This window comes from Nymphalis io, chromosome 9 (assembly GCF_905147045.1).
Source record: "Nymphalis io chromosome 9, ilAglIoxx1.1, whole genome shotgun sequence".
In the NCBI taxonomy this organism is placed as follows: Eukaryota; Metazoa; Arthropoda; class Insecta; order Lepidoptera; family Nymphalidae; genus Nymphalis; species Nymphalis io.
In genome coordinates, this window is record NC_065896.1 from 12640995 (window position 1) to 12785173 (window position 144179).

General features: G+C 33.4%; 1 protein-coding gene across 1 annotated transcript; it reads left to right on the forward strand.

Moving 5' to 3' along the window:
* Window positions 1-12577: 12577 nt before the first annotated feature.
* Window positions 12578-109437, forward strand: LOC126770496 (uncharacterized). The gene is made up of 12 exons (XM_050489899.1): window positions 12578-12742; window positions 88859-88964; window positions 90057-90168; window positions 93124-93290; window positions 93694-93777; window positions 101550-101648; window positions 102254-102372; window positions 105009-105164; window positions 105554-105788; window positions 105932-106144; window positions 107273-107525; window positions 108019-109437. The coding sequence occupies exons 1-12, from the start codon at window positions 12673-12675 to the stop codon at window positions 109240-109242; spliced, it is 2838 nt and encodes a 945-aa protein (XP_050345856.1). The 5' UTR covers window positions 12578-12672; the 3' UTR covers window positions 109243-109437.
* The last annotated feature ends 34742 nt before the right edge of the window (window positions 109438-144179 follow it).

Consider the following 144179-nt stretch of genomic DNA (forward strand, 5'->3'; position numbering starts at 1 on the left):
GCCTTTTGATAACCAAAAATCTTGCCTGCAGTGTAAGTGAGAAGAGACTTGACTTTTTCCCATTCGACTCGCGCTGATGCCGTACTATCCCAAGTTGCAACTTCTTCGCGGACGAGTTCCCCAAATGACTCCACTACTTCCATGTCACGAGTCTTGAAAAGATTTATCTTTTTTCGACCGAGTGGCTTGGAAGAATGGACTCTTCTAGGGACAAGTCGGACTTTAGTAGCGACGAGGCTGTGATCGGTGTCGCAATCGGCACTGTGAAACGCCCGCGTGTGGAGTGTTTCCCGTAGATCCCTCCTTCTTGTTAGAGCAAGGTCTAATTGGTGCCAGTGTTTAGATCGAGGGTGCATCCACGAGACTTTCCGCATCATTTTGCCTTTAAAAAAGGTGTTGGTAACACACAGCTGGTGCCTTGAGCAAAACTCCAACAGTCGTTGTCCGTTGTCGTTAAGCTTGCCTATGCCGTGTGCACCGAGGCATTCAGGCCAGGCTGATGTACCCTGACCGACGCGGGCATTAAAGTCACCCAAAATATGCAGTCTGTCAGTTGGATTCACCCTGCGCACTGTCTCATCGAGCTGGCCGTAGAATTGATCCTTGGTCTCAGGTTTTGAACTAAGCGTCGGTGCGTAAGCGGAAATTAGCGTGACAAAGCCGCTTTTTGTATTTAGACGCAAGACCATAATCCGCTCGGAAACGCCTACAGGTGTCTCTATGGCGTTGATGAGATGGTTTCGAACCGCGAAACCTACACCATGCTCTCGTGTTTCCAAGGACCTCTTGCCCTTCCAGTAAAAAGTGTAGTTAGCTTCACGCAAAGACCCTTCGTCTTCAGTTCTGGTCTCTTGTAAGGCTACGATATCGATATTGAGCCTTTTAAGCTCCACGTCGATACTGTAAGTTTTGCGCAGTTTTTGGGCGCAATCGGAGCTTCCGTAGGTGTTCGGGAAGCCTGTCCTCATCGTTCGGACATTCCATGTCGCAAAGCGCATGTAAGCAGCGTTGTTGTGGGTTTTGAGATTTTTGTTTCTTTGAGCAGGTGGTTAATGTCACAGCGTCAACGTCCAGCTGTAAGGCTTGTGTTCCGTTCACCCAGGCGGAACAAGTTAACGCTGAGGCGGATCAGTACCTTATTGATCGGGGGCTGCCCGACTTAAAGCAGGCGGTAACTGATCAATGGATCTACGATGGATCCTCCTACTGTCAAGAGTGGCCCCTGGCGTCCTCACTTACGCCTATTCGTGCTGACTTATAACCGGTGACTGCCACTCTCCGTGTTGTTTTCCACCTGCAAGACAGGTGAGCGAAGTGTCCTCTCCGTGGATGCTGCTACGCCTGGGCCAGGCGACTTTATGGCAACACGGGCTTGCCCAGTACCCATGCCACCCTCTCCTCCTCCCCAGCAGGATCCGCAGGAATGACGAGTCAATACGTGTGGTGCTGGTTTGGCCGCAGGTGACTGGCTTACGCCTAAACGGAGGCACCGCTCCGGGTTTAATATTAGTTTTCCTTCTTCTTTGGCGTGACGCTGGGATAATTTTGGGAAACAACGTATCAAGGAGAGGGGTGAGGATACTGTGATCACGGAAGATACAGGAATGTGACACTAGTAGCTAGAGCAGTCCGGGGTCGCGTACCCGTAGTGATTCCAACCAGCTATCGGACAGATAACTGGTAGATCCACCCTCTGGACACTGATAGATCACTGATAGAACACTGATAGAAGATCGGATAAACCCGTGGGAATCAGTATTGATGACCAGCGCGCCCCTCTTATGCGCCATTACTCCGAGGAGCTCCCGGTCGTTGACCAAGGAGAGATTAGGGCGGCTCTAGAACAGCTTAAAAACAACAAAGCTCCGGGAGATGACGGAATCACAACAGAGTTGCTTAAGGCAGGCGGGACTCCGGTCCTGAAAGAGCTAGCAAGCCTCTTTAATTCCGTCATCCAACATGGCAAGACCCCGGAAACGTGGAGCGGGAGTGAGGTGGTACTGTTTTTCAAGAAAGGTGATAAAACCCTCTTGAAAAACTACAGACCAATCTCCCTCCTGAGTCACGTGTATAAGCTGTTCTCAAGAGTCGTCACGAACCGTCTCGCCAGACGACTTGACGAGTTCCAGCCCCCAGAGCAAGCCGGCTTTCGATCAGGCTACAGCACCGTGGACCACATCCATACTGTTCGGCAGATTGTGCAGAAGACCGAAGAGTACAATCAGCCGCTGTGTATGGCATTTGTGAACTACGAGAAAGCCTTCGACTCCATCGAAACCTGGGCAGTGCTCGACTCATTGCAGAGATGTCATATCGATTGGAGATATATCGAGGTACTGAGATGTCTGTACAACGCCGCTACAATGACTGTCCACATCCAGGACTGTAAGACGAAGGCGATCCAACTGCGCAGAGGGGTGAGACAGGGGGATGTAATATCCCCGAAACTGTTCACCAACGCGTTGGAAGACGTTTTCAAAACGCTGGATTGGACTAGGTATGGAGTCAATGTAAACGGCGAGTACATCTCACACCTTCGATTTGCCGACGATATCGTCATCATAGCAGAGTCGCTGGAACAACTCACCGAAATGCTGCGTAGCCTAGGCGAGTCTTCCCGGCGTGTCGGTCTCGGTATGAACTTGGACAAGACCAAGGTCATGTTCAATAGGCATGTCGTGCCTCGTCGAGGGGAAACCTCTCGAAGTTGTTAGTGAATATACCTACCTAGGACAGATAATACAAGTCGGTAGGAACTACTTTGAGAAGGAAGCCGATCGAAGAATTCGCTTGGGATGGGCAGCATTTGGCAACCTTCGTCAAGTCCTCAAGTCGTCTATACCGCAATGTTTGAAGACGAAAGTCTTCAACCAATGCGTCTTGCCTGCCATGACATACGGTGCCGAAACGTGGACACTAACTGTGGGACTAGTCCACAAATTCAAAGTCGCTCAGCGTGCTATGGAGCGAGCTATGCTCGGAGTATCTTTGAAGGATAAGATCAGAAATGAGATTATCCGGAAAAGAACCGGAGTCACCGACATAGCTTGACATAGCTAGACGAGTCCTAGAGTGGAGACCGCGAATCAGCAAGCGCAGCGTAGGGCGCCCTCCAGCCAGGTGGACCGACGACCTTAAGAAGGTGGCGGGCACCAACTGGATGCGGAAGGCGGAGGACAGGGAGCTTTGGCGCACCTTGAGAGAGGCCTATGTTCAGCAGTGGACAACGATTGGCTGTTGATTGATTGATTTGAGTCGTCATCTTTTATATAGGATAAATATTAATTTAATTTAATTTATTGACTGGTCCGTTGGCGCCGTGACCCTGCCTTCCACTCCGGGGTTGCGGGTTCGATTTACGACCCAAGTTTGGATATATTTTATATAAAAGCATGTATTTTATATTTATACATTTATATAAAATTATTGACTGCCTCGTTGGTCTAGTGGCTTGATGTAAGGCCGCAGACCCGAAGTTCATGGGTTTATTTCCCAGGTCGGGCCATTAAAAAGTTATTGTGTTTTTCTGTCAGAAAATTCTCAGTAGTAGCCCGGGGACTGGAAGTTGAAAGTGTGTACACTCGCGTGCCTTGGAAAGCACGTGAAGCCGTTGGTCCTGCGCCTGAACTTTCGGCAACGGCAATCCGTCACGACCGGAAAGCCGATTATGAGAGGAAATAGAGTGCACCTGTGTTTGCGCACACACTTTTGCACTATAATATCTCCTGCGCAGTTGGCTAATCTCACTTGAAATTGGCCGCCATGGCCGAAATCTGTCTGGAGGACATTATTATTATTAAAATTATTTCTGTGAACATGTATATGAGTCGAATGTTACTGATTATCGAATTTTTTACCGAATACAAAATAGGAATTTACCCCGCCTTGGTGGATATAGCATCTTTGTTATTATATCTGCTCACTTAGCTGGGTAGTTGAGCTGCTGCAAATCCGTTGAATATGAAACTCAAATATCCTTAGTATTAGAAATTCAAGTATAATCGTCTGTTTGAATTCGATCCGCAACTTATTTATAACTAGCTACCCGACCCGCCCTCGCATGGGTAGAATAAGAATGTACATTAAATGTTTTTATCGTATATATATAACTAAAATATGGTTTACGTGGCGCACCTCAGTAAAGCTTCAACAAAACGTGACATTAAGTAGTAACATTTAAATATTGTTTTTTTTTACTATTTAGATTAATTCCTTAAAATATATGAAATATTTAAAATATGAACTACAGACATTATTAAAGTAATTAAAAAAATATGTTTTAATCACGTAAATATCCTGTCCATGCAATGTGTTAATTATATTAACTTGGTGGTTTGTGTAAGCCCACCAGGATAAGTACCACTGCATTGCATAGTGTACTACCAAACAACAATATTTAGTACTGTTGTGTTCCGGTTTGAAGGATGAGTGAGCTAATAAGTACAGGTACAAGAGACATCGCATCTTGGTTCCCAGCGTTGGTGTCGAATTCATTGTAATATCGACTATTCTACACTTGCCTGTGTGCTTATATACTTGAAATAAAATATGTATAGTTCGTATGAACGATTCCAGACGCAATATGATTTCACTTCAGTCACGCTTACTTAATTGCACGAGCTTTTTACCATAACAAAGCAATCACTTCAAAACGTCCATAACAGCCAGCAGTTTAATAACCTACCAAACTTTTGGTACCAAGGGCCTATAAATGAAGGCTGTATAAACTTACTTTACGCTCAATTAAATAACCGTAGAACGAATGCTTGCTATAAATCTAGCAGCTTGAATTGAGATTCCTATAAACTCAATAACTGAGCTATAAATAATAAATGCTTAATTTAACGCAACGTAAATTCCTGAAAATATTATAGGAACGTTTAAATACATATTTTTTTAATTTATTTAGGCTCAAAGCAGATTTAACCTAAATAATTTTACAGGAAAATTATACATTTACAATTACAAATGTATTTAATTACATATTAATGGATAAGAATCGACGGAAAATATAATATATATGACGGAGGATGAGCCTCAGCTTCATCAGTATGGTCCATAGTTTCTAACTTCCAAGTTGCGGGCGTCGATGGGTAATGTTGGAGCAACGAAACACAGTAGATTAATGAACTCGTTTATAATGTACCATCACTTAGCACTAAAACTAGGAACGCGCGTCGGTTTCAATATTCGACCGCACTGGCCGGCTGCTGCACAAGAAGTGTCGTGTGCACCGCTCAGCCGGTGAATCATTAACTCCGTCGAGCGCCAACAGAGGGCGCTAGCGTTCCAATGATGATACGATTGCGACATATATTATTAGTTCCGCCGCCCAGATTATGACAGTCTATTCCTACCTACCGACATATTCTCGGAACTGGATCATAACTCGCGCCATAATTTCTTATGTAATCAGGGAAGAACCGGGAGTGACACCGCCACGTTAGACATTACCATAGCACCTACCATTTCCATGGTGCAAAAGGAATAAGTGATTTCTCTGCTACATACTTTATGAGGAGACGATGGTACAAAAATCATGGAGTTAGATAATAAACATTTTTTTATCTAATTGATGAAGTAATATCATTTAAGAATAGAGTAACTACTAAGTTTCTTGGCCGTTTTTCTCACTAGAACATACTTTTTAAGCTAATGATTGTTTTAAGAGAAGGGGGTAGGGAAGAAAATTCACCTGTGCTTACGTACAATTATTGTTTTTGTTTAGTTGGATAATCCTTGACTGACCATTATGGTTGAAATTTCACAAGAAGTTATTGACATTCCATATTGTTTTCTATGGAGCACGATATTTTGAATTTTAATTAAATTTACAATTAGAAATGTTACTTACAATCACTTTTCATGTATTTAATACATATAAAAATATAATATATTTATGACAACATCAAAATGCTAATAAAATAGTACATATAACGTTGATTTATATTTTTATATTTGATTCGCTCTCACACGACGAAATACAATACATTTTTATTGCGTTGTAACTTTCAACGTATCAAAGAAACGCAGATATTTATGTGTACTTGTTTCAGAGTCATGAGCGAGTGAAATATTTACTTATAAAACAAAAGAGCTGTATAACTTTAAAGTCATGTTCTTCTGCGAGTATCTTCTATGAAGTAGAATAGAATAGAATAAAATATGCTTTATTGTACACCAAAAGAGTTACAGAACCATTTTAAACACAAACACAAAAGAAACGAAAACTATTTTGTTCAAAAGGCGGTCTTATCGCTAAAAGAGCGATCTCTTCCAGACAACCTTGAAAGTACTTGAAGTACTTGAATCGTTCTTTAAAATAATTGATAATATTTAACCACGTATCAGAATGTTTCCGTTTCTTCCACAAAATATACATAGAAATTATTTGTGAGAGACTGGCGAACCGCCCAGAAGGTACTATGGCGCATAAGTATGGGAGCAAGCACAGGCGTACTCCTTAAAAATTTACTCTCATAACGTTATGGGACGATCCAATATGACCAGAGATAGTTCACGTGCAAGACAGTGATTTTACGCGCTTTTCGAATTACCGAGTTGTAAACATTGACAGTTTCTAAACATCTTACTGCTAACGTTTCGTTTAATGAAACTCCTAATATTTTTTACTTGCCCTATCATAGAATTGAACTTGGAATCACGAGATATACAACCTTTAAAGCTAGCGTCTAAACCAACGAAGACGCTAACATAAATTTATGCATGCACACGAAAAGAAATCAAAATCAGCATAATTATATTTAATATCAAGTCAAAGTGCCAATTAGTATTTGTACGCAAACCTACGTAAGTAATTATTGATTTTATTAATACAAAAAATTGAGTGAAATATATATTTCAACAATATTACAACATAAAAAATTAGCCTAATTGTTAATTTGATTAGCAATTTTTTTTCGTGAGAAGTCAATAGTTTTGATCTGTAAACAATATATCTGGTCGTTAATCCACAATATTGCTGTGTAACTAGAAAAACGAATACCGAACGACCGATATGCATTTATTTTTTCATTTGTTGGTTGTTTAATTTTTGATAGTGAAATTTATTTGTTGCGTAACATAAAACATAGCGTTGCGTTACTGATACCCGTATAAATGATAGCGATATAACATAGGTTTCTTTCCGATGTTCAATAAAATATTTCCCATAAATAATTATATTCGAACCATATTACAATTTTCATTTTTGTAATATATGCTTAGAAACGGTGGACGAAGGATAATCCTGTTCAAAGAAGAACCGTAGCCCATAGTAAATTAAAAAATAAATTATACTTGTAACCAGGCGATCTAAGATGTTATGTTGCCTGCAATTACACTTTCGCTCGATCATCAAATCTCTTATATAATCTGTAGTTGGCAGTATAACTGGCAATTTTATAACATAGTTTCAGTAGCAATCTTTTTTTAAATGTAATAATACTTAATTGTAATTTAAAATACATCAGTTTGTGTGAGAGTGTGTGTTCTATAAATATATGAATTGTAAACACTAATTGTTTAAAATAAACAACAGCTGAGTTCCTACACAAGTCCTCTCAGGTTTCAAGTAGATTTTACGAGCTGGTGGTAGATTTTTGTTGATTAATGAGGAATTTTAATACTATTGAATATACATTTTAACTTCCACTTTAATATATATAAACTTTTAGATATTATATTATTTTTAATGATGTCATGTAAACCCCTTACTTTTTTTGCTTCTTTCCTCTACCTTAAGGTTCCATGGAAGAGATCGTTGGTTTAACGATAAGGGCGCTTTCTGTACATATTTTTCAATACAAATCGTTTTAACTCGCTTGTTAATTTGTTAATTATACAAAACCGTTCCTTGAAATTTATTATGAGTGTCACTTCATATACAAGTTGCATCAATAATTTAATATAAAGCTCTTTCATTTGACAAGTTTCTGCTGATATTAATTTATCGACATACTGACGTTTAATTTAGACGGGAACTCAAGGGGACCTAATATTATATATTATGCTATAATTTATATTACTTATTTATATAGTTCTAACTTTATTATAATAAATTAAAACTATACAAATATTAGCTAAACATTGAATTATCATTTTTATTAATAGAATAATCCGAGGCTTAAGAAATATATTCAATTTCAGCTTTTGATCAAAAGGAAAAACAAACTCACACAATATTTCGGATATCGTTTAACGCTCTACACTTTCTTTTTATATATTATTATATAATTATTTAATTTAATTTGTGTTTATAATTCATATCATGCTGGACGGCGAAGGAAAACATCGTGAGGAAAAATTCTGCAACATTTGTATTCTACCAACCCGCATTGGAGCAGCGTGGTGGAATAAGCTCCAAACCGTTTCCTCAAAAAAGAAGATACACAGGCTATCACAGAGAAATAATTATTTTGATTTATGAAACAAAAGCTTATCACATACGTAATGCTTATCAGCTCGTTAATTTTTTTTTTATAATATAGGACGGCAAGTGATTGTCACCATCACACATAAACATAAGAACTAAGATGTTATTGTTGCTTGGCGATAGAATATATGGTGACTACCTAACCTAGCCGGGTAGGAAGGGTGGGGGGGGGGGTTACCGTCAATTCAAATTAAGTTGTCAATTTGACCAAATACAAAATAGAAGTTAACTCCGCCGTAGTTGATATCACATCTATGTTAATCTATCTGCTCACTTAGCTGGATAGTCGAGTGGTTGCAGGTCCGATGAATCTCAAACTCGAATATCCTTGGCATTAGAAATACACGCATAATCGTGTCTGATTAAAGATCTACTAAATTATCTATAACTAGCAAGTTCATATGTAATAATTTTTGTATTTCACAGAAAACACTTTGTTATTCAAATAATACGAAAGTAAGCTTAGTTGATAATATTTTTTTAAAGTTTTAAGATTTTATTTTTACTGACTGGCGACACACATGCTTTTGAAACGCTGATTGAATTAAGATTTATTCATTAAATTAAATCTGTGCGCTCATTGGTCGACTCCAACCATCGTACGTTAAGTATTTAATCCGTTAATTTGATTTCGATCAGCATGACAGAGTCTAGAGGTTTTATAAATTATTTTACAAATTCAAAGTAACTTAAAGGTCTTTTTTTAAATTGTTAAAAAATATAAATTGACAGCCCTGCGATTAACATAATTTAACAAGTTCGACGTTATTCTGCGCGAATTGTAACTACAAAGCTTATCAAAATCAAAATACTTTACTCAACATAGAAGTATTACACTTATTTATTGATAGTTGAATTAAAAATTACTATCGGTTTCGGGAAAGAAGTACTTGAGAAGAACCAGTGAAAGAATCACAGCAAGTTTTTTCATAATAACATTGGGCGTAACAAACGTATTACGATGCTGTATCTTCATTATAATGATAAGTAACGATTTACGTATTTTAAATATCGAATAGGGTCTGTATTATTTTCTGCTTTTTGTGTATTTTTTTTTATTTTATTTATTGCTAGAAGCCAATTAATTGTGAATTATAGAAGAAAGTTTTTTTAATTATGCATAAATAAGTTTCGAATGGTATTTGTAGAAATTTGTAAATATATAACATGTAGTTGTAAATGTGTAAAATTATATAAAATCTATTTTATAAAGAAAAACATCTATTCCATTTCAACATATTCGAAGATTTTTTAGTATTTCATAAAATTTCCCTCATTCTACGTGGATTTTCACTCCTTAATAATTCTTAGTGTTTAACTGTTGGCGCAACAACACAACAAACCACTCATCCATTTTCCTGCACACGTCACTAACAGATTATTGAATTCTAACTCAATAAAGTAACTCCAAGCTTCATAAAATTTTAGTATCCTTGTAAACAGCGTAAACATTCACCCTTAGAGTATAAAATTCCTTTACGCCTCACGTACAAACATAAGCGTTATTAGATTATTCTGTAGTGAGATGTAAGTAACATATGCTTCATCTTAAGTGTATATTAAACCAAATCGTATCGTATTTTGTGGGTGTTCTGCAAGGGATGAAATGTTATGTATCAAAAATATATATGTATGTACATATTTTTCATGAAAATGATTAACTATTGATATTCCTGTGGTTATTCGTAGAATCTATACTCCAAACAGATTGTAGCTTTACACTAAATTTATCATTATGAAATGTCGATTCAAAAGTGATTATAATGTCATCCAGACCGATTTCGGTCACGGCGGCCAATCTCAAGAGAGATTAGTCAACTGCGCAGGGCATATAATACACAATTATGTGCGCTAAGACAGGTTCCTGTAATAATAAGATGGGATGACAATCCTACACAAACGAAAAGAGTTCAAGCTCAGAACTAACGGCTTTACGTGCTTTCCGAGGCTCTTTAACCTTTTGGCCTCCAGGCTGCTACTGTGTATTTTTGACAGAAAAAAAACGAATAACTTTACTGGGATCTGCGGCCTTATGTCTAGCTACTAGACAACGAGGAAGTCGAGAAGGTAATTATACTTAGTATTTGAATAGATTTTTATGAAGCGCTACCACTAATGAGCTTCATATTTTACGTCAACCTCTTAAATAACAATAAACTTAGCTCATTTAGTAATGAACTACATAATATATAACTGTATAATACATCATTTTAAAATACAACCCTTATAATTTTAAATGAAATTATAAGTATATATAATAGTAATATTATAAAATAGTAGAATTCAAAATGAGCCCGTCGTGGAACATTGCCCTAACCCATAACCCCATTTATCCTAGCACCGAACATTGTTTTGTGTTTTGTTCCGGTAGTACCGGTTAGTAGGACAGCGAAACAAGCCTTAGATAGCATGTATAATTTTACGGTTCACAGCAATTATGAACGTAATACATGACTTCTGCCTTAAGCGGTCTATGAGCACTCACTGGCAATTTTTTTTTAATTGAACATTTTTTATTGATAAACAAAAAAATAAAATTAAATATAGTAATTAGAAATTTTAGTTTAAAAATGGCAGACGAATAAATTTGTTTGTAAATATTATGAGATGGTTAAAATCGCTTTCGATTTAGTTAGCAGTTAATCGCGGTTTTACTCGCTTTTAATAAGTACATCTAATTGGATAGACATACTTAATTATTATTTTTTAGGATTTTTCTTAGTTTCAAGATTAAATTTTATTTGTAGATAAAATATAAAATAACGTTCAAGTTAATATAAATTAACATTGACTAGCCGGTTGGCGTGGTTGGTAGATACTTGCCTTTCACGCCGCAGGTCGAGGGTTCGATTCCCACTCAGGACAGACATTTGTGTGTATAAACATGTATGTTTGTCCTGAGTCTGGGTGTAATTACCGACATAAGTATGTATTTACAAAAGAAAAGTAGTATATGTAGTAAATCGGTTGTCTAGTTTCCATAAAAATAATAATAAAAATATCAGTAGTACCCATAGTACGAGCTCTGCTTAGTTTGGAATCAGATGACCTTGTGTGAATAATGTCCCAGGAAAAAAATAGTATTTATCCGCATAATACTTTTTACATTAAGGGCTTCAATATATTCAAAATCAAAATTAAAAATAGCTGCTGTACAAATCATGACTGATTGCAAATGGTAGCAAGAATGCTAGCAGCATTTCGCCATTACATCGCAATTCCGATCTCCGCGAAATGAACCTTTCTCGAGAGGCAATAAGACGGGGTGAACAAAAACATTTCTAAAACACGTAGTTTCAAAAGTGCTTCAACTGTAAACATTACAAATAAATTAATGATTAATAAAGACATGAATTATATTATAATATTCACATCAATCGTATACTGAACAGATGAACAAAAGCCGAGATGGCCCTGTGGTAAGAACGCGTGTATCTTAACCGATGGTCTTGGGTTCAAACTCGGGCAAGCACCACTGAATTTTCATGTGCTTAATTTGTGATTATAATTCATCTCGTGCTTTACGGTGAAGGAAAACATCGTGAGGACACCTGCATGTGTCTAATTTCACTGAAGTTCTGCCACATGTGAATTCTACCAACCCGCATTGGAGCATATATAATATATATATATATATATTATTTACATACGTTCATTACGTTATAACGTATGTAAATAATATATATATACAATATGAATGGTATATATTCATGCTTATAAAATTGATTTCCATAAATATTCTTATTCCATTCTAAAAATAAATTAATATAATTTCAATTCATTCCAAGTGATATCTATTGCGTATTTAGTACCTTTTATTCTGAAAATTTGTTTATCTGAACCATTAACTGGTTCAGATAAACAAATTTTTCATAAAATTTGTTTATCTGAACTATTATCAATAAGCAAATTTGTCATAAAATTTACAAAATTAATTACTTAAGCAATCTGAAATTACAATTTTAATGACGTCATATAAATATAATCAACATAAATAATATATGTACCGTTTTATACCATCGATCATTTTATATAATAACATATTAAATCATCAAAAATAACATTTAAAAGAATCAATAACAACTGAATGTAACCGTTCACGTCGTAGGCCAGTAGTCTGGGCGCCGTTGCGTCGAACGGACGTCTACGTAACGTAGCGCGCTACGAAGCTTGACTCGTAGAATGTGAGACGCGTGTCAATTACATTTTTTTTCTAAGTGTGATTCAAAAGTGCAAGTATGGATTGGAAATTATACGTAACATTTTTAACACTTCTCGTTGGGGTTTGCGGTAATCCGGCGAAGTTAGGTAAGTGAATAATTTATTTTTGATTTATACTTATTGGTTATCGGTTCGGTTTGCTTAGAACAAAGAAGTCGTTTACACAAGACGATTAGGATTAGGTTTTGATGCTATACTATCAGAAACATATAAAATTATACACAAATTGAAACCTGTTATCAAATAACAAAAATATATTAAACTTTATTTTTATAAATCAAAAGCTGTACTAAATATTTGTTCGCATTTGTTATATAATTAAATATTTTGTTCCAATTAGATATTTTAAGAGATAATTTACAATTTTCCATTGAATAGAAATATATCAATAAAATTTTATCCAATAAATGTGATTGCTTTTAAAATTTTACTCTGTCAGTATCTACATATACTTTGTAAGTACGAATGTTATCAGTAAACAGTAAATAATCATATCAAATGAACTTAAAGGAGTCATTGTATGTATAACGGATACTAATATAATTTCCTTATCACCTTACATGTTATTCTAAAACAAAATCTTCATATTTGTACGTTCTATTACATGGTATGTTTTGCTAACTGTAAAATATAAAATAGTGTTATATTTATAGCAAAATATATTATTACGACTACGTTTTGAATTAATTCTTATATGAAATAATTTATAAAGTTGAATTAAAAAATGGGATGAATCTCGTATAAAATAATTCGAAATTAGAACACGCATTGGTTTTTTATCTATATATTTCATTTAGAATACATGTAGTTTGCTTACATACATCAACCAATTTACATAGATGACAAAAGTGTATTATTCACTTTTTAACTGAATTAAGTTTGATCTTAGAATAATAATAATAACAAAAGAATATCGGTATAGAAATATCGGAACGAAAATTCTTACGCCATATGTAAATATATAACGTATTTAGTATATATATTTCATCATATATATTTTTGTGTTCATAATTTCATTATATTGTATTATGTAACAAAACAAACAATACGAAATTAGTTTTGATCTGTTTTCAATTTAAATTAACATTAATACTCAATCAAATATGTTAAATTATTTAGACGTATGTATGTGTGTAATCAAACAAAGGCTAAATTTCGATATAAATGACTACTAATTATGACAAAGTTTTGTACATATATGGAATTATTTTTCAAAACTACTTGACAAAGATAATATTTGAATGTTTGTGCATACATCACGTGAAAATAGCAGAATGAGCCGTGATATAACACCGTATTATGATAATAAACAGTAATGTACAATGGATGTATTTTTAATAGAAAATTAGTTAACTTACCGACATTCATGTATATTTTACATAAATATTTTTTGGAAAAAAATCACCCATTATACTTACATAGCTTAGTTGATAGAATAATTGGACCTTAACTTAAGATTGCGATTTAAAACATTATAAATAGAAGTAAGTTGTCCAGTTTATATATTTTTCTTATAATTTATTTCGTGTTTGCATACAACCTGCATATCTCGGATGAAATTCTAACACATGTATAAACAATCTGTGTGCAGCAGTGTGATGGAATAAGTTCTAAAACTTCTCGGAAAGTAGAGTGTTTTCAGTAAAAATAAGTTTTCAGTTCGTTGTAAGAAATATTAACCATTCCTTACATGGCCAACGCACCGCCAACATTGCGAACCAAGAAGTTATATTCTTTGTATTTAATCTAGTTCGCTCATCTTTCAAACCGGAATACAATAATACTAAGTATTGCTAATGGCGGTAGGATATATGATGAGTTGATAGTACATATCCTGACAAGCTTTTACAAATTCCTACCACTAAATGAGGGTCAGCGATTAAGCTCATTCTTTTAATATATACAAGTAGGACATTATGAGCTATTAATTTATTTACGTACGTAATCAACTATTTTTAATGGAAATAAACAGTACGTAATATTAGACTATATAATATAATAAAATGCAATATCATAAGCGCGATAATAACTACTTTATATATTATTACTTTATATATATTTCACCTCAACCCTCTCAAAGAGCAAATTTATTAAACGAGGACAAAGTTTATATTTTAATTAATAATCTAAGTATGATTAGGTGGATTCTAATAAAATTTTAAAGTTAAATCGATGTTATTGTGAAACAGGACATAGAACATGTTTGATGTGAAACATCTATTGGCCCTTGGAGTTAAAACAGATTCGTAGGCCGTGACTTTCTTCTACCGTATCCCTCGTCGCCTCCACTCTCCACTCCATTGTATACGTATATTATCACTTCGTTACTTCATATTATTATAATTCGATACTTCATATAATAAACGAATCGGTTTTTATTTGACTCCAAAGCAATAACCTACATTTGATATCTATTAACCTATAAATAAATAATTGATTTTCTTTGATTATAAGTTTGAATAACTATAAATATTGAAGTCTCACACGTGCCGAGGGCCTGTGATGGCCATATTTTATTTTAAATAATGAATGTGTAACTAAATACAAAACTTTATATTATATATGTATAATTACAGTAACTGCCTGTTAATATCTAACTAAGAGGACTAAGAACTCCTCTTCCTTTTGAGGAGAAGGTTTAGAGCTTATTCCACCACGCTACTCCAATTCGGGTTTGTAGAATACACATGCGGTATAATTTCAATGAAATAAGACACATGCAGGTTTCCTCACTATGTTTTCTTTCACCGTCAAACACGAGATGAATTATAATCAGAAATTAAGTACATGATAATTCAGTGGTGCTTGCCCGGGTTTGAATCCACGATCATCGGTTAAGATTCACGCGTTCTTACCACTAGTCCGTCTGGGCTAAATTGTATATTATGTATTTATAATTAATCGAAGCAGGTTGATAATAGATATGGCCATATTTTCACGCATTCCTGCACGATAGTCCACTAACATGTATGTACATATTCAACCTGCAACAGTAATTGCTTTGTGGTGATTAATGCAACGTAGCAGTAATTGTAGAACGCTTCATTCGCTTTTAATGATATATTTTCTCTAATTAATAAATATTGCTTTTGTTATATACTGAAGTTTTCTTTGTGAAATAAAGTTTTCTGGGAGATTAGTTGATTGATTAACATTAAAGGGTTATTTTTATAAATAAAAATTAAAAATAGCTATGTACAGATCATGACCTCGTAGAAAGCAGCTTTGAATCGTAATTCCAGGCGTTTCTTCTTTTATCTTCTGGGCGTTAATGAATTAGCCCTCCTGTCACGAGTAGAAATAATAAGACGAGGTGTTATGTTTTTAATAAAAGTTTATCATATATATTAATTAGTTTCATATATTTATGATTACTGCCTCGTTGGTCTAGTAGCTACATGTAAGGACATAGACCCGGATGTCCTGGGTTCAAATCCCAGGTCGGGCCAATAAAAGTTATTGAGTTATTCTTTCGAAAATTCTCAGTAGTAGCCGGGAGTCTGGAAAGTGGAAGTGTGTACACTCCCGTGCCTCGGAAAGCACTTAAAGCCGTTGGTCCTGCGCCTGAACTCTTTCCGGTCGTGTTGGACTGCCGTCCCATCGGATTATGAGAGTTAAGAAATAGAGAGTGTACCTGTGTTTGCGCACACATTTGTGCACTATAATATCTCCTGCGCGGCTGGCTAATCTCCCTTGAGATTGGCCGCCGTGGCTGAAATCGGTCTGGAGGACATCATCATAATCATATATAATCTGTCATTTTCGTTAAAAAAATCGTTGAGTTTCTCACGCCGGTTCTTCTCGTGTCAGGTTTACCTGTGGTAGATTTATGACAATCAATTATAAATTGTAATAGTATTATGTTAAATAAAGATTTTGATTTTATTTGATACATATGCTTCATACTGACCGTTATTCATAACTTTCTGAATCAAAAGTACGAAGCCAGCGGTAGCTCCTGAATTATAACTCGTAGACTATCCGTTAGCTAAACGGGTTATTTTTTAAGCTTACCGAGCATAAGTTTTCTTAACGAAGGTAGACAGCGGTTTTCAATCGAGTTTTCGTCAACAAAATGTGTCTTTTGCTCGTAAATCATTTATTTGGGGTCGGCGCAGTATTTTGTCCCGTCCATTCATCTCCGTTTATAGTTGAATTCTTTGCTGCTACCTTCTTGCAAATATCATCCATAGTTCATCAATCTTAAATGTAAAGTAATATATATTTATATTCTATTTATATGTATGTATGTTTTTTTTACGATTTTTCTATAAAAACTGTTTGCTTGTCCATTTCGATATATTTGTTTATATTCATATATTCTATAACTAAAATTAATATAAAAAACATATAGCTTTTTGTTTTTATAATTATTTTTATAATATATTTTTTTTATAATCAAAGGTGAAATATTGCTAACGTTCTTGCCACCATTCCACGCACATCATGATTTGTACAGTAACTATTCTTATTTGTATTTATTTAAGACTTTGATGAACCATAATGGTTAAGTAATTATGAAAATTTAGTAAGGTACTGTTTTGAATAAAAATTTATTAATAACAAACAATTTATATTGTATCAGTACAAGATTTAAGATTAGTCTATATAACTCCCACTGTTTAGCTTGCCTTTACTATTGAGAAGGAGCTTATTCCACAATAGATTGGTATATTATATATATGCGGCAGATTTTCTTTCCACATAAAAGAGATTTCGTTGCGATATTTTCGTTTACCGACAAGCACGAGATAAATTATACACACAAATTAGGCACATGCTTGCCCGGCCTTGAACCCGTAATCTTTGGTTGAGATGTACAACTGCGTCATTTCAACGTATTTTTAAAATTTTCTGTGTTTTTTTTTATTGTTCTGTAATAAGCATGCTTGTAAAATATTTAGTATATTTGGTGAAGTTTCTAGATTATATTATCAATGTTTTTTCATCGTGAATCGTAATAGACGTGTACCAAGGGTTGATTTTGGTCAAAAAAAAAATAGACGAATTTTAACCACACGCAACATTATGATTTTATCTTTAATCTTGATAGTGTGAAACGAACTTAAAACCACTATCGCTTACATACAATATTTTAATTTCGATTCTGTGCTATTTACAATCAAAAAGTCAAATACAATTATACTTTTAATTTAACTCATTATAAAGTGTAATAGTAGTTCGAAATATAATTATTTCGTTATGAGCAGAAATGAAAAACTTCTCAAGGTTTGGATTGTTATTAAAAATATTCGAAACTTTGGAATGCTTAGCAGTTATTGTTACACGATTAACTTTGTCTTTGTATTATTTTTAATATATATTGAACATGTTTTAATAGCATACAGACACCTAGATACTAACTTTTTATCTCTACTGGTTGTTAAGCTACGTGTTATATTCATTTCCGACTCATTTGAGAAGTTTTTCTGAGAAATTTTTGGCTAAAGCGAATAATATCAAAAATAACTAAATACCCGGATGATATTATACTGTACAAGTGTATTCGCAAATCCGAGCGCACTCGATAGTTTTTCACTCTTCTTATATTCGATTGTGATGGAAATCGTAAAACGACTAAAGAGAGACAGGCGAAGTACCAATTATTTTTAAGAATAAAATAGAAAGGTGGATGGGAAAATTGGCCATATGATAATAAACGGTCACCACCGCTCGATATTGACATTGAAACAAATATTAACGTATTATATTATCAAGGAAATGTATATTAACAAGAAAAGTATTATGTCCATAGTGCCTGTAGTTACATTGGCTCACTCACCCTTTCAAAACGGAACACATCAATGCTGAGTATTACTGTTTGAAAATAGAATATGTGATGAGTGGGTGATATCTACCTCGCTTAGCTTGCACAAAGCCCTAAAACATAATAAATTAAAACAAGTGTAACGCGAATTTTAAAATAAAACAAAATAACTCTGAACGCGTCTTAAGCGGCAGCGGAAGCTAGTCGGCTAGACCTCACCCCCGCCCCCAGCACGCGTCTCCCCTTAATTCGGATTTCGGTTATCTAGTTAGTGAGTTCAAAGATTCGTACACGTATGCTTGGCACGCGCTTTTTTATGTTTTTGTTAATCAAAATCAAAATTATTTATTCAACATTGAAGCATTACACTTGCTTATTAAACCATATGCAGTCAAACCGGAAACTACCACCGGGTCGGAAAAGAAACACTAAGCCCTGAGAATAAATAAACTCTTTTTTTGTCTCATCTTCCTACTCTTCGGGCAGCTTTTGACGATTTCTTAATAGAAAAACTCAATAAAGTGTTAATGATCCGTTGGGGAATTCGGCCCCTTGAAATTCCTATCAGCCATGATGACAGCCTATCTCTACCTTAGTACTGCCTAAACACAAAGAGACAGTATTTGAAAGCGTTAAAATTTAATTTGTTTGCTTGCATGTTGGTGGAATTGATGGAACTAGAGAACAGACGTATAAATTATTTCCCAAATCGAAATTATCACTAAACTATATATATATATAGATTTTATTTCATTTTGATAAAAAATATTTGTAAATATATTGTTAATAAATTCAGCCTGTAGAAAAATAGTTGAAACCTCAGGGCGTCGCTACTCGAAATAAAAATTTTTTTATACGGGTGTTTGTCGTGATCTTGTTTTTTTAAACACTTGAAGCAAGTTTTTATCAAAGCCCTTGAAAGTAAAGCCTACTTTGATGTGAAACTTTTTTAGGCGCAATTGAAACGAAATTTCAAGGTTGAATTTGAACGCAACATTTCAATACGTTACGTTTGTGTCAAGCGCGAAGTTTCATTTCCGTCGCAAGTATTTTGAATATAAGCTTTTATGAAATATCCTTATACATAATTTTATTTGACTTTTGGTATACATATAACAATTCCCAGTTTTATTGCATCTATCCTGAGGTTTCCTCAAAACAGACGTAATATTTCTCTATATTAAAAGCAGAACGGGTGATCCCGTAATATATTTACAACATTAACATTTGACGATTTATTTTGTTTATTCTGTGTCAATTTGGTAGACGTAGAGATGAAATATACGAACTTATTTAAAGATATTATTCATGTATAATTAATTATACCTCGAGTTTTAAATAAAACATTTGTCCTTAAGACAGCAAATTAACTAATAAAAATTTTACGCACATTCAAACAAGTTATGACAAAGGACATTTTTCTGATTGAGTGAGATTTGCTGTTCTTTAAAAAATTACGTGTACGAAAAAATCTGGCTTTACAGATATTATGTATTGTACAAAAGGCGGGCTTAATGCTTTATACGTATGTGTGTATGTGTAAACGCCACGCACACACGTGGGAGTGAGCGGTGGTCAAATCGGCGGTTCGTGTCGTTTACCGTCACGACATACGAGTCGGTTCTATACTTTGGCACGCCAATAGATGTTTCAAATTAAAGACTGGTGTTATGGTATTATTCCAATAGACAGTTACATAAGAAAAAGAAACAATTATAAAAGTTTAAATGTAAAATATAAGTAAAGTTTTATACGAGTCAAACGCTCATTAAACAAGCACATTTTAATCGTCTTTTACAAGATTTAATTCAATTGTGATGATAGAAAACTCTTATTTACTTTTAACAAAATACAATTAAATATATCAGAAATGAAATCAACGAAGTATAAAAGTATATACTCGCTACTTCCCTCCCTCCGCCTCCAACACAAATACTTATATATATTTGTATTATTAATACATGGATTATTGTCTTATTAACTTCTATTCCTATTATTATCCTGACATTGTACGAAGGTCAATTGGTTACTGTAATAAAGATTTGATAGATTACTTTTTAAATGGAGCGATTATAATCTGACCTCTGTAACCCCTTATAACCTTAACCAGTAACATAATCGATCTTTTTTTTAAAAAAAAGTAACTTAAATTATCGACGAATATTTTAGCTACAGAAATATATGCTTTTGAATGCTTGTAATTCATACGTGTCGTCAATTAATCGTGAAATACCAAAAATTTAACGTCGAGTATAAATCACTATAACGTACCCTTGTTCTTTTAAAATTATTATCTATACGATAAAAGGTAGCATCAACTATCATAAACATTGGTAATGTTAATATATATTATTCATAATATCATAAAAGCAACCACCAATAATAATTAAACAGCATTGTATCTCCGTAAAAAAATAATTTAAATAAACATTTGTCACCAACACGTTGATGATTCAAAAGTAACTCTTTTTTAAGGGCAAGCAACGTGAGATTACTTTAAAAAAAATTGTCCCTCTCTTGTCCCTGTCATCTGTCAATCGTGAAACAATAATAATATACTACTCACATAACAAGCTTTCCTGGCTATACCTAGATGTATATGTATTTTATGTTATCTTTAATATATAAATGTGTGAGTGTGTCTTTATAAGTTTGTGAAAAATGATGTTATTAATAAATTCATTAAAAGTGCTAAATTTCATGCAACTTATATCGCAGTTGCAACTGTCTAATTAGTACAAGCCGCAACTAACCACTACGTTCAAATTCGCCTACGCTTATCACGCAACGGGAACATATTGCTAGCAAGGTTGGACTATAGAACAAATAATAAGTTAGAAATGACATATTACTGTAATGTCTGTAAATGAGACACTCCTAAGAATGCCTCTCTTTTTGAGGAGAACACTTGAGCTTATTCCAACGTGCTGTTCTAATACAAGATGGTGGCTACATATGTAAACTTCGCGAACTATGAGATGGACACAAGTGCCGAGGCGTGAAGAGGCATCTTGCAGGCCGGCAAGGCAGCTAGTGCAGAACATTCTTCCTGAGTGCACTGGCCGTCGTTGTGTTTGGGCTCTACTACCACTCATCAGGTGGAGTGGATTGATTTAACTTTCCGCGCATATATAAAAAAAACATGTAAATTCAATAGATAATTTCAAGATTCCGGTCTTGAATCCGCAATCGTTGGTTAACTGGTTCGTCTGGTTTCTCAATCTCTAGGCTTTCGGTATTTTTTTAATTTTCATAACATTATTTAATTTTATTAAAAAAAAACCTTTGCCCAAAAAGATCAACTTATAAAATTTTGTTAATAATGAAATCCACTCGTTTCTTCTGGCCATTCACTGTACTGGATTGTTCTTCACATGGATGTGGTGGCAGAAATCTCCACCGACTACACATTAGGTGCAGGTTATATAGTCTTTACTGCAGTTTCTTTTTTAACAGAAGTATTCATGAAAAGGTTTTTTTTCTTTACTTGCAGATGTTGATACTTAAATATTTATTTCTGTTCTTTGTTTAATTTTTATTGCTTGTTAAATCATTTTTTTTAGTAAATACCTGTGTAATATTTTTTCTTATCGATTCTCGAGTGTATTTTTATAACAAAGATTTTCTTATTAATTTTTATTTAATAACGTAATAAATGGTTTTAGACTAATAAAAATATAATTTAAGGCTTAAAAAGCATATTTATAAAAAAATGTAGGCGTCATAAATATCTGTATATAGTTTGCGTTCGTCCCTTTTTGCGTTTCAAATTTATTCCATTGTTAGTTTGAATTTCATGCCTTCGTTACATTTTTATTGTAAACTAATTTGTACGTTAACTTAATTACAATTTTTATTACCTTAATTACTAAAACTTAACAAGTGCAAAGGTATAATAACGGCTTGATTTTCAAATTAGTTATAATGTGCGTTAACTTCTTTTTTAAAAATATCGAAACTATTCCCAAGTTTTTGTGTTGACGGCAATTAAGCCGAAAAGAGTATTTACTTACCTAAGTTAAATAGCTGGTAGTTTAATTTTACACAATGAAAAAACATTACAATTTAATATATATAATTTTTAATACAAACTACATACAAATTTTAATAGACCTTTAATTCTATAGAACAATTTGATCTTTGTAGATTAGAAAATTTTCGACAATATTTTTGAAAAGAAAATAAAATTGAAAAGGATTCCATGTTCAAACTGAAAATACATATTAAATGTAGAAAACCATTTGTGTAATGCTGTAAATATACTTGACAAGCTGCTTAAATTATTTAATTGAAGTGGCATCGAGCTGTCATAACAATAGTTACTTTCGCGAACGTTGATAACGGAACAGTGCCTTTTTTATACTTATAGAGATTTGTGTCAGCTACAAATTCCAATATCAGATTTCAATTATCGTATAAATGTGACTTAACAAATATATTAAACATAATATTATACATTTACATCAATAAATTGTTTTAACTTTTGACACACTGAGTATTACCAATATTAAATCTTAATAGATCTATGGTTTGCAAGCTGCGCTGCGATCAAAAAGTTCACAAATTCGAACAGAGTTGGTCTCCTCTTCCTTTTTGAGCTTACTTAGTTAAGCATTACGCGTTTCCCCCAAATACCCACTAAAAACCAGCGGTACCCTTTCCGTCTGAATGAGGAGTGCCACGGGATCGCTTGCGCATGCCACCGTGACGATACTAGCAGTGCCTTTGCCTAACGCTATCTTTTTTTTATATTATAACTAGGCGTGTATTATAAGAGCATTGAAAGAAATGTTAAAAATCGCTTACATTGCCAATGCGCCACCAGCCTTGGGAACTAAATGTGTCTGTGTATGTTCTTGTGTCTGTAATTACATTGACTCACTCACCCTTCTTTACACCGCTGTATTGCGGTTGAATATCTAATGAGTGGATGGTACTTACCCAAAAGAGCTTGCACAAAGCCCTACTACCAGTAGAATAGTAATTGTCTTTAATACTACAAAAAAAGTGATATTCAAAAATTTGCGTCTGAAATTAAATCTGTATTCAATTTCATACAATTACAATTGGAAATAACTCTAGATACTTTATAATAATTACGCACTTGAACACTGACTATAAAAAAAAATTGTCAAAAGAGGTCATCAACCACAATATAAGATAAATAAATAGTTAGTAATTAAAAAAATACACAACCTCACTTACTTAATTGTTCTGAAACAAATTTAAATTTAGAACAATATAATCTTTAGCACTAAAACAGTAACGGCTTTACATTTAGTTTAAATTTTATTTATGGGTAATTATTTATACATTACTAAAAGGCAGAAATCATTGTTTAACTAAACAGCCGCTGAACAACGTTTATAAGTAAAGCCGTATATCACGAAACACATGAACCAGACAGTTAAACATGATTACAGAACGCTGTCATCGCAGACTGTTTAAAATTGTTTTAGCGCTTGACATAATATTATATTATACTAACGACCCCACCGGCATAGCAAATAAGATGGAGTTCTGGTTTCTTAAATTGAAATTAAAATATATCTTATTATAAAAATAAATCTTTATGTGACTTGAACTCAACAGTCAATTATAAATAAGTATAACAATAGCAACGGTTATATTACTTTTCTGGCGTATTTATGGTATTCAGCCCGATTATATATGGGATACCACTAAATATTATAATACATACTTCTTACTTGCAACCTGTTTCGGGGAAGAAACGTTCACGCCGTTTTTATTTCTTATAATTTTATATTATAAAATTCATATCTTATGATATTTTTAAAACTGGTTAATGTGAATCATTTTGATTTGTCATTGTATTTATAAAAAAAAATATGCACAAAAAAATTAGCGAAAAAATCGATGTAATGTTTCATATATCTCTTCCCATTTTTTTAAAATAAAATCTTAGCAAAATTTAAATACAGAATCGAACGCTGGTGAGTACCGTACCGTACCGTAACAGCCTGTGAATGTCCCACTGCTGGGCTAAAGGCCTCCTCTCCTCTTTTTAAGGAGAAGATATTGGAGCTTATTCCACCACGCTGCTCCAATGCGGGTTGGTGGAATACACATGTGGCAGATTTCAGTGAAATTAGACACATGCAGGTTTCCTCGCGACGTTTTCCTTCACCGTATAGCACGAGATGAATTATAATCACAAATACTGGTGGTGAGTACGTTCACCTAAAATTGAACGCAATACTTCTATATGAAATTTAAATATACACATATCCATAGCACAGAACGGTCCACCAGACAGTACAACGTGATCAATCAATGGCGCGTATCGCTGTAATACGCGCTCAACGACTACACGTATCGTTGCAAATGGTGCAAACAATTTATCACGAAACAATGCCGCTGCAAATGTGCCCCGAGACAATTTGAGCGCACTTGACGTCCATTTAGCGCTCTGTGATACAAACGCTTTGGATATGCGATGTTCTATGGTAACTCTAACTTGAGATTATTGTCATATTTTAATTGTTATATGATGAAAAACATTTATAGCTCAAAGGCATACATGCTGAACGAACGTCGCAGATTTGATACCCTTGACGTAGACTATTAGCGTACTTCACAACAATCTCGCCTGATAAACTAAAATATAATTTCTTAATTAAATTGAAATTGAGAAGAATTTATTGAAAAACAGCCAAGTTATCGTATTTTGTCTGTGAATCTCTAAAGTTTCGGGATAGCGTGGACCGATACAAACTTAGTGTAAGTTACTTATCCTACAAATTAAACAAATTTATCCCGGAGCAAGGTATTCCTTTCTAAAATAAAATTCTGTAATAAATTTTCCAATTTATCAATTTAAATCATATGCTAAAAATCGGAAATAAATAAGGCGTATACACATGCAAAATCATATAGATGAGAAAAAAACGGAGTTATTATCTGTTGCATGAAAATGCAGAATATATTATAAATTTAGTTGTATTTTAGTACAATCAAATTACATACATAGGCATATATAATTTGTAACAGGTTAAGTTTCTTACCGGTTTTTCCCGTGGAACCCGTGGTTAAAAATAAATGGATAGCTTATAAGAAAATTAATATTAAATTTTGTATACATAAAAATTATCCGTATTACATGTTTATTAATAATAATAATGCCTTTCAGACCGATTTCGTTCACGGCAGCCGAATGTTTTTTTCTTTTTTATTTATTTATTTCAAGAGAGATTAGCCAACTGCGCAGGACATATTATAGTGCACAAGTGTGTGCGTAAACACAGGTGTACTCTTTATTCCCTAGCTCTTAATCCAATGTGACGGCAATCCGACACGACCGGAAAGAGTTCAGGTGCAGGACCAACGGCTTTACGTGCTTTCCGAGGCGCTGGAGTGTACACACTTCCAACTTCCAGAATCCGGGCTGCTATTGAGAATTTTCTGACAGAAAAACCCATTAACTTTTTATTGGCCCGACCTGGGAATTGAATCCAGGGCCTCCGGGTCAGCGGCCTTATATCCACTAGACTAATGAGGCAGTCATAGTAATACATATGTATATTAATATCACCTAAAGTTCTTAATGACTATATCAAACTACAACGATAGAATAAGTTAAACTTTTATCACGTAAAAGTTTAACAATCAATTTGTCCAATGTAAACTTATCAAAAAGGGAATTTAATTAACCACCGGATTTTCACTGATTACTGAATAATTAACGAACTAATTAATGCCGCCAGTTTAAAGAGCATCAGTAAAAATATTAGCTGACAAACCAAATAATTGCTGTTTAATTTGATTCTAATGTAATCGAGTGGTTTACGTTAATTACATCCAATCAAATAAATAATTCCTGACGTCAATAATTTTATTTAATTCCATAATGAACACGATGTCAGTTTTAAATACTATCTGTGTGATCTTTGTATAGTGTTTGAAAATAAAAATAAAAGGAAATTAACAACCTATACATGTCCTACTGTTTGGCAAAGACGACCTAGAAGGTCGTCATTTATAGGGTTGGAGTTTATTCCACCAAGCTCTCTTATCTAATTTGGTGGATCTACCATTGTCATCATCAAGTGTCAAGTTTTGGGATGGTTTACAAACCGAGCATGAGATAAATTACAAACACTTATTAAGAACATGAAAATAAAGTAGCACTTGAATTAGTTTTGATTCTATAATCTTTCTCGTGTTTTAACCTTTAGGCTATGGAAAGAATCATTAGAAAACTAAGCTTCATGTACAACAAATTGAAAACAAATTATATTAAAATTCATCAAAGCTCAATATAATCACTATTACACAGACATTGAAAGATTCGTAAAACTTCTTTGACGAGCCGGTTGGCGTGATTGGTTCGATTCCCACCCAGGATAGATTTTTGTGTGCATGAACATTTCTGTTTGTCCTGAGTCTAGGTGTAATTATCTATGTATGTATTTACAAAAGAAAAATAGTATATGTAGTATATCAGTTGTCTGGTTTCCATAGTACAAGCTCTGTACAAACTTAGTTTGGGATCAGATGGCCGTGTGTGAAAAATGTCCCAGGATACATCACGTAAACCAGTATTGGAGCAGCGTGGTGGAATAAGCTTCTTTACTTCTCAAGAAGAGAAAGCGGTGGGAAATTCCCACTCTTTTACCTTAATGTACATAGTATTCGGTACCACATTGGTTAGCTCATTCGATATGTTTTGAAAAACCCGATCCATTAAAAAAGCTGGTGTGTTATATATTTTATAAACTCCGAATTAAGTTTGTGGTAGTGCTGTGAGAGCTGAGCAATGTCATTCGAACAGCGTGACCTCAGGGCGCGGCGCAATCCTGTTGTTTTTACCCGTAACTTTCACGTACCACTTTGAAGGTCAATCATCGTTAGAGCTAAAATGAGTAGAAATTAAATTTTAAATATATTTATATTTATATATATATATATAAACACTTAGTATGCGTGTGAGTATCGGAAACAACACATCTCGTATTATTTCCGACAAAGGGAAATGGAATAATCCCATCAAAATCATACGAGTCGAGTAAAATATTTTATTGTAAAAATGAAATTGTTTATTTAACAACGAACCAGCTTATAATTCAATCATCGATGTCGACATTAGGTAGTGCTGTCTATATTTATATAATATACTTTAATCTGTCACACTGGTTTTTATAAACATAAATATCGTTTTGTGTATTTCAAATAAGAAATATATATGCGATATATTTTTGTTTTTATTGTATTAGCTCGATTATATTAAGTAAAAATGTACTTATCGCTTTGAAAAACACGTAAGAAAACTAACCAGCTAAAGCATTAAAACAAAAATGACTCGCGTGAGATAAGCTGTAAAAGTGACAATTTATTTTGATAAAAAACATCTATTGGTGCACCTTAGTTGTAAGACCGAATCATATGCCGTGACAGCCAACGGTATTACTCTCGCTTATAAACACCGTGATACTTTCCTTCTTTTTGTCTTCGTTGTAATATACAATTGCTATAATAAGATAGATGTGTATTAAAAACAAAACTGTAAATCAATAATTACAATACTATCAAAAGTAAAAAATAGCCTATGACGCATTATATGTTTGAAGCACCCAAACTTCACATCAATAAATGAGTCCAATACTTTGTGGGTGCGTGATTTTATTTTCTTTTATTCATAGATTTTATCTTTTTATTTAAACTGTTCTAAAATTTTTCTAATTTTAAAATTTAATTGCATTAATTATTTAAATGCTTTCAGACGAATCCTAAAAGTTGCAGACGCAGAAATCACCAATAATTATATTATAAAGCATGTAGTAAAAGTGAATAACAGATGGTAACAATTGCGTTGTCTATATGTATATTTTTTGCTCGGATTCCGGTCACGAATGCCGCAGGGCGAGAGGTGTGTGAAATATACAACGAATGATAAAAATAAAATCTAGACAACAAGTCGCGAGGATCGTGACAAATGGAGTTCTTTGTAAAAAAAAATTGTCATGGTAATATCTCGTGTAAGATGATCTTATAATATACTGGTATTTCTTTGACGGATCAGGTTCCTTTCAAAGAATATTTCTTATAAATTTCATAAGGAATTCTTTGAGAACAAACAATATGATATATTCATAGCTATTGAACAACATTTTATTATTATTTCTGTAAATGAAATAATACATCAAATCAATATTAAACTTATAAAATATATATTTAAATTACATGATAATGTAGAATAACTACAGATTTATTGCGAGTATTATTAATTATTCCGAAGCTGTGGTAGCTTTACATTTAATATAATAAGTAGTAAGTAACAGCCTTTGAATGTCTCACAGCTGGACTAAGGCCTCATTCCATAAGCTCATTCCACCACGCTGCTCCAATGCGAGGTGAGCACGAGATGAATTATAAACACAAATTAAGCACATGAGAATTCAGTGGTGCTTGCCCGGGTTTAAGCCCTCGATCATCAGTTAAGAAGATTCACGCGTTCTAACCACTAGGCCATCTCGGCTCATATTTTGTAAAATAACAATTCAATGACGTATTTTACATAATAATTTGCTTTATTGCACGTAAAGACAAAGTAGTTACAGTAAAGCAATTAAAATAATACGTGATTTACTTAATGATGGGGGCATTGTGCAAGTCCTTTCTACCGCCAAATAGTAATACTTAGTATCATTGAGTGCCGATTGTATGGTTGAGCGAGCCAGTGTAATTATATGCACAATGGACATCTTAGTTCCCAAGGTTGGTGGCGCATTGGAGATATATGGATTGGTTAGTATTTCTTACGGCGCCAATCTCTGTGAGGTGGTGCTTACCAACAGGACCATATACCTGTACCCCTACCTATGATATATAAAAAAATATGATTTATTTATTTAACTTAATAATTTTTGCCAAAAAAATTTAGATATAAAAATAACCAATGAGAACTAAGTATAAAAAAAGTATTCTTCCAGCACAAGGAGATCGAAAACTAGACAAATAACAGGTAGGCACATACAATCATACAAATAGAAAATGAAATATATCCTTAGCCATATAGCAGGTATATAAATAACTGACTATATAAACCACTGATTGCCTCGTTGATATAGTGGCTAGATATAAGGCCGCAGATCCTGAGGTCATATCTGGTCAATAATAAGTTATTTAGTTATCCTGTCTAAAATTCTCAGTAACAGCCCGGGGTGTGTACGTTTCCATGTCTTTTTTTTTTCTCGCTGGAAAAACACATTTATGTGTTTCCCCCACATGAGGTGGGGGGGTATGTGGGACTCACCGGCGCTGAAGGCGCCGGAATACCCACTAAAAAACCAGCGGTACCCACTCCGTCTTGTCGGGGGACGTCACGGGATCGCTTGCGCATACTACCGCGCCGTCCCGACGACGTTTCCGTGTCTTGGAAAGCACGTAAAGTCGTTGACCTTGCGCCTGAACTCTTTCTGGTTGTGTCGGGTTGCTGTCCCATCGGATTATGAGAGTGAGAGAGTGCACCTGTGTTTGCGCACATACTATAATATGTCCTCCGAAGTTGGCTAATCTCTCTTGACTTGTCGTCGTGCCTGAAATCGGTCAGAAGGACATCATATAAATAAAAAAGTTTAGTCGTTATAAGGTAGCAAACAAACAAAGTTATATTCCCATTTATAATATTAGTATATATAGATAGACGATCGGTGTTTATTACAAACGCTTATACCTTATATTACATTACAAGTGTACTTGTTAATTTGGATCCATGCCAATATCTTGACAGTGAATGTTCCAAGCTCCTCTCGCTTCGGGTGTTATCCGGCTGCATGAAATACAGCCCCTAACATGTGTAACATGGACTTTTTATACGGATTTTTAAACCGGTCATGTTATGTCAACCAAGCGTATTTTGTTTGGCTTTCGCGGCTTAGATTGGCATTGTTTGAATAGTTTTTTTTTTTTTAATATTAATGAGATAATAACTGGTAATGTATATGTTTAGTATGGAATTTGATATAATTTTTTTATCACTTATATGAAAACGAAACATGAAAATGAAATTAATATTTTTTGCAGCGTCAGTCACATGGTGAAATTTACACGTCATATAATATCAAATATGTCGGTTTTTTTTTAAATTCCAATTAAAATATACAAAACTGAAATCGACAAGCAATAAAATTAAATTGTGGCTTGAAGATTGAGTTCGTTATTAAGTTAATTGAGTTTGTACGTAGATATAGGCAACTTAATGGTATAGGTAATAGCTGACTGACATACATAATATAGGTCATTACCTATATATATGTATATATATTAAATAAATGTGTAATACATAATCTAACCAGATTCAGATCGGAACCCTGGATCGGAAGGCATGGCCACTACTAGCTGTGCCAACGGGCCAGTCGGATATGTGTTTATTGCTTTTTAAAATTCCATTCTGGATATACGATCTTGGGCAACGAATGAGGATGGGACGTTCTTCCGGCTTTGATAATAAGAGATACAGCAGAAATCTAAAGTTTGTTTATTTGAACACCCTCATGTCTTAACCTTAAAAAAATATTTGTAAGGAAATATAGTTGACCATCAAACAGCAGCATGTATTATTGTGTCTGGGTTGAAAGGTGAATGAATCAGTTAACTACAGGCACAAGGGAAAACATCTTAGTTTCCAAGGTTGGTGGCGTATTGGCGATGTAAGGAATGGTTAAAATTTCTTAAATCTCAATGTCTATGAGCCGTGGTGATCATTTACTTGTGGCTCTTTAGCCCGTTCGTCTATATATGCTATTTATTACATTAAATTATTTCTAGATAGATATATTCAATTAATATTTTGTGTCGAACCTTTGAATTTATTATTATATCACATAATATAAAAACATATTTACTGCTAATACATTATATTTGTCGTGAAAAGCGATATCGCTTAATATTAAGTTGCTCATTTGAATATCATAGTACCAGAGAAGGGGTAAACACTGTGACGTCACTTGTTATTGTAAAGGCGGCACGTGGACAGAGCCGTGATCGAAAGTAAGGAATTGAAACGGCACGTTAGGATTCGGGATGCCGACCAGGTCACTTCTCCAAAACGAAACTGTCGGTTTACCAAGTTTACTTTTAAGTGTGTTTATTGTGTTCAAAAGAAAATAAAGCAAGGTTATACGAAGTGTACTCTATCATTTTCGTCACCTAGGACATGGACCCTGTACCACCTATTTAACATGGAGACAGTACTATCGCTCCTGCCGTCATATTATTATATCAGTACCTGGGCAACCGGCTCTAATGATTAATTAATTTGCATTTTTCTTTAAAAGCATAATTTTTTTCAGTAGAGATAATTCCTTTTAGTAGTTTTTACGCGAAAGAGTAAAATCTATCCATCTTCACAAACTTATTAAAAAAAGACTATTAATATTATAACATTTCGCTACGACTCACGGAGATGGAGCTATAACGTTTAACGCGAGTAAAGCCTCACGGAGCAACTAGTGTTAAATAATACCTCACATACTATTAATTGTAAATAAAGCAACACAGCTTGGAACACGTAAACTTATATTTATAAAACGTATACTAATCAAATAAAAAAAAAACTAATAATCCTTTGTCTCCTATTTTATAACGGATTTTGTATTGGATAAAAACTCAAATATAACAATGTTGCGTAATTCAAGCCGTTTGTTTGTTGAGCTGAAAATGAAATTCGGATTAGCGTGTGTTCCCTGAGGGGCTGCGGATTGATTTCCATATACATATTATACGATATATAGAAACCATATAGCAGTTGAAATACGTAAAGGTTTTTTATAAAATAAAATCGCCTTGACGAAACGGCAAATGTGAAACTGAATTGTAATGAAAGAAAGAAAAGTAAATAAAAATGTAAGTAATAAAGTTTCGTTTTTTCTTATAGAATAGGAAGGCGGACGAGTAAACGGGTCACCTGATGGTAAGTGGTCACCAACGCCCATAGATATTGGCATTGTAAGAAATGTTAACCATCGCTTACATCACCAATGCGCCACCAACCTTGGGAACTAAGATGTTATGTCCCACAGTGAGTCAGTGTAATTAGAAAATTACACTGTCTCACTCACCCTTCAGACCGGAACATAACAACATCATGTACTGCTATTTTGCGGTAGAATATCTGATGAGTGGGTGGTACCTACCCAGACGAGCTTGCACAAAGCTCTACCACAAGTAGTTTCATTATTAAAATAAATATTTTGATATAATTATATTATGTTTGAAAGTACGCGAAGTTTTTAATATATGCATCACGCACGCGGTGCCATCATCATACGAGGTGCCCAAAGTGAGCCAATAGATGTTTTACATTAGAAAATGCGAGAACAAGTTATGTATTTACTCATTTGCACATTTACTTTTTCAACAAAAATGAAAATTTGTTGTCCTGTGTTGTGTTCGTAGAACGCATTGAAATTAATACAATGGGAAAAAGTTGTAGTGGATTACACGAAACTAACACAAAGTACATTTAACTTTGTGTTTAATGAATAAATAATAATAAAAATTTAGCTAGTGGTAACTAAAACTCGGTACGATATACATTTCACAAAATTGAAGCGCCTAAAATGCTTACGTTTCGAATGTGTCAGTGTGGCGTGTGACGACGGCGTTTGTGAAAACGATACCGTTGCCACAACTAAATAGGTAACTAAACGAACGTCATTTACATTAGAAAATTCAAATAAGTCTTTGTAGAAATGTTTATTGCATTTTAGTTGTTTTATATTTACTTTTATGGAACAAAGTCCCAATGTAAACAAATCTTGGAAGGCGATTTCAGTCGATGTCAAATTCTCTTATATATTTGATCAGGTTACATTCGTTATCATCTGATTTGATTGCGGAATCTGATCTGATTTTTGTTAAAACTTGCTAACCGTTCCAGTTTCTCACGTATCGAAAATAAGGGTATATATACAATTATACAAAATGTTTATAATCGTATTAAAGGAAAACATTTAATGATTTTTTTTTATCTTCGTCAACGCCAAACAAACCGCCACTACGCCAAGTTCCATTACAATCGGGCGAATGGTTAAGTATTACATAAATAACAAATGTACTAAGAAAAAAATATATTTATAAGATATAAATGTTACGCAAATTTTCAAATCGCTGTCACCCACCATGAACCCAACTAAATTGAAAGTCCCTCTCTCACCTTATCATTTTACCTAACGAAGTGCTGTCTCTAATTCGGAACGTTTGGCACACCGCCAGAACTTTCATGTAGTTTAGCAGAAATTATCAGACGACCTACTTCATGTTTTAGCTTAGCTTATCAATTTGGTTGTTACAAATCTTCCTAGCTCTATCTTAACAATAAACATCGACAAATAGTATTTCTTACTCGATTTTGTAGATATATTTGTTTAATATTTCTTTATTTTAAGATAACTGTTTAGAAGAATTTAAAAAATATAGAATTTCAATCACGAGGGTTTATTTTAATACCTAGAAATATAAGAATTAATTATATTACAATAAATATAGGTGCACTTTCTATGCTCTTACTACCATAGAGCAGATATGCCCAAATGCTAGAATGCGTATCGCGGGTTTAAACCTAGGCAAACACAACTAAATTTTCATGTGCATAAGTTGTTTGTATAGTTAATGTGTGAAGAAACTTGCATGTGTGTTATTTTACTGAAATTCTGCAGGTGGGGAAATAAGTTTCGAAAAACTTCTTACAGAGAGGGGCCCAACAGTGGGCCTTACTTTTATAACTTTACTTTTTTTTACTTTTACTCTCGTAATCCTATGGAACGGTATTCTGATACCGTCTGAGGTTTTATTGGGTTTAATTAATATATAAGGGTAAGGCCCTAATAAACCAGTAACTACATCAACGATATAAATTTCATGAAAGTATAATTACAATTAAAACAAATCAAAACAAATATTTTTATTCATAGTGGGTATTGACAAGTATTTTTAATCGCTTTTTATCTCACGTTCGGTGGATTCCATCGAAGCCAACCGGTTCTTCTGGGTAGAATCTACATGTAACATTAAATTTAATTTAATATTGTAATATTAAATAAAAAAGTGTAGGTGCATTGCGTGAGAAAGGACGTGTATGAAAGGGGTAAGTACTGAGAGGACGAGTGATAGAGAGAAGTGGAAGGAAAATACATGTTGTGCCGACCCCACATAGTGGGATAAGGGCAGGAAGAAGAACTTTTTCTTCTTCTAATTGTAAAATGAAATTTCAAAAGTGTTTAAAACAGCCTACTTTGTTGGAGTATACTTTGAAATTATAGTCCTGTGGCGTCCCGCCAATTATAAATAAAAATTCAAATGAATTAATAATAAAATAAATAAATAAAATTAAAATACATTTCAACAAATAACCGTAACCGTAACCGTAACCGTAACAGCCTGTGAATGTCCCACTGCTGGGCTAAAGGCCTCCTCTCCTCTTTTTGAGGAGAAGGTTTGGAGCTTATTCCACCACGCTGCTCCAATGCGGGTTGGTAGAATTCACATATGGCAGAATTTCAGTGAAATTAGACACATGCAGGTTTCCTCACGATGTTTTCCTTCACCGTAAAGTAATATAATAATATTTAATATAATAATATAATAATATTTCAACAAATAAAGTACAATTATATTTGTATATACGAACGATCATACGACCGCGAGCCTCGCTCATTCGCCACCGCTGTCCTCCTACCCGACAGCTAGCGATAGGCGGCACGAGGCGCGGGGGGAAAATCAGTCAGATCTCGACATCGACGCGCACTACTTTGATTTATTATTTTTCACGCTCTCGCCCGCTTACGCCTCACTGACTCTCATTACTTGTTATGTGTTTATGTAGACTATGATCGTGCTGTGCTGTGCTGTGAGTGCGAACAATAAACTGTTGACTGTTCATTGTTTTTTTTTGTTGTTTACGTACCAAGTACTAACCACGCACCGACAACTACAGTCTATTTGCAATGTATCCGAGTGTATGAATATTTAAGGGTACAAGTAATTTAGTGAAACAAAGGATTTAATATGAATCATCACTAAACCTTTTGCTATGTAACGCAAAGAACAAATATCGTTCCTTTTTCTTGTTTAGAAAAAAAAATGTAGGCCGCTTGGCTCGCTTCCAACACAGACCGACAAATAATGAATAGACCTATGAGTGTTTCACTCGATAACTCTGTAGCACGATTTGTTTGAAATATCCTTACATAGGATGACTTCTCTTAAATATACATTTACATACGCTGACCTATGATTATGGAAATTATATGTAATATGCTGAGATAGCCCAGTGGTTTGAATTTCGAATCTATTTGAATGTGGCGGGTTCCCGGGCAAACACCACCGAATTTTCAAGTGCTTAATTTTTGTTTATCATTTATCTCGTGACATTGAAAGAAAGCGTTGTGACGAAACTTGTATGTGTGAATGTAAACCTGCTACATGTGTATCCACCAATCCGCATTATAGCAGCGTGGTGGAATGAGTTCCAATTTTCCTCCTCAAAAGGAGAGGATGCTTTAAACCAGAAGATAGGTATTTACAGCCTCTTACTCAACTCAATTTAAAAACGAAAATAAGACCTTATTGTCAAAATATTTTTTGTTTTTTTTTTTTAAATAAAAATAATGAGGCTAATATTTACGTCTTAGCAGATATTAAAACCGATAACAATCTGTACCAAGCTGATCAAACTGACTTCCATACAATGGCTTATGGTTCAATAGGAAAGACGCAATTTGCTGTATACAATGCGCCATTCTTGTGTATCCTGGTTTTTGTAATATAGCCCTTATATCCATTGAAATAAGATTGATCAAGAATTGGGCGATTTATCGTAGCTAATAACAAAAGAGGAAATATTTATATTCAACGCGCCTGGGTAGTTCTTTTAAACGTTGAATCGCTTTTATTTTGGTATTATTATTATAGGCGAGCTGGTTCATTAAAAGAAAAACAAATATCGTAAATAATACCAACAGTTACATTCTCAAGTCATATACTATTTACAGTATATATATTAATTGTCATCACAAGCAAGAAATGTGTGCAAAATGTCAGTGTAATCGGTTTTAAAATTCATTTGAAATATTTGTCCCTTACTTGATAATAGGTGAAGTTAATAAAAAATATACTTTATTCATTAAATTTTTTATGTATTATATATTAGAATAAAAGAATACAATTTAAGAATTTTTTAATTATATTTTATAATAATAATTTTTAGGTTTCGCTTACGTTACGTTAGCTATGACGAAACGTTACTTTAAGCTGTAGAATATAATATGCCACCGCTTTTAAAATTAAAAATGTCTCGAATGTCGAAACAAACCATCAGACTGATGACTGAGAGGTGCTCGACTTTCAGCTCTTCAAACAAAAATACGACGAGACTGACGCAAGCGTTGTTTGAAGCTTTCATTAAAAAGGGTCGCCCTAAGGGGTCATTTGGGCCTGACCCTGACCCTTCAGCATAAAGACTCCACTTATGGACTGGTTTGACGGGATGATTTTCAAGATTTGTGTTAATTAATTCTTAGTATTCGTATTCCACTGGTTAAAGATTTAGCTCCCTCTAATTTGGCGCATAATTGGGCGATTATGTAATGGACATTGTTAAGTTTAAAAATGTTTACTAATTTATATTTATAGTAATAATGTATCAGTTACCATATCTATATTATTTAACTGGTGGAAGAGACGAACCGCTCAGTTTCTTGCAAGAGCAGGAGGTATTGTAGGGTGTATGTACATACACAAATTTTTATTCTTTGGCTCCAATAATCAAATGTGTAGGCAAATCCGAAACGACTGGAAATAGTTAGGGTGCGAAAGAATTAGAACAAACCTACACCTGCACTCATAGGCACAGATATATATTGCTAACTTCCATATTCTAAGCTTCTACTAAGAAAAGTTAAGTAACTTTTTACACGCTTTTATTTAACTCGCAATGTTTGGTTTTTCATTTTGTGTCGAATCTTGCAAGCTGAATTAGATCAACTTCCGCTTATCCTATAAAGTTAAAATTTGACATGTTGGTTTTAGTTTCAATGTAGATGCATTTTATGGATAGCGTGACTTAACTCAGGATTGGCTCCAGACTAAGGAACTCCACAACGGTGGACAGAAAAAAAACAAATTTTGTATAAGAAAGCTTGTTTTCAAAAATGTTTTTGATATTAATTTTATTATTGACCCGGTGGTTCAACTTTGGGCTTCTCGATTTCCAACTTTATAAGATAGTAAATAGACCAACAGCAGTCACATAAATACTAAAGTTCCGACAAATATTTAAAGCGACCGCTAAGCTGACAAACTATATTATTTACCTATATTTCACAATTTAGCAGAGGCTATAAGGATTACTTTAATTCACATTTGAATAATCAACACAATAATATAGGTCACACAGATTAAGAGTCCACATGGTAATGCCCGCGCTGAATTCGTGGTTAGTTTATAATATATTTATGCAAAGGGTCAGATCCTTCAACGGGACGATTTACATGGACCGAGCCCAGGTAGACATTTGGCAAATGGGCCAAGGTCATTCACTAAACCTTTAAACTGAGCCTTTGGCTGAAGTCATAAAAGGTTGATTTAATTGTCTTGAGCTTTATTTCATTTGCATTTATTTAAGGGTTTTATAAAATTATTTGATAATTTTTAAAGATTTTAATATTTTATATATATGTATTATATATAGTTTTATGATACCTCAATATGTCGTTTACTAAACGCAACTCAATTTTGTGGGTGTAATGTGATCTGAATGGCCATAAAAGCATATCTTTATCCCAATTATGTGGATTCGGCGCAGTGTAAGCTGCATGAAAAAAAGATTTTGACATACTTTCAATGCCGGCCGTCTGCTCGACGCCATGAAGAAAAACCAATTAAATTAATTTGTTATTGCTCCCACCCGGGGTCTGAACACAAGATCTCGAGACTTTATAGCCATTACACTACCAAGAACACAGAATAGCTATTAAAATAAATCGACGATTAGTTTCCGAACGCGATTTTTTTTAATATTGTAGTTTTGTAGTAGAATATGACTTGCGATGGTAGTACCTACTCATCAGGGCTGCATAAAGCGCTATCACTAATTCATTTCAAAAAGGGTACTTATACCCTTTTTGAAACTTTAGTATGATATGATATCTTATTTACTCTTTGTATTCAATTTGCAGATAAAGCATAGATTTCGTAACAAAAATAATTATTTACGAACAACAAAATAGAAGCTCAAGGGTATTGTATGAATTGGATTTTTTATATTATTTTCTTATATTTGTTTATATATATTTATATTTGGTTCAATATTTTTTTAAATTTATCATTGAAATCAAGGATGATAATTAAAACGGGTATATTTTACAATAATTGCTGTATTGTGTAGTAAGATCATACTGGTATATAAACGTTACTGATATAATGTTTAGTTAAACACTGATGTAAAATGGCGTATATTACTACTCGGTAGCGATAGATGGCGTTGATTGAATCGGTCATATTCCTGAATCGCGCTGTCTAGATTAGCTACTGAGTATACATAGTGTAGGAAGTGATTATCTGAAGATGATCGAATAAAATATAGTTATGTGCACAGAGAAGCCGAGATGGCCCTGTGGTAAGAACGCGTGAATCTTAACCGATGATCGTGGGTTCAAACCCGGACAAGCACCACTGAATTTTCATGTGCTTAATTTGTGATTATAATTCATCTCGTGCTTTACGGTGAAGGAAAACATCGTGAGGAAACCTGCATGTGTCTAATTTCACTGAAGTTCTGCCACATGTGAATTCTACCAACCCGCATTGGAGCAGCGTGGTGGAATAAGCTCCAAACCTTCTCCTCAAAAAGAGGAGAGGAGGCCTTTAGCCCAGCAGTGGGACATTCACAGGCTGTTACGGATGTACGGATGTGCACAGAGAAAAGCTTTTCCTTAGTTTATTTAAAGTTTGATACCCCGATATTAGTTCGGTGTAAAAAACTGATTTATCTATTTATGTCATTATTGATTTGCCATTCGAAAGAAAAAGACACTTTGTTTAACAAAACATTAAACAACATGTATTTGTCGTACACGTACAATCCACGTACATAAACTGGACCACACATTAATAACTAACGGCCTTGCTTATAAAAGTCAAATGTTCAAATGTTAAATTAATAATAACAGAAAGAGAAAAATCAGTGTTTAACCAAACAGCTGCTAAGCAAATCTTATAAGTAAGGCCATGAAACGTTAACTGAGATGGATATTCAAAGGATATACGAGACAAGGTACAAGCTCATGACTTAGGCACCGATTTAAGCCGGATAGCGTAATGTGTTTAGGCTATGAATATTTAACAAATACCCACACGCTCCTGAGTCGAGCTGATATTAATAATCGCATTATATACTACGTTATAAATAATATAGTGTTCGCATTAAAACGGATTGAAATGTCGCGTGCGGTAAGTTTGTTTACGACAATCTTCATAATGTTTGGTTTATTATTAATAATATCAATGAATTCAAAACGTCAAATAATTAACTGTTATTTTTATTTATAGTACATAGTAAGTAATCAATTTTATAAAAAGCTTTAGTTGTATGTGCGAATGCGAACAATTGTTTTAAAAGTTGTGATATTCTATAAGAACTCGGTTCGTAAGGAACCATTCATGTGACGGATGAAAATCTACCCAATATGTAGTCTAAACTACCTAGAAAAGTAGTAGATTTACGGGTAGTTTTAGTACTCTAACAATTATTTTAATATATACATTTATAATATTAACTTTAATTTTATACATATGAAGTTGTGGCAAGTGGTTAGCCTTATATGAGCAGAGCAGAAGTCATTACGACAAATACATATGACTTTATGTATCTCATATCGTTAGTTTCAACGTTTACGTCGGTATTATGCTAAATTAGGACGCACTTATAGGCGATAAGATGTTTATTATATGTATATGTATATATATATATCTTTTTTTATGTGATCTAAGAATATACTTTTTATTATTATATTTATCAGTTATATCAGTATATGTATATTTACATACCCTTATTATAGTATACATTATTTCTATATAATGGCTACATTTATTTGTGAATTAAGTTATTTGTATATTAAATCTTCTATATATAAGCTGTCTTATGCTTCTTGCATTTGTAATTTGTATTGGCATTCGAAGATACCGAGATGGCCTAGTGGTTAAGACGCGTTAATCTTAACCTTGACCTTGGGTTCAAACCCGGGCAAGCACCATTGAATTTTCATGTGCTTAATTTGTGGCAATAATTCATCTCATGCTTGAAAAAAAACATCGTGAGGAAACCTGCATGTGTCTGATTTCATTGAAATTCTGCCATATGTGTATTCTACCAACCCACATTAGACCAGCGTGGTTGAATAAGCTCTAAAGCTTCTCCTCAAAAGGGAGAGGAGGCCTTATCCCAGCAGTGGAACATTAACAGGCTTTACCTGTACTGTTGACATTCGACGTTTATAAAAAAAATGTGTGACATCTGACGCTCGAAATCTTATAGTGAAGTCATGTGTCGCTCGATATCTTACGCCGACGTCATCTAACGTCCGAAGTCTGCTTATTTGTCTGACGCTTGAAGTCTCAGTTAGTTACAGATCAAAAGCCATGTCAGTTTTAGAAGTATTAAGAACTCAAAAGTAAGCAACTGTTTCTCGATAGCTAACTTAGGTTCTAAAGTAAAAACTATCAAAGAGAGCGTCATGCTCACGCTTAATTAATTACCGACGTAATTGGTGCGTAACACAGGACCCCATGTGGTTAGATTAGGGGAGTTGCCCTCTCTGTAACTCACGTTACCATGACCATTAGGACATTGTAAGATTACTTATTGCTATTCACAAGTAGGGTGATAAAGGTAACCTAATTAATACCTAGTTATTAAATTACAAGGTACTATTACTTCTATTACTACAAGAGAACGGAGGGGATGTACTAGATTTATAATTGCTTTAGGGCGAATACCTTATTGGTCAGAAATAACTGTTCAATATGACACATAAAAAACATATATAAGCAATTTCCGATTTCGACTAGACAACATTTTTTTATTAAAATAGTGCACAAACTGTGTGCAAACACAGGCACACTAATTCTTCACTACTGTACTCAGAAAGGATAGTTATTTGATACGATTGGAGAAAGATGAAAGGTACGAGGTGGCTTTACATGAATTCGAGAGGCACTGACACTGAAAAATTCTTAAATAAATAATATTTTATTGGCGCAACACAAAAATTAATTCTTAACTTCATGATCAAAAGCTGTTACGCAATGTGAAGTCAAAAATACCCATTACATTTATACATCATTAGGACCATCTGATAGTCGGTTGTCGTCCCGCCCATAGACATTATTAGTCAAGTAATTACTAGCTGTTTGTTATACCATCAATACAATAACAACGACACAACATGTGAAGCTATGTGTCTTCGTTTGACGATTTCATTTGTTCACTCCCCCTTTAAACTGCCAAACAGCAATACAAAGTAATTGCCAAATTTTTGTAAAACACTCCACCTATATAGATCTATTCTTACTTTTAGTAATGCAACGTAATGGATGCAGAACTGCAGAAGCGGTCCTTAAGATGTCTGTCGTGGCTCGTGCGTTTGGGCGTTATATTTATCGAAATATGCCAGGCAAAGATCTCACACCCCCTTTGCTATTTTTTTGCTAAGGAAAGTGTCACAAATCTGTTCAGTACAACGAGACACATTAGTTACCTATTCCCATACTTAATATCCGATTTTGTTTCCTTCAGGGTAGTGATGACTTGCAGTCAAATATACATAAGCAATAATAATGTATTGGAGCCCTTGTTTTTACAGTATTTGGAAGAAGTGATATTTTTGGTGAATAATCTAATTAACTCTGCTATATATTTTGTCTTATTCCATCACTGGATTAAATTTAAGTTCAAAATTAAATGTATTGTATGTTCAAAGTTAAATGTATTGTATACATTTAATGTTGTTCTAATAAAAATCCGAGGGATCGTTAAGTTTATAATCTGTTCAAAAATTCACAACTGAATTATTTGTTGGTCTTCTCGATAAAATCTATATTATGTATCGATTGTAGTTTTAATTAACCTTGTGAAATAAAATATAGTGTTTTTTTTGGTGTAATCAATATTTTATAGCGCTTTGACTGTTGTCCGAGTTTTCCTATCGCCTTGTTTATGTTAATCTCACTTTTAATGATCTCGTAAATTAAAGGACATTACTGAATAGGCTCTTGCGCGTGCTCCTATCAATCAATTTTTTTGTATGTTGAGACAGAAAATTATAGTGGAAAATCAAAAAATTGATAGGGCTTTGAGTGAGTCCACTTGGTTTGCTCTATTTCTCCTTAAGAGGAGAGGATACCTTTGCCTAGCCACAGAAAAATAATGGACTTTTACTTTTTTGGCTTACTATTCAATATGCTAGAACGAAATATTTTAATGTAATTTCGTTCAATATATTACATATAATTACTAGTTCGCCTGAAATATATGTGCAAACCTGTTCTAATAAACCGATTATAGTGAAATTTACCACACATTTGTTTTTAAAAAGATTTTTGGTAATATTTTCCATTAATTAAATAGAATTATTTCGATTATGGCAGCTATATTCCACGGGAACAATATTATCTCGAGTGTTGGTCCCTCTCAGATTCCGACGCTAAGTTGGAGAAATTTTAGGTGCAAAACCTTATCTAGCTTTTCGAGGCACGGGTATGTAAGCACTGCTAACTTCGAAACTTTGGAAACTACCACTGAGAATTTATTGACAAAAATTTTCAATGACTTTTTTGACAAGACCTACGGTTTGAACCCAGGTACTCCTGATATGCAACCTTATAAGCTAACCACAAATATATTATGCACTATAAAAAGTAGTATAGCTTAACAGTGTTATCAATATTTCAAACTTTAAAAAACCAAATGAATATCGACTGTATCCATAACAATAAGCACTTACCGTAAATTTAAAACAAAACACGATATATGTATATTGTCACACCATCTGTAGGCCTTTTATAAATTGAAAAACATATTTATGCACAGAAATATTTAGTTGTGTATGAGCTTGCATTAATAGATAAATTTCGCTTGTTTATCTGGTATTTGGAACATAAGTTATACAAGTAGATGTATAATTTGAAACGTCATGATGGCTTTATGATTTTTGATTTTACCGTAATCGTTTAAAAATCGAAAACAATATTTATATAACGCATGGCGTCAGCTGCATAAATAAGGTATTATATGCCAGCACAGCGCTATGTTCACACTTGGAACAGCTCGCATGAAAATCGCAATTTAACCGTACATAAAAAATAAACGTTGTTAAAAATATGATAAGCCGTATCGTATGTTTTCATAGTAATAACGTTTAAGGATACCGGGTTACCAGGGATAACGGGTTATGTTCGATATTCAAAGTATATATTGTATACATTTTTGCGATATTGTTCATTTTATTTATTGTTTATATTTGGAAGCTAGAGTTATGACTTATGGCTAATCTGTTACACATTGACACAGCTTTCGCTCACCGGTAGAGTCCTATAGAGGCCCTATGGGCGGGTACTACCTACCGGCCTGTATAGGGCCGGCGTACCAGGTCTACTGGTGGCTTTGTTAAGCTCATCTTGGTAGGTATAGGCACTCATCAGATATTCTACCGTAAAACAGCAGTACTTGGTATTGTTGTGTTCCGGTTTGAAGGGTGAGTGAGTCAGTGTAATTACAGGCACAATGAACATATATAACATCTTAGTTCCCAAGGTTGGTGACGCATTGGCGATGTAAGCTATGGTACTATAATAAAAACCACCAAACTATTCCAGTTTGAAGGGTCAGTGAATCAGTTTATTTACTCATAATATTTTCGATTATTATTTATGGTTTTTAATTATCTTTTTAGTGTTCAATTTAATCAGCCTGTGAATGTCTTCGCTGCTGGGCTAAGGCCTCCTCTTCTTTTTTGAGGAGACGGTATGGGGCTTATTCCACCACGCTGCTCCAATGCGGGTTGGTGAAATACACATGTGGTAGAATTTCAGTAAAATTAGACACATGCAGGTTTCCTCACGATGTTTTCCTTCACAGTAAAGCACGAGATGAATTATAATCACAAATTAAGCATATGTAAATTCAGTGGTGCGTTCTTAACACTGGGCCATCTGGGCTTTTTTTATATGCTACGTAATATGTTTATTTTGTTTTTACACTTTGACAATAGATGCATAGCAAATTTTGTGTATATCTTTAATTGGTACATATATCAGATCTATTATGTGTAACGTTGGTCTTATAATTTTATGGGTAGTACACATATGATATACTTTTATTAATAAAAAAAAATTCATACTAACATTGAAAATTTATTTCAAACGAATATCTGAAATTAAATTTATTGAAACCGTCGCAAATGATTTATTAAGCCGTTCAATTCTTCACTTTAAAAAAACTTGCTTGATAAAATATCACCCGCATTGGAGTAGCATGATGGAATAAGTTCCAAACCTTCTCCTCAAAAGGGAGTGGAGGCCTTAGCCCAGCAGTGGGACATTAACAGGCTGTTACTGTACTGTACTGTACTGATAAAATATCTAAAATGTTTTTTTTTAATGTCAATTAGATACAAAAGCGTTTATATCTAATTGACATTAAAAAAACATTTCGCTTAGTAGACTGCCTATTATTTTCTAAAGCTCAGAATTAGTCGCTCCTAATCCACTAAAACGGATTAACGAGAAAAAAAATACAAAGAATTTTAAGTCGGCAGCCATTCGGGTACCATCATTCTAAGCCTCGCACATTTATTTACCCGCCCTTAGCAAATTAACTGGGGCTAGTAAAAAATCGCTCTCTAAAATTCGCGGGTGTTGTACTAATGACGTAACTAAATGAGCGAACGAGCGAATGAACAAATAGGCCGCAAACGAACGGTTAATGTGCGTTGACGTTGAATGATTCTCGCGCGTTAATCATTCAAAAGGGTTTGAAAAAGGAATTGGTATTCGCAACCATGTTTTATTGATGTTTTGATTTGAATCAGTCGTTTGGAACGATTTGTTTGTTTGTTATCGGTTGGGTTGTGGTTTTATTGACGGATTCTTTATTTGAAATTATACTCGTTGTCTTCTTCGGGTCGTATTTTTGGGTTTGGTTTCGCAATTTGAATAAACATTTGCTTTGTATATGAGTAACAGAAGTCTAGACATTTATCATCAAATATTTTATTAATCAATTAACACTTTATTTTATAAAAGAAATGGATATGCAGGATCAAATTTTTATACACGTAGAAAATAAATATAAATGAATATACATACAAATAAACACATAATAAATGTATTGTGAAAGAAATTTGTGTAAATAAATGTATTGTGAAAGAATATATTATTTACTAATAATCACATGACGCAATGCGAAATAAACAATAATATTTATACTTATCCTTTAAAGGCGTCTGGTATAATACAGAAAAGAGATAAAAAATACTTATTAGAAAAATAAAGATACACTTTTCATTTATATTATAAAACTGGAGACTAATTGATTGATTTGAAAAGTTATCTTTGCGTTAGGTATAGCGTTTATTGGGAAAGGTTTATAGGCTATTAACTTCATGGTACTTCCCTTGGGAGCTTCGCTATAGTAGTAAACTTCAACCAATCTGTCAAAAAATTGCGCGAAATATTTATATATAATACAAATATAAAGTTAGTGGGACATAACTAGACCTTGTTGAGTTATTGTTAAATTTTGCATACACGTTATCCAGGGGTACTTAAAAGGACATGTTACATTTTTTTATTTATTTGAACCCCCCCCCCCCCCCCTTCGACGAGCGAAAACTAGTTATAAAGTAAAATAAAAAATCTCTATATATTATTTCCATACCATAAACAAGTATTTCCTGAACCAAATAACAATAAACCAACGATAAAAAAACACAACAAATATTTCCATAAAACGAAATAAACTCTTGAATAATGAAAGCAAAAACACAATAATAGTTTAAAAGCTAAAAGCTTTTCACATAAATGCCAATCCATTATCATACACGAAACGTTGGTTAAATGTTATTAACACTTGCATGACAGATTAAACACTTGGACAGTTTAATTACGATGTGGTAAACATTAAGTATGAAGTCAGTATTTTTTTTTTATGGATTACTAGTCACCACTCGCGGCTTCACCCATCTGTGAAGGGGGAGAGGTAGGTACTCTATGTTTTTCTGTACCGCTGAGAATGTAAATCTGTAACTAATGACTTCACGTCTTGCCAAAATATTTGCTTATCAGTATACAGTACCAGCCTGTTAATATCCCACTGCTGGGCTAAGGCCTCCTCTCCCTTTTTGTGTAGAAGGCTTAGAACTTATCCCACCACGCTGCTCCAATGCGGGTCGTTAGAATACACATGTGACATAATTTCAATGAAATTAGACACATGCAGGTTTCCTCACGATGTTTACCTTCACAGTCAAGTACGAAATAAATTATAATCACAAATGAAACACATGAAAATTCAGTGGTGATTGCCCGGGTTTGAACCCACGATCATCGGTTAAGATTCACGCATTCTAACCATTCTCCATCTCGGCTTCTTGTGGCTATCAGTAAGCTCCTGGATAATGATACCAGTCATCATAATTATCACCATCATAATTTCATCAACATGCAATGATTATGGCGTATCAGTACAAATATCAGAGCTTATAGATATTATACATATAAATGTTTTCTTTTGTTACCATAAATGAAAGAATAAGATCTATAATATGATCATTTTTTTATTAAATTACTCATTTTTTAATAAATTATCAATGACCAGTGCATCATACTTTTAAAAGTTAAATTGTCTATGGACAGAGGTAAGTACTAATCACCGGGTGATCGATGCTTATCGGTATGTTGTTATGTAAAACAAATATTTGTTATTTCATATTTCGAACGCGAAATAAGTTCAGCGAAATTTATGGACTTTCTATCAAAAAAATATTACCAAGTCTTACCATTCTCAATTCCTTTTAGCATCCATAAATGTATACATTACGAAAAACATACATAAACATGTAACCATGTAACGCGAAGATGCAGAACAAGAGCAGAGCACAGTCGCTTCGGTACTCAATATTTATGAGACTTAAACCAGAGTCATGATTCCCTAATTCATAGGTATGCTCGGAATCGAAGGAAAACTCAAACAATGACTTACGAAAGTTCCTGAAGATTGAAATTCTAAATTTACTTTTACTTCACGTATTGCGAGTACGGAGTTCGAGTACCCTCAGTTTTTACTATCTCAGCCTAACTTTCGGGATACTTACAAACTTTAAAATTACCCGCGCGACTAAACTCCAAATTTAAAAAGTTGGTCTACTATTTCAAACTTGGAATACAAATTCTCTGTATACTAAGTTAAGTAAGTATATCCACACATCTGTTACTCGGGATTCAATCTTTTGGTTAATCAAATAAAGTTAATTTTAAAAGATATTTTTACAACACGTGCAAATATAGTTGACTTTTTTATAGTATAGGTTGGCGGACGAGCATGTGCGCCACCTGATGGTAGTGGTCACCAACGCCCATTGACATTAACATTGTAAGAAATGTTAACCATCGCATGCATGGCCAATGCGCCACCAACCTTGGGAATAATATGTTATGTCCCTTGTGCCTGTAATTACACTGGCTCACTCGCCCTTCAAACCGGAACACAACAATAATAAGTACTGCTGTTTTGCGGTAGAATATCTGATAAGTGGGTGGTACCTACCCAGACGAGCTTGCACAAAGCCCTACCACCAATGACTATGACATATTTGTCAAGAGCTACATATACATTAGTTTTAGGAACATAATATCGAAGTATTAGCTAGTCAGTTGCGCTAAATATGCAGATACGATTAGGTGTTGCACGATTGCAATTATTAAAATAAATATAGGCACATGTGCTGATGCACAAAAAAAAAAAAAGTCGAGATGGCCCAGTGGTAAGAACGCGTGAATCTTAACCGATGAACGTGGGTTCAAACCCGGGCGAGCACCTCTGAATTTACATGTGCTTAATTTCTGTTTATAATTCATCTCGTGCTTTTCGGTGAAGGAAAACATCGTGAGGAAACCTGCATGTGTCTAATTTCATCGAAATTCTGCCACATGTGTATTCTACCAACCCGCACTGGAGCAGCGTGGTGGAATAAGCTCCAAACCTTCTCCTCAAAAAAGGGAGAGGAGGCCTTAGCCCAGCAGTGGGACATTTACAGGCTGTTACTGTTACTGTACTGTTACTGTGCTGATGCAAGGGATTGAAGATTCTTATGCAATCAATCAGAACATCGCATCATCAGAATCCACAGAATCCTAAAAATGATTTCTGGGAGGTTGGACTCCGTTGTACTAGAAATGAATCATATCCAAACAAAGTTTAATTTAATTTTATTGTTTACTAAAATATATGGGGCATACTAAGTCTGAAATAAAATAATAATACTTATATTTTACCAATCCATTAAATCCAAAAAAGAATATTACTTATATTTTTAAGGAGAAATATATATTACGAGCTGGTTGGCGTGGTTAGCAGATACTTGCCTTTCGCACTGTAGATCTTGGGTTCGATTCCCATCCAGGACAGACATTTGTATATATAAACGTGTTTGTTTGTCCTGAGTCTGGGTGTAATTATCTATATAAGTATGTATTTACAAAAGAAAAGTAGTATATCAGTTGTCTGGTTTCCATAGTACGAGCTCTGTTTAGTTTGGAATCAGGTGGCCTTGTGTGAATAATGTCCCAGAATAAAAAAAAAATGTATCATAAGAAATGAATACCCATATTATATACTTAAAATAACATAGAAGGGGTTACATAGAAATAAAATACAATGAAAGATTTATAAAGGCAGTAGTATAACGTCTCCCTAAAAGGGATAAGGATGATAGAGGGAGTCTGTTTTTTTATATTGTAGTAAGAAGTTCCCAAAACTGATTTTCAGTGACTCCCGTTTTACTTTTTAACCAAAACTTGAGACCGGCCAAACTATATTGCGCTTTCAGTACCATATTATCTATATTAAATAATTGTTTATATATTGTGTGATATGTTAAATTGTTTATTCACATAAGAATTATTTACATTAAAGCCTTAAATATAAACAGATAAAAAATAAAAATAGCTACTGTACATATCATGACCGCGTGGAACGATGACACGAAAGCAAACAGCATTTCCCCGTCGAAACGCAATTCCGATCCTCAGGGCGAACCAGCCTCATACCACCAGAAGAGACATTAAAACGAGGTGACATATTTTTAATAAGTTCATATTTTGATATGGATATTAAATTTTTTAGACTTCAGTTATATGTTTTTTTAGAATTAGCGTTCTAATTTTGTAAATAAACGTTCGTGTATTCGTGAATGTTCACTTTGCTTCGCAGATATTGAGCATAAATAATCATGTAGACTCCGAACCATTTCATTCAACGCAAATTGCAAAATTTATAGTTGAATAATTTATTGCATTAAGTATTTATTGTATATAATTACATTGGTAGGTTATACTGTCGGTATATAATTAATAATTCAATATTAAATAAAGAACTTTGAATTTAATTCGAGCAATCAATCAATCAAGCAATATTTGCCATATTTAAGAAATTGACATTTCGGCTCATTCTTTTTGATCTGAAACATCTATTGGTGCGCTTTACAATGTAAGATAAACGGCATTATAATCTTATACCATATTTATTGATTTATTGGCGTGCTGTTTGTTACAGCCACATTTTTTTAATAATATTTTCAGAATGGCCTGAGCCAAACTGAGTTCTACCGTATTGTTAATTAGTGTAATAAAAAAAATTACACGCCCTGAAACATTGTACATATTGTATATATTGTATATATATATAGTATGAGATATCAACGCACATTCCCAACTACTAGGGCTAGCAGCAAGATTTGCATTGTCTTTTACACATGAGGTTAGTACTAAGGATTTTTTTATGAAAATTTACATAATGAACGAACATTTACATAAGTCGAGGTATTACTCATGGTAGTGAATGAAGGTGAAAAAAGTTTGTATGATTTTTTTTCATTTTTGAAGAAAGAGCTATGGAAATTGGTATTTCACAATTCTGAATTATAACGAGATCGAAGCTGCGTGTAAAGTGCTAGTTGAGTACATCAAGATATGATCAATATTTACAAGCTGAATGAACGTTTTAAAGTTAAAAGTCTAAAGCACTTCGTTTAATGCACCATTTGATCCTGTCGATTACATAGGCGAAGGGCTTATAATTACATATGTACGTAATGTTTTTGAGTACTAGATATGTATATACTGTATATATATCATGGATGTAACTATAAAATTTTATTCGTTTTTTTGTATCAATAAATTTTTATTACTATTTACCTTAAGAAGTACTACTTTATTACTTGATGCATGAACATGTCGAACAACTTTTTTACTTGAGGTAGAGCTTCGTGCAAGCTCGTCTGGGTCCACTCATCAAATGTTCTACCGCCACATAGCAATTCTTAGTATTTCTGTGTTCTGTTTGGAAGGGTGATCGAGCCAGTGGAACTTCGGGCACAAGGGATATAACATCTTAGTTCCCCAGGTTGGTGGCGCATTGGCGATGTCAGAGATGGATAACATTTCTTACAATGCCTTTGGTGCCAATGTTTATGGCTGGTGGGAACCGCTTACCATCGGGTAGTCCATATGTCTGTCCATATACCTACTTATGTTAAAGATATTCATCCGACATAGGCAGGTTTCCTCACGCCGATTTTCCAATCCGACAAACAATAAGACGACGAATAAGATTCATATCTCGTGCTTCACCAACTCACATTGCAGCAGTGTGATAGTATGATGTTCAACCTTGGCCACAAAATAAGAGTAGAATAATATTCTTCTAAAAAAGAAAAAGAATAAGTTAACTTAAGTGCAGCCCAGCAGGAGTTTAGGTCCTGCTTGTAGGAAGTAACGGAATTATTTTAAATTTTTGCCAGAAATTAAATAAAAAATCAGAAAGCTTCACCCTAATTTATTAAATGTTGAAGCAAAGTGAAGTACGCTAAGATATTAAACGTCGGAATGAAGTGAACACGCTAATGGTGCCATTACCTTTGATATTTAGCATAAATGTTCATGACTGTAATAACACCTCACACCAGCTGACGGTTCCGTGTTTCACGATACGGTACAAGATGTTTGCGATAAATCTTAGTGTATAAAGTGAAATATTCGGAACAAATTAATATTGAAACTGTTTATATATACATATTAATTTTATGTGTTCTTTTTATACCTCTGATAACGTGTTTACAAAATTACATGATGATCGGTTGAGTGATTAAGACGTGAGAGCGTAACCAAACAATCACAATTCCGAATTTATAATATAAAGTAATGTTAAGTAAGTTATAAATAGTTCCACGTTTCTGCAGTGTGCTTTGCTTGATATAAAGATAAGGACATTTATATTTATAAATCACGGATACTTAAAAATTAAAAAAATAGTTGCTAAGAGTTGGATTATGACAGTGATGGAATAGAAAATACACCTGTGTATGTTGAGTGTTCAACACTTTAATATCACCTGCTCAGTTTGCTATTCTCCGTTGAGATTAGAAGAACATATTCCCCCCGCGACAATACACTCGATAATGTGTTATATATTCGTAAAAATATAAAATACTTTTGTAGGAATTGTGACGTACATACTATTAGTACCAGGAAAGCACAATCTGATTACGAATGTTCCGCGACAACATATGGTTATAATTAGACTCTTTTACAACAGAATCCCAGAAATCGTTCAAAATTATTCAATTTATACATTTAAAAAATAATTGAGTAACGATATGTGTTAATGAATATTATGAAACTAATGACTTCTTAGATGATAACACAACTTGGTAACTTGAAACCTCAGCCTCCACACATAACGCCTACGGGACGTTTCAAATAGAAATATAATAATTTAATTGAAAAATGTTTGTTGTACAAAAAGAATTTAATTAAAAGTAATATCCCGCCCAGTCCCTTTCGTCAGTTCTTCTCTAATCTGAGGTTTATCTCTCCCAATCGGTGGTAGATTTTTTGACAGTCAGTAAGTTAGTGATATACTTTTATTATTTACTTTATTTACGTTACTTGTTTTTTACTTTTGACAGAAAATGGACAGATGGAAATTATTATTATTGGTTGTTAGATACTTGCCTTTCACGCCGAAGGTTGTGGGTGCGATTATCACCCAGGACATACATTTGTGTGCATGAACATGTTCCAGGATATTATTATTATTATCAATCGATCCATCCACAAGCCATCCGTTTTTAAAAGACAAGAATATGAAATTCACTGCAAAGGACTTTACGTTATATAGTAAAAGCTTTTCTGAAACATGCTGCGGCTTCTTGTATAAGTTGTTTGTATTTTGGTTTAGTAGTTTTTTCAGTTAGATATTACAAAAAAACTCATTTATAAGTATAAAAAGAAAATTAACGGTATTTTACAATGTTCACTTACTAATATTTAGATACGTATAAAATTATTTTGTTAAATTAAATTATTTTAAAGAATGAAAAAGATTTAACGATTTCATTACAATAAAACAATAATTGGTTTAATTATTTTCTAACTTGTAGTTCGTATAAACATAATTGGACTTGTCATTGTATCAATTTTAGTTTTCTATTATTCATTTATTTCATAAATTAAATATTAAATTTACAAAAACTTGAGACTTATCAAATATAAAAAAAAATACTAACATGTTCGATATTAAGCTACACATTCTATAATATAAATAAAAATGTATAATTCAAAACTTAAATTCAAATTTCGAATAGAATATTATAAAACGTTAAATGAAAATCACGTAATTAAAAAACTACTAAAATTAACTCTGTGCCGTCTTAACTAAGTTGAAATTATGTAGCTTGGAGTTCGAAACGTTGCTGGATAACTTTTGAGGAATAATTTATAACTGGTCAGGAAACTCCCGCAAAATCGCTATTGCTATTAAACTGTTATTAAGGAAGTCTGTTTGTACGTTGAAGTTACAACTTAAGTAGTAACAAAATAACTTGTAACTTGTTTTTTTTTTGACTTCATCCGATCGCAAAAGAAGAATTGGATAAATTCTCTTGTATTTTTAAATTCATGAAACGTATATAATCTTAGCAATATTTAGACAAGACGGCTAATCGTATACAAATTATCCATTTTTTATATAGTCCGGGTTTCGCATGGGTAGAATTAGGGTCAACATGAATGTCACGGTAGCATGCGAAAGCAATCCCGTGGCGCTCCTCGTTAAGACGGAAAGGGTACCGCTGGTTTTTTAGTGGGTATTCCGATGTTCGGGGCGCACTCGGCTTCTGAGACACCGGTGAGCCCCACATACCGCCCCCCCCCCACTGTTCCCGTAGGGGAAACGCGTATCGCGTTCACATGAAACATTTATATCGTAATAAATAATTTAACAACTCTTTACGATTCGCATATTTTAAACAATTTATACAAAACTTTAATAAATTTTACACATAAACCTAAAAATCGTATGAAAATCCCTTCAGTGGTTTTTGAGATTATCGCATTCAGACAAACAGACCGAAAGACGTGGCAGGGTGACTTTTGTTTATAATATGTTACCTATATATTTTTTACTAGGGCTAGCAGCAAGATTTGCATTGATTTTTTGTTTTAGTAACATTAGGTTAGCACTTATGATTTTTTTTTCGAAAATTTACATAATGTACAAACATTTACATAACTCTAGGTATTAATCAAGGTAGTGGAATGAAGGGGAAAAAATCTTGTTAAATTTCTTCATTTTTGAAGAAAGAACTTCGTTTAATGCATCATTTGATCCTGTCTTTTTGATCTTGTCATTTGATTATATGTTAACTACATTTTTTTTGATTACCATTTCCCATAAACATTTGCTTTGTTGAATTGGTGTACCATTTAAAATTCCAAGTTTTCACGATAATACGGTTCGATTAAGTTGTCCTTTTAAAGTATTATCTTCGTGTGAGTTGTGTATATATGAATACATAACAATATGGACATCTCATATAATCTTAGAATTAAAATACATACAAACAGTGCCCAGAGTACGTCCAACTTACGAGAGCTCCGCTGAGTACAGCACAACAGGGACCGCGGATGCGTTATATCAATACGATCTCGCAACCTCTTCGATCCGTGCCAAGGACAATCATTGAAGGACGGCCATTGCAGTGGTTTTCGTAGCTAAGAGTTCCACTTACATCCCCCCTCCAAATGAACCTTTCTAAAGATTTCCACTGCGTGAAAAAATAAGTGACTAGAATACGTAAATCGTAATCGAATATTGCGGATACAAATCCAAAGTACTAAATTTGCTGGTGGATAAAATTCTGCCTCATGTATTTACACCCGCATTAAAGCAGCGTGACGAAATTAGCTTCACAATTTCCCCTAAAAAGAGGAGGCCTTTGGACTTTTTAATGTATATGTACATATTGACGTAGTTTTAAAAGCATGTAAGGCGTAATGGCACGCACTTGTTAAAGTCAGTCTTATAATAAATAAATATTCTACATAAAAGATGAACAACGCCACGAAGGACGTCAAAAATGAAGTTGATTTTGAAGTTGACGCATGGGTAGCTTTCATATTGTAGACTGTTATTTTATGTTACATATAAAAAGGGGTTTGTTTATTTGAAAAAAAGTTTTTCCCTTTAATGATTAACCTTGTGTCTATCTTTTTTTTACACATGATAGACAAGCACTTGACCGTTGACTTGCTGATCTTAAGCAAAGTCACGGTCTAGGATGTAGCGCGCCTGCCCAGAAGGAACCCGTTTACCCTAGATTTAAAGCCACCAACATTATACCTATCAGGAAATATAAACTCAGGCAAAGCATTCCACTGTTTCGCAGTGCGAATAATAAATGTGGATTCAAAGCGCTTCATACGTAGGCGGGGAAGTTCCACTGTGTACCTATGGCGCTTAAGTCGCGTTTGCTTGTCCGTTTGTCATGGCCCATTTACTTTAAATAGAGGAAAAGAGTTTTGTATTCATACATAATTCGTTCACTCAGTCAACAGATATAGAAATATAACTTATGAGATTGAGCCTGGAGAGAAAATTAGAAAAAAATAGATGTATCATGAGGCATATTAAATGAAAGAGCTTCTTTTTAAATATTTAAGCTGAAATTATTAAAGAAATTATACTTAAAAATAGAACTGCGAACCGGCTTATATAATATATGTTTATATAACATAAACGTTATTATGAAGTTTACTGCCGCTTTAGTCTAGTGGCTTGATGTAAGGCCGCAGACCCGGAGGTCCTGTGTTCAATTCCCAGGTCAGGCCAATAAAAAGTTATTGGTTTTTTCTGTCAGAAATAGAGAGTGCACCTGCGTTTGCACACACTTGTGCACTATAATATGTGCTGCGCAGTTGGCTAATATATCTTGTGATTGGCCGCCGTGGCCGAAATCTGAAGGACATTATTATAATTACGAAGTTTACAATGAAAAGATTAATGACGACTGAAAATAAACATCAATACATGAAAAATTTAACCTATATTAAATTATTTTAACGTTATCAAACAATATAATATGTTTTCATCTCTAAATAATAAAATAGTAATTTAATAATAACAAAACGCTTCATGTTACTCCAGTGCTGACAAGCGCTGCATAATAAACTTTGCTTTAGCAGTCAATATGAATTTACCGAACACCCAATACCAAATTACATCAACAAGAGGAAATTTTACCCACGCGAGCTTCCGTCTTCTGTCAAAATATATAAGGAACATTATAGCATGGAACGATAAAGTGATGTCGCAAACAAAGCGTAGTACTTAAGAGCGCGCTCGCGCAAAATTGCAGCGAACAACGTGTGGTACAAGTCTCAAGTAAACACAAGTTACTCTGTATAGAAATTTATTTTACCAGACAAGCTTAATTAGGTTAGTACCATTTATTTATTGCACCGGTGACAAAGGTATTACACTTGCACTGTAATTACAGGCACAAATAAATAATAGCTGTTTTTGAATCGACGTGTAGCAGGATTTCATCCAACACAGCAGTGGTTTCCTCATTACGTTTTCCGTCATCGCTAAGAAGCCCCAAAGTTGGGTTTATTATTATTTTTTTATAGTATAGGTAGACAGACGAGCATATGAGCCACCTGATGGTAAGTGGTCACCAACGCTCATAGACATAGGCATTGTAAGAAATGTTATCCATCTCTTACATTACCAATGCACCACCAACCTGGGAAAACTTGTGCTTGTTATAACACTGGCTAACACCCTTCAATCCGGAACACAGCAATACCAAGTACTGCTGTTTTGCGGGAGAATATCTGATGAGTGGGTGGTACCTACCCAGACGAGCTTGCACAAAGCTCTACCACCAGTAAAATTAATGTATTTATACATTTATTTAAAATATCCGTTGTTAAAAACATATGTATATCAGCTGACTATTTTCTATAACACAGGGATTAAGTTGTCTTTCTTAGGAACAGACAACTGAAAATAGTTTACCATCAGCTATAGTTTCATGCATATAAAAAAGCTGACTTTTAATATTGTTTGACATCACTTCTACATAGTTAAATATATATTTAATAAAATAATTAAATATATATTTTATTTAAAGAATGTCATGTTTTGTGAACCGTACAATAACTGTTTACATGTAAAGTAAAACAGTTCCTATTTTTTTTTGTGAAATTTCACGTTTTTGTTAATCTCAACTTATTCAACTAGTCTAGTTCTTATTGCAAATAAATAAAATATTATTATATTCCTGATCCGTACTGTACCGTAACCGTAACAGCCTGTGAATGTCCCACTGCTGGGCTAAAGGTCTCCTCTCCTCTTTTTGAGGAGAAGGTTTGGAGCTTATTCCACCACGCTGCTCCAATGCGGGTTGGTAGAATTCACATGTGGCAGAATTTCAGTGAAATTAGACACATGCAGGTTTCCTCACGATGTTTTCCTTCACCGTAAAGCACGAGATGAATTATAATCACAAATTAAGCACATAAAAATTCAGTGGTGCTTGCCCGGGTTTGAACCCACGATCATCGGTTAAGATTCACGCGTTCTTACCACAGGGCCATCTCGGCTATATCCAAAAACAAAAATTAAATCATAATATTAAATCGCTCAACCCGCTTCTAACTTGTGACTGACACTGAAGTAAAAATAGATAGAATTCACATACATTCTGGTTTCTGAATTCAACATCCATAAATAAGCGGTCACGGCAAAACGAGTGCTCTTCACTTCATTATTACATTATCCTGATTTTTATTTTTTGTTTCTGAAGCCTTAAGCTACGAAATTTTATTAAACATTGTCATAATAGAGCGTTCACCTTGTATGTGGAGCCTTCAAACGACATTAATAAATGAAACGACGTTAGATTCACAGACCAAATGTGATGAGCGACGTGTACTATGTAACGGTAGTAGAGATATAATAACGCTGACACAAGCTGTCATATTGTAAAATCTAATATTTGAGAGTGCTTTTTTTCATAACACTTTGAAACATTTTTTTTTATGAACGAAATGAATTGAGTTTTATTTAATGAATGTTATGGAGTTATGCGGTTTCGTAAAACGTAGGTTACAATGACTATTTTTATGATATATATACTAGTGTGATCGATGTGTGTTTGTTTTCTTTTTCTGTTTGAATGTACTTATCTCTGGAACTAGAGATCGGATTTGGAAAATACTTTTTGCTTACATTTTTATTAAATTTTACCTATAACAAAATTAAGCAAAGTTTAGCAGTCTAAAATATTGTTTTAATAATTATTTGTAATTTTATCTATCTTTTATATAAATTAAATTTAAAAATAATTACTTTACAAATTATGACATCTTGTCATTATAGGAAGCAGAAATAAAACAGACCCACTCACCGTTTGTTACAATAAGACGAAAAGTTCAATTTTTAACAATTTTCCTTATAATTTTTTTATGTTATAATTCAATTTATATATAAAAGTAATATAAAATAGTGTTTTTCGATGTTAAAACCAACATCTCGATCTCATTAAAATAGTTAAAAAGATTAAAACCTAGTACGTTTTAAAAGTTTTTACAAAATTTAATTAATTTTACGTGAAAAAGACTTGAATATATAATTAATTTAATACTCCATCCTTATATAGAAACCCGTTTATATATTCATTTCACAATGTTGAAGGCATTAAATAAATTAATGCGTATGAAGATGCGTCGTCACTCACAAGAAATAATATCTTTTACTTTTTTTCTGTTACTAGCCGCTAACAGCATATGTATATAATAATAATATCCTGGAACATTATTCACACATGGCCATCTGATCCTAAATTAAGCAGATCTTGTGCTATGGAAACCAGACAATTGATATACTACATATACTACTTTTCTTTTGTAAAAACATACTTATATAGATAATTACACTCAGAGTCAGGACAAACAGACATGTTCATGCACACAAATGTCTGTTCTGGGTGAGAATCGAACACAACCTTTGGCGTGAAAGGCGATCTACTACTACGCCAAACGGCTCGTCAAAAATAGTTTTATTGTGTATCGTTATGATGGATTTCATTGATTGATTTTCATTTAAATGTATTTGTTTAATAATCTTGGAGAAATAATAAAGATTACATAACGAAATATAGATATCCGACTGCATCTGATATTAGATAGTTACTTCAGCTTTTCTATACTTTACTGGAGTTAATCAGTGCGTGTTCTTAGTCTACGTTTCTTGTGCCCCAAAAGCCGAGCACGCCGAGCTCAAATAAACATTTAAAGGCAACGCAAATTTCAACGCTTTAAGTGCTGTCCGAGCATGCGATTTTAAAAATTCCGCTGCTGATTCTTAACTAGTGCACTTATAGTCAAGTTAGTCAACAGCCTTATATAAATCATATTATGTTTGAGGAATGAAATAAGGACGTACAATGAGTGCAATTAATTTTCGAGTAATCTTCTGAAATAGCTATCTAACTTATACACTTGATAAAATAAGCTATACAAAGTTTTACTTCGTTCAATGTAATAATATCATATTACCAAAGTAAACCAACCTCTTCGATAATGCTCGTGTTGAATACAATATATGTAGCATCTCATACATATGTTATTTACCTTCCTTTTATCTAGATATCAGGTTCAAGAGCCAGTGAAGTTGTTCCCGGGAGGATTCAATTCAATTCCATCTGAAGGATATGTTGGTAGAAAACTTTATGGAATATCATAAATTCTTTATAAACTACAACATACAACATAAAAATAACCTAAGGATAATGTCATATAATGTTTGGTGAATTTTTTAATAGTTTTTTTGTTTCTCATACTGTTAATAAATAAATCCTAAATTTATACTTTTACCGGCCACTTCGGCCATCTTTAGAGAGATAAGCCAACGACCGGAGAGATTTTAGGCGCAGCATCAACGGCTCTACTTTCTCATGCAAGGGAGGGTACACACTTGCAACTTCCAAACTTCGGTTTGCTGCTGAGAAATTTTCTTCTAAGAAAAGTATTTTATGATAAATTTGATAAATACGTTAAACAAAATGTCATCACAGTCGTACCATACAACCCATGCGATATCCGAAATAAAACAGCATTCGTCGCAACAATCAGCGCGAATAGATTGAGGAAATCAGATCATCCGCCCGTCAGTGTGATGCGATCGTTGATAACGCGTTTCGGCTGATTGACGTGGGTATGTAATATCCTCTTGTAAGCTATACTATAAGTCATAACTTATATATCAAATGAAGTCAATGTTTAGATGATATTATATGCAATAAAGATTAATGAAATAATTTCATAATATAAACCATTTTAAAAAACAAGCTTTCATTTATTGTTGAATAAAACTAATATATTATATTTCAGCTCAATCGTTTGGATGAAAGTTATTTAATATTAAATTATATAAAACTATTAACAATAAAAACCTCAAACATCAACAAATCAAACTATTTATTTATTGGTAGAATTATTGTTTAATGTCTTTTATAATTTTCAAATTTCGAACGAAATCGTGAAAAGTCGTATCGAAAATAGAATCATCTAAAAAAAGGTACAATCGACGTTACTCGTCCATATCCTGGTGATAGTCAAAGAGATAATGAAACAAAGAGAGAGGCGGCTGACGACAAAAAGGAAATAAATTAATAAAGACATCCACTAGCCCCGGTTTTAATTAATTAAGAAGTAACGAGTGTTGCTATACCAATTCATTATTTCTTTCAAAAGCGGCCTTCAATTTAATTAACGTCACCTTTCATCAGAATGTCTAAGAAGTATCAGTGATATTCTTTGCCCTTTGAATTTTTCTTCATTAGGAAGCGCTTTACACGAATGTTTTTTACTGACCTTGCTAAATTATTATAAAAAATTGTTATAAAAAAACTAGGGTTTATTGAGTCAAAATATAGACTTCATTTACTTCGATACTTAATTTTGAATATAATTTAGAATAAAATTAATTTGAAATTAAAGATGCATTTTTTATTATATTATAAATTAATGTTATAAAGTAATAATATTTCTGTATGGATTTAATTTAGATACAACGATACTATAGCCTATTTTAACCAAATTATGTACAATAATAATTTACTACCATACAGATAAATTACAAATACTATGTAAAGAATTGACTTCTAAATGGAAAATCAAGAATCCTCTTTGGAAAACCAAGAATATTTACTCTATAAAAAGCGGGAAACAATCAAATATAGGAACCGCTGGCAATGACAGAACCATTTCTTGCAATGCTATCCACATAAATTAAGCCGAGTAAACACTATACTCGTACCGATCGAGTTCCAGCTCGCCGTATTGCACGATTAATCTCAAGCGATATTGAACCTTATTTACTAGTTGACAGAGATTTTAAAAGCATAAACGTTTGTATCGATAATCCCAAATGACTAATTTTAGTACCCTCTATCCATCCGCCTTTTGCAAAAGACGGTCGATTAATCTTGTCATCTGAAATATTGATGTTGTTATAGCAACGAATAAAATCAATAATGGTCTTTCGGAAAATTAAACTTTATTTGCCATGATGAGATTTTAAATTAAGAATTTTTGATAAAATATTTTATAAATAGGTTTTTGTTAATAAATGTTCATCTTATTTCATTCAAATATGATGATGAGGTTATTTCATTCATATATATCTCGTTTTTGTATGTCACACCCCGGCTTGATTCAGTACAAAATCTATTTTGTGATTGTAATAAATTTGGACACGTGAATATACTTTAGTGTGAATAATATAACAAATGGATTACATATATTTATAAAAATATATACACATTTTTAACTGCTGATTAAATAAATTTAGAGTAAAATAAAATAAAATAAAATAAATATTGATGGGACTGCGTTATATTCTAGATATTATATTAATGTTTCTTCTAGTAAAATCAACATATTGCTGATAAATGTGTAAAAAGACAGTTAAAAAGTGATTGCACGGAGATCAATATTATACAATAAAATTTTATAGAGCTGAATATTTTTTATACTTAATTATGAGTTGAAATGGTAAAGTGGACCGGACAAGCACCACTGAGTTTTCATTTGCTTGATCTGTGTTCATAATTCATCATGTGCTTGGTGGTGACGGAAACCATAACGAAGAAATTTTCTTGTATTTCATGGAATTCCGTTACATGTGAAGCCAACTCTTATTGGCTTAACCTTTGACCAGCAGTGGGATATTTACTGTTAGTTTACTTTCTTTTACTAAATCAACTCCATCGCGGTATGCGCATAGAAGATTATAAAGTATCTCGTAAACGTTATTTATACGTGCTCGGGATTCGGTATGAGGGTGCTGTGGAAAAATAATATTTATACGTCCAAGAAACGCACTTAAGAAAATTGACTTGACGTTAATTGTTAAGGAATGAGAATCGGTAGTCGCTTTAGTTCCGATTATACTTTTCTTTTATTTTTTATTTCAAGAATATTAGCAATTATTGATTAAATTGAGTATTTAGAGGAAGCAGGAACTCTTTTCAAACTATTGTCATTCTTGTTAATATATCATATTTCTTACAATGCGAGTATTTAAACGATGTTATTATCACCAGATTAGCTCAGATTCATAAAATAAAATAAAAACCGCAAAATAATTTTAGTCTACATTATAATACAAAATTCTACCAACTTTCATGTGTTTTGTATTATATCTATGCGTTGATTATAAGTTATTAATTGTCGTGGGCATACTAACAAAACACGGCAATTAGTAATCACATGACATTTTAAAATATAATTTATGATAATGATGGAATTATAATTAATTATCATTAAAATACAAAATTTGTTTGAAATGTCGAGTATTATTTTACCGTCGTTTTAATATAAATTTATTACATCGTTTCTATGTAAATTGACTTGCAGTCATAGTTTTATTTTTGGATTGTATTTAGTAAATATTATGATATGACTTTGTTAAAACAGCTGATTTACACATCATAATAAAATATATTAGAGATACATAGCAAATTAATTTAGTCTATGGTAGAATAAAAGCCATACCATACGTGTGCATTCGGTAAAAAAGTAAACATTAAGACAATCAACTTGTCTAAATTATCACCAACATGGCTAGCTAATGTCTGACTGATAAACTATATATATATAGTATAATATAAATCTGTTTTTTTAACTCACTCACATATAAACTGTTTTTTCAATATAATATAATTATATGAGGCTGTTTTAGAATTCTTCGGTGTTTTTAGTGAAAATTGTACATATTATCTGAGAATTTAAGATTCAGTTGTTAAAAATATTTGATTGCGTTTTAAAAAAAGGTTAACGTTATTCTTTTGCGTAAGCAGAAAAACACAATCTATTGATCGCGCAAAAACGATTATCATTGCTTACTGTTAACCTAGTTGTGAGTATTTTTAAAAAGATTACTAAGTGCAAAATAACACAAAATGAAAGCATATATTTGTGATAGGTTATTTTAAAATTGCATTGGGTAGTTAATATTGAATATAAAAAAAATATAATCATGCAATTACACAAGTAAAAAACATCCACAAATGAAAATGCACTCCAAAAACTCTACATATCCAATGTATTCAATTCAGTTCTTATTTATTAAATTCAAGTTGTACTTAGGGCAGTAATTTGTTATTCCCAGCGGATATGAAATAGTTTTAGTGGGTAATGAACGTGGTAACGAGCTTGGGGAGTTCTTTTATCAACGTCTAGTTAGAAATTACAGAGAATCTATGCACTATTCAACCTTTCCTTATTACAACATTTTTACGAAAAACTTGCTACGAAATCACCTTCAAATTTTAAAAAGCGGTGGCTTTGTTTGAAATATGTAAGCTAGATCTAATCTTTTGCTTGAACTTCTTTATGTTTATTGAAAACCTCGCTGATCTTGAGCCAAGCCAGCCTGCATTAAAATGCTGATCCTAAGGTCACACATTTATATTCCGGGACGTTCCAATATAAATTTTGGGAACTTTTGTCCCATTGGATTGTATACGTGAAAGAAGGAATTATTTTTCTCACTCTCTTTTAAGAGACTGATTGTACAGATCATGCCATTGCCATCAGCCAGTCTATGAAATTATATTGAGAACATCGTGGTTGTTAATTAGTTGTGAGGATATGATCATAGGGACAATGTTATTATTAATATTCCATCATGATAATGGACTTATAACTTTTTCCGAAATCGACCGTTTCTTACAAAAACATTCTCAGACAAATTATTATACCCAATATAGACAAAATATGATATGTCGTTACATTTATTGTGGTGTCCCAAATGTCAAGGACATTAGGGAAGATGTCGTACGTCTAATGATATTGGCTATTATTATAATAGACAAAAATTATACTGGTACGATAGTATGTCTTGATAGATTTTTGGTAATTTACAATATTCGTACAATGTATTAATAAAATTGTAATAAATATTGTACTGTTCTTATTTTGAATTAAAAAAGTTCTTATTCAAATAGTTTTTATAAAAAACATGTAGGAAACCAAATGGAATGTATATTTGGTTTCCTACTAGAATACCAATATATATCATTTATTTAGTTGAATATGTTGCGTATTATTTCGTCCAAATATTAATATCGTAAACGATATTCTGAATTCAATGAAATATATCAATCTGCTGTATAGGCAACATTGCATATAATCCGTTATTGGAGCACTATCACTCGATGATTATCTTCGTTTCAAATATTAGTACCGTCATATAATATAGTCAAAGGCTTCATGATTATGATATGATTTGAGTGTTAGCTTTTACCGACAGTTAAATTACAAAGGTAGGTTAAATAAAGGTATATTAAATTTTAATAAATAACAATTAAATTTATTTGGTGGTAGTTTTTTGTGCAAGCACGTCTGGGTATATATCACCCACCACCACTAATCACGTTTTCTATCGGTTGCGTTCCGGCTTGAAGATTGTAACAGTAACAGCCTGAGAATGTCCCACTGCTGGGCTAAGGCCTCCTCTTCCTTTTTGAGGAGAAGGTTTTGGAGCTTATTCCACCACGCTGCTCCAATGGTGGAATGCACATGTGGCAGAATTTCATTGAAATTAGACACTTGTAGGTTTTCTCGCGATGTTTTCCTTCACCGTAAAGCACGAGATGAATTATAATCACAAATGAAGCACATGAAAATTCTATGGTGCTTGCCCGGCTTTGAACCCAAGATCATCGGTTAAGATACACGCGTTCTAACCACTGGTTCAACCCGATATTATTCATCTGTTCAATATACGATTGATGTGAATATTATAATATAATTCATGTCTTTATTAATAATTAATTTATTTGTAATGTTTACAGTTTTTTTTTTTTATAGAATAGGAAGGTGGACGAGCATATGGGCCACCTGATGGTAAGTGGTCACCAAACGCCCTTAGACATTGGCATTGTAAGAAATGTCAACCATCTATATTATATTTCTTACAATGCCTATGTCTGTGGGTGCCACCCTACTTAAATAAAATATTATTTGATTTTGTGAATCTAAAATGACTATAGTTTCTTTCAAGAATGACAAAGAATAAAAGTAAATTTAATTTTACAAGCACTTATGATACTATATTTTTAAAGTATGGCGTTTCGTGTTTACGTGAAATTACCAGCGGAATGAAATGTCACTTCATAACAAAAATAACTCATGAAGATAAAACTTGTGTGACTGTCTTAAATTATTTCTAACCCCGTTCGCTAATGTATTCTAACCCTGTTCACTAGTGTATTATTAGTTATAGTGTTTGCACGATGGTCGAAATTCGACCTTAATCATTGTTGAAAATTTTATATGAATTTGCATGTTTTGAACTTCATTTTCTATAGTTATTTACATGTTTTTATTAATAACACTTATACTTAAAGCTACTTAAAAAAAACCGTAAACAAACAGAGGAGAAAAATGAACTAAATTTATTTTTTGTCTTTGCCTATTTCTATATAGATGAACAGAGCAGTCTTGATTTAAGTTGGTACATTTTCACATTATTTCTTTTTTTTTTTTATAGAATAGGAAGGTGGACGAGCATATGGGCCACCTGATGGTAAGTGGTCACCAAACGCCCTTAGACATTGGCATTGTAAGAAATGTCAACCATCGCTTATAGCCAATGCGCCACCAACCTTGGGAACTAAGATTTTATGTCCCTTGTGTCTGTAATTACACTGGCTCACTCACCCTTCAAACCGGAACACAACAATATCAAGTATTGCTGTTTTGCGGTAGAATATCTGATAAGTGGGTGGTACATACCCAGACGAGCTTGCACAAAGCCCTACCACCAGTATAATTTCGCCATAAACGTTATATAATGGGAACATAAAAAAATAGATGATAATATAATAGAAACACCGAAAGGTAATATAAAAAATAGATACAGGTAATATTTATATAAGAAATGCAATCGGCATAATCAATAAAAAATTAAAATATATATTTACCAAAAACCAATTAACAAATTTGTAAATAAATCCGTTGGTACCCCACCCTAGGTGGTATGTGTCATGGGAACCCGTTAACAGTTAACAAAGTAGGTATTGATGTACGCTTGGTTAACAATATTATGTTTTAGCTGTAATTACAATATTATAGAATGATAGGAAGTTGCCTGCATATGATGAATAATATATTCATAATTAAGGTAAAAACTGAATACGGTTATATGCCCTTAAATAATTCGTCTGAGGAGTTTCTCCGAATCATATGATAATAATTACTAACTAACGACAATACTAGGCTAAGACAGTATGATACACAAGAGAGCTATTTACAACAATACAATTGAATGACTATACTTTAAAAATATAACCAGACATTAAATTCATATCTGTCTTTTTCTTACTATCTGACCTGTACTCATAAGAAATATAACAGGGTTCTGTATTCCAAAAGGTACTAAGTCTACGCTGGTTACATACACGCTGATCTATCTTCCTTTAGAATCGCAACAGTAAATCAAAATCCATTTAAATTTCCACAAATCCTTATATAATAGTGATACTATAACAAACACAAACTTGCCTTTACTTTAACTTCACCAGTTTTTCTGTGTCATTGCCATATAAACTAATAAACATTTATTGGCTTTACTTTGTTTCTACATTTGGAACATTACATTTACGAAAACCCAACGACGTGTGTCTTCGTTACGCTATCAAAGACGAGTTCTATTATCATTATTCTCGATGCTTCTTCGCCTTTAACGGTTTTAATTGTGCCATTCACACCAATGACTTCGTAAAAATCCTAAGTAAGTATACTCTTAATACGATAAATTAGGTATTATTGTGATATTTAAATGAATGTCGATTGATATTCTTTTTTTTATCAAAGATATTCAATTGTTTTTACATATGAAATACAATTTATTTTCAAACACAATACTTCTAATTTTTATTTTATTTTATACCACGAACACGAAGAAGAGCATTTTATAACAAAGGTTACAATATAACATAATTATAATTAATGAAGAGGCAATGATGAGTTATTCTTATATATATTTACTAAACGATTTGTCTCAAGCTTTGTATTTAGATAAGGTTTTGCTTTTTAAGTTACATATATAGTGTCTTAACAAGCGCATTTTTATCATAAAATAAATAGCTTGTACCTGTAGATATTCACCCTTCAGAGCGAAACAGAATAACATTAAATATTGCTATTTAGCGGTACAATATCTGATGAGTGGGTGGTACCTACCAAGAAGGGCTTTCATAAAATCCTACTACCAAGTGAAATATTTTCTATCCTTACAATGCCTTATAGAAATTTCAACTATATATGAATTGAATCCAATTTACTTGAATAAAAAAAGTAATACTATATTCATAAGATGTGAATTTTTTTTTAACAAACCTGGAGTAAAACAATAGAACGAGGTCGCGCGGTTTAGGGTGAGTGTTCTGTCAAGTGGAGCTTGACGGAATTTATTAAGGACAAGAAGCTACACAATGTAACGTTTTATGTCACTTGTAACCATTCTAACAGCTCATAAATGTCACTACGGTTAGACACATGAATTTAAACCAATGATTGCAAGTTGTGACCTGAGTAAAATCTGAAAGTTCTTGAGCTTAGTGAATAAGGAATCTTGAGGAAATATACACGTGTTGGATGAATTAAATCCTACTCAAGAGAAATACTCAAGAGAAATTGATGTTTTTGACAAACAGTGAGGCATTTACAGGCCGTTACATAAACGTCCCTGTGGTTAGACACATGAATCTAAACCAAAGATTGCAAGTTGTGACCCGGGCAAGCTTTATGAGTTCTCGTACAATCAAGGCCTCGGCAGTCAAGGACAATATCTTGAGAAAATATGTATGTGTAGGATGACATTCTGCCAAAAGTGTCCTATATTGGAGCAATATGGTGGAATGATCTTCAATTACCTACATCTCAAGTGAAGACGAGATTCTTGTCAAGCAGTGGAGCATTTACAGGCTATTATATTAATATCTTTGCTGTTTGCTAGGCAAAAAACTTTATAGTTTGTTAAGAATAATGTTTGGATATAGTTTAATCACGTTTTTATGCTGCATACGGTAAATATACTTATGAGAAATAATTGATATGACATCTTAAGCCTGGCTTAAGTTAATCCTCCACGAATTTGAATGGCCATTCTTCGTTTGAACAAATATACGTGTTCTATCCGCAAAGTGATTTAATATATAAACTTCTATATCTTAGTGATACAATAAGCATGAATAAACATGTTCCTAATGTTTGCTTGGATGTTTGTTCATTCACGCTCGAAGGTCTGGTCGTATTCTAATGAAATTTGGTGATTCTATTATGCATTAGATGAGGATATGGAATTATTTATTTATAATTAATGAAATAAAATTAAAAATACACCTGGTATAATATGATGGAGCGACCAACAACTAGCTTAACTGATAATAATCTTAATGATATAAACCATCTGAAAAAACTCTCCTTGTATGTATGTATCATCATCATCATATTCAGCTCACATTAATCCACTGCTGGACATAGGCTTCCTCACAGACGCGCCAATTCTCCCGGTTCTGTGCTAGTCGCATCCATACAACACCCGCCATTTTCCTAAAATCGTCTGACCATCGGGCGGGTGGTCTGCCCACTGGCCTTTTTGCTTCTCTAGGCCACCACTCCGTGACGACTTTAGTCCACCTTCCTTCCCGTCTAGCCAAGTGTCCAGCCCATGTCCACTTCAACCTCGTGATACGCTTCCCAATATGAAGATATTGGGAAGCTTTCTTTCTTTCTTTCAAAGACTTTCGTCTTTCGTCGGATATCCGCGTTCGGTGCACGATCAATGAGAGAGATGCCTAGCACAGCAAGCTCCATCGCCCTTTGTGCCATTTTTATTTTATGCATGCTATGCTTAGTAAGCGTCCATGTTTGCTTAGTAAGCCCCGTACCCCCCCCCCATGTATGTAAAATACTAATTTCCAACCGCGGCTTCGCCCGCGTGTGGAGATGTTAGTTACCATAGAGTAACTAACATCTCCCCTTCCAAACGCGGAGGAGTATAGAGAATGGTAAGCGAGCCAGCGAACCTACAAGAAACAAGAGACATAACATTCCTCAGATCGGTTTAACGAAAAGGAATTGGTTTAATGACACTTACCACTAGGATTCCAATTTTCCAATTCAATTTCAATTTAAAATAAAAATAAAAACTAATAATATGAAAACTTTATTATCTGCAATAAACTGCATATTACAATAAATTTTTTCGACTCACATCGCACTGAGTGCTAATAAGCAATTACACAAGCTATTGATTAAGCTTTGTTTGATAAGATACAGTCACAAATATGGCTCAAATATATGTCCATATATGATTCATATTATATCTGAAATAAACAGCTTGTTTATATTTGAGACATTTGCCAAAACAACAATTGTTTGTACACTCCAAACCGCAACGTATGGAATTTTATAAATGATAATTAAATTCACACTTATATACACGGTATAAAGGCTGTTTTAGATTGAACGAATTATTAACCAATACACGTTGTGTTCATTAATAGCTTTGGGTAACCGCTGTTCAGATGTAGTAGTTTGCCAATGAAAGAGGTAATTTAGTGTTCAGCCACACAATATTGATTTCAGAGTAAAATAGCGTATCAAAGGTTTGTGATTGCTTTGTGCGGTTAAAAACAATAACAATTTTTTTCATTGTATAAATTGAAATATTAAAAAAGTACCAATTTTTTTATTTACTGGTGGTACTTGGTGGTGGTTGGGTTTTGTGCAGATTTATTTTGATGGATATTAACTCATCTATTCTATCGCAAGGCACTTAAATATTAAAATTGTATAAGTTTTTTTTTTGGACCCGCTAATTTTTGGAACTTTTTTCAATCAGAATAAAGTAAAGCTGATCTGATGATGGAGTCAGCATTTAGATATTTATTTTCACACATTTAATTATTATTATTATGCATGTTTTTATAAAATTCCTTTTAAAACACAAATTTAAATAAATTGAAACAAATTAAAGATGCCTGTCTAATGTCACTTTAATACAATTTGCTTCAGAGAAATACCGTTGAATACAATTAATTTATCCTCCAAGTCTATTGTGCAAATAAAGCTAAGCTCGAGCTGTAATTAATACTTTTTTTTCGACTTTTATTTGCACTGTACTTTGCGACTCATCTAGACTAGTATTGTCTCTTTTTATATGAATATAATAGTAACTAAATCAGTTCCGATGCTCACTCAGGTGATATATAACTTATATTTAAATAATATCGAGAATAAAAATTATTATCAATAATTACGATCCTACAGATACAAAAAACTCAATGTTTTAGTACAGAAATTTGTATTTAATAATATAATAGATTTTAGTATCGAAGGTTGTATGAAATATTAACCACGGCATGGTTAATATTTCTTCATTCAATCATCGTCAATGCCCCACAAACCTTGTAACTAATCGTGCTTCACGATGAAGGAAACGTCGTAAGAAAGCCTGCATATGTCTAATTTCACTGAAATTCTGTCACATGTGTATTCCACCAAGCGGCATTGGAACAGCGTGGTGAAACAAGCTCTAAAAATTCTCCTCAAAAGAAAATAAGAGGATTTAGCCCAGCAGTGAGACATCCACAGGCTGTTGCTAAAGCCTTTAAAAGTTTAAAACAAAACTTTACTTTTAATGTTTTTATGACAAGTTACGTTGGCTGAATATTTTGATACCAAGTGCAAAATTTCCTTACAACACGCCCAAAATAATATTTATTTACTTCAAATACTTCCCGACTGTACTGGCCGTCGTCGCGTTTGGACTCTACTACCACTTACCATCAGGTGGAGTAGAGACATTTGCCATCCCGGCGCATATAAAAAAAAAATATTATTACTTTAATTACTGGCACAAGGAACATAAAATTTTAGTTCCCAAGGTTGGTGGCGCATTGGCTATGTATAGAATGCCAATGTCTAAGGGCGTTGGTGACCGCTTACCATCAGGTGGCCCATATGCTCGTCCGCCTTCCTTTTCTATAAAAAAAAAAGATAGATTACAACTAGATTTTAAGCAATAAACACTACATCAGTATGTATAGAATAGGAAGGTGGACGAGTATATGGGCCACCTGATGGTAAGTGGTCACCAAACGCCCTTAGACATTGGCATTGTAAGAAATGTCAACCATCACTTATAGCCAATGCGCCACCAACCTTGGGAACTAAGATTTTATGTCCCTTGTGCCTGTAATTACACTGACTCACTCACTCTTCAAACCGGAACACAACAATATCAAGTATTGCTGTTTTGCGGTAGAATATCTATCTTATATTATAACGAGAAAAGATTTGATTTTTTGTATGTTTGGTTGTAACGGTTAACTCAAAACTTAATAACTGATTTTTAAATTTCTTAGATCTATAGAAAGTTGCATTATCAGCGAGTTACATAGGCTACATTTTATTTTCAAAAAAATTAGAGATTTTTTTTTATTTTAATCCACAAAACTGACTACAATTATACAATCAACAATGACATACAGTAATACATTTAACTGAAAATATTTACAATTGAGTCTTCTCGATGTGGACATTACATGCTTATATGAGGGCTTAAAAGTAAAAAAATAAAATTACATTAGCACACACACACATTACAGTAATTACAGCGTAACATTATATACATAGGCCTCTGCATCTTTGTCAGATGATTTAAGCAAGCCACTCTCCGTGTTGTTTTCCACCTGCAAGACAGGTGAGCGAAGTGTCCTCTCCGTGGATGCTGCTACGCCTGGGCAGGCGACTTTATGGCAACACGGGCTTGCCCAGTACCCATGCCACCCTCTCCTCCTCCCCAGCAGGATCCGCAGGAATGACGAGTCAATACGTGTGGTGCTGGTTTGGCCGCAGGTGACTGGCTTACGCCTAAACGGAGGCACCGCTCCGGGTTTAATATTAGTTTTCCTTCTTCTTTGGCGTGACGCTGGGATAATTTTGGGAAACAGCGTATCAAGGAGAGGGGTGAGGATACTGCGATCACGGAAGATACAGGAATGTGCCACTAGTAGCTAGAGCAGTCCGGGGTCGCGTACCCGTAGTGATTTCAACCAGCTATCGGACAGATAACTGATAGATCCACCCTCTGGACAAGCGTAACATTAGAACAAACATAAGAAAACTTATAAAAACTATCACCTATAAAATTAAAATAAATAACTAAAAATCAAAACAGAATTAAACTAAACTAAAAAGTAACTAAATAACATAAAAATAGAACTAAAAATTAACCCATTTGTGTAGACATTTTCTTTTTAATGGCCCTGATATTATCGTTAAAGATATCTATAGTATCTCTAAAACAGTCAGCAAAAGATAGCATTCTATACAGCGGACCATGCTGACCAAGATTGCTTCTTGTATGAGGCAAACAAAACGTCTTGCGATTCTGTAAGCGGCTACCGTCACGACGCACTGCGAAACTTAAACGCTCGAGATCCCTACGAAAATTACAATAATGTCAACCAAGGTATCAATTTCTTCCCATAAAAGTAATTATTGGCGTAAATAAGATAAATATTCAAAGCGGACCATTTGGGGTGGGCCGCTAGTCATTTATAAAAGCTTTGAATATCGTACGCATAGAATACATGTACGAAAAAGAGTTATTTTAGTAAAAATTAAGAATGCAATGTTATTTAACATTGCACTCTTGTGTAAATAAAACAAGACGCGCAAACAACTGTAAAATTACAATACTATAAATTAAGCAATCTATTCTTAATTGTTATCTGTGGTTCAATTTAAGCGAGTCTAAAAATATTTATATACTATCCGGTGTAGAGTACATGCCTTCGTCTGCGTGAGTCACTTTTATTGTGATTATGAAAAACATTCGGTTTCGTATTTTGTTAGCCTTATATCTCCCACGCTCGTTTTTGATGCATTAATGCAATGTACAGATAAACGGTTTCTACTACTTTATTATACGATTAGATCTTTGTTTTTAAAGAAACTATGTTTTTATTTACACTATTGAATTTCTTTAAACTTTATTTCCATAATCATTTTTAATATATAACTAATATAAAAATAAATACGCATTACAAATTTATAGAAAAAAACATAAAATTCAAATTCAGAACATTCTAGAAACTCCAATCCATATAGGTTATAGAACGATAAGGTTTTAGCTGTAAGACATTCGAATCTATCCGGTAAAAGAATAGTTCGGGAAAGGTGAAGTTGAGCTGCCTTGTTTGAAATGTAATTTTGCTGTCTGAGCACCAACGTGTAGCAGACGTTTTTAGAATGTATGAAGCAATGGAGAAGGCATTTTAATCCTTATGATTGAAAGCGCAACAAACTCACTTATAATATTAGAAATGTATAAGATAGTTTACCCGGGCAAGCACCACTGAATTTTCATGTGCTTAATTTGTGATTGTAATTCATCTCGTGCTTTACGGTGAAGGAAAACATCGTGAGGAAACCTGCATGTGTCTAATTTCACTGAAATTCTGCCACATGTGAATTCTACCAACCCGCATTGGAGCAGCGTGGTGGAATAAGCTCCAAACCTTCTCCTCAAAAAAGAGGAGAGGAGGCCTTTAGCCCAGCAGTGGGACATTCACAGGCTGTTACGGTTACGGTTACGGTATAAGATAGTTTATCACACTTTCACGTCTTAACTACTCAACCGATTGACATGATATGCAAGCACGTTGTCTGAGGTACAAAGGGACATAGAATTCCTAACACCTATCCCTCCCCCTTCCACGGGGATGAAGCCGCGGGTGAAACCTAGGTTACCATATATACATATATATAATAATTAAATATTAACAATCTTTAGTTTAAATAAGAAAGCTGATATAAATTACGTCTTAATTATTTATTTATAAGTTTTATTAAAATTAAACACAATAAGTCAATATTATAGCCGGTTAAAAGCCTGTATAGGTGGCAATCTCTTTCAGATTGATTTATAACAGTGTCTTAACTATGAAATTTATATTAATATAAAAATAATTTTTGAAAAATAGGTAATTAATTATGTATTATCTAAAAATAAACTTATCGCGTTGTTAAATTATGTTAAAATCAACTCCAAATATATTTTTATTAAAGCAATAATTACGATAATATAGACGGTTAGTTTCAATTAATTAATAGGTGACTTTCGTTCCTACTAAATACATATTGCTCATCTAGACGATTACACGACATTGTGCGTTTAATTTTTGTGTATCATAATATTTTTTATCAGTCCGCCACTTGATTAATAAAGGTTCAACATTATCTATATTTTGTATACGTAATAAATATACAATATATACGTATTTACTAATACTAAGCTTCTCCAACTCTTTTATAGCATTCGCGATACATCGAACTGCACGAATTATGTTCTTTACAACGGAATAAAAGTTGGTGCTGGCAATCAGCTGATTAAACTAACGTTATCGATTTAGTATAAACTCTATAGCAAAGATAATAAGGTCTAGTTTCAGTTATGGAGAACACTATACCACGCATTAGGATTGTGTTAGCGCGAACACTCATGCCAAGAAAATTAGATAGGAGCTCGTAATTTCGTTTAAATAAAGAGTTTTCTCGACTAACTTAACGAAGGAAATGAAATAACGTTAATAATTTCGTTAATAATTTAACATATTGATGACTTATATTTTATGAGCCGGTTGGCGTGGTTGGTAGATACTTGCCTTTTCACCTCGAAGGTTGTGGGTTCGATTCCCACCCAGGACAGACATTTGTGTGCATGAACATGTCTGTTTGTCCTGAGTCTGGGTGTAATTTTCTATATAAGTATGTATTTACAAAAGAAAAGTAGTATATGTAGTATATGTAGTATATCAGTTGTCTGGTTTCCATAGCACAAGCTTTGTACAAGCTTAATTTGGGATCAGATAGCTGTGTGTGAAAAATGTCCTAAGATATTATTATTATTATTATTATTATTATTATTATTTAATCAACACATTTAGGTATAAATTATTAATTTTTTTTTATATCTTTGAACATCAATCGCGTAGAATTTAAATGAGAAACCAAAAACGTTTTCAAACGAAGCTAATTTTTGTCGCGCTTATATTGCGGATTTTTTCTATTAATGCAGTACACCTAATCATTTTTTATGTATTTAATAAAATGGTTTAATTAGACTTGGTTTATATTTAATCAGTGTCGCAATTTATCATTTTGTTTAATCTAAATTAAATAAAATGCGTAAAATTATCGATTTGTGCTTCCACATGCTCAATGTTTTTATTCTTTTCGTATTGTGTGTGTGTTTATATCCTACGAGGATAGGGTCTCCTCTTCTCTCTGGTTTTGGAGCATATTCCAAAAAGCTTTAGTATAATCAAATATGTCTTGAAGGGGGTGGATGACGAAGGACCCAACTTGATGTGAAACACAAAGAACCGAAAGAATTGGTGCACCTTGGGAGAAGCCCACCAGCAGTGATACGGATAAACTGATGATAATAGTAATAACATTCATGAAAATCCTTGGCTGGAAAATACTAAAACGGTCAATGAGAGGGCATTGCGAGTCATATTGGATAATTGTTTCCAAAAAATTGTTTGGTAGCAGTCTAAAGCAGACATTATCTAGTAATACAAAACGGCATCAACAATCTCCCATAGTATTAACATATAACTTTTTTTATAAAAAATGTATAAAATTTGTCTGAAGAAGAATGTTTGAATGAAGAAATGTTTTTCACATTTTATATTATTAGGTAACAGAAGCAATACCAATAAAAGTTTTCAAGTGAACGTCGGAATGTATCTGCATTTGTATGAAACTCTTAAGTGTAAACTCTTGTACCAAGTGTAGTGTTGCTTTGAAGTGGAGAATAGAGTTTTATTAATTTTAATGCATAAATTTTTTTTTTTATAGAATAGGCAGGCGGACGAGCATATGGGCCACCTGATGGTAATTGGTCACCAACGCTCATAGACATTGGCATTGTATGAAATGTTAACCATCGCTTACATCACCAATGCGCCACCAACCTTGGGAACTAAGATTTTATGTCCCTTGTGCCTGTAATTACACTGGCTCACTCACCCTTCAAACCGGAACACAATAATATCAAGTATTGCTGTTTTGCGGTAGAATATCTGATGAGTGGGTGGTACCTACCCAGACGAGCTTGCACAAATCCCTACCACCAGTATATGAACTTGTATCATTGGTTAAAAGTTTTCTATCTGCATGTTTGTTAATCCATCACGACCAATACATTAATCCGATTGTAGTGGAATGAAAGCTATGACGCTTGAATTCGTTGCAAGATGTGCTAGTGAAGAGTGAAATAACAGATGTGATAGCTTTTTATCGCATATATTCACTAATTTATTATGATTGTTGTAAATATTGTGCAATTCTTTATTAGTCGAGGTAGACTAGTTTTATATTTCAAAAATCTAATGTCCTCTTTATTTGGAATAAAACGGGATTGCGCAACATTCAGTCACAATCAATATTATACTTATTTTCAACTACTTAAATTAGAATCAAATTTATTAGCCCCGCCGCACTAACAAATACTTTTTCAACGAAAGCGATATAACCTTATTCGCTAGTAATAAAATGGTGATACCAGAAACGATAGCCTTCTTTGGACCTTGAAGTAACTTGGAGCCAAAATTAGACCATGGTTATGTCTAGGTCTGTAATTACAGATTGTTTAAAAGAAATTTAAACGTAGATTAACTCGCCGGGATCACCTAGTATTATCTATTATGCTAAAATAATTATTATTTTTGTCGAGAAATTGTGTGGACTTTCGTGCCTCGGAAAGGATGAAAAGCTGTTGTTCTAGCATTTAAATCCTTTGCCAGACCATCGGATTATGAAAGTAATGAATTAAAAACTTGTTTGTAACAACACACACTTGTGCACTATAATATATCCTGTATTTGCTAGTCTCACTTGAAAATGGCCACCGTAGACAAAAACAGTCTGTCATTTCTGTCTGCACGTCAAACCACAAGTAAAATATTGAGGATCAAATAAATTTATTATTAGAAACTATTTGTGTAGTTGTTGCAACTTTATTTGTGAAATATATTCATATATGTATGTACATTACACAAACACTATACGAATGACAAAAATTTAATCCAACGTTGTACCAAAACTAATATTATAATCCCCACCTTTACGCTAACGACCAAACTTTCCTCAGAACACAAAGACGGTATAATTTTTAAACGATATCGTAATATATTAGCGCAGCAACTGTCAGGGATGTCCGCTTATCTAAAACAGTAAATAAAAGTTACACTCAGGGGCGAAACGATCTTTTTGTTCGGAGTTCTTAGGAGGAAGTGTAAAAACTTTGTCAGTTCACACTAACTTCGTCGGACGACGCGAGTCTTGTATTTCTATATTTTTATTTTTGTTATTTATATAAAAATGTTTATGCTTTATTTCCAACTAGTTTTCATAGTGAATGGACAGAGGAGCAACTAATTATTATTAGATAATAAGAAATATTCTCCTTCGCCAATGCCCCATCAACCACTAATTACCCATGGGTTGAGGGTGAGTACCCTTCAAACCAGGTACCATAAGTACTGTTTAGCGGTAAAATAATCACATTTGTTAAAAAAAAATATGACGGAAAAATAAATACTTGTGCCTATTAGTGAAAAATACCGTTCCTGTTACTTTGTGAACGAGGAAAAACATCCCAGAATATCATGAATACTAAAGGTAAAGTTGGACAAACTAAATTAGGATGGATGAGGCAAAATAGGAAAAATACGATTAAATTGAAAAGTCCGAGATAAAATTTTAGCAGGTATATTTTTGTGAATCAAAACCACCAAAACATTTACAAGCCGTGCATCATTCAATTTACCACCGTTGTGTTGAATATAACTGCCTCAAAATTCTTTTTTATCTTTACTTTTGTGAAATCAAATTTATGGTGCTTGTTGGATTTAAAAATCCTGAATAATGTTTTACTGGTGCTAGTACTCAAACTAGTTTAAGTACTAGCGTTTATTTAAGCCTTATTGATGTTTTAAATATAGCCTTTAAGTATTGAATGAATAGAATCAATGTCAGAATCTGTTTGTATACCGAACAATTCAAAAAATATAATTTTATAAATAATCTTCTGGTGAATGATTATTTTTATATCATTCAAAAATAACAGCTTCGACGGTCTTCATTTCGGCAACCGAAATTCGACCTTGGTGACTAATCGTAAATTCTATTTTACTGCATCTGCATATTGTATATGGTCACGAATGAGAGCGCCAGGTTTATCGCTCTTTTCTAAATTTCATATTAATACAACCAAACAGAGATCGAGCATGGAAATATATTACTGTACACTTCCTAAATTCTGAGCCATACAAAGATTTTCCAGAATAGCTTATTGTTTTAAATTGATTCAATATTTGAATCCTGAAATTTGGACCTCACTATCTAAATTCATATATGAATCGTAATTGAATCCAGTCCATCGAACAACATTTCTTTCCGACAATATTTCTTACATTGTTACTCCGAAACGAGTTCAGTTCTTAGACATAAGAGATAATTTGAAGTTATTGAAATTACTATAACTACATAATAAATACTATTAATAAATTTGGTTCAGTGAACACTTGGCTGACGAACGTTGACTCATCTCATCGACCTCATTTAACCAGATATACGATGCTATTAACGTTAGTTTGTTCAGCAATTACTCATTACCATGTTTTAATTTGTCGACCACAATGATTTATAAACTGTTTGTTTAATATTAACTACGCTTTCAGCTGAAATGTTAAATGGTTTCCCGTTTCCAATATTACTTTTTGAAATTGTATATTACATTTAAATTAACTTGGGAATTCTTTATTCATAATAACATTTTGTTTTGCTTTTAAATATATATGAATATAATTATTTATCTTACAGACTTTACAAACGATAACACCAGTGGATTGCTTTTGTTTGAGATTTTTTTTAAATACTATATAGTTAATAATAAAGTGGAGGTTTTTTTATTGATTTTTTTTTTATTATTTATAAAATAGAGCTTATGGGCCGCTTGATCGTAAGTTGTCACCAACGCCTATAGACATTAGCATTGTAAGAAATGTAAACCATCCCTCACATCGCCAATGCGTCAGCAAACTTGGGAACTAAGATGTTGTCCCTTGTGCCTGTAATGAGTAGGTGGTACCTACCCAGGCGACCACAGGCGAGGAGAAGGTGCGCATAGCGCCTCATTCTTCTTCGGCGGAGCAGGTTTGCAGTGACGTCCTCTTCCCGCTCCCTCTCCACGGCCTCTCGACTTCTGCGACATTACATTTTCACAGAAGGAGACCATTTCCGACCGGCACTCATCGCTTCCGAGTATCGCGTTGATGATGCTTGGCAAGGAGAGGTCTCCGCCGATAACTGCCGCCAGGGAAAACCCCCACGTGGCACACTCCATCAGGGTGTGTTGCGCCGTATCGATTAGCGCACCACACTCGTGGCAAGAAGGTGACATTTCCCGCCGTGCTATCTTGTGTAGGTACTTACCGAAGCAGCCGTGTCCGGTAAGTACCTGCGTCAATCTAAACGAAAGCGTGCCTCGTTTTCTTTTGACCCAGCTACCCAAGTGGGGACGTACCGCCTCCACTGTCACCAGGCCCGCTGTGGACCCCAGATCTTCCTCCCATCGGGCTATACGGGCTTGCTGGACTAGAGCCCTGATCCGCTCGACATCCGCCGACCCTGGACGGTCACTGCGGTCTCTCGCTTCGGCCCGCGGTACACCTCTGCGAGCACCTCCGCCTGGAGTTCCCAGGGCGGATCTTCCGCGAGGAGCGTCACCGCTGTCCAAGACACAGTACGATACCCTCTTATCGCTCTTACCGCTTTGACCCTCTGCGGCCTCCGCAGGAGGGCCCGGTTGTGAGCAGTGAGTGCATCGACCCATATCGGGGCACCGTAGAGTGCCATCGACCTCACTACGCCGGCATAGAGCCTCCGTTTTAGATATGGAGACTCTCAGGCCCAGCATTTCCATTCGGTCCACGGTTGTTGTCCACGGTTGTTCCAACTTCGGCCAGGCGGGCCGCCTCATTACCGCAACGGGGCGGGACTTTGGCCCGCCCCGTTGCGGTAATGAGGGTGTCGTCTACGTAGCACAACACCCCCAAATCGGGAAGGACGGGTGCCTTCAGAAGCCAATGAAGGCCGACGTTTCACAGAATTAGGCCGAGGACCGACCACTGTGGAACGCCGCAGCTTACACGACGCCGAACCAACTTCCCGTCGCCTATTGCCCATACGACCTCCCTGTCCTGGAGTTCCTCAGATAGATCGGCACCCCTGGGTATCGGAGTGCCTCCCTGATCGTCTCGAATGGTAGACTGTTAAAGGCGTTTGCAACGTCTAACGACACCGCCAGGACCACTTGCCCCTGGGCCACTGCTTCCGTGGTCTTGAGGGCGTTCAAGGCGTCGATCATTGAACGGCCCGCCCTGAACCCGAACTGAGCCTCTGAGAGACCTGGACCGGCCTCGTCGAGGTGTTGAACGAGACGAGCACTTGCACAAAACCCTACCACCAGTAAAATAAAAAAGGTATAAACAAAAAAAAAACATAAATTTCATACAGACTAATAGTTGCTGGACTGTATAAAACACCATAAATTAAGACCATACATTTTTATCAGGTAGGCCCTCACGAGCACTTTTAAATCGACATTTCACAATTTCAATTCAAATATAAAACTACCACCGGTTCCAGATTAGATTCTACCGAGAAGAACTGGCAAGAATATCAGTAGTTACACTTTTTAACAATTAAAAAATGTCATGTAAATTATATAATCCTGTTTAGTATTTTATATATTAAATAAGCCTGATTTAGAAAAAATTAACAACTTTGATATATCCTTCTTAAACTAATTGATTTATGCTCGGTAAAGTTACGTGAAACCCCGTAGCTCCAGATCAAAGTAATGGATTATACGACAGTTCAATAACGCCATATATCATAGTTTTATAGCATTTTCTCTTCCAACTAAATGTAATAGACATAATATTCGAGGAGATACGTTATATGTGATGTATGGTTCAAAAACCCCAGAGGACCGAATAACTTTTTCCTGTTTTTTCGGCATTATGAAGTTTCAGGAATATTTTGGTTTGAGCCGAGTGTCAAGGGGATTTACGCTGTGTGAATCGCATTATTTTCTATTTATATTTACATCATCATTTATGATATGAATGTTTTTATCTATTTATTTGGTTATATAATGTTTCGGTAACATGATTTTATATTTATTATTTCAAATAAATATCTTGTTCTTACTAAGGAGGATCGTGTAATAATATGTCGCTTATTACTCATTCTTTTGGACATTTATAAAAAATTGAGCTGCTGAGGATACCTAACGATTTTGCCTTAACCGGTCTCATGAGATGAATTGTCACAAATTAGATACATAAAAACGAATGTGGTCAGTACACAATTCTACCTATATTCATAATTTATTTACCCAATATCAAATATCATTAAGTAATAATACAGGTACGTTTTAATTGAATTTTAAACACGAGGAACCTTGAGACTACAGATTTATATGTACACACGTAAAAAATAATGCTTGTACATACGAACGTTGTGAACAGTTTTTTTTGTTTTTGTTGGCACTTGCATTAGGGCTTTTGTCATCGTCACGGTAGCATGCGAAAGCAATCCCGTGGCGTTCCTCGTTAAGACGGAAAGGGTACCGCTGGTTTTTTAGTGAGTATCTCGATGTTCGGGGCGCACTCGGCACCTTGGACACCGGCGAGCCCCACATAAACTGTTCCCGTGGGGAAACGCGACACACGTTTTTCCATCGTTAAAAATAAAATGAAAAAAGGACTTTTGTCATAGTATTATCAATGTACAAAATAAGTCATGTTGCGATAAATATTTACAAATAAATGTATATTTATAATTATCATACCAGTAATGAGGTAGTTTTATATAAAACGCAAGCTTTGCTAAGAATTATTTTAAAAAATTAAAAGGATAGTACTACATCATATTCTTGATGTCAAATCAATCAATCAACAGCCAATCGTTGTCCACTGCTGAACATAGGCCTCTCCCAAGGTGCGCCAAAGCTCCCTGTCCTCCGCCTTCCGCATCCAGTTGGTGCCCGCCACCTTCTTAAGGTCGTCGGTCCACCTGGCTGGAGGGCGCCCTACGCTGCGCTTGCCGATTCGCGGTCTCCACTCTAGGACTCGTCTGCTCCAACGGCCATCGGTCCTACGACATACGTGACCAGCCCACTGCCACTTCAGCCTGCTAATTTTGCAAGCTATGTCGGTGACTCCGGTTCTTTTCCGGATAATCTCATTTCTGATCTTATCCTTCAAAGATACTCCGAGCATAGCTCGCTCCATAGCACGCTGAGCGACTTTGAATTTGTGGACTAGTCCCGCAGTTAGTGTCCACGTTTCGGCACCGTATGTCATGGCAGGTAAGACGCATTGGTTGAAGACTTTCGTCTTCAAACATTGCGGTATAGACGACTTGAGGACTTGACGAAGGTTGCCAAATGCTGCCCATCCCAAGCGAATTCTTCGATCGGCTTCCTTCTCGAAGTTGTTCCTACCGACTTGTATTATCTGTCCTAGGTAGGTATATTCACTAACAACTTCGAGAGGTTTCCCCTCGACGTATATCGGTCCCGGCACGACATGCCTATTGAACATGACCTTGGTCTTGTCCAAGTTCATACCGAGACCGACACACCGGGAAGACTCGCCTAGGCTACGCAGCATTTCGGTGAGTTGTTCCAGCGACTCTGCTATGATGACGATATCGTCGGCAAATCGAAGGTGTGAGATGTACTCGCCGTTTACATTGACTCCATACCTAGTCCAATCCAGCGTTTTGAAAACGTCTTCCAACGCGTTGGTGAACAGTTTCGGGGATATTACATCCCCCTGTCTCACCCCTCTGCGCAGTTGGATCGCCTTCGTCTTACAGTCCTGGATGTGGACAGTCATTGTAGCGGCGTTGTACAGACATCTCAGTACCTCGATATATCTCCAATCGATGCCCAGGTTTCGATGGAGTCGAAGGCTTTCTCGTAGTCCATTTGTGGACTACGAGAAAGCATACACAGCGGCTGATTGTACTCTTCGGTCTTCTGCACAATCTGCCGAACAGTATGGATGTGGTCCACGGTGCTGTAGCCTGATCGAAAGCCGGCTTGCTCTGGGGGCTGGAACTCGTCAAGTCGTCTGGCGAGACGGTTCGTGACGACTCTTGAGAACAGCTTATACACGTGACTCAGGAGGGAGATTGGTCTGTAGTTTTTCAAGAGGGTTTTATCACCTTTCTTGAAAAACAGTACCACCTCACTCCCGCTCCACGTTTCCGGGGTCTTGCCATGTTGGATGACGGAATTAAAGAGGCTTGCTAGCTCTTTCAGGACCGGAGTCCCGCCTGCCTTAAGCAACTCTGTTGTGATTCCGTCATCTCCCGGAGCTTTGTTGTTTTTAAGCTGTTCTAGAGCCGCCCTAATCTCTCCTTGGTCAACGACCGGGAGCTCCTCGGAGTAATGGCGCATAAGAGGGGCGCGCTGGTCATCAATACTGATTCCCACGGGTTTATCCGATCTTGAAGAGAACAACTGCCCATAAAACCTCTCTACTTCTCCGATAATCTCAGGCCTAGAGGTAACGACCCCACCATTTTCAGTTTTAAGTTTTGTCAGACGCGGCCTCCCAAACTTGCGAGCGAACACTTTCGATCCCCGATTTTGCTCAATCGCAGCCTTGATGGCACGGGTATTGGAGCGTCGGAGATCGCGTCGCGTCAGCGTTTTTATTGTTCGGTTTAAGGCCTTATCTGACAAAAACGATGGTAGTTCTCGTCGTTTTCTCATGAGCTCGAGTGTCTCAGCAGAGAGTTTTGGTGCGTTGTCTCTTCTCTGTGGCGGAAAACACTTGCGGGATGTGTTTTGCAGTATTTTGACCAGCGTGTCGGTTCTCTCATCAATGCTGCTTATGGTTTCCAACGCGGTAAATTGATTTTGAAGTTCCATTTGGAACTTTTCGGAGCCTTGAGCAGCTTGGAGCATGGTAGGTCGGAGAGTAGACCTCATCATTCTCGATCTTTCGGCTTTTAAGATGATATTTAGAGTGCCTCGAACCAAGCGGTGATCACTTCCGGTATTAAACCTGTTGATCACTGAAACATCTCTAAATATGTGCCTTTTATTCGAAATGATAAAGTCTATCTCGTTCCTTGTCACGTTATCGGGGCTTCGCCAGGTCCACCTCCTCTGAGGCTTCTTTTGAAAGAAAGAATTCATCAAAAAAAGCCCCTGCGCTTCGAGAAAGTTTACCAGCATTTGCCCCCTGTGATTTCTGCAGCCCAAGCCGTAAGGTCCGACTTTCGATTCACCGCTATCTTGTACTCCCACTTTAGCATTAAAGTCTCCCATAACAACATTGTAGTGGGCCCTCGAGGTGTCGTTGAGGGCCTTTGCGATGTCCTCGTACATCGCTTCGACCACATCATCAGAGTATGTCGAAGTTGGCGCATATACCTGTACAACCTTCAGGGAGTACCTGTCGGAAAGTTTTAGGACAAGGTACGCTACCCGGTTCGACACACTACTGATTTCCACAATGCTGCTAATGAGATCCTTTTTGACTAGAAAACCGACACCACCCTGGGAGAGGTTATCACCTTCGCGGAAGTAGAGTAAGTTACCGGACTCTAGAGTTATCGTGTCCTCCCCCTGTCTTCGGACTTCAGATAACCCCAGTATATGCCAGTTTATATGACTTAACTCTACTTCTAATTCGGCGAGGTGATGGTCCAGCCTCATCGAGCGTCCATTATACGTTGCCATTTTCAGTCGCTTTATACGGTAGCCTGCCGTGAACCGGTGATTCTTAGCACCCCCTGCCCTGCCGATACCGCGACCGCTACCTTGGTCGGGCCTAGCGGGCTTGCCGGTAACTGGGGGCCTTTTTTTGGGCGCATCTGCCATTAAGGGAGGGGTTTGCCCATACTCGCCGCGCTGGGCAGGCGTGTTGGCGAGCGCAGTAGGGGGTAAGATGTTTATGGGAGGGGGGACGCTGCTGCCCATCCCCCCTTTTTCCCGTCCCTCAGTCGCCTCTTACGACACCCACGGGATGAGATTGGGGGAGTACTATTCTAAGCCGGTACTCCACGGCGGATGTGGAGATGTAGAAATTGAAAATTCAACACACACCATGCCACTTTATTTCTCCTTCGATAACAGAATAATCTAGAAAGATCTAGATAATTATTCAGGTGATGAACTACCGTTATGCCCTTAAAAGTATTAAACAGCAATCAGTGTGACAAAATCCACTAAGACAGTGCAGCAAAAGAGTGCCCTAAGCATATTGACATACGAGCAGACTGTTAAAAATCAGGATACGTTAAAAAATAGTTTCAAAGTTTTGTGCAAACACATCTAGGACCTTGACAATCATATCCAAAATAAAAAATAATGTAATGCTTCCATGTTAAATAATGATTCAGATTATCTATGAGTAAATGAGGTAAATTACTATCAGACTTCAAATTTGCTGACCAGCTTACCTAAAATGTATTCAATAAAAAAATTTGGAACACACTTATCTACTGAACTATTCCAGAAATCTCAATCATTATCAATTAATTCCACAACTGCATTACGAGAGGATATAAACGGAAAACGGAACAATGCAAAACGGACAAGTTTGAAAAAGCAATTATACAATCTGCCACGAAGTTAGCGAGGGGCATATTCCATTATAATTATTATTGTTTGACGTTGGTTATAATAGTTGGATGAGAAAACAGAGATACTACGATAATGCAGAAATAGCACCAACCTGTAAATAGTCAAAACGCTGGGCTAAAGCCTATTTTATTTTTGAGGAGAATGTTTGTAACTTATTCCTCTATTCATGCAGGTTTTCTTACGACGTTTTTAATCGCAAATTAAGTACGTTAATATTTGGTACAGTACAGTACAGTAACAGCCTGTTAATGTCCCACTGCTGGGCTAAGGCCTCCTCTCCATTTTGAGGAGAAGGTTTGGAGCTTATTCCACCACGCTGCTCCAATGCGGGTAATAATTGGTATTTAGAATGAATTCGAATTAATTTAATCTAATTTATAATAGGTAAAATCTGTAAAATATTATTGTTGTAATTTTTGTCTTTTTATTAATTATTCTCTTGTATATATGATCCTTGTTTGATCGAAATAAATAATTTTATTATTATTATTATTATTATTTATGATTAAAATTGTGCTTGCTCAGATTTTATAATATTCGTATATATTTCTGGTTCTACCTACTATCTCGTCATTCTATTACTACGGTCGCTTAATTCAATATTCATTAACTACAGCTATATCATAAATACATAAATAACTTTGAGTAAATAAGATAACTGAAATATATTAAATTAATTTAGAAATGTATTATTACAAATGTAATTATGCCAAACAATGGATAAAAAAGGAACTCAGAAACGTATATGTATGTGAGTTAGCCTTTGTATAAAATAATCCTTAGAAAAAAAACAGCTTGAAGAGATTCAATGTAACAGTACAACAAAGTCATTTTATAAATTGCTCCGTGTAGACATATCTTTTGTAAATCTATATACAAAGATGGACCATTGATAGAATACATATCTTAATAGAAGGACGGATATAATCAGCAAGCAATACTAACTTATCATGTAAATAAATACGAACAAACACGAGCATATCATCACCGTCAATGACCTCACCAGAACAAATTTATGAAGCTACGAGGCTACAAGACTATGTGGCTACAAGACTATGTGGCTACAAGACTACGAGGCTAAAAGGCTACGAGGTCTACGTAGATTTACTCCATAGGATTGTCAAACCGTGTCCGTGTAGAAGTAAAAACTATTTATAATTAAGTTTCATAAAATAGATATAAACGTTTGATTTGATAAGAAATTCTTAAATTGAAATAGGCTAAATATAGCGGCGACCACAAACAGTTAAGCTTTATTATTAAAGAAAATTAACCAAGTTTAATCCACAGCGGATTGAGGTGACGTAAATGCCTTACATTTTTTTTTACTTTTGTAAGTGAATGTACTTTACACAGCCATCTACGATAACTAAGACAGATTAAACTAGAAAAACTTATGTATTCGATTGAATAATCAATGATATATGAATCAACAAAAATTACATTTAAATTAAATATCACGCATTATATTAGTTGGAATCCGTTTGACAATTTAAAATAATGGCCTGTTAATGCCCCACTGCTAGGCTTAGGTTCTCTCCGTTTGAAGAGAAGGTTTGAAATATTTCCCACTATGCTGCTCCAATGTTGGTCGGTGGATACACATGTGTCAGATTTTTATTTAAATTAGACGCATGCAGATTTTACGATATTTTCGCTAATAGCCGAGCACAACAATTACGAATTAAGCATATGAAAATTCAGTGGTAATTACCTGAGTTGGAAATTGCAATCATCGGTAAAGTTCAAGCCATCTAACTACTTAGCTCCTACAATATATACAGCCATAATTCCGTAAAAGCCTGTGAATGTCCCACTGCTGGGCTAAAGGCCTCCTCTCCCTTTTTTGAGGAGAAGGATTGTAGCTTATTCAACCACGCTGCTCCAGTGCGGGTTGGTGGAATACACATGTGGCAGAATTTCAGTGAAATTCGACACATGCAGGTTTCCTCACGATGTTTTCCTTCATCGTAAAGCACGAGATGAATTATAATCACAAATTAAGCACATGAAAATTTAGTGGTGCTTGCCCGGGTTTGAACCCACGATCATCGATTAAGATTCACGCGTTCTTACCACTGGGCCATCTCGGCCATCGACTACATATATACATATGATATTAAATTTACATAACCTAGTATTTTAATTTATAGTACTTTTATGCATGTTATATTCCATGTATAATTTGTGTAATAATAATGATTATTATTTTTAATTTTACCTCTATTTTACCACTTCGCACACCTACAGACAATTTTTGTAAAAAAATTTAAGTTGACTGCAAGAAAAACGCGGTTAATTCCAACTTTTATACAGTTTAACTATATTATGCAATAAATATACATAAATAAAAAAATTAATTAAAAAAATATTTTATGGAAACCGAAATCAAAGCTAAGCTTATAAATAGCTTATAAATATAATAGCTAAAATTATAAATAGTCTGAATATTCTTATTTTGTTACAGATTCAAAGAGAGATCACTGCAACAAGACCGTTGAAATATATGAAGATGTATCATCGCCGCCGGTGACAGCTGAAAACTTCGGTCGACCTCTCACTTGTACATTTAGGTAAGTGTCATTTTTACATCTAGAATATTCAGTAAGAAAAATCAACGAGACGGTGAAAATGATCGAGAAATTTAAGATAGAATATTCCTTTCATACAAAAAGAAAATAATAGATGACAACGGAAATCGAATTTTTAAATATTTAATTTCAATTCCATAAAACAAATTTATTTTTTTATGAAAAAGAATTTCAAATTACACAGATAATAATAAACGTCTCGTTACTTTATTCATAAAGCGTTTAAGAATAGTATAATTCATAAGCTACCACTGGCTTGGTACTTACGGAATAATAAAATACGTTAGTACGTTAGTAAAGTATATAAAGATGACAAATACTAAGAGCTTTGATTATAAACGTTGCTTAGCGGCTGTTTGGTTAAACACTGATTTTACTATTTCTTTCATTATGGATTTGACATTCGAAAGAAGAATACACAACATTGGTTAAGTAACAACTTTTATAAATAAGGCCGAAAGTGTTTTAATAAAATAATATCTGCTCAAACAAAAAGAAATTGTATTGATCAATGTGAATATGTTCCAAATATTTACATAATGGCATTATTTTTTGTACAAACACTTGTAATCTTTTTTTATTTGTAATAACGTTCAGATTTCATTGCTGTATTTTGATTTGAAACTTATTAAGCGCTTATTATCTTGCTTGTTTCTATATTCTAAAATAATGATAAGTTATTGTTTAAATAGTTATACAGTAAGTTTTCGTACACAAAGAGTTATTAAAAAAGTTTTTATGATATATACGATTCGTTTGTTAATAATAACAGAACTCTGATATTATGATTAATTAAAAAAAAAAAAAACATTTTCATCGAAAATATTGAGAAACAAAGAGCCATAAAAAGATTTGACATAATTCCTTCGTCCTTAACAAGAAAATATGTCAAATAACTACGGTCACCATAAGGATAAATATAAAAAATATATATATAATGAAGCATTACATTCGAGTATTAGCAGAAGTTTTTCATTCTTCACTGACCAATTTATCCCCACCCAGGTACAGCTGATCACCTTGGTCGGGATAAATTGGGGAATAATATAATAACAACCAGCTTTGTGTTCACAGGTTTCGAGCGTTTCGAGGGTCACCGAAGGACTGGATAATAAGAATACGGTTTAAAAAATTCAAAGTCGGCACTCTAATGAATGGTACTACGTGTCACAAGGGATATATGCAGGTACGTTTGAATACATCTGATTTACGTCACTTCATTCATGACTTTATTTGATAAGAAGATTAAATTATTTACTCGACAAGAGTATCTGCCTTGTATTACTACTGGTGGTAGAGCTTTGTGTAAGCTCGTCTGGGTAGGTACCACCCACTCATCAGATATTCTACCGCAATAAAGCAGTACTTGATATTGTTGTGTTCCAGTTTGAAGGGTGAGTGAGCCAGTGTAATTACAGGCACAAGGGACACAACATCTTAGTTCCCAAGGTTGGTGGCGCATTGGCGATGTAGGCGATGGTTAACATTTCTTACAATGCCAATGTCTATGAGTGTTAGTGACCACTTACCATCAGGTGGCCCATATGCTCGTCCGCCTTCCTATTCTATAAATAAATTAAAAAAAAATTAAAGAGGTACAAACCTCTCGTTCCACCGAGTTCCTCATCATACATGGGTAGTAAAATGAAAAAATAATTAGCCGTCTCTATAATATTATTTAAAGTAGAACGTATATGTATATAACGCCACACATATAGGTTAGAAGGATTAGAGCTAGATGAGAACTATTTTCGTCACCAAGCCAAGCTTCTTATCGTAGCTAGAAATAGATACTTATTTTATCATTATCTAATATAAACCATTATATAATATAACCAATACAAAGCTAATTACTGATATAGTTTTTAACTACGAAAAAAGTCTGTTTGTAGCAGAAAAAACTTCAAGCCTAAATAATTCTCAAACAATCCGACACTAAGATGTTCTTATCTGCTATTATAGTTTAAAAAAAAGCTAAACTTGGTTCCGTTCGAGATAAGAAAATATCGCATAAAATATTATTTAAAGATTTTACATATATATACATTAAGATCGGTTATAGATTTAAGTATATTTATTAAATATACAGTCTTAAAAAGACAATTTGTTGAAAGAAAAAAACAAAAATCTAAAAATGAACATATTGTGTTAGAAGTGAGGCTTTCATATAATATATATAATAGGTTATATAGGTATAATATATATAATAGGTTTCATTATTATTATCGACGCTCTCACCTCGCCAAGAATGAAGTCATCTCATTAGTAATGTATACAAATAAATAGTAAAAGTAACGAAAGATTAAATTAGATAAACTTAAACGAGAAGCTTCTAGAGTTATATATTTTAATACATTAAAGGTGAAAACATAAAATACGTTAAGGGTGAAATTATGCTAAATAAAACAGAACGCCAAAGTCCATAAGACCCGAAAATCGCCAAGCAAGAAGATGTAATCGAGTTGGTGAGCGCTTTACCAATTCAACTAATTAATTTCTGAACTTCGTGAACTAAAAGAACTCTGAACTCGAACAGCGGCAGTACGGATGGATAATTATTGGATCATTCCCCTGTCGTGATTTCGAAAATTCGAAAGTGAATTAACTTTGTCGTTTCCGAATATTTCGGAGACCTTTTATTCAAATTGGTTTAACACTTTAGTGTATCATTGTTTGTTTAAAACTTGTAGGTTATCAATGATAGCGACTTAGAAATAATCGAATCATATCAAATCAAATGATTTTTGATGAGAATAAAGTTTCTTTAACCCCAAATGAAAAAATAGAACTAATATTGAAATATATTTATTTATAATTTATTAATTCTTAAATTAAAAACACCACCTTTACTTTCACAGTTTTGTTACGGAAATTGATTTTCTATAAAATTAAAGCAATGAAATCCAATTCAGTAAAAGTTTGCTATTTTCTGACTTTTTTATTCGATTGTTTGTTGTTAAGCATCAGATGCTGGTCGACTAAAACCGCACTGTTAGAACTTGCTAATATATATCTAAGTCACTTAATAACTATGTAGTTTCACAATTAGTAAGCCCCTCGATTCTAAGAACATTTGGTTAATTTTTTCTACTCATATCTTTCTTATAATCTTATATATAAAAAAAATTGTTATTTAATCGGAAAATCGACAAATTAAGTTCTTAGTTTGAATTTTGTCAAAACAGTTACCTTTCTGAGCGCGCAAGCTTACAATAACTTAATTATCATTTAAAATCTAAAAATAAGAATATCCATTTTATATGATTAACTTGTAGAGTTTCATTAAATAAATACAATTTAAAAAATTAATAATATTAAAATATAAAATCTTAATGTTATTAAAAATTAGTCAAAAATAATAAATATTTAACACCTATATAATATAACCTAAAATCTTTATTTCGAAAAAAGGAATATGACGAAAATATTCCTTAAGAAAAATAAATGTAAAATCAGCTGATGCGCTATGAGAATTTAGGAACATCAGCTAAAACGTCCGCATCAATATTAATTCCTTCCTTGCCTTATTTTGTCAAGTACATAATCTCGTCTTAGTTTCTCCTATGACTGAACCGAGATTGCAGCGATTAGAACTCGTTAATTTGAACCCCTAATAGAGGAATCAAACCCGGACCTAAGTAAATTGCGTTTTTAAATCATTTCATGATTGGCGTTGAACATATTGACAAAACTTGCATGCGTGGTATGAAATTTTAACTATGAAAGTGGCTTACCCATGGACTTTGATTACGTAGGCCGTACCACACCAGGTATATTTGTGTGAGGGTGCTCTCAGAGTTTGGTTATATCTTGCGAGTTATATTTTTTAAGCTAATAAACTTTTCATCCGGGCAATCCATGCCCAAGGTCACCAAAGTTTTGATTCGACGAGCCGTTACAGGCATATCTTGCGTCAGCACGAACGCTTCCAACTTCGCATTGATGTGAAATGGCGTGATTCGGCTAGTGATATCAAAGGTCGTGAGAAGCCAACTTAAAACATTAAGACTTGGCTTTGTTTCAAATTTTAAAGACACAATACGAACAAATTTTCAAATTAGATATTGCAACCCTTTTATAGGAATCAATTATTATTTATTTAAATGGTTTTCCTGAATGTAATAAGACTTTTTATTTCCAGATAGTAGACGGTAATGCGAAGACAGATGTTTCAAACAGGAAAGAACCTGGTTTATTTTGCGGTGAGATAGAACAGCCGCAGACTTTCATATCAGAGACGAATTTCGTGAAGATAGTCTTCCACGCTGATAACTTCACGGACCAAACGTACTTCAGCTTTGATTCAAGGTATATAAATCATATCAGTGTAACCAATAAAACTTGTACCCAAACATTACTAACACTTCTCGACTATCTCGAGTAAAATGGTGTAAAAATGTATGTATAACTTTTGTTAAAATTAAAAGCGATTATTGCCAGACAGTATATATCCTGAATATAACTTCTATTCAAACCAAATCACAAGAATTCAAAGAATTCCTATTTTATAGTAGAGTGTGAGTGATTTGTACTAGGTGGGCCTGCTCCAAAAGCCACCTAATAAACTTCTTTAGCCACGATGAGGAAATCTTTAGGTCAAATTTTAGTTAAAGTTACTAGAATGCACTTCCTTACACTATAATCATAATAACATGCTACAATAGTGTGGTATAAACATAGCTAATCACTTTTAAATTTTTTTATTAAACAGAGCGGAACAACAATTTGAAGTGTATCTAAGATACGGGCAACATCCTGAGCTGTATCCTAATAGGCGGGGCGAAGTTGTGGCTGGGTAAGTAGACTTAATTTTTAAAATTATATTAAATTATTTTCATTTTATTTATTTTTTTTATTTTATTTAGGAAACATGAACAATACATACATTATACAACAATTAACCCGTTAACACACCAATCAAGTTACCACTTTAAACTAATTAATGATATATAAAATATATATAAAACAATGATTAAATCGACAAATGCACACTAACTTTCTTTTTAAATGTAATGAGTGAACGAGAAAACATGTTTAGTCAGTCAGTCTTTAAGCTTCCTATTGTAATTCTTACAAGAGCGAGAAATAAATTTATAATACAAAATATGCTCATTTTGTTCGAGTAGAAGGTAAATTATTCCTAATACATAAATTACGTTTTAGTAAATATAGTGTAAATTTTAACAAATAAAATGATCAAAGACAAAGTCATTGGATTTTTCTGTCAAGTAATTGGTAGCTGGCCGGAGTTAAGATAATGGAATTGTAACGTTCCCGTGCCTCAGAGAGCATTTAGTCCTTTGGTCTAGAATATGAATTATTATTAGTGGTATCGGATTGTTGCCTCATCAGACTATGATAATAAGGGATAATTTATGTTTGCGCGCACAGTTTCGCGCCACAATATCTCCTGACTAGATATTAGAATTAGAATAGCCACCGTGAACGAGTCTACTGGCGTACAGTACTTGGTATTGTTGTGTTTGAAGTGTGAGTGAGCCAGTGTAATTACAGGCACAAGGGACATAACATCTTAGTTCCCAAGGTTGGTGGCTCATTGATGATGTAAGCGATGGTTAAAATTTCTTACAATGCCAATGTCTATGAGCATTGGTGACCAATTACCATCAAATGGCCCATATGCTCGTCCGCCTTCCTATTCTAAAAAAAAAAAAGAAAACGGTCAGGATATAAAAGAAAATTATTTATGTAAATGGCGTCTAATCTCATGCCATCTCTCTCGCATACTATTCCTATCTCAGTTCCACGCGTTAAAGGTACGAAATAAAGTACGCCAACATAAAATTTGCATTTCAAGCAATCGTTATTTTTACGTACGGATTTTTACGTACGGAATACTTTCGGATTGTTTTATTATAATGTGTTATTTTTTTAATATCGTTACTGTTAGTGTTACGTATTGATTGGAGAGAAATCACTGACAAAGTAGAGCGGTTTTAATAACAGACCTTTATTGTAACGGCTCTACTTATAAACGTTATTAAGGGAGTGTTTAATAAAACTATGCTGTGTCTTCTTTTTTTCAAATTTGTAATCAAAAACAAAAGAAAGAAAACAATCAGTGTTTGTCTAAGCAACGTTTATAAGTAAGGCCGTTAGTGTTAAGTACTATGTAAATCTTATATAATTAACTTACCTGCTTAATATAATTTAAGAACGCCAAAAACTTATCTGATTACGCAATTTATAATAATTATATTATATTTTTTTTTTCTTCTCAATATTTTCTTTATTGGCAAATATTGTTGGTATCCAAACTGTAGGAAGGTCACGACAAACACGTATAAGTATATTTTGATGTACTTTATTCTCGAAATATTCCAAATCTATTTTTTAAGATTCGATGAAATGTAAAGAAACCAAGTAGTTACTCTATTTCACAAATGCTATTATAATATAAAATATAATATTAAAATATGTAATTTTTGTATTGTAAATCAGTCAAAATGTATTGTTTAATAAATGATTGAAAAAATAATTTATTTAAATCTCCAACAGTTGTACATAACATACATTAAAACACGATTTCCATTAACTTAAAACTAACACAGGAGGATTACAGGATTCCCAAACACCATTCCCAAACACAGTTACATAAAGTGGTAACAAAATATTTAAAAAAAAAACAAAACAGAAATATTTACATAAAAATGTAAATTATGTACAATAAAAATTATCTTGTATCTCAATGTAAATGACTCATTCTAATTACACCAACTTGGCACTAACATCAGTTTTATATTACATATAAAAGCCTCTAATAAAAAATATATTAAAGTTACTTTTCACATGCATTTTATTTTTAAAGGATTACATTTAAAATATATCTACTTTGAGCTAAAAAGGCTAACATAATCAAATACCAGTGGCTACGGCAAGTGGAACCGCTAAAAATACTGCCCTACATTTAATAGTCTGGATATGTATGAAAAACCAATTGGATTAATATAATTTAAAACAATCAGCAGTACGCGATTCGATTTTATAGTACGCCTCATGTCACGTTGTTATCCATATTTTTGCCTAGAGAAAGCATTTGAAAGTTATATATGCTGAATTTTTGTTTAAAGTTTTTTCGCCGCTGATATGATGAAAATAATTTAAAAACATATTACGCTCACTTATGCTGTACCGAATTTGAATCCGTTATCATCGGTTAAGCTTAACACGTTTATCTGCTCCACTGGGTTTTATCGGGACTGCTATATTAACTTAAGCCATACGTTTATCTTTAACTACAAACGCCTAACAAAGCTTGTAAATTATCACAGTGCGCAGTTTCAATTCATTATTTTCCAATAATATTGCTGATTCTAATCCAAATACATTCCAATATTCAAGTTAGATGAGATTACGTTTCTATACCAATATCGCTAAACAATCCAAAAGTCCACAGAACAAAACGCAATGGATATGCCATCTAACACTTCTTTATTTTTCAATTAATTGGTTCTAGTGGCTAAACTTGAACAAACTTGAAACTCAGGCGAGTACTGTGAAAACATTGTGAAATAAACTGCATATGTCAGATAATATTCAGCTTTAATAAATAAAGAATAAGCAATATATATATGAAAAGAAGATGAGGCCTAAGCTTGGTAGCGGGACAATTACTATCTTCATATAGTGTTTGTAAATAACGTCATGTATCTAATATACAAAGAGTTACTATTTACCTATTAAAGTAAATAGTAAAGTAATAGCCTGTGAATATCCTACCGTCTTGCAAAGATATCCTTTCACTTTTTTTATTTATTTATTTAATAGAAACACTAACAACATACATATAAAATGGTGGCATACATAACATCCAAAGAGAAAAAATCAACTTCTGATATGTATATCGATTATAAGTGTACACAACATTCACAAAATATCGCGTCAACATAAAATAAAGTAAAAAATAATATTGACCTATGCTTTCTTCATTAAAACAATATGAAAAAAATACATAAAAAAAAATCATAAAAAAAAAAACTTCACTTTGAGAAGAAGGCTTCGAGCTTATTTCACCATACACATGTGGCAGAATTTCAGCCAAATTATATACATGCAGATTTTCTCACGATATTTTCCTTACCCGCTGAGCACGAAATGAATTATAAAAACAAATTAAGCACATAAAAATTTCATAGCGGTTTATTCGTTACATCATTTTATTTTACACATTGAACTTTTTATATCTATTCGTTGAACACATGCCACTTCCATCCATTGTTCTGTGATGCTACAATGGTAATCGTTGTATGCGATTTGTTTCAAAATGTTCAATGAGTATGCTTTGATGTTCGTGTGCAATTTGTTCGGTAAATAGAACGCAGTCAGCGATGGGTTATGGCCATACATACATAATATGTGTGTATATCTATTGTACTATTATTTTGTGCCTTATCCGTTTCATTGATGCGTTCTTCGAAGCATATCACAACCCGGAGTTAGAAAGTTAACAAAACGCTGAAACAAAATACGGAAAACCGTGACTGATTTCAGTTTGGACTTTTTTTTTTAAATAGGTATAAGAACGGCCAAATGAGTCGCTTGATTGTAAATGGTCACCATAACCCATATACATTAACGCTGTTAGAAATATTAGACCGTTCCTTACATCGCCCATGCGCCTCCAACCTTAGAAAGTATGATGTTATGTCCCTTTTTTTTGTGTGTTCTATGCTTGTGCTTGTTCCTTGGGCTCACTCACACTTCAAACCGGAACATAACAATACTAATTATTGCTATTTAGCGGTGAAATATCAGATGAGTGGGTGGTACCTACCGAGATGGGCTTGCACATAGCCCACCACCAAGTAATAACAATGAGAACATATAGAGTTCAATTGGCGTACACACTTGTGCATTATAATTTATACTGCGGCGTTTAAAAATCTATTATATAATTTGTTCACTGAACATTTTCACTAAATGTAATTATTCTGGCCATTGATCGAACAGCACAATGGTTGTTAATAATGAATTCTAAAAACGGATCACATTTGAACTTGGACAAGCACCTAACTCAGTAATCATCTTATAAATCAACCTTCAATTACATAGACCCTAAAACGTCGCCAGAATCATTTTCTGGCCTCCAAATGGCTACCTCTTTGGTCGCTACGTGACCGAAATGGTGAATAAATCGCGCAGAATGGTCTGCGCTAGTTCAGCCTATTATTGCACCCTCTGATTTATGCCATGTAATCAAGTGTTTGAGTGCGGGACAATTGCTGAATGCGGGATCCGTGAGCTCTGCGACATTTGTCAGGAAAAGTTATTTTATTTAGGTACATTTGCCTTTCCAATTTTTTTTTTTTTGACTAGTAATAAAATTTTGGCGAATGTCCAAATTTAATAGAAGTATTATGTAAATTTTCTTTTACTTATTTTATTGAAGAACATAAGAAAGTATTTAGCTTAATATCTTAAAAAATTCGTACCTTATTTAATCGTTATTTATGTACAGCCTCTAGAGTGTTGTTGGGAGCGATATTAGGATTTTTATAATGTAGGAGATCGTTAGTTGCATATTAAATTTTAGTTTCTGAACATTCTCCAGGCGGGTATTCTACAAGTATATTTAATAAGTTGCATCAACGCTATTCATAATGGAATATACTAAAATCACTTATGGTCAAAATTTGAGCATTTTTTGAAAACGCCTATAATTTCTAAAAATAGTGTGATAGAATTTTAAAGATGTTTTTACCCAGGAGACATTTTTACTGTGACCTTAATTGGTTCACGATTCACAATCCATTTTCTAAGCGGTCTTATCAACAAAGTTGATAAGACCGCTTATACATAATGTTCACGTTATGACTAGTATTATGCTTCTTGTCACCGATATTTTTAAAAGACATTCGACCTCGAATTCGAATTTGGCAGATACCTAAATTCATGTTAGTAACAGCCTGTTAATGTCCCACTGCTGGGCTAAAGCCTCCTCTCCCTTTTGAGGAGAAGGTTGTGGAGCTTATTCCACCACGCTGCTCCAATGTGGGTTGGTAGAATACACATGTGGCAGAATTTCAATGAAATTAGACACATGCAGGTTTCCTCACGATGTTTTCCTTCACCGTTAAGCACGAGATGAATTATAATCACAAATTAAGCACATGAAAATACAGTGGTGCTTGCCCGGGTTTGAACCCACGATCATCGGATAAGATTCACGCGTTCTAACCACTGGGCCATCTCGGCTTTTTCATGTTAAGCTCAATCAAATGAACGGACTAACAAAATAAACATTAATTTTATTCTAGACGAGAGTAGTTGAGATGCATGTATAGAATCTAGTGTAATAAAATGTTTTTTTATGAAAATATATAAATACATATGAATCGATGATAATAATAATTATCATTCGAAGTATATTAAATTCAACAACAGATATACAATATTATGTAACATAATAATATATATATATATATATATATATATATATATATATATATATATATATATAGATAATAATATATCCAATATTTTGGCCATTTTGGCCACGACCACCAGTCGTGGCCAAAATGGCCAAAATATTGTGACCAACAGATATACAATATTATGTAACATAATAATATATATATATATATATATATATATATATATATAGATAATAATATATCCAATATTTTGGCCATTTTGGCCACGACCACCAGTCTCCAGGGAGATTAGCCAAATGCGTTGGACATATTATAGTGCACAGGTAAACAAACACAGATGCACTCTTTATTTCCTTACTCGTATTATGCGATGAGACAGCAATCCAACTCAACCGGAAAGACTTCAGACACATGACCAACGGTTGTACGTGTTTTCCGAGGCACGGAAGTTTAACTTCTTGACTATGTAACTGCGAGACTCTAGCTATTACAAAGTATCTGTGTTTACACAAAATCAAAAACCTAAAACATTTTTAATGGCCCGAACCAGAGCTTAAACCAAGGACCTCGGGCCTCTATTATATCTAGCCACTAGACCAATGAGGCAGTCACATAATATTATATACTAGTGTTCGCTTAGTGATCTAAATTCGATCGTAATTATTGAAAATTTGAGAAAAATATGAATTTTCAAAATAAGAACATTTTTTACTACTTTGGTTTCACTCTTTATTTAATTATTTTACACAAAATCAAAAAAATAAAACAGTTGGCAAACAGAGACGAAAAAGATATTGAACTGTTGAGTCTTTACTCATTTACATATTGATAAAATAATACAAGATAAAACAATATTGACTGTTATTCAAATAAACAAACAAATACAGAACAACTATATAGTCTAGACTTAGCTACGCCAGACAGTTGACTTGACTAGAAGTAAAATAATATGAGAAAACAATGTTGCAAATTCGAGTCATCCATCAGACGGGTAGTTTTTATTTTTCATTTATTTCTTTTTATAATGGCATCTATTCCGTTATATTTTACTCTCGCCTGCTGCTATTGACGTGTGATTGCGTGAATGTATCAGCGTTATGGTAAAATAAATCGCGAAATGTCATCCTGTGCGAATTCGAGCCAATTATATTGAGGTGCTGATTTATGTCACAGTTTTAATGTGTTCGTATATTATGTACGCTATTGTTTAGTTCAAAATTATCACTATTAATAAATCAATTGATATGTACACCCATTATATACTAGTGTGTAGAATACATGCCATCAGTATTTTTTTTTTTATAGATAAGGAAGGCGGACGAGCATATGGGCCACCTGATGGTAAGTGGTCACCAACGCTCTTAGACATTGGCATTGTGAGAAATGTCAACCATCGCTTACATATCCAATGCGCCACCAACCTTGGGAACTAAGATTTTATGTCCCTTGTGCCTGTAATTACACTGGCTCACTCACCCTTCAAACCGGAACACAACAATATCAAGTATTGCTGTTTACGGTAGAATATCTGATGAGTGGGTGGTACCTACCCAGACGAGCTTGCACAAAGCCCTACCACCAGTAATATATATATATATATATAGTATATAATGATAATTCTACCGCAAAGCACCAATACTTAGTACAGTTTATATTTATTTTAAATAAGCATTCCTTAATTTTTTACGCTGACATATATAATATATTTATGTATGACATAGTAAGCCCGCCATCGGAATTTATAGTAATTAATCTAAAAACTAAATTAAATAGCCAGAATTTAACTACCGTGCCTAATGTGTGCGCAAACACAGATGTTATCCATATTTACGGCTTCACGTGCTTCCGGACAGATACTGAGATACTTTGGCCGAAGAAATCAATTTATTTGGCTTGACCTGAAATTTGAACCCTCAGTAACTGCAGTCTTATAAATTAACTTTGACACTAACGACACAGTTAATATAATATAAATACTTAATTAAAAACTTTATTACTCGAAATATTTAATTGACTTTCAAATTTGGTTACTTTATACAATCAACGTTATTAAATTAACAAAACACTTTCATTTGTCAAACAAATTTTATTTTAACAATATATGGTTGTTATAAAAGTTGAACAGTGAAGTTGGATTCATTATGAGCGAACTGTTCATCGTAACTTTTTATAGGTCGTATTGCGAGCGAGTTTTTCGAGACTGCAGGTTGCAGACTTGCTACGTACAGTCGGCTGCTTATCCAGGCGTGTATCCGAGAAATTTACATTGCAGGTACAGTTTTAAGAAAGTTACTTATAAGAGTGTACGCTTTTTGTAAATAATTGTGGCATTAAGCCCCGCAATTATTGCGAGTAGTTTTACCTCGTTCATGATTTTTTTTTTACATTTCGGCATACAATTTCTACATTTACCTTGAGACCGACCTTATAAACGTTGCTTAGCGGCTTTTTACTTAAACACTTTTTTTAATTTTTTGATTTGATTTTACATTCGAAATAAGTCAATAAAGCACTGTTTAACTAATCACCTGCAGACAATTTTTATAAGTAAGGTCGAATATTATTCTTGTTTGACTTAAAAATTTGATAGATAGATAGATGTTAGATAAGATCAATAACAACAATAGTACTATTTATTGTACGCAACAATGATAAAAAATCTTACAATATAAATAACATAATAAGGCGACTCCAATCGATAGGAACGATCCCTTCCAGACAACATTACTATATAACCTTGGCAGAGTCAATCTAAATTAAAGTGGTGCGTAACACACGGAGTAATATTACAATATAACGATTCTGCCCATACAGTTCAGTGTGTTGTTCATTATACATAAATATAACCCTAAATTGTGTTATGTTTCTGCTCCCTAGATATCACTTAAACACGAGGCTGCCCTATATAAAGCTGTACATAGAGAATGAGGAGTTCAACATAGACGGGCAACGTTGCGAGAACATTATGACGTGTCCCATGCGACCAATCACATCAGGTGAGGCTAGAGCACCCTATATAATTTTACAGGTATATTGACAATAATTATGAATTAGAAACATTCATACGTAGAAAATAATTGGTATAATCTGCATTGTACATAAATTATCTCACACATAATATGTTACTAAGCAAGTAAGTAAATTAAAGTGTATAAAAGACTTGTCCTAATTAGGTATTCAAGCAAATTTACACACACATTAACGTACAAACGTTGTACAGTGAACAAACACAAACTTATTACCCTTACTCGACTGCATAACAGTAAATTACTCTTTTATGGAAATGTTAAGTGACTTCGCAACAGGATCCCAGAAAAAGTATGAATTGTTGTTAGCGAGTTTATTAATAATGTCCATCTATAAATGATATAAGTAATAACAGTATATTTTACATGAATAAATAAAACAATAGATAATTATACCAACGGTAATCTTGGGTATTCATTAAATACATAAATATATGTAAAAATGTATTTCATAGTCTGTTAGTATTTTTATATACTTAGATTTATGTAAAATAATCATGTTAAAATTACTAAAACAATATTTTGTATATCAATGGTCAAATGATTATATTGAAATAATTAATTTACTTAGATATATTGAATATATGTTATTTTATAGATTTTTCTTTTAAAATTTATGGGATATTTTTAATATCCTCGGAACATCTTTAGAAGATATAATAGCTAAATTTTGCACCAAAGAAAAATGTTCCACAAAAGTCACACTAAGTTATATAAGAATAGTACCAACTTTGTGTCAAGTTTGACCACAATGGCCTTATAAATAAATGATACGAGGATATTGTTTGCGATATAAAGAAGAGTCAACATGTTGTAGCAAATAAGTGCTGCACTTTTACAAAGCAAACTTCAGTCACGAACAAAAATATATTCATAAAACAATAAAAAAGTTAGAAACATCTGCAATTTGTTTGCAGACATTATTGTAGCTACGAATTTTCTTACATCTTCTAAATTATATTTTCGTTACTATATCTATTGTTTATTTTATCTTCATTTTTATAAGTTTCAAAAAGGACTTATATCTGAATAAATGTAAATGTGTAGTTACAAATTATGCTAAATAATATTATATGGATAAGACTGACTCTCATCTTGAGATCTCTGAAACTATGTCTGATTGACTTGACTTTATATAACAATACAGAAGAATATGAAATATAAAAAGAAATCCTGCTGAGCTTCTTTCGCTGGTTCTTCTCGGGTCTGAGGTATTTATTTCCGAACCAGTGATAGATTTATGATAGTCAATAAGAAAGTGTAATTCTATATATAAGCTTCTAAATTGAATAAATATTTTTGATTTGATTTAGCATAATTACTCTTTCGAGACGTAGACGCTTACTAAAAATTTTACGCACATTCTATATATAATTAATATTTATATTATTAATGTTATCTGTAGGAAATCATAATAAAATTAGAATGTTTATACTTTTAGATAAGTATTACAAAACACTGGACTATTGTTACTTCAAAATCTTTTCTAAAGGAAAAAAATTTAATTATAAATTCTTTATTCAAATAAGATTTCGAAAAAAATATAAATACATGTACTAATATATCTTCCTTGCATACTTTTACAATGTAACGAGGGTACAAAAAGTTTTGACAGTTGCTAAGAATGTAATATCGGTTAGAAGTTTTGGAAGGCCGTCAGAGATTTAATGTCTATTATTGGATGTCCGTTATTTATGATCGTTATAAATTACAAGTTCACCTTACCTAGAATAACGATAGAAAAATTATTGGTAACTAGGTTTTTCTTATGGACGTATTTTCGAATAGATTTGCCTTTAATTTCGATAGATTAAAAATATATTGTTTATATGTTATATTTTAAAATCAAATTCTTTAAGTACGTTAACTATCCACAGGTATTCTTTTCATATTTTATTGTTGTATTTGTAAATCACAAGTTTATAAATCGTTTGATAAATTAATCAGTATGTACATATTTAATAAATATATATACAGATATATATTGAAGTTGAAGCAAGAACATTGAAATTTATTCAGTAGTTCTATAAACAAGATAATTCTTAGGTAGTTGTATATTGTACACTTTAAGCTTTCGCGAGATAGTTTGTTCAATATAATATTATTCGAGTCTCAAATGCGATAGTATTTTTATTTTATTTGCCTATCATTTCGACAGATATATATACTTGTCACGAACTGACAGTGAGCTTGTGACCACAGCAGATAATTGAAATGGTCCTTTTATATTGCTGAAATTATTATATTATACTGAATTCAAACTAAAGAAAAAGTTTTTTTAATTTGAATATTAATTGAATTAAAATAAATAAAACTATATATAAATTGAAGACAAAACACACCGTCCAAGTACTTGTTCTATAGCATTGTATCTAAGACGCTAGCACTATCTCTCTGAACCGCTAGACTCAGTTTTAGAAAGGTCTTTTATTACATATTTTGTAACTGTTGACCACAGCCTAATATTTCAAACCCAGCACCGTAAATTCATAATCTAATAAACCGTTAGAAAAAAATAAAGTTAGTTAATTAGCAACTTGTACTATTTCTTTTACTCTTCATTGCGTATTTTACATTTCTATGTCAATACATGTTTTTTGTTTTAGGTTCAGAAAATTGTCCATACGATTACATCAGGATATACGATGGTAAAGACGAATCAGCATCCGTGATCGGAACTTTCTGTGGCATGGGAAAGTTTCCCTACTCCATTATCGGCACGTCCCAGGACCTGTTTGTTGAGTTCGTCAGCTCACCTGCGGGTACGAAGTGAATGAACTAGTTAATTTAGCAATTTCCTAGATATTATGATAGATTGCTGTCGATTTCAAAGTTGAACGTGAACGATGTGTAACGATATTGTTTTCGTGGTTGCACTTATTAATATCACGTTGTAAATATATTGACGTGATAAAACGTAAACCAAGTTATTAAAATATCGTGCAATAAATTGTAGATTAAATTGAAAAAACATTGGGGTGGCAAAGCGAATTCACTATGACGCAAATATTATTTGTAAATCGACAAGCAACTTCGCTAAAAGTAACTTACAAGATATGTCTGTAGTTTATCTTATGCTTTTCTCTTTTTGTTACGACTACGTTTGACAACTTTATAACATATTAGATCCTTTAATGTTACTTTCAAACAGGACCACTATTAAATACGGGATTCCATTTCAACGTTGGTAACTGGCCTGGTCATGTGGAAGCTCCAGGCTCCAAAATTGGAAACTGCGACTGGCTACTGACAGCAGAGTCATTGAAGAAATCCGGTGATACGGAAGGGATATTTCTTTCTGTTGCGCATTGGTACCCACCACACACATCGTGTACTTATCTAATGCAAGGTTTTCCCGGTCAAGTTGTGAGATTATACTTTCCAAGGTAAATATTAAATCGAACTTTATCAACTATCATATCGAACAACAGAAATTACAATTATCTGATTACATAACAAAAACGTAAATAATTTAAATTGATCGTGTGAACGAATATGCCCACTTTTAAAACGTTTTTATTCCTTGCAGTTTTCGAATAAACCGAATAGAATCCCCTATATCACCATGGACGGGTGACTGCGGAGAATCACTTACGCTATACGATGCGCCCAGACCTGATGACGCGAAGATAATCAAAACATTCTGCGACACTTTTAGCAGACCAATGGAGAAGCACGACTTTGTGTCTACTGGAAATGCGATGTTTGTGAGATTTGAAAGTAAGACTGGGAGTTACAGTGGGTGAGTGTGACAAATTATTTATCTTACAAGTATTATCGTTCACTAAGCTAATATATTTGGGGTAGACGCTATGCTTTATAACACCATATCTAAAAATATTTGGTATACTTCTACAGCATCATAATTGTTTGATGCTAACCATTCTTGGTTTTCCGCCACTATACGGCTTCTATTGGAACTAAATTCTTAAGGTATTAAAGTATTTGGTTAGAACTAGATATTTGGTTACGACACTCTCGGATGCAGATTGTATGGTTTTATCCTACTCTGTGACTAATTTTGTAATTTAATCATACAAATATATACGTAATTGTAACAATGTAATGAAAAAGGAATCAAAATACTTATTCTAAGACCATAATAAAAAAATCTTCTTAAGAAATATATATGTTAATATTTGATCCAGAAAATTGTACAAATACGGTTAACGCAGAGAATTAAAAAAAATTCTATTAATAACAATATTAATTACTTGAATTACAATCAGGTTGTTCCAAAAATCGTTTGAAGAATTTCGAATAACCAAAATTTCTCCAGATCTTTAACATTCAAATAAAGGTAAACATTGCTATTTGTATGTAATCATAAACAATCATGTCACAACATTCAACATCGACTGTATTTACTTGGTTAATAGTTTCCATTATAAAGCTGCCACATTCACGTGTTCAGCATCGCGTGTCAGTTATAATATTCGCAATACTATAAGGAAAACCTTAGAAGCCAAGTCGGGAAGGCAACAAAAGTCAATACAATAATAGAACTCGATTACACAATTTCGGTTGTAACATTATTAGTGAAGTATTTCACATTGATTTGAGAAACGGATGAAAATGGTGCGAATCAATAGAATTATGTTCGCAAATGCTGGTATTACTAGAGAATTAGGTCAAGTATATTTAGATTGAGAAATAAAGTTTCATATGTACGTTTGTTAATAGAATATTTAATTCGGTATTTTATGTTTAACTTAACTAGATTTAATTTTATGTAAATTTTCGTAGTACAGATAAAAATATTTAATCGTTTATTTATCCCCATTTCAAAGCTAATGACAGATCCATCGCACAAAAATATCTAAATGGTAAAATAAAAGATTGCAATTTTAATGTTTAGTAATAATTCCAGTTCGTCTCTCTACTATTGGGCTCATTATGACTTTTTCAACAATACGAGATTCGGAGAACCGGTGCAGGGAACCGCTTGTGATGAAGTAATAGCTTCATGGAAGCAGAGAGCTGGTAGGCTAAGATCTCCCTTGAACACGCTTGTATATAAACAGGCTCCACCCGGTGAAGATGTCCACTGTCTGTACAGATTTGTCACGGACAAGAGGATTTATGCGAGAGTTATATTAACCATATTGAGTGTCAACTTCAAGGTAATAACTTCAATGATTCTATATTATTTATGTATTTAACAAAATTAGAAATACAGAGCCTAATTTCAATTTCATATAACACCTCAGGTAACAATTTCCATTTAGTATTACTGTTGTTGTTGGAAATATGAGCGCTTTAAGGGACCACAGGGAACTATTTAATATGCAAATCGAAATAAAAAGTTATAGCTGCATTTTGTCTGCGTACTTTAAACGTTAAATGCAAAACCCAATGTTCCGTTAAATTGCCCATAAACTCTACCTCCAGTAAAATAGTAGATTGTTATAGCCTTAGCTTCGTGGGTTTCGCGCATTATAAATGGTGATATTTACTCAACTAGAGACACGAAACGACTTAATAGAAAGACTTGTTATATAAAGCCCCAATATAAAAAAATAATAATTCGCCATAGCAGGGATTGATCTCGCGATAGTAAGATTATTAACCAGGTGTGTGTTGTACTTTAGGCATTAAAAGTTTTTTTTTTTACAGGAACACCCATATACACCTGTTTCCTGTCAAAATTGCTATGAAGACAGAGCTGATAAATTAATTATCTGGGAACCATTTCCTGGTGGTAAAACAATTAATACGTCTATGGGTATCACAACTACACCTTTACCATTACATTTAGCGGTACAAAGGTCTCTTGGCTCATGTCTCTGTGCCAAGCATTCTAATACTGTATCTCGTGCAAGACCATATAGAGTGGTTTCATCAGGCGAAACATTGAATTTACAGCTTATCGTTGATAATGCACACGCTGCTGCTTCTTATTTTAAGAATCCCTCACCACTTTTTGAAGCTAGGTACGAGTTTGTTCATGGGCCACTTTGCGGACCACCAGTACTAGCTGCGGCTTTAGAAGGAGAAATAGTTTACCCACACTTAGAAGCATTAGGTTATACCGAACCTCCGAAAAGAATACAATGTATTTGGGATTTAGAAATTGAAGAAAAAAGAGATATATGGCTACACTTTGATAGTATCAAGTTTGCTTCACGTCATTGCGATGACGGTAATATTCAAATTTACCTACCTGGACGAATTGAACCGTACTTATCGGTTTGTGGTGAAAATGTATCCTTTGCCCGTGAGCTGCCACCGCTGTCAGCGGTCGAACTTGGTTTTGAATCTTTAGATGATCCCCTAGTTATGGAAAAAGAAAAGACCAGATCAATAAGAATAGTATTTATCGGAAGTGCATCACCTGCTCGTGCGTCTTTCAAAATCGCATGGACTGGTCTATTCCATTTACCCAAAAACTCTGATGGAACATTGATGACTTCACGTTTAACGGAAGGGGGCTCTACTATTTCTGATTCAGGTCACGGTTGTGATTTTATTTGTCCAGGCGAAGAAGCACTTTGCATTCCAGCTAGACTCATATGTAATGGTGTTATCAACTGCCCTAATGTTACGTCTGGAGAGAGAAAATTTTGGACAGCTGATGAAAAACGAGCTAGAGAAGCTTATTCCGAAAACAGCTTGCGTCGCCTCGGTTACTTAGATGCACTTAGTGGTATTCCATTGGGACAAATTCATGATGAAGCACCAGAACTTTGTGCTGGGGCAAGGAGTGCGGGAGGTGGGGACTGGTTAGCTCCAGCACTAGGAGCTGGACTAGCGATTGCTATTGGAGTGTGTGCATTAGCAGCTGCGTGGCGCCTGTGTTGCCGCAAACGATCTCCAGATGAGGAATCATTGGATTACTGACACGCGGCACGCGGTGCACCACATGCACCGCCGACTCTTCACTCGAGATCTTCTTCTAGAGATCTACACTTAGACTGGAGTCTACATTGACAGACACTTTATTGAGCGCCAGAGCCCTGCATTTTCCATTTCTAAATGACTGTTGATACCGTGAAGATCTCAGAACATTATGTTTAAATAGCATCTAACATTTTAAAGTTTTCGATTGTAATTTTGTAATTAATTTCACTTAGTAATTATTTTCGTACTAATAATAAGTATTAGGACTATATTTTAAATAGTTTGAATCACACTGATTTAGAATAATCCTAATGAAATCGAATGTTACTACTAACAAATTATTATAAGAATGTTACAAAATAGCAAAAATCAAAAATCTTACTGTTCTCTAAATCCATATTTGTTAGATTTTCTACGTCTATTAATTATGAGATTGGGTGATGGCGAAAGGCGCTCGAGTTATATTATCTGTATATATTATGAATGTATATACTCTTATATAGTTATCACTAATCCCTATATTTAAATAATGCTTCAAATGAATGATCATAGGTTAGTACACGGTGATAATAGACGTAGTTCTTAAGTAATTATCGATAGTATATAAGGTCGTAGTTGTTATTCATAATCCCTCGTACATTATAAGTTTGATATGTAATTTCTATTTTGATTGCAACAACATGACTTCTATAAATGTTTTACGAAATATTCCAAAAATCACGCTTCATCACTTTCAGCTGCTACGGTAATTATATCCATAAATTACAATCAAGTAAATTACAACGAAAACATTACAAATTTACTATTTTCAAGAAAATATCACATTAACTTAAAATAAGAACAAAAAAATATTAAAAGGACATAGTTTTAAAACTGAAAAAGTTTATGACACCTCAATGTAATAACCGGAGGTGCAGTCATGAGGTTTTGCAAAGTTGCACAATAAAAAGCAGGTGAACTTGTTCACTTCAAAGTAAGCTGAAAGTTACGGGTGGAACCATTCCGACTTCAAATTGTAAAAGTTTGAGTTACTAGTGAAGAAACTTTCGTCTTGATAATATTTTATTCCTAAATCAAGTTGTTGCTATATCGTACGACGTAACAGAAATACGGTGTAAATATTCCTAGAGGTTATAATATTTAATTAAGTAGCATCAAATATCTCATTCTCATTATTTATCACTGCCGTTACAAGTACTGTTCATAATTTATCTAATTTTAACTTTAGTATCATATTTTTCTTGTACTATAAGAGCTTGGTGATTAGATTACTTATCTACTGAATTCAGATCCTGTCATTTGATAAAAAATAAATGATACATTTTCATTATACAAACCACTCTAATCTTAAATCATATTTTAATCTCACATGCTACCTGTTATATAAATAATTCACTTAACAAATATATTCCAGACGACTCTTTTTCCATTTATACTAATGTTATAAATGCGAAAAAAACTGTCTATGTCTGTATTACGCTTGCACGAATAAACAATTAAAACGAATTTGATGAAATTTTATATGAAGCAAGCTTGAGCCCCAAGGTAGAACTTATATAGTACTTCCTAGCTCGCGGGTGTCAAACATATTATGATTTATTAATCACATTAATTATTATATTGGTGAGAACATAAAAAAAACTATAAGTTAATTAATATTCAACTCATTCGCAGAGTGTATCGATTTAAGATTTGAGTGTTAGTAAAATGGTAATTTTTCGTACGATTTTTGTCAGAGAATAGGGTGGGTGCAAGTAATTTGGCAATAATTTTTAATATTTTGCACTATTAGATTTGTATTTATAATATTATGATATGTATGCTGGTTATTATAAGAACTGCGCTGGAAATGACGAAATAATTATAACAAATACATATATAGACTGCCAGTAGAGCTTTGAGCAAGCTCGTTTGCAGCACCCACTCATCAGATATTATTCCGCAAAACAGCAGTAATTGGTATTGTTGTGTTCCAGTTTGATGGGTGAGTGAGCCAGTGTAATTACAGGCACATTATCACATAGCACATTAGTTCCAAGGTTGGTGGCGCATTGTTGATGTAAGCGATGGTTAATATTTCTTACAATGCCAATGTCTATGCGCGTTGGTGATCACATACCATCAGGTGGCCCATATGCTCGTCCGCCTTCCTATTCTATAAATATATATATATATTAATGCTTTCTGATATTCATTGAAAAATACATCGCTATAAATTTTTTTAGTACAGCGTATATACGTTATACGTGAAGTAGCTTTATTTGAGCTACATTGATTCCATTTTACTCGGTGCCGTTACCATACTTTATGTAAAGTATTACCTCTCCGTTTCAATAAAAACAATTAATAAGTAATAGAAATAATATGCGACGTACTCTTAATTTTTTTATTATTACCTTTTTTCTAAGCTATCTATCACAATTATTTTTTTATTTACAACAGTGTATTTAATAACACAATACTATAATAATAATAATAATATCCTAGGACATTTTTCACACACGGCCATCTGATCCCTAATTAAGCTTGTACAAAGCTTGTGCTATGGAAACCAGACAACTGATATACTACATATACTACTTTTCTTTTGTAAATACTTATATAGATAATTACACCCAGACTCAGGACAAACAAACATGTTCATGCACACAAATGTCTGTCCTCGATGGGAATCGAACCCACAACCTTCGGCGTGAAAGGAAAGTGTTCTACCAACCACGCCAACCGGCTCGACAAAGAATACTAAGAGAATCTTCGATTTTTTACAGAACATATGTTTTTAATTATATAACGATTTTTTTTACTTAATCGATACGCGGAAATGAGTGCGGGACAAGGCTGTGTTAAACAGGCATATAGGACTCTTTTCTCCACATACACAGGGCACACGAGTGGGAGGTATGCACGCGGCATATTTTTGTTGGTAACGCCAAATCGAGGAAGAACATATATCTTTTAAAATATAATAAAGCTAAACTAATATCTAACCGTGACATCAATTCCATCGCGCACAAAGAAATTTGGCAACTCCTTTCTTTGTCGCACTACCAAAAAACGGAATTCCTTACCAGCTCACGTGTTCCCCTCCTCTTACAACCCGGGTTCCTTCAAACGAGGCGTGAAGAGGCATCTTGCGGGCCGGCAAGGCGGGGATGGCTAGTACAGAACATTCTTCGTGACTGTACTGGCCGTCGTCGCGTTTGGACTCTACTACCACTTACCATCAGGTGGAGTAGAGTCATTTGCCATCCCGGGGCATATAAAAAAAAAAAATCTACTTTCAGTCTCAGAGTTGAGTCACTCTTTTTTTTAATCGTAATATAATATAATTTTTGTGTTAGTATAAACATAATTTATTAGCTATGTCGTTTTATTATATTTTCGTCTGAAATAACAATATTGTTTGCCCATTTTCTTTGTTATTTGATAAAATACCAATATCGCTCTCATAATTAAATATTTAATATGATATTATACATTTCTTTATAAAACATATACCTACCGAAATTCCTTACGATTTCATTCGTGGTAAATAATTTCTTTGATAATATCGAATAATATCATTAACAACATAATTATTTTTTTAAATATTATTTGACATTTTTACGTACTAGTCAGTAGTAAGTCTAAAAAAATCATAGTTTGTATTCATTTGTATTTCGTTATTTCCAGCTCGTCTGCATGCTCAATCTGTAATTAATTGTTTTTAATTATAATTATTAGACAACTAGTAAACCACAGATAATATTATAAAATGTAATATTGGCGGGTATGACTAGGCGTTAGTTGAACAAATATTTCTTTGTAATGTACCGAATTATATTAAAGTTAATTTATACCTTTGTTGTTATTATTTTATTTACTAGATACATTTTGTAACTTTCTTTTTTTTTACTTTATATGTACATATAGCAAATAATATCATACAGCAAAAAAACATAAAGAAATATACATAAACCAAAATTAAAATCCAAAAATCACCACATAGATTTTTTATCGAAAGCTTAATAAAAACAGTCGTTAGTTTTTGAGTAACGAGTTTTATAATTTTTTGACTGTTACGCTTGTAAATATTAACTATTTTAAAGAACATTTGTAAAACATGTTTTCAATTAATCACTAATATTCCAATTATCTTCAATTAAACGTAAAATATTTATTACGAGTGAAGACGAAAATTCATTAAAAGCAAAACTACGATTATTAGTTGTACGATATTTATCACTTTTATATTATATGCTTAAAGAATAAATACGTCACTAACATCTACCAATGTTGATCTAGATTTTTCAATTTATTATCAAATACTCATAAAATTGGTAAAATAAAATCGTTTCTGATCAGGAGAACACCGACACGAATTGTTTTATCTTTAACCAAACAAGAAACATAACAAATATTCTGTTGTGATTGATCGGTAAAGTTGTATTTATCTGAGTGACCACAAAAGAAAAATTGCCATTTTTTGACTTGCGAAAGCATGTCGGTCAAGTTTCTTTTAATTACTATAAGTTTAAAATAAAATAAATTAAGCTGTACCGACTTTTACAATTATTAAGGTGTTACAGTTATAGTCAAGTAATTATTTCTTGCTGTTGTAAATCTTTATTGCACACATTATTATACAAGGAGTTAACTATATAAGAAAATTGATGTAGTTAATAGTGTACGCAAATAATTACGGTAAATTGTCGTTGACTTCCACAGAAGAATTGCAAACAGTTTAAAATAAACATTAATTGTGAACACCATAAAAATTATGTTAAATTATGAATAAAACGCACATTTCTTTAATTTAATTATTATAAAATTATATTTAAGCATTAAAATTAGTAAAGCGAATGTGTTTTGTAAAAAGCAATTATGTTAGTTGTTTATTTTGATGACTGGAAAATGTTAACAAAATAAATATATTTTGTACAACGCTTCTTTCATTGAATATCCCATTTATTTATTTATTATAAAAAAATTATAAAAAAAAAGTGTCAAGGTAATTACGATGTGTGAACATGTAAGGTCATGTACCGATCTCACACACATATTAACACATTAAGAATTATACGCTGACGTCATCCGACGCTCGAAGTCTCAGTTTTTTAGTTAGTTACCGTGTACCGAGCGCTAAGATGTTTACACATCAATAAAATAAAAGTAACAGCTCGTTAATGGCCCACAGCTGGGCTATTGTCTCCTATCCTGTTAACATATATATAATGTATAAGTAACAGTAAATAATAACAGCCTTACTGTCACTGTGTTACTGTCCCACAGCTGGGCTAAGGCCTCTTCTCCCTTTTGAGGAGAAGGTTTGGAGCTTATTCCACCACGCTGCTCCAATGCAGGTAGAACATACATGTGGCATAATTTCAATGAAATTAGACACATGCAGGTTTCCTCACGATGTTTTCCTTCACCGTCAAGCACGAGATGAATTATAAACACAAATTAAGCACATAAAAATTCAGTGATGCTTGCCCGGGTTTGAACCCACAATCATTGGTTAAGATTCACGCGTTCTAACTGCTAGGCCATTTCGGCTTTTTATAGTATGATAATATATAAGGTAAGCTATAAAAAAGAAATGCGAAGTAGTCTAATCGATTGTCAAAAACAAAGATACAGTATTCACTATTCAGGTAGGCTCTTAAAAGCACTTTTAAATTATCATTTTATGTTATGTATTATAATTAAAGAGATAATATAAGACTTATCCGAGACTAAGCTGAAAGAAACGAATTAGTTACAATATCGAACCAATTTAATTAAGTAGGTATGTAAAGAAAACTTATTTAAAGCTATGTTGAAAATAAAAATAATATAGCAATATCTCTTTTTTTAAGAAATAAACCACTCACGAAGATAAATAAGTCTTATTATAAAATATGTATAATTCATTTTCACCAGCGGTTTTCAATACGATATTTTTTTTATTTATTAACAATTAAAATGTTTAAGTATGTGATTCTATTGTAATATATATTGACTTTATATTTTTTTAAGAAATTACTAATAATAATAATAATAATATAATACCCTGGGACATTATTAACACACATCCATCTGATCCCAAACTAAGCAGAGCTTGTACTGTAGAAACAAGACAACTGATATACTACATATACTATTTTTCTTTTGTAAATACATACTTATATAGATAATTACACCCAGACTCAGGACAAACAGACATGTTCATGCACACAAGTGTCTGTCCTGGGTGGTAATCGAACCCACAACCTTCGGCGTGAAAGGCAAGTATCTGCCAACCACGCCAACCGGCCCATCAAAAAAAAAACTGAAATACCTATTAACCTCTCCGATTAAGCGTGAATCTTGTGTTAGAAGTTGGGACGACAGCCCAAGGGGCCAGGATCGAACCCACGACTTTTACATCGATATGTAGCCCATTGCGATATTAACGCTTCAAAATATAAAAAAATGCAAATGGATTTTTATAAACAAATTATTATATCCTCGTATCTTGAAAACAAAAAAAAATACCAGCATGAGCAAGGCTTCATATTGCTTGTAAAATGAACTTTATAAAAGTTATACGATGGAAAATATATATTTATACTTGGATTTTAAAAACAACAAATGCTATGCTAGGGCTGGTACATATTGTAAGGAGAAAATTGAAGCTTAATCTACAATTTACTGGTGGTAGGGCTTTGTGCAAGCCCGTCTGGGTAGGTACCCATTCGTCAGATATTCAACCGTAAAACAGCATCACAACAAGTACTACAACAAGCACTATTGTTGTGTTCCAGTTTGAAGGGTGAATAAGCCAGTATAATTACAGGCACAAGGGACGTAACAACTTAGTGCCCAAGATTGGTGGTTAACATTTCTCACAATGCAAATGTTTATGGGCGGTGGTTACCACTTACCATCAGGTGGCCCATATGCTCATCCGCCAATCTATGCTATAAAAAAAATATGGATTCGTTAATTGTTGATAGATAATATGTTCTTTAATTTTCTTCGACATAATATTATGTAGGCTTCTTCGCGTTGTTATCTAACACCGCCGATACGAGATTAATTATAAATAAAAATTAAAAACATGAAACTCAATATCCCGGAATACAATTATCTATCCAAGCAATAAATATTATTTAAACAATATCCACTTAGTAAGAAATCAGTTTTAAGATGCAATTATGAATACATGAATTGTAATATATTGATTTTTATAAATTAAACGTTATTTATATATAAAAGTTTATACTTTTTCGCTCTTGCAGTCAAATAGACTCGCTCAGTCATATTTGCAAAAATATTGCGCTATCCTGCGATGTGCCACACGTACATTACGTTGCAACATCTTACGTGTTCCTATGTTTAAGGTGGGGGAGGAGGCATCTTAACTCAAACAGCTTAGCTTCTGAAAATATACTTTTTTATATTATTTATTTATTACATATTGTGGAGGAGGTTTCCTTTAGGAAAGAAATGTACTTAGCTGAGATTGAATTCAAGATCTCTGGATAAGTTTCACGTCCTAACCACTGGGCTATCAAGGCTCTCTATTTACAAAAATATTTCAATGGTAACGAACAGTATGACACTCGTATTGCTAGATCGTAAATACTGCACCTGCTGGCTGCCAGATTTCATGCTTTTATTTGGAATATTCGAAATTCGGTAAAATATCGAATAACGAACTGCCAAGCGTGTCAGCTTTCGGCGTCCTTATTACATAACTCCGATTCTTTGTTCCAATTTGGTCTTGATGAATTTTTTTAAGCATATTTTCTTAAAATACTTTAACTAATTACAAACACTGAATTATAGTTTCTGATTGGTTCATCAATTTATGCAATAAAATAATATAATAAATAAATAAAAAAACATTACTTGTTTACAAACGCGCTTATGTTTGTATCACGGTTAAATTATATATATATTACACCCTGGCACCCTTAGGACGCGCGTATAATGCGCTTTTAAGTGGGCTAAGGTGATAGTATCGTATATGGGAGATAGCAAAAACTCATTTTGAAACAAAAATTTTACTAACAATTTTCGAATATAGTATGTTTCGAACCGGAATAAACTTCTCATTAATTTCTTATCAGAATTTCAGCTACAAATTTAATTTATATTGATAAGACAACACAGTCTTTAGAAACAAGATTTATCTAGTTTTTTTATTAATTTTTTGGGAATGAGTGGGTACTTTCTTCATTCATAATAGAGGAAACCGAATAGAAATGTTCCTATTGGTTAGACGCGCGACTACAGCGCCAGATGAGTTGAATTCTCTTGTCAGTTGTCAATAAAATCCAAAATGGCAGGTTGATATTTTACGCGCTCTTATAAAAAACTGTAATCTGTGTTCTCTGTGAGTTCTATCAACATATATATAAGTGTGGATGATACTGTCTGGTTCCTTCAGCAACTGGTAACCTATGAAAGACGTATAAATAGGAGGACCGAAAACACGTACTGGCCCCAGTCTACGTAAGCTAGCTGGTGCTATTGAAGGTAGGTGCCTAGGCTTAATTGCCCATTGACCGTTACAACGTGATTTTTATGCATTTTTAGTAAGCCGTGTGTAACAATATCTCTCGTCGCTTGTAGCGAATCAAACGGCAATTGGCGTTCAGTTCGCTCATATTAACAGTCGTTCGTTAGCGTGAAAACGCATTTTTGAAATTAAAAAAAAAGTAGGTAAGTGTAGGTAGTGACAAAAAACTATGATTAAACATATGGAAAAATATAAACAAAGATATTAATAAGACAAAATACAATTTGTATAGGTAATAACAAAATATTAATTTTAAAAGAGTGCGCTTATATTATATTGCTTCGAATATATTAATCAGATGTTTTTAAATATAGTAGAATTCTCAATTTTTACGATTTAATCGAGCAATTTATTGAACATTTGAATTCTTTCGAAAAGTATATTTTTCTATCATAAATGGCTTAAACTGTCGGTAATTAATAATTTATTACGATTACTTAAATAATGCGTCGTAGTATTTTAATGAAATCTTATTTGAGTCAGTTTTGTTTGAGATTTTTTTTATATTACAATGTCACTAAAACCTGGCCGTTAAATTTTAAGAAATGAAGTCGATTGACAATCTACCTTTTCATTATCACGGCTTTAACAATATACCCGCGACATATATCGATTAAGCAATGCCGTCTGCGGTGCGACGCCGTCCGTGGTCGTCGGCGGTCCTTGAATAATCAGCAGAATCACACACCAGTGGGAGACCACTTTAAGCTTGTAAAAAATTCCAATAATATTTAAATATTTGTTGATATGTTATAATAAAAAAAATACTGATAATCTGACAACGGCTATCCCTAATGAAACATTGTAAGGTTAAATAACTCGGATACACAAAATTATGATTTAATAGTATATATTATTACCTAAATTATTAAAATAAATTTTTAAGCGTATATATGTATAAAAGAAAGTTTATAAAAATGATATAATATTATACAAAAAATCTCGTAAATAAATCCTCAGTTAATCGTTCTTTCATGTATTTTTTACACATTACTCATTTATATAATCGCAGGTATAAAGCATTCAGCCTTGAGATGGCAGAATGACGTACAAAAAATGTAATAAAAACTTTTTCCACTTCATACCTTTAAGACCGTTCCGAGTTAATTAAGTCAAGACTTGGAAAAGTGCGATCATTGTTTAACTTTTGAAGTAATAAAAATGATTTTTAAATTAAAATGATAATTTATAAAGTAGGTATCAGTGAATTTATTTTCTATTTATGAATATGTAATGGAGGAATAATATTAAAAAGTATTTATGTTAAACTATTAGTATTAAAATAATTAAATTCTAAGTTAACTAATATTTTCAAAGGGTTCTTAGATATATTTTCAAACGTTTCTTAGCAACTCAATGCAAGATAAACTCCGTTTAAACCTTTTTTTTTCTCGCAATAAAAACCTTCAGAAAGGTACCCGGGTCCCATGGAGATGGAACTGGATTATGTGGGATTCATACCCACTGCTACAGTTGGCCGTCCTCAGCACTGATCGGAGAGGCTGCGGGATTGTGTTGATATAACGCATCCGTGGCCTCTTACGTGCTGTGCTACGCTCGTGGCTAGGCGAAACTCTCCTCAGGGGGTGAAAGTAATCTCAAAAAAGCACTCCTTACTAGTGCGTTCGACAACGCGAGGCCATCCCGCCAGGCCGTCTGAAATAGGACACGTGAGGCCCCCACTCACGCATCTATGGCCCCGTTTAAACCTAGGTTCACTTAACGAACCAATTTGTTTCATTTATTATTTTCAGTACTTTATTTTGTGACTCATTTAGTGAAAAACTAAGTCAACATTTTAGTTCTTTTTTTAAATTTGGAGCTTATTCAAGCATGTTGCTCAAACGTGGATTGGTGGACACATATGTGGCTGAAATTCAAGTTTCCTCGAAATGTTTTACTTCACCACCTGTACTGAAGTTTAATTAAATGTTAGTTTAAGCTTCAGTACTTAATGTAATTAATATATTTACGTAAGTACGAACGTAGTCTATATACTCGTATAAGTACCCTAAAACTTAAGTGGTAGGAGAAGTCTACATAATGCTTACGGATGAAGAATTTAAATTAATTTCACTTTTAAAAAAAAAAAATTGGGCAATAACGACTTTTTAACAAACTAGTGTTATATTTTGTTAGGCAGTTATTTTTCTTCGAAAAAATAGTATAAACAATGACTTATTTAAATTTTGTTTTTCAATCGTTGGATTGATTCGATTGATTTGGCATTGTGACCCAACTAGCGTCATATTAAAAAACTATCATTTTATAGTAACTGAGACCCTGGTTGCGTATTTAGAAATGCAAAGACATTTTCGCCGGTTAAGGTTTTTCAAAATTATTAACCGGCCTTAAATTGAAATCGTAAGTTAATCAAAAAATTACTTTATTTAATTAATAGCTAAGTAATATGATAACTGCAAACTTCAGAAACCCTATTTTATTAATATTGTTTATTATAAAAATAAATAGTATTCTCAGTAACACCAACCACAGTTTCTATTAAAATAAAATATATTAATTTTAATAAGTAATAAAAAATACTAAAATAAATTATAAATCAAATCTGTTTCAATTTGAATGCAACGAAAATATATTTTTTTCTAAACGCGCTCGTAAATAATTTAAAACCATATATCCTTTGACGGCGATTCCTTGAATTCAAAGAAATTTATATTCCATTTCGAAGGAAGATTTTTAAGCGGTGTGATTCATAGCGCATCGCTATGCTTTTCAATATTTTTCACTTTACGAATGCGAGCGAATAACTTAAGACAAATTCAAGATGTCGGCAGAAACTCAAAGTTCCATTAGTTGACGTATGAATTTTACTTTCTCTAAAAGTTTTGGTGACAATTTTGGACTCGTTTGTACGTTTGTTTGTTTTTTAATATTTGTAGTACTAATAAAAAATAATATATGTGATAATATTTGTGAATATCTATATGCTTATTACTTGGTAGTAGGGCTTCGCGCAATCCTGTCTAATAATATTCTAACGCTAAATAGCAATACTCAGTATTGTTGTGTTCTGTTTTGAAGGGTAAATGAGCCAGTGTAAATTCAGGCACAATGGACATAACATCTTAGTTCGATGTAAGGAACGGTCAATATTTCTAACAAAACCAACGTCTATGGGCGGTGGTGACCACTTATGGCAAGTGGCCATTTATTTAAAAAAATATCCATCTTTTAAGTAAATATTCATAGACCAATAAATAAACAAAACCAAAAGCTAAATTTTTGTAGAATAAAAAGGAAAACTATTTTCAAAACTAAAATGTTATGAATGGGCTGCAAAGGTGGAATATTAAAGGAGAAATCACAATTTATTATCAGTTATATATCTTCAGATATCGCCTGCCCGATTCTAGGGTAAGAAAGGTGATCAGACTCAGTTGGAATTTATTGTCACCGTAAAAATTAATATTGCCGATTCAGATCTATTATAATGACTCTACTCGTCTGATCTTCGTTGCAATACATAGACGATAGCGTTTGAAGGTTTTAGTTTTAAGATACAATAATATGTTTCATGTAATTTGTGGTAAGTTACTCAATTAGCAGTTATTCTCTTTCAAACAACATTTTTTCGTATATAATTGTGAAGTGTGAGACAGCTTTCAATAACTTTCAAAATGATACTTTTTCGACACATAACAGCTCCGCGAGTCACGAGGGTAACGGTTCCATAACCTCTCTATTCCGAAGATCATTATAACAATGTTATTCCATATTAATTTTGCTCACCATACTTTCCTTCACCACAGGAGAAAACTCATTAACGAAATCATCCACGTGTTCCTAACCACCTGGTCTTCATTTCATCCGATAATCTCCAATAATGTAACATTAAAAATAAATACAAACCGCCCATCACTTGCGCCGTAAAATAATTCCTTGCGCTCGTAAAAAATAATCTAAACATCCGCGTTGGATCGTAAACGTGAAAATAAACGCCGGCTGTAAAGGGGCCTTAACTTCGTTCAATACCTTCAGGTGTTTGCATCGTCTAAATATTCATGGGCCGTGTACTACGTTTATTGCTGCCTTTACATTATTAGAGCTTTGCGTCCGATTTAATAGCTTCAACGGAGTCGAGATGAAGTGTTTGACTTACCGTACAAATCAATTTCGATTATAGATAGGTAGGTTTACTACAAACAGTTATATTCAGATTCAGATTACAGATAAATCAAATAATAAGAGATTTAAAATTAACAAAATTTTAACATTTCATTTATAGTGGGCCATCTTGGTTATGTTAAATTAAAACTCATTTGAAAGATATTTTTAATTAAAATTTAAATATGAATTTAGAATATCAAATTAAGGCGTATTATATATAACATATTAATACCTATAAATGTATTTCCATATCAAAAACCTAATCAATTGTATAGTTTATTCTGTAGACTCTATAAAAGAGACTTAATTTTATATAAAAATGAAGCTGAAGCAAATTGATGTTTACGTAACTCTAGGTAAGTCGAAGCGTACATTACATAATATAAACAGAGAATATACTAACGTAATTTATTTCGAAGATGAATAAATAATCTGATGGGATAGTTGGCATCAGGTGTTCTGAGGGTCCATTAACTAATGAGGGAGTAACGAAACACGCAGATGTTTGTAAAAGCACCACGTGTTAACGTACTTAGGGGAAATGTACAGAAATAGATTGGAAGAAACTGTGAAATAGCTGCTTTAGAAAGTAAAATGAACCTTTTTGTTTTTTGTAGGTTTTGTTTTTGTATTTACATATACAAATATTGTAAAAAAGTTATTTTAATTTTCAGCGTTTTAAAAAAAAATCGTCACCCTTAATCGCTAGAATTTTCTAATAGTAATAAAAAATTTGTATAACGTCATAAAATTTTACAATGTACGTAATAAATATGTATTTAAAAAAATAAAATATGTATATTTAGAATAATAATTAATCGAAATTTTCTGCAGATATGTCCAAAACAATAATATTTCGAGGATAACCAACCAGAATCACATACATTAAAAGATATCTTCTTCTTCTGCCTAGCGTTTTCCCGGCGTACTAACGCCAGGGTCCACTTAAATAGTAACTTTAGAGCGATACCTTCATCCGACAAAAAATACGAAATAATAAACTAAAAATAGATGAATACTTTTCTATTTGCATTTATGCCTAATATCCATTCTCTTACATCCTACACAGATAGGTTTGCACATATTCCTACCACCAAGGTAATTATTCAAATTTTAAGTTTATTTATTTTATCATTGACGCAAATTTACATGACATGCTTTGCTTCCTTTCTTAGTTTACCCCTACAGTACAAAATAAAAGCCTTTAAATTTTTCATGCCTTTATGTCTTATACTTTAAGTTATGTGTTGGTAGATGTTAATGAAATCGTTGCCATGATATTTGAAATTGGAATTAATAAATCATCATCATTCGTGTAATATGATAATAGATTACAGAATACTGTTATACTAAATTCCCTCACTTAGGCCCATTATCAGACATCAAAAGCTCTGATATCAAAACTCTCTCCCATTATCGACTAATGCACCCTCGATTTTGTTATCGTAACGCCCTCATTACAACCCCATGTCTCTGTCAAGGAAATCCGTCGAAGTCACTGTATCCAATATCACGGCATTAACTTATTTTTCAAATATATTATGTATTCCCTATATATATAATATGGTTATATATATATATAATAATAAATTATAAATATAATAATATAATATAATAATAAATATAATAATAAATAATAAATATTTAATTTGGATGACAATTTAATACTAACCATTTTATGTCCCAAATTATTGAATAGTAACATCAATGATAGTAATCAAGCTTATCCGATGACGAAGCCGGGAGAAAGATAGTGTGCTCTTTAATAAGTTTTATTTCAATATACTCATTTTAGTCACACATAAAGTAATTATCGTTTGCTGGTATGACGGTTAATATATACAGCAATATATTAACTATTGTCCATTTAAACTGAACAAGGTTTCCAGCAAAGTTCTACCGACGCTAAAAGCATGAGATTTTGTCGCTCAAACAAACAGCGATTTATCTCGTAATTAAAACAAATTCGCGCCCGCACTAATCTCCTAGCGTTTGCTCATTCACGTGTTGTAGTTATTTTCGGCTTGTTCCACACGGATTAACGTTAAGCTCCACTAATTGGAGCTGCGCAGATTTGTAGTCGACGTAGGGTGCAGTTAAACTGAAGGCGGGTATGACAATCTATCTATACGACTAAGGTTTTTAAATTCGTCTATTTATGCTCGGTAGTTAAGGAAATCATTGTAATATGTAGAATCAACAAACCGAATCAATGGTTGTCTTAAATTACAAAAATAATTAAATTTCATCTCATCTTAATTGACTATTCAAAATCATAAAGACAAAAATCAAAATAATTAAATTTAAAAGAAAACACTTGACGAACATAATTAAGTTAAATCTAAACTATTAGAGTTAACTTCAATTTTACTTGATTTTACCTGTGTAGAGTCTAATGCTGTCACATGCTGATATATCACAGAACCCGCTGTCGGTTGCAGGTGGTGGGAGCAATGAGATGAAAATAAAATTTAATCCTTCTTAAGAGGTCTTAACTAAACAGTATAACATTAATAGACTTAACTTTTTTATAAGTGTTACCTAGAAAGGTGTGAGATGGCTGGTATTAGAACAATTTAAGTTTTTAAAAAGAGTAAGAACCCTTTCTTTAAGCTGTGAAGTGCTTTTAAAATTCAATTTAAATAAATTGATTAATTGCAATTTAAATGCTTTCTTACAAAGGTTTGCATTTAAGTAGCATATGTTTAACTCCTAACTCAAAAATAATCTTTTACTTATGTTCAGTAAAAAATCGTTAAATATGCAAAGTTCCAATTGCATTAATAATTGTTATTATGGAGGTCAAATTAAAAATAAACTTTAATTTGTTGACTTTTTCTATTATTTCGTTTGTTAAGCATTCTTTCTTTAAGCATGAAATTGACATGTTATGTATTGTCAACACGCGCTGGTGATAAAATTGACAAAAAATGTAATAGTATGGTAGTATTGGTGACATTCCAAATAAAAGTAGCAAATACAGATATTAACAACTATTTCAATTTTATGTAACATACCGGTTTGAGAAGTGACACTGAGTAAATAGAAAATGCACTTGTGCACTAATTAATTGTCTCCTTTGAGCATGGTCCATCCAAAGCCGAGATGGTCCAGTGGTAAGAACGCGTGAATCTTAACCGATGATCGTGGGTTCAAACCCGGGCAAGCGTCACTGAATTTTCATGTGCTTAATTTGTGATTATAATTCATCTCGTGCTTTACGGTGAAGGAAAACATCGTGAGGAAACCTGCATGCGTCTCATTTCACTGAAATTCTGCCACATGTGTATTCCACCAACCCGCACTGGGGCAGCGTGGTGGAACAAGCTCCAAACCTTCTCATCAAAAATGAGAGAGGAGGCCTTAGCCCTTTAGCAGTGAGACATTCACAGGCTGTCAAAAGAACATAATCGTGTAAGTTTTCTTTAAATTGTATTATATATTTTTTATTGTATATAATAGTACGCTTATGGACGTGTGCACACACGTGGTGTGTGTGTGTGTGGGTGTGGGTGTGTGTGTCTGTGTGAGTGTGTGTGTGTGTGTGTGTTTATGTTTATCCCCATCGGTTGTTGTTGTATTGGACAATAAAAAAAAACAAAAAAAACTGTATCCGAAATTAATATTAGATAATTAAAATCACATTAAAATATGTTATTTTGTTACTTTCAACACAATACCAATGCTAAATCCAAATAGGTTACAATTTACTTCAACCTCACCTTGCTTATCCTTTGATGCTAGGTAAATCGCTCTCACTTTGACCTTCGTTGCTGGTTAAATCGCTGTCACTTTGACCGAACATCTATATGTGCTCAAACACCATTCCGTGTTATATTTTAGATGAACATATTTGCGTGACATTAACTAGTTGAACGGAAAACGTTTTCAATTCAATTAATTTTGTATCTAACAAATTATACGCAAAATGTTTCATTTGATAAATAATAGAGCTAAGTCGTTCGCAAACGATCGTTTGGGTACCACTCGCTTATTAATAATTCGACTAAACATCTATAATAATAATAATAATAATAATATCCGGGGACATTTTTCACACACGGCCATCTGATCCCTAATTAAGCTTGTACAAAGTTTGTGCTATGGAAACCAGACAACTGATATACTACATATACTACTTTTCTTTTTGTAAATACATACTTATATAGATAATTACACCCAGACTCAGGACAAACAGACATGTTCATGCACACAAATGTCTGTCCTGGGTGGGAATCGAACCCACAACCTTCGGCGTGAAAGGCAAGTGTTCTACCAACCACGCCAACCGGCTCGTCAAATCTATACTTTGTATTATTGTGCTTCGCTTTTAAAGTTGAGTGAGCCAGTGTAAAATCACAATTCACATAACAACGTATATCCCATAGTTGATAGTCATTGAAGGTATAAGGAGTTTATTATACACAGATTATATGGGCAGAAATTTGGACCACTTACCACGAGGCCCATAATATGTTCCTTGTATATTTTTAATAAAATGAAAAAACTACAGGAAAAATAAGTATACATATAGATACTATTTTTTCTGTCCTTCTTATGTTTGGAAATTATTGCAACAGTTCCAAACATGGTCATGTGCGGGACTTCAGTAGATGAAAGCTATATGTATATATATATATATTACGTCTTAACTTCTTAACTACTCAACATATTACGTCTTAACTTCTTAACTACTCAACTGATTATCATGATTGATGGAAACTACTAATATATAAGAAATTATAATCTAATATGTTTAAATAGTATGTTTAAATAGGAAAGCTTAAAGTGTATAAATGGAATGAATGGCCACAATATTATATTAACTTACATGAACAATCTATCTAGCTCTACTTTAACGCGTCAATTCCACACATTGCGCTGCATTGTCAATTGACATTCCGTATTAATGACCTGTCCGATATATGTATATACGTTATTGATGTATGGAGGTACTTCTAATCCGATTCTATCGGTTTTTAGAGCGAATCTCCGTATGTGTATATAATTAAAAAAACCATTCTCATGTAAATGACGTATATTACTACTCTATGACGATAGATGGCGTTAATTGAATGTCACATTCCTGAATCGCTCTGTCTAGATTCGATACTGAATATAGTGAAGAAAGCGATCATCTTAAAATAATAAAAAAATAATAATTCTGTGAACAGTGGAAAGCACTTCCTTTGTTTCACTTACCATTTGATCCCCCGATATTACATCAACTTAAACATATAATTCACTTCTTTTTTTTATGTATCAAAATATAACATAACAACTAAACTATATTTTATATTTTACCATTTTTAATGTAGACATAGAGCGAGAAAGCTATTTTACCCTTTGTATTCTCAAAGTAGCAACACAAGTGTGCTTATTATTTAAACTTATATTTTGGCAAGAGAATGCTGCTCTTAGTATAAGACATTAGACGGCATTGCCATTTGTGACTTTGTGACAAGACTTATGAAACCACTTGATGACAAGACGTCTGGAGAAGCGTTGTTAGTATATACATATAGCGAGTTACACGTTTTAAATTCGCACGACACAATTGAGGTATAAGTTTGATGATATATGTTATAATTATGTTTGTGATTATTCATGTATAATAAATCGGATTTCTAAATTTAAAGTCAAATTAGCAATAATATCTCGTCTAACTTTTTTTTCAACAGATTTTTTAACTATATGGCTCCCGCGGCTGCGCCCGTGGGGGTGTAAGATTGAGTAGTTATAACGTGAAAGCCAAACAAACAAACTCACTTTAGAAATTATTATATTAGTTAAGATTTATCTCATTTGAATATTCTTCAAAGGATAATTAAATAAAGCATTGACCTTCATTTAATAAGGCTTTATGAAAACCACATGAGACTACAACAATTTTATTGATTTCAATAAATCATATAACATTATTTACCTTACCTTTAGCACCGTGATGATATCTTCTCCGTATCAATTTAAATGTCTCTCACCTTACCTTGTTTTATGATAACAGATAATTTGCTATAGCATTTATCATTGTAACAGCTCCCTCAGGGAGCATAAATTCCTCGCGGACGTTCCAGCTTTATAAGTACCGTTTCTGAGATCAATGCTTGCTATAAAATAAACAAACATAAATGTGATACGATAAAGTTCGAGTTATTGCACATTGGAGCATACAACAAACTATGACTTGGGGACCAAGCCAATATATGAAATATTCCGGCTGATATATACACATATATTTCGACATTGAGAGATACATTTATTTCGACATCAATACACGAGTAATTCTTAATTTTGATGTGATTTTTCCTGTGTATGAACTTTTATATCGGTTCACGCTCATTATTGAACTTCGAGCATTCAATATATACAATTTAAATTCGACTATAAAAATCGTCTATACCGCAATGTTTGAAGACGAAAGTCTTCAACCAATGCGTCTTACCTGCCATGACATACGGTGCCGAAACGTGGACACTAACTGCGGGACTAGTCCACAAATTCAAAGTCGCTCAGCGTGCTATGGAGCGAGCTATGCTCGGAGTATCTTTGAAGGATAAGATCAGAAATGAGATTATCCGGAAAAGAACCGGAGTCACCGACATAGCTTGCAAAATTAGCAGGCTGAAGTGGCAGTGGGCTGGTCACGTATGTCGTAGGACCGATGGCCATTGGAGCAGACGAGTCCTAGAGTGGAGACCGCAAATCGGCAAGCGCAGCATAGGGCGCCCTCCAGCCAGGTGGACCGACGACCTTAAGAAGGTGGCGGGCACCAACTGGATGCGGAAGGCGGAGGACAGGGAGCTTTGGCGCACCTTGGGAGAGGCCTATGTTCAGCAGTGGACAACGATTGGCTGTTGATTGATTGATTGATTGATTGATATAAAAATCTACAAGATTTTGAAATTGTTGACTCTTTAGTTTGTTACACAGTTGTATTATATTTAAATACAAATATTAATATAAAATTGAAACTAAAATATATATTAATTAGTGCAGTTTGAAACAAGGCGTTAATTACTTGTGTTATGTTATCACGCTTAATGAAAGGGGCGGAATGAATTGCGTTTTAAAATGATAGGTATAAACGATTTTATCTGATTAAGAAATAATTTTCTTGTTCTAATTAATAGTTTAAAGGCGCACATATATACATAGGATTATATACTATGTCGGCAAATAAACTATAGTATGTATTAAACCACATTCTGGCATTAAAGCACAATATTATCATTATTAAATAAAAAATACGCAGACGATAAAGAATAATAATAATTAAAATTTATATTTTTTATTTATTTATATTTATATTTTTTATTTATTTATTTATTTATAATTGAGCCGGTTGGCGTGATTGGTAGATACTTGCCTTTCACGCCGAAGGTTGTGAGTTCGATTCCCACCCGGTAGAGACATTTGTGTGCATGAACATGTCTGTTTGTCCCGAGTCTGGGTGTAATTATCTATATAAGTATGTATTTACAAAAGAAAAGTAATATATGTAGTATATCAGTTGTCTGGTTTCCATAGCACAAGCTTTGTACAAGCTTAATTTGGTATCAGATGGCCGTGTGTGAAAAATGTTCCAGGATATATATATATATATAAATATTGGATATATATATATATATATATATATATATATATATATATATAGAAAAGTCAATTTTTCATTTTGTATTGATATTGTTTCACCTACACCAAATAAGAATAATACAGGCCATAATATATTTAAGTAACTAAAATACTAAGGGCACTATATTATCCGAATCATTATAATTTTTTTGACGCGAACGAGATTAATTACATCCATCTATATAAAGTGGTATGGATTTGATTAAGTCCTTCTGGGTAAGTATCACTCATTCAACAGATATTCTACCACCAAACAGTAATATTGTATTCCGATTTTAAGGGTGAGTGAGCCAGTATAATAAACATCGATATCTCCGATCCTCAAGTTCTTTGTCTACACAACGTTAAGAATATAATAGTGAAAATTCCCCGCTTACGTACGAAGCGTTTCGAATCCACATTCATCATTCTATAAATACTATATCAATTTTTAAACATTAATTAAATATAAATTTTGGTATCTCTACTGGTGGTAGAGCTTTGTGCAAGCTCGTCTGGGTAGGTACCACCCTCTCATCAGATATTCTACCGCAAAACAGCAGTACTTGGTATTGTTGTGTTCCGGTTTGAAGGGTGAGTGAGCCAGTGTAATTATAGGCACAAAGGGCATAACATCTTAGTTCCAAAGGTTGGTGGCGCATTGGTGATGTAAGCGATGATTAACATTTCTTACGATGCCAATGTCTATGGGCGTTGGTGATCACTTACCATCAGGTGGCCCATATGCTCGTCCGCCTTCCTATTCTATAAAAAATAAATCTAATTATTTAATATTAAGTTTTAACAAGATCGGGATGATTGGCGTTCTATGGGGGAGGCTATCGTCTAGCGATGGGCGGCGATAAACTGCAAAAAAAAAAGAGTTTTAACACCAATGTACAATTCTGATCGGATTGTTCACACGTGTGGACAAGATCATTGTGAAAATATCGTTAAGTTACTCACGTTATTCGAGGATACTCTTCATGTTTTGGGAAGATTATCATTTCCGCAATTATGGAGCGTCAACTGAAATTTCTCGATAAATAACATAGAGAGAGAAAGAGAAGATATGCTCGAAAATGAAACCACAACATTGAATAATAATAACAAGCTTTTGTCTATCAATAAAACTAAAAGTATGAGCTATCAATGTGAGAAAGTTCTTTGGAAAATGGATTTGTAGTTTTTGTGAGAGTCCGGAAAAAAACAAACCGATAAAACTTGTCACTTTATTAGAATTAGGTATAAACTCTCAGTCAAAGTCACTATGAAAGATTTCTATTGTTTACTAAGTTTTTGGTCATTTTTTCTTACACAACTATAATAGGCACGTTCTTATTTTTTTTAAACTATTTTGCACAAGTCTGACATAAGCTGTCATTTTTTAGATATATATTTAGATATCACGACAACGAAAACAACAAAAAGCAAATTTCAATCTCTTAATTTTTTATTTTCTCGTTCGATAAATCTCCACAACGGCAAAAAATAAAGAAAAATTATATGACCTAAATTGTAGAGCGAAAAAAGTATGTAGTCGCAATTTTAGTATCATGATGGAGAGCCGAGGTATAACAAAAAAAAAATTACCCCCTTTTTCAAGAAGAGAGTTCATAATGTCCAAAAATCATCCTTTCGCATGCATTTTAAAATGGACTATAGCACTATTTATAAGTGATTCGCCGGTTTAAAGCTGTTTATTTTAAAACAAATTAGCTATATGAATGTTGACTATTATTATAAACATACACACACACACACAAAAACACACACACACACACACAAACACACACACACACACACACAAGCATACATTATTAATTATTGTCATTTTTTTTTCTTCATTCGACTACACCTTTAAAATTATTCCCTATTAAGAATTTGTACATCGTACATTACGTGTAATATATGTTTTAATCTTTATTTCAATGAATTGTCGAGGAATCGCTGACTCTGATGTTACAATTTATATTAGTTTTGTAGTCAGAGGTCCACCAACTATGTTGCTTATGTAAAAACCCTAGATTTAGATAAAACTGCAAACTGAAATTGTGTACCTATATGTCTGTTGGGTGTAAATAAAAAAAAAACCACTTTCATTTTAATTTATATTTTCTACGCGGAAAGTTGGTTTAAAAACTCGAGAACTCCTTTCTTAGTACTTGAATGACGGCTTAAGGAATGGATATTAATATTTACTAAAGTTTCACTGTCTACATGTCCGGTTCGCCAGACTTTTTGCTTATACTCCATCTATAAAAAAAAAACAATATTTAGTAGTATCCCAATAGTATTAATCTATACTTTTCTTACAGAGTTTATTATTTAGATCGAAAAAAATATACAGTGTGTATTAACCGACTTTGATCGCAATAAAACGGAAAGGTGTAACTTTCAAGTCACATTGTTTGAAGCTATTAGAAACATGCCATACCCTCGTCAGAAAGCTATAACTGACATCAAATAAACATCGGCGTAAAACTGCGTGATTTAGGCTCATTTCATACTTATTGTTAAAGCAAGGGATTTATTCATTGATTATGGTTAAGTGCATTGCATTAGCCAAGTTAATCGTTTTTTTTTTATATTTAAAAGTCTTAATTACATTTTTTTACATTGCATTTATATATTCCATATGATGTATTTGTTGTGTTTTCAATTGAAACTCTTGGAGTTTAGACTAATAGTGCGAAAACCTTTATTAAAAATATAACAGCTCATCTTATTGCCTCTACTGGTGACAAGAAAGCCAGTTCATTTTTCGTCTAGTGATTTGGAATTGCGATTCAATGGAGAAATGCTACTAGCATTCTAACCTCTATTCCACGAGATATTTATTTGTACAATAGCTATATTAAATTATTATTCGTATATTTAAGGCCTTAATGTAAATAATTATTACATATAATATTATGTAAATAAATGGATTGTATGAATTGTATTCTAAAGAAAAATAGTAAAGGAAACAATTATACACGTATATTTATGCGGACAGTATTTCATCTTGTAAATTATTATTCCTCACGATATTTTGCTGCACAGCCGAGCAAAAAATGAATTATAAACACAAATGACTTGACTTTAAAAATGCGATCTACGGTTAAATTCTACTCCTTCTACCAACTGGAGCATCTTGGATTATCACTATTTACAAAATCTCTGTTTTAACTGTAAATAGACATAAAGTTAAAGAAAATTCAATGAACAAATACAAAGTTTAATTCAAATTCTATTTGACCTGGTTATGACATTTGTGAAGTTTCACCAAGAAATATTGCTCGGCTAGTGCATGTTCCTGACTGGGCGATAACTATTTATAGATATAGAAGTTTTGCGAACTTCTCAACTGGGGGAACCGTATTTGATGAGGTTGGTTTGTTTTTTAGTTTGTCTGGCTTCATCTATTTTCTATTGTGGATAAAAATAAATTTGAAATCTCAAAGATCGTTGGATGATTTTAATTGCCTATCATGTGCTTTATAGCTACTTTCTATTGCAGTATCTTTGATAGATTCAAGAAATTCTAGTTTGTTTATTTTGAAAACACGAAAAATATCGTGTATCAGTGTTCTAGCTTTACTTACTATAGAATCAGGTCACTTGTTGCATCCGGTACTTTATATAGCTAAATATATCTGGCTAAAGAAAATAATCTAGTATCCGTATTGTTTCCACATATTTTTTTTATTTCGTCTCAATGGAATATCTTAAATATTTTCTGACCTGTATTTGCGAACAGCTCTAGTAACGATGAGATTATATTCAGCTTAGAATAAACATTAAAAATGAATTATATTTATTTTTACTTTATACAAATAAATAAAATTGAAGTGTCCGCCTTTGCTTTCAAAATAAACAAAATAAACTGCCTCTTTTAAATTTAATATGGCCTTTTGCGAGTTGCGAGTAATCAAAACCTATTTTTTTTTGTATAAATATAACTTATATTTTTCAATTTATATAAGTACACGACTTATATATTTTAATTTAAAATAAAGGTATAGGTTATACTATTTGTCATCTAATAGTTAAACTGGCTTACTCACTCTTCAAAACGGAACACAATAATACTAAGTAGGTAGACAGGATTGCACAAAGCCTTACCGCCAAGTAAATTAAAAGAAGCTATTTCATTTTATGTAAATCTGTTTTTGGAAATGTCACTCATGTCATTCTTTTTATAAAACATCACTACAAAATTTCGTACTTATTACATGAGAAGGAATGTAATTAACAGCTCTCCTACAAGTTCATTCCTTTTTAACTTTTAATGTTGTGTAATTAAGATTTGAATTTTCATAATAAGAAAAAGATTTTACAATTTTACAATTTACAATTTTACAATTTTATACAGGAGGCATTATATGTAATGGTTAAATTAATCACAATCACGGCCTTAATAACTTTGTCATTAATTTAAAAAAAAAAACATAAATAAATTCGGAGCAAATAGAATTTCAATCGGACCCCAATTCTCGTATGAAGCAGTCTTAACCCTAAAAAAAACCTTAGGCAATTTGTCACGGTCCTTTCGACCGCAGCCATCCATCTCGTTCAATTCGCTTTGTATCGTCCTGACACCTGGGTGATCGTCAGTCATTTTCAGCTTCGGATAATGTATTACGATGGGTGCAATCACATTGTTAGGTCATTTTGGAAGATAAAAATTGTCAAATTTCTTTATTAATTAAACAAAATGTACTTTTCTCGCTGTCCATCCCGACTTCGTATGGATAAAATTCATGTAAATCTATCTCACAAATTTCAGCTTAGAAAGCTATACTTTTTGGTGTGCGTTGGTCACATCAAAAAAGTACTGGGCTTAGAGTCAGTTATAATGAACAATTTTTAAGTATAGATTTGGATGTTACGAATTTGAAAAGGAAGTAATATAAATATCAGAAGTTTCTATTTGATACGCATTAAAAAAATATTAAAATAAAAAAAAAATCCGATTCCATGTATTTATAAGTATTTATACTTTTAATATATAAAACAGTTTAATATATTTTATTTAAAATACAGTAAATGTCAACGGGATTATATTATATAGAATCGAATAACATACCCTAGAATATTAATTGATGTCACGGTTTTGGATACATTTGTCAATACCTTATCTTAACATTTATTGTTTACCCAATGTTTGTGATTTTTCAAAAAAATAATATAAACAAAAATAAGTAAAAATAATATCGTTGTAAATAAACGATCGTCGAATATGTCAGTATTAAGAATATATCTTTCAAAATATGCAACACATTAAGATACAATATAACCTAGCTCAGACCTGAAACTATAAAGTAAAAATATATAAAAGTTCCATATCAATTGCATTAGTATTTTTTGCATAAAACCGAAAAAATCGAACAAACAAAACTCAGAATTCTCTATATTAGTATAAATGATAAAATATATATTAACCGATTAAAAAAATATTGTAAAAAAACGCTTACAAAATATCTTATATAATTGAAATTCGAAAAAACAGAATATCTACTCCACTACCTGAAACGTACATGTATACAAACAACATCCCAGATGATTAACTTAAACTCCTAATATCATTTTAATTTAAACACACACAGACTGGCGTGCTTATTTATACGCAAATGCATATATTTAGCTGCGAAGATCTAAGTAAGGAGGTTTTCGTACGGCGATGACATATAGGCGTACCGGATGACATGAGGGAACGTGCAAGATGTCTGCTTGTCATGTATTTAATTTTTTTGTATTTTCTTGTAATTAAAAGTATTGCGAAATATTACAATATTGTATTAAAATAAGTGTTTGTGCTCAAAACAGTAATTGATTGTAAAATTCTAGTATAATTTTAACATTTGTATTTATTTTTCCTATTTATTTTTTAAAATCTAATTTCTTACAAAATTATAATTGTATAAATTAAGTATCTAATATTAAGTACATACCTTATACCTTACATATGAAATTAGCGTTTTGTCGTACTGACCACTTTGATCTGAAATATCTCCTCTTTAGTTAAGAATTCCAAATTTAAATTTATAAATTCATTTAGCTGGTACAATTGAATTTTGAAAACAGTCATTCATTTGTTTTTTCCTCATTTTTTTTTTATTTGCGTCGCTTATTACCGTACAATGGAAAACATGAATTATCGGTATATTTACGAGTACGAGTTCTACCGTGGCACCAGTGCTGCAGAAACAGCTCGAAAGATTAATGATGTGTACGGCACCGGTGTTGCAAAAGAAAGCACGGTACGTTTTTGGTTTCAACGTTTTCGTTCTGGAAATTTTGACCTTCAGAACCAACCCCGTGGACGGCCGGAGACCAAAGTGGAAAATGAAGAATTAAAGGCTATTGTGGAAGCGGATCCATCACAAAGCACGTCAGAGATAGCTGCAAGCTTCGGGATAAGTGATAAAACTGTATTAATTCACTTGAAGCAAATCGGGAAAGTAAAAAAACTTGAACGATGGGTACCTCATGAATTGAGGGAGTCGAACTTGCAAACACGCGTTGACTGCTGTGTTACTTTGCTCAACCGACACAATAATGAAGGGATTTTAAATCTGATCATTACTTTTGATGAAAAGTGGATACTTTACGATAATCGGAACCCAGCCAAATCCTGCCCTGAACGAAAATTGACTCAAAAAAAGTTACTTGTGAGTTTTTGGGGGACTAGCGCCGGTGTCGTTCACTACAGCTTTCTAAAATCTGGCCAAACAATTACGGCAGATATCTTTTATCAGCAACTGCAAACCGTGAAGGAAGAACTATCAAATCATCAACAGTCAATCGCTCTAGGTCATTGCTGCTTCACGACCGCAAACGCAAGACCATACACCGCACAAAAAACAACCACTAAGTTAGATGAGCTACAATTGGAATGTCTGCGACATCCACCGTACTCCCCGGACCTTGCTGGAGCAAAATTTTTTTCCGGAATTTGGATATCTTAAAAGGAAAAAAATTCAACTCCGATGCGGCAGTCCAAACCGCCTTCAAAGAGTTTATTGATTCTCGCCCCCATGTTTTTTTAGTCAATGAACTACCTATGAGATGGCAAAAGTGCATAAATAACAACGGTGCATATTTTGATTAATTAAATATATTTTACAAAAAAAATTGACTTTATATTCCTCCCGTACAAAACGCCAATTTCATATGTAAGGACCTAATATATTATAATAATGTCCCCCCTAAGATTAGACCCTTAAGGTAGGTTTAACCCTAAGACGCCGGGGTAAAACTATTTGAATAGAGATTTATTATTATTATTGGTTACAGCTTGCACGGGATATAAGCTTTGTTTATTTACTAATTCAGGACGAGAATCTTGTGAAATATCAATTCAAAGTGCTTATAAAAGCCTACTTGAATAAAGTAAGCTTTTATTTGATTTTTTTCGAAAATAAACGAAATCCAATCGAAAAAAGTCACATATCATAGTGTTATTTAAATATAAGATAGCACATCGAATTATCTTCAGATCATTCAAATCACATGTTAAGTAAAATTGCTTTTCATATTCCGTCAATCGTACTGTCACGCTTTGTCAAAGAGGTTTAATATATTGCTATTGTTTCAAACATCAAAGAGGTTTGATATAATATAAAAAGTTTTGTAACACTACGAAGAGGAAAAAATCTTTTGTTTTTTTTTGATAATCGAAGATGGAAGATACGACAGCCAAACGCTATATAAGCGAACACGTTAATTAGCCTACAGTTAAAAATTATTATTATTCGCTATAATATATTATCATATTTATCAATTGGAGAGATTCAAAGATGGCGACTAACTGGAAGAAACTTTAATCAGCAGACTATCTTTTAAATTTAAATTGCAGTATATTTGTGATCCTATACAATAATAGATAAATTATAATAAATAAATAATAAAACAATAATAGATTATAACACAAGAGACACAATATTATGTTAGAAAACTTAGGTACCGGCAATAACGGTATTAGAAGTAGCTTGAGTGCTTTTGACAGTTACTTAAACAACATTTACAGATAAAGTCGATAATGTTTATAACAATCACTTGGTCTATTTGCTCATATACCTTAAACGTGACTGTATTTAAATTTATTGGAAACCGTTGTAATTGTACGAATTTCCTCCAATTTAAACTGAAAAGATCTCATTTTTCGGTCGCTAACGTGAGCCGGACAAACATTTAATTGCCTCTCAAACAATGCGATTAATTCAAACGATTACGAACGAACCTTTTGAAATTGTTTCACAGATTTTTTTAATGTAAATAAACTGTTTATTTATTTTCAATTTATTTTTATAGCAAACACTGTTCTCTTAGTTGTGAGATTGCAAGACCGTCTGGGTAGTTACTACCCACTATTTATTCTATTGTTATACACACTACTTAGCCGAGATGGCCTAGTGGTTAGAACGCATGAATCTTAACCAATGATCGTGGGTTCAAACCCGGGCAAGCACCACTGAATTTTTATGTGCTTAATTTGTGCTTACAATTCATCTCGTGTTTGACGATGAAGGAAAACACCGTGAGGAAACCTACATGAGTCTAATTTCATTCCATACACCAACTCGCATTGGAGCAGCGTGGTGGAATAAGCTCCAAACCTCAAAAGGGAGAAGAGGCCTTAGCCCAGCAGTAGGACATTAACAGGCTGTTACTGTAGTAGTTACTACTTAGTACTTTTGTATTTCGGTTCGAAGTAAAATGAGTCAGTATAATTCTGTAATTACTGTTAATAAGGGACATAACTTTTTAGTTCCCAAGGCTTGTGTTCTAAGGAATTGTTAATATTTTTTACAGTGCCAATGTCTATGGGCGTTGGTTTACCTTTAATATTAAAGGTATATATGTTTTTATATAAATATAATGTAAACGGTAGGCTCGTTTTAATATAACTTTATAAAGCGATGAATAATGCGACATGTTTCCCTCTCTTCACATAACTTTCGTTATTCAAGATTGCAACTACAAATATTTTATTTGCACGTTTCGTTATAAGCTAAATCGTACTCTATATTTATATGAGTAAGACCTAATTTTGAATGATAAAAACTCTATTCGCATTAACGTTTGGGTAAGTAAAACGTCTAGTATTTTCTCTACAAAAGTAAAAGATTAGTGTTCGTTTAGTATTAAAAAGGTTTAGTTAAACTGCAACTTTGCATACAACAACTGTAAATTCTCATACACTTATTTGCATATCCGACTTGCGCCGGCTTAATCCGGTAAAAACTGGTATTTGCCGGGTCCGAGCAAGCTGTTTCCAGTTTTTGCGAACGTTTCCTGTTGATGTTACGTACATTTGGTGTAGTGCAAAAATAAACGCACACGTAGGATTACTTCGCTGTTAAAATATACTTTTTAATTCCTGTTTATTTTACAAAGTCGAGCTACACATAATGGAACTCAGGGCTTAGTTACTTTGACGTTGTATGAAATTGAAGAATCTTTAAACGATTGCAAGTTGAAATATTTTATAAGTATTTGATGCTTAATGAGTTGTTTGTTTTTTACTTTCGACTCATCGATAAGTCTTGATACTCTTAAATTGAATAAATTTATTTTAATTTTGCTTACATTACACAAATTGTGTAAGGATATGTAAACAATATATATTATTATCATATAATCATCTAATATAAAATAGCATATTCGCGATGAAACGGTAAATTTTATATGCTGGCATATGTGCTTTGCGCTTAGTGTCCTTTATTTACTTCATATCACGGGGTACCAATAGACCACCATCGCGTTCTCCAACAAGCTTCGCGATTGTTTACCAAGTTTTCATATTATTAAATAAATCAAATATATTATTATCATAATATTATTATATTGAGAAAGAAGCGATCATTAGTTCTTTGCTAAGCTCGAAACTAATAACTCGGCCACTAATCTGATCAGAAACGATCATTTGAACTATAAGATGAGTTTAATCTCCACTAGCGTGAATCTCGCTAGCGATAATCCAACATTTATATATATTATGCGATCAGATTCTTAAACTTTTGGGTTGACAGATCACTTGCATCTGTTTCTTTCTTCTGAATATATAACGTACTGAAAAGTAAGAAATTGCTTAAATTGGCTTTTGAATATATATTTTTTATTACTTTTAAGGAATTGAAATTATATTGTGTGTGTGCGTGTTTACGCGCGCGCGCATGTGTGTGTGTGTGTGTGTTTGTGTATTTACACTGGTTTACTTACTTGCAAACTTGAATTCAATAATACAAAGTATTTCTATTTGGCATGTGGGGAAGGACCAAAACAAGTCTACCTCAGTACAGCATCAGCAGCAACTTCGGTATTATATAAAGATTCAAGATAAGCGAAAATGTCTTCGTCACGGAAACATAAGTAAAGCTCTGACACCAGTGAAGTGAAGTAAAATAACTACAATCGTTTATATTCAGTCGTTTAGTCGCAGAAGTGTGACCGTAGCATTATAAACGATTCCGCGTCACAGTCGTTTCCGCTTTGCTTGAATGCGCAGGTGTGTTCAATCCTTGAACATTCAAATAGCGTGCTAAAGCTTGCCTTTGCGACAGGCGATACAGTAATAAAATGTTATTTGATATCCAACCTTTTTTTAGTATAAGATTTATTTTCAAATGTATATTCCTCTTTTCTTTCTTCTCTTCCACCTAAACTAATACTTGCATTGTTCACTTTTATTTTATTTAAGAATATTATCCGTTTTCTAAAGAAACTTGAACGAAGAAGGAGTTTAGATTTTTCTTTTAAGTTACCGTGAAGCGTGTAAAGTATATTTTTCGAATTTGTATGTTCAATGGTGTCTTTAATGAATCTGCGCAATTTTAGAATATTTTCTTGAATAAGTTTTAGACAAGTTATTTAAAATTATTATAATAAATTATTTGATAAACTATAATTATTTCACTGGTGGTAGAGCTTTGTGCAAGCTCGTCTGGTTAAGTACCGCCCACTCATCAGATATTCTACCGCAAAACAGTAGTACTTGGTATTGTTGTGTTCCGGTTAGAAGGGTGAGTGAGCCAGTGTAATTACAGGCACAAGGGACATAACATCTTAGTTTCCAAGGTTGGTGGCGCATTGTTAACGTAAGCGATGGTTAACATTTCTTACAATGCCAATGTCTATAGGCGTTGGTGACAACTTACCATCAGGTGGCCCATATGCTCGTCCGCCTTCCTATTCTACATATATAAAAAAAATTATGATTCCCCAGAAAAATATATTTTAATAAATTTTCTAAATATCACCCTAAAGTCAAATATATTTAACGTGAGTATCCAATGACGAATTTTTCGTCCAGTAGATTCGGAGAAAAATGGCTTTGGTGTCGCAGCCTATTTTTTTCCGGACGTACAGACATGAAAGTTATCCTATTAGGGATTAGTTTTTTCGTCAAAATTCACTGCGGTTATGTTAGTTTAGGTTAGAACGGACGTTCATTTTAAAAGCAATAGTGTAGTTGTCGGTTTGTCAGTGTGTCTTTCCATTACGCAGTAAAGAAGCAACATATCAACGTGATTTGCATAAAGATCATACTTCCCCACCCATGGAGTGAGTTATCCTAATTTTATTTAAGAATAATATTAAACACAAAATATTATTATTTAGCCCAAAGGCTGTCTAGCGGTGCAGAGGCAATAGTGCCAGCGTCTTGGGTAAAATGCCACAGGACAATCTTTTAGACGGCCTGTTTTTGCAATAAATTTGTAACGTGTATTTCGTTTTTTTTTTTTTTTTAATTTTATATATTATTGACTGTACATAGTTTCGAAAATAATTAAAATTTCAATATATTTTTATCATTAATAAAAAAAAGAAAAAAAATACCGTTACACTAATTTGTTATAAAGATCTCTCTTTATTAAATTTATCTGTTATAAATAAAAACACAAAATTAAGATAAAATAATAAAACACAAAGCCTAGTTTAATAAGATACTTATGTTAGAAGAAAATATGAAAAAATATAGTCAACTTTATATATGTATTTTCTTATTTCTGATGTTATAGTAGTCAGACTAATTTAGACTATCAGTATCCGTCCCTAACCCGAGTCTTAGTCTCAAGAGACTCGAAAATATAATTAAGCAATGTTCTACCTTCAAAAAGTTTAATAAGAGAAAATTTCGCTTGATTTTAATAAAGTTAAGAGATAAAGCGCTCGAAACATGTACAATAAATGGTAAAAATACAAAACGCCATCAACAGAGTAATTTTTCAGGCTCGTGCGTGCGATCAAGACGGATGGTAGGATTAGCGACACAAGCCCTAAGCTCTGACGAGGAGTGTCACTTTGCTTTTACGTATTTTGTCAGTTTGAGTAAGAATAGGATCAGATATTGCATGAAAAATAGTTGGTGTGTTTTATTATAACATGCAAAAACCCAAGTGCATCTAAATGTTTTTATTTAGCATTCTCGCTAATGGCCTTCCGGTGGTATGTGGACACCACCGCCCATTTAAATTGGCGCTTTAAGAAATATTCTCCATGTAGCACTTACCGTTTTTTAAAGTTTCACTATGTGTCATATAAAATACAACGTACTCAATTGTAGTAGTGAAACATAATGGGTGCAAAAGATTAAACATGATAATTTGTAGTTGCAATGAATTGAGTATGGCGTGTTACAACAAACTGCACTAGGCAGCTTAGTTCGGTCAATAGCTCATACCCGTTCGATGACATCGACAGGTCCAGCTAACAAGCGGCGTAAACGTTACCGGCGGGGCTAACAAGCCACTTGTTGGCGTTGGGCTTTCGCGCGTGTCTAAATGTCAATCTCGACGAACAGTGGTCATCTAGATGAGAAATACATGTTGACAGTCACTCCATAGATTGTATTTTTTGTTGATTGTTGTCGGCGCATTGATTATGAAAGTAATGGTTAAAATCTCATACAATGTTAATGTTTATGGGTGTCGGTGACCACTTACACACACCATCAGGTGGGCCATTTGCCAGTAAACCAATCCACTTGAAATTTAAAAGTTCCCAATAGAGGGTTTTTCTAGTATTTTAATTTTATATAAGGGCTATCGTCACTGACTATCAAACGGCCATAGTTACGAAAGGGCAAGCAATGTACGGGATGGATGTGGGCTGCCCAAAATCGGGATGGTTGGCGTTCTAAGGAAGAGGCTTTAGTCCAGCAGTGGACGGCGATGAGCTGAAAAAGAAATGCAATGACTGTAAATAGTTATCAAGAATAAATATAAAAAGATGACATTTAAAACGACTGATAAAACTGATGTTGTTATATACTTTCTATGAATATTAGGTTTTCCTATTGTATGCCAACGCTATCACATAGCGACATTCATAACATAAATTTTATATATATAACATAATAGTAACCCGTCTACGGGTACTCTCAGTATTTCAGCTGATATGTATGTGCGAATTTACGTTCATCTATATAATTTCTAAGCTAAATATTATAATTCGTCAACTGAGGCAATGTGAGAAACGTCTAGATCGTTCGATTATAAGCTATGTGACGTCACTATTAACTCAATATGACTTCTTGGGCGGCTCTTTAGTACAAAAGAAATATTTTTGAAATGTTTCATTCAGGTTTTTAAGCTTTTACTTGTATAAATTTTCCGTAAAACTTCAACATGAGTATCTAATCTTCATTAATTCGGTAACTTAGTTGTATGTATGTTTTAATGTAGAATAAAAACATAGAATGGCGGATAGGTTTGGATTGCGGATAAAATGTCCACTTAAATAGACCCGAGTAAATTATGCGGTGGTGGGTACAATTTACATAGCGCACGGGATAAAATACGGTCTAATGACATAGAATAGAGCATTTTAGAACAAGCATCAATAACAATAATACAGTGACGTTGTTAAAATTTGTCAGATTTTAGGGTGGTACATATCCAGATGAATATAACCCTATCACGAAATAAATGTTTGGATATGTGTTAAGCTTTATATTGTATGTGAATGTGTCTTATGTCTTCATTTGTGAGTGAGTGAGTCTGTATTTCCTGATAGGTACAACGTACCTGATAGGTACGTTGTTGTCTTCAAATCAAGTAAACAGGTTTCTTCTAGGCAAGCGTGCTACATCCTAGACCGTGTTGATGCTTAACAACGTCAACGTATCAAAGTCAACGGTCACACGCTGGCCTATTAAGACTAAAAAAAATTGCATAAGTGAGTTCATACAGTTCCAAATAAGTAACATAAAAATTAAGAAAAACTCCAAAAAGCCAACCCTATTAACTTATTTCTTGCCCTTTATCTATTAGAACTTTACCAAGATCTCATGATCAGTCGCTTTATAAATATCCACTTGACCACATAGTATGTATATTCATATCAGATATTATATCATTCACCCATGCCATATGTACTTAAGTCTCTATACTATGACGACGCCGTTAATAAAAGAGCAATTGAAGCAAGTTTAATAGGACTTGAAATGAACAATAACAATTGTGTAACAAGGAACAATTTTCGGTTAATGCTTGAATTTTACACAACAGTACAAGGAAGGTAATACAGTTACGACATTTGCTAGTTATGAATATATGCGTTAACGAGGCTGAAAATGACTCGGCTATATTTAGAAACGAAATGTAGTTTTTTCCGTTAAATGAACTTGGTTATGTAGATACATCTAAAGTAGCAGCCTGTAAATATCGAATAGATTGGC

Bases quoted from the DNA above. Each gene is read 5' to 3' on its own strand.
- LOC126770496 (XM_050489899.1), top strand. From the start codon at position 12,673: ATGGATTGGAAATTATACGTAACATTTTTAACACTTCTCGTTGGGGTT. The intron at 90,169-93,123 runs GTACGTTTGAAT...TTTTATTTCCAG, and splicing joins GTCACAAGGGATATATGCAG to ATAGTAGACGGTAATGCGAA. The intron at 101,649-102,253 runs GTACAGTTTTAA...TCTGCTCCCTAG, and splicing joins CCGAGAAATTTACATTGCAG to ATATCACTTAAACACGAGGC.